Source organism: Leptidea sinapis, chromosome 28 (genome assembly GCF_905404315.1).
Source record: "Leptidea sinapis chromosome 28, ilLepSina1.1, whole genome shotgun sequence".
In the NCBI taxonomy this organism is placed as follows: domain Eukaryota; kingdom Metazoa; phylum Arthropoda; class Insecta; order Lepidoptera; family Pieridae; genus Leptidea; species Leptidea sinapis.
Window position 1 is genome coordinate 3,824,354 of NC_066292.1, and position 112,229 is coordinate 3,936,582.

The following is a 112,229-nucleotide window of genomic DNA, read 5'->3' on the forward strand; positions in this document are numbered from 1 at the left end:
ATTTTAAGCGGCAGCCATCTTGGAGTTGAAAAATGATCACAAAATCGTTCTCTGCACCCTCGAGAACCTCGGATACGATACCCATAATGTTGTTATCATAATTTTGAGCGGCGGCCATCTTGGATTTCAAAAATGATCACAGAATTGTTCTCTGCACCCTCGAGAGCCTCGGGCACGATATCCATATTACTAAAATCATAATTTGGTGAAGCAGCCATCTTGGATTTGAAAAATGATCACAAAATCGTTCTCAGCACCCTCGAGAACATCTGATACGATACCCATACTGTAGTTATCATACTTTTGAGCGGCGGCCATCTTGGATTTGAAAAATGATCACAAAATCGTTCTCTGCACCCTCGAGAACCTCGGATACGATACCCATAATGTTGTTATCATAATTTTGAGCGGCGGCCATCTTGGATTAAAAATGATCCCAAAATTGTTTTCTGCACCCTCGAGTACCTCGGACACGATATATATATTGCTGAAAACATTATTGTTTGCGGCAGCACTCTTGCATTTCAAAATTGATCACAGAATTGTTCACTGCACCCTGGAGAACCTCGGACACGATATCCATATTGCTTAAATCATAATTTTGTGCGGCGGCCATCTTGGATTTGAAAAATTATCACCAAATCGTTCTCTGCACCCTCGCGAATCTCGGACACGATATCCATATTGCTGAAATCATAACTTTGTGCGGCAGCCATCTTGGATTTGAAAAATGATCACCAAATCGTTCTCAGCACCCTCAAGAACCTCTGATACGATACCCATAATGTAGTTATCATACTTTTGAGCGGCGGTCATCTTGGATTTGAGAAATGATCATTAAATCTTTCTCTGCACCCTCGAGAACCTCAGATACGATACCCATAATGTAGTTATCATAATTTTGAGCAGCGGCCATCTTGGATTTGAAAAATGATCATTAAATCGTTCTCTGCACCCTCGAGAACCTTGGATACGATACCCATAATGTAGTTATCATAATTTTGAGCGGCGGCCATCTTGGATTTAAAAAATGATAACAAAATCGTTCTCTGCACCCTCGAGAACCTCGGATACGATACCCATAATGTAGTTATCGTAATTTTGAGCGGCGGCCATCTTGGATTTCAAAAATGATCACAAAATCGTTCTGTGCACTCTCGAGAACCTCGGATACGATACCCGTAATGTAGTTATCATAATTTTGAGCGGCGGCCATCTCGGATTAAAAATGATCCCAAAATTGTTTTCTGCACCCTCGAGTACCTCGGACACGATATCCATATTACTGAAAACATTATTGTTTGCGGCAGCCCTCTTGGATTTCAAAAATGATTATAGAATTTTTCTCTGCACCCTCGAGAATCTCGGACACGATATCCATATTGCTGAAATCATAACTTTGTGCGGCAGCCATCTTGGATTTGAAAAATGATCACCAAATCGTTCTCAGCACCCTCAAGAACCTCTGATACGATACCCATAATGTAGTTATCATAATTTTGAGCAGCGGCCATCTCGGCTTTAAAAATGGTCCCAAAATTTTTTTCTGCACCCTCGAGAACCTCGGACACGATATCCATATTGCTGAAATCATAATTTTGTGCGGCAGCCATCTTGGATTTGAAAAATGATCACAAAATCGTTCTCAGCACCATCGAGAATCTGGAACACGATATCCATATTGCTTAAATCATAACTTTGTGCGGCGGCCATCTTGGATTTGAAATACGATCACCAATTCGTTCTCTGCACCCTCGAGAACCTCAGGTACGATATCCATATTGCTGAAATCATAATTTTGTGCGGCGGCCATCTTGGATTTGAAAAATGATCACAAAATCGTTCTCAGCACCCTCGAGAACCTCGGATACGATACCCATAATGTAGTTATCATACTTTTGAGCGGCGGCCATCTTGGATTTGAAAAATGATCACAAAATCGTTCTCAGTACTCTCGAGAACCTCTTATACGATACCCATACTGTAGTTATCATACTTTTGAGCGGCGGCCATCTTGGATTTGAAAAATAATCACAAAATCGTTCTCTGCACCCTCGAGAACCTCGGATACGATACCCATAATGTAGTTATCATATTTTTGAGCGGTGGCCATCTTTGATTTCAAAAATGATCACAGAATTGTTCTCTGCACCCTCGAGGACCTCGGGCATGATATCCATATTGCTAAAATCATAATTATGTGCGGCGGCCATCTTTGATTTCAAAAATGATCACAGAATTGTTCTCTGCACCCTCGAGGACCTCGGGCATGATATCCATATTGCTAAAATCATAATTATGTGCGGCGGCCATCTTGCATTTGAAAAATGATCACAAAATCGTTCTCAGAACCCTCGAGAACCTCTGATACGATACCCGTAATGTAGTTATCATACTTTTGAGCAGCGGCCATCTTGGATTTGAAAAATGATAACAAAATCGTTCTCTGTACCCTCGAGAACCTCGGATACGATACCCATAATGTAGTTATCATAATTTTGAGCGGCGGCCATCTTGGATTTCAAAAATGATCACAAAATCGTTCTGTGCACTCTCGAGAACTTCGGATACGATACCCGTAATGTAGTTATCATAATTTTGAGCGGCGGCCATCTCGGATTAAAAAAAAAAAATCAATTTTTATTAAACTTAATGTTTACAATTTATTGAACCGGTTTTTCAATCTCGGCCGATAGCTCTTAAAATATTGGATTGATAAATAATGCATCCATCCATTTTAGATGGCCAGTTTATTCTCTACAACTTTTGTCTAAAGTTATTTTTTCTAATGTCCTACTACTTTATGAGTTATAATACGTTTAATGTGATCTACCAGGCGTAAAGTCGAAATATTTAAGATACGCATACAATATAATGTTACAAATTTAACAATCAAATTTAAAAATATCCCGATTCTTTATGTTCTTCAAAATTAATACTTCAGTTCCTTACCTGCAACAGTAGCGAATTTTTTTATATTTGTATTTTAATAAATACCATACAATCAAATCAAATCAAAATCACTTTATTCATGAAGGTCACGGAAATGACACTTATGAATGTCAAAAAAAAATTTTTTTTCTTATTGAAGCTAAGTTGATTGTCCACACGGACGTGTTGAGCTTATGGGAAGAAGTAGCAAGAAAATCATTGCCACTCTTTTAAATCAATATATACATACATTTTCATCGTTTTACAAATCATTTCAACTACAATTTAATATGTAAAGTGTTGCACGAGTAAGTCAAAAAAGTAAGTACCTAAATGTAAATTAATACAAAACAAATGTTATTGAGTACAGTAGTTGCATTATCCACAAACACCGTAAATAAATAAAGATATTCTGTGAGAAATTTATGAGGGATTCTATATTATAAGTTTTAAGAATCTGCAGCCGAGCCTGCGGTAACAGGATCATCCTGCCACCACAAGTAGCGCCCGTCGACGAGCATGACGCATGAGCCAGTCATCAGCCTCCCTCAACTATATTTTAGGGAAGGGTACGACCCGTCCCATGTCGCCGCTACAAGCAGTGACACTAAAGCGAGCATGACGAAGCCTGTTACGAGAACTAAAGCAAACAACAAGAAAGAATCTTAAACTATATATCATGCACTATTCACCAAATACCTCTACTTACTTACAATTTGACAATTCTGCTTAACTTGTAATTAATATTTTATATAATTATTTATTATTATGACAACATATATATAATAATTATTATTAATTTTGTAAGGTTCAGATACTAGAATAAAATGTTAGAAAACCAGCTAAGATTCTAATGCTACTATCAAGACGGTGGAGATGGACAATGGTCGCTTTTAAGATAAACTCAGGTGGACTCAGGTCCCGAGTTAGGTTGACCGGTTTAATAATTTGAACCCCCATAATGGGCAGATATATCGTAATTATTATATGTATATATGCCAAAGCCAATGAGTTTCAGCAATTCAATGACGCCTCGGCCAGTGCTTTTACTTCATATTGTTACACTTTTGCCAATACTAAATTGGCAAGAAATGTTTATGTATACAAATTCAAAGTAGGATTTTAAACCACTTATCAAACGTAAAAACCCTCCACCCATTCAGAAATATATGTCTCAGACTACTACTAATAACAGGCACAAGAAAGTCTTTGTTTTTAAGATTTCATTAGGTACAAAATTTATTAATTAAAGTCTGCTCGGGCGTTTGCTCCATTCCTAAGGTGTGTTATTATTTAGAACGTCATTTTGGTTAAGGTAACCTTTACTACTTAAACGAATTGAAACAATAATTATTTTTCAATTTCGTAACCAAATTTTAAATCGTCCAACAATGGCTAACTCGACTTAATGGAGTAGTAGGCATATTAAGTAACAAGTTTATGTTTGTTCCTGGTGTAATTAACTTTATGATTATCACAGTTTCTAGAAAATTTGATAATGTGCCTATATACATTTATTTTATTTATTTATAGCTTTATTTCCTTACATCTATGCATTAAGATATTTACTTATAAATTGTATTTGTTAGTATGTGTTAGTATTTCACTATTTTAAATAAAAAATACAAATTTTGTTAGTATAATTAGTTATTAATTTCGACATACGGACCACTTATTCCTGTTTCCACTTGTTCCTGTCTCTTGCAATTCATGTCTACATCTTTCCTGCTGTTTCTACTATGTCATCGCTCCATCTCTTATTAGGCCTGCCTCGATTTCGTTTCCTATTTAAAGGGTACCAATTCGTTACTACTTTAGACCATCTTTCGTCTTTTTTTCTTTGTATATGTCCAGCCCATTTACATTTTAAACGTAGAACAGATAAGGCTACATCTTTTGTTTTGGTTTTATTTCTTATTGTGACATTTTTAATTTTGTCTCTTATTCTTACCCCATATAACTTCTCTCAATTCCTCTCTGACAAACTTAAATTTTTTCTTAGTTTCTATAGGTTAGAGGCCATGTCTGACAAGCGTAAGTGAGGCATGGCATTAAACAGACCTTCATCGACAAGTATTTATTCCAAGTGCTTTTAGTTCTACGTTCTATTTCTTTCTCATTGCAAGATTTGAAGGATATTACATGCCCTAGGTAAATGTAATCGTCAACATATTCAATAAATTTTGCATTAAGACTAATAGGTACCTGTTCTCTGTTAGTCATTATTTTTGTCTTGTCTTGAGTTATTTCGAGGCCCACTTTCTTACTTTCTTGGCAGAGTGAGTTTATCATGAATTGCATTTCTATTGGATCTTCTGAGAATAATACAATATCATCTGCAAACCTGAGGTGTGAGAGAACTTTGCCGTGAAGTTGGAGCCCTTTATCTTCCCATTTTAGTGCTCTGAAGACTTCCTCTAAAACAGACGTAAAAAGCTTCGGTGATAGCGGGTCTCCTTGTTTTACTCCTCTTGCTATTTTGAATGATGGTACTGGAGTATCTAATTTAATTTTGAAGTACTTTTTTCATATATCTCTTTGAATTTATCAATGTAGTTTGTATTTATGCCTTGCATGGACAGAGCTTTCCAAATTGAGTTATGAGAGATTGAGTCAAAAGCTTTGCTGTAATCTATGAAGCATATGTATAGTGGTATATTGTATTCACAGTATTTCTCTATGATAATTTTCACTGTGTTGATATGGTCTAATGTGGAAAAACTTTGTAGAAATCCCGCCTGCTCCACTGACTGATTTTCGTCCAATATTTTAGTTAATCGTCTTAATATTGTTTTCGAGAAAAATTTGTATATACGCGAACTGAGGCTGATGGCTCTATAATTGGAGATGTCTTTTGAATCGCCTTTTTTGAATAGTAGTACTATATCCGTGCTTGTCCATTGTTTTGGTATCTTTTTCGTTATTAAAATAAGATTAAATAGCTTAGTTAATGGTCTAATCATTGTATCTTTTCTAGCAGTGATCATATCGTTAGTAATGCCATTAACCTAGCCTTTTATCCAGTTTTAACGTTTTTATCGATATTTCTACTTCACTTTCGAGGTACAATGGAATTTCTTCGCATATATTTTGCTTCAATTCGAAATATTCCTTGAGAGATTCTGTCGGCATGTATAGTTTTTTAAAGAAATTTGTCGCAACTTGTACTATTTTTTTCCTATTTGTGATTACTGCTCCTGTTTCTGTCCGTAATTGATTCATCAGTTGTTTGTTATTACTTAAATGCTTGTTTGCCTTCTTGACTGCTCCTGTTTTTTTCAAATAATTTTCTATAATGCCACATCTATATTTTTCTCTATTTCTCTCTATTTTCTTTTTAATTCTTCTATGTATTTTACTTAGTTCATGTTTTTCTTCTTTTGTTTTGTTTTCTTTTTCCCTTAATATATGTTTTAGTTCATATAGTTCCATTACTTCTTGTGTCATTATTTCCTCCCTTCTATTTCGCACTTTCTATGGGCGTGAAGTAATTTTCACACTCTCTAGAATCATTTTTTCAATACTGTCGTAGTAAGTTTGTACTGAAGTACTCTCTGTGTCTTCGGATTTAGAAAGATGTAAGCTGTAGTTTTTGCAGTCAAAGTTGTTTGAAAGTTTAGTATTGAATTTACATCTTGACTGATTTCTAACATTTATGTTGGTAGTAATCCTTAATAAGCGGTGGTCACTTGGATGTTTAAGTTACTGATGACATTGCAGTTTAGTATAATTTGCAGCTTGTTTGTGGCAATGAAATCTATCTCATTTTTAACTGTATTCTCAGGTGATATCCATGTCCATCGTAGCTTATGTGGTTTCTTTAACATTGTGTTCGCTATTTTCAGGTTGTTTTGAAGACAAAATTGGACAAACCTTTCACCTCTTTTGTTTCGCTTGCCATATCCGTATTCACCCATTATGTTCACTTCTCCATCTCTACGTGATCCGATTTTCGCATTCATATCACCTTAAAGTATTAGGTTTCTTTTGCTGTTTTCAATAATTGTTATTAGATCTTTATAAAACATTTCTATTTCTTGTTCGGTTGAGCTAGAGGTGGGTGCGTATACTTGTGCTATCGAATATACCTTTCCATGAATATCTACCTGAATTATTGCCGCTCTTTCGGATATTCCAATGAAGTTTACAACCTGAATATTGGTTCTCTTTTTAACCATAAATCCTACTCCGTTTCTGCCTTTTGTTTCTACACACATTACATTTAATGAATGCATTTATTCCAGTTTCTATGTATTCGATTAGAACACTGTTATTTTGTAAATGATTTGGAGAAGTGAATCCACAGTCGCTTAAATTTTGCCATTCCATTCTAAAAGCTTGTTCTATATTTGTAGCAATACTTCAAAACATCTTTACATAATAATCCTGACCTCGATATTTGTTTGTATTTATAATTTGAGAGGTTCCGAGGAAAAACAAAATAATAACAACTCCACAAACAATACTCTAAGCTTTGGCGAACATTGGAAAAACGATGATTCTCTCAAAGTCCATCACATTTACCAGTGGTTTTAATTTTCGAGCAAACCATGACTCGTCAAACGCCTTGGTAAGTTTCATCAATTCCCCACACCGACCGGCGACGGCGCTGTGCAGCGGCGGCGTTGATTTTCATATTTATTCACCTACAGGTAATCAAACAGTATAAGAAATCGTTATTCATTATGGTATCCCCAAGTTTTAGGTAGCTATTGATCATATATGTTTAATATGATTTTTATTCTTGGAGAACATGTTTTGTTCTATGATCAATAGTTTCCTCAGCGCATGCAATGAAAGCAGGTCATAATCGAATCAAGTTTAAAACCTTCCCAATTAATAATCAAAACAATGTGTAAATTGTCATGATAACGGACATACAAAGCCTTAGACCGTTGTTTTAACGGGTTGAGATAGATTTAAGTTCACACTGATGAAGTAGCAGGATGCAGTTGTTCTATTCTATTCTATTCTTTCTAGTGGCTTCTGTGGAAGGGGCACCACAACTCGCCAATGTCACGTTTCAGTAGACCAACAAGCTTAGAGTGTGTAATTTGATCGGTGTAAACGAATTTATTTATCTTCAACTGACCCTGACAGTCGACTTTGACAATTTGACATTTATTTTAAATGTCATTCGATTGCTGACAAGTGAAGTTTGTGTTATTGTTTCAAGTTTGACAGTTCTCCGATCACAAATCACATTAATTGAAATTCACAATTTCACGAACTCCTCAAAGTTGATACAAATTTTTTAACTATAGTGGAATATTTTTTATTCTCCAAACACATTAATTCAAGGTTATCATGCAATTGCAAACCAGTTAAGCTGAAAGTTCATGAATTGAGAGTTTAGACTGGTTGAGACGATACATTAGTTAGGTAGTCATCAAAATAAATACAATTAAAACTATTAAAATTTTCGTACTTAGTTCTAACAGTGATACGAAGAACAAGTGGCGTGTTGTGATTAGTGATACTAATTACTAGTACTAATAGATTTATTGTGATATCATGCGTTTTTTAATTTTATTTTAACAAGTTTTATTCAAAAATATTAAAATGGCACCAAACTTTAGTAAATTTACCTCAAGAACTGATGTTAAAATTGCTTTAGCAGCTAGTGCTGCACTTAGTGCTTGGATTATTAAGAAAGCCATAAAATCAAGGTAAGCTCTAAAATCTTTTAGTAATCTTTCTCTTCAAAATTTCGAAAAAACTTATTATCTATACACATTACACAACCTATATTACATAAATATGGGTACATTTTTTATATTATTATAATATACCATTTTTGGTTGTAATAGAGATAGTATGAGCATCATTTTAAGCAAATATATCTTTATAAATTAATATTCCTAATAAAATAACATAAGTTTTCTTATGGTAAAATTAAGAGTTAAGACATAAACATGTCAGTTAGTATAGTTACTCTCTACCATTTTCTGGTAGCATGATGCATTAATTTAGCATTTTTTTTTATTGTTTTTACATGAATTACAAACACAATATTTTTTCTATTAATCTGGTGATCTCTGGATACAAGGCCAAATTAATAAAAATATTGTATTGGACACGTTGAAGTTTATTAAATGGTGGTTGAATACTGTGATGGTAATATTTTTTTATGTATATTATTATCTTATACATTTATGTACTATCATAATGTAAGTAAGCAAACACATTACTGTAGCTGCTCTAAAAAGCCATGAAATGAGGAGAAATCTAAATTTTATTCAAATCTTTATTTTATCTCATCACTCATTGATTTTTTTTTATATTGCTTTATTTCCTGTAAACATTTTTACCATATTACCAGTCTTTATCTACTGTCTGTAGTTACCTCATCAACATAATAAAATAAATTGTAAGCTGTGTGATGTTATAAAAATATTTTAAATTTTTTATTGTTTGTAAATAATTACTGTATTGTATTCAAATGATGTGAATTGAAATGAATAGGTACCTCATTATAACATAGTATTGAACTGTCCAACATAATTCATAAAATGTACTTTTCCATTACATATTTATGGTTCTTTATTGTGAAAAGGCAATATATTTATCTAATGTTACAAACATTAGATTACATAAAGAAACAATACAAAATCTACACTCCGAAGTACTACAAATACGAATCTAATAAACATCTGATTGCAATAATTTGGAATCATTATAATGTATATTTTTAAGCGGAACTCTAAAAAAAAAATATTAAAAGATTACCCTAAAGATATCTCATTGGATATGATTATTAAAATTAATTAACAATTGGCGAACCTGGGTTGTGACGCTAGGTACAAAGGATATGAACATACTATTGTTGGAAATAATGAAGTCAATCGGACAGGATTGCATTTCTCCCATAGTGCTTAAAACATATGCTCCTGACTCATGGAAGTCAGCCATTTTCCAATCGATCCAAAAAAAAAGGAGACAGTTTGGATCCCACACACAGCACATATATAGCTATTACCTCCCTTCTCTCCAAAATCATTGAGAATATAATCAACCCCCAGCTGTTGGTACACCTAGAGGTTCACTAGTTGATCAACGACCGTATGTGGCATACCTAAGTAACACAAATGAGCGGCGGCTATCTAAAACAATGGAGAATGGCAGGCAATTATCCTGGAAGGCCTTTGATTGTGTATGGCACAAGGCGCTTCTCTCAAAACTTCCATCATTTAGGCTTCCCGATTTCTGCAAGTGGACCTCCAGCTTCCTCACTGAGTGCAGCATACAGGTCTTGTCGACGATTATTTCTTGAACCCAAAGCTCGAAAACTCTGAAGTGTCTCAAGGTTGTGTGATACTACACTACACTGTTTCTTCTGCATATCAATGATGTGTTGGACGCCCTCACCACACATTTATCTTATCACTGCTATTCGATAACACCTTCCTTAAACTCTCGCCTAGTATCAGAATACTGGGTCTCGAAATCTCGAGCGATTACCAATTCCGCGGTCATCTGCAGGGCAATGCCAAATTGGCTTTGAAGAAGCTGGGCATCATAAATAGAGCACGGCCTTCAAGCCTCTATCTCACATTCTAGCGTTCTACAAAGCGCAGGCCACATATGGAGTATTGCTGTCATCTCTGGTCTGGCGCACCCCAGTATCGGCTCGAGCCATTTGGCCGCAGGCATCGCAGAGCTGCTCGATTTATCGAGAATCCAGTGCTCTGTGAACGGCTAGATCACTGGGCGTTGTATAGAGACCTCGCTTTATTGTGTGTCTTCTACCGTATTTATCACGGGGTGTGTTCCGAAGCGTAGTTTGACATGATTCCCGCCGCCGACTTCCACCTTCGCACGACACGCTACAAATTAGGATATCATCCGTTCCATTTCAATGTGTAGAGTTCCCCACAGTGCAGTTTCAAGGAACTTTCTTCCACGCAATAGTAAGCTGCGGAATGAGCTTCCTTGTGCGGTGTTTCCTGGACGATACGACATTTCAAAATAAGTGCGTTTACCTTTCTAAAAGGCCGGCAACGCTCCTGTAATTATATGTATATCCTCTGGTGTTGCAAGAGAATGCAGGTGCTCGTTTGCGCATAAAAAGAAGGCAATTTTTAAACAAAACCCAGCACTCATATAGGTGTTGTTGCTACAAACGCCTAGCATAGGCTGTGTTGACTGTTAACTACAGCTGGACACAACTCGTGCAAAGTAGATGAGACGATTTCCCTCCTAGTTGTAAATATTATTACCTCAAGGACCTGGGCACGTTTGTCCTGCTCTTCCATAAATAAAATTTACATCAATATTAATATATCATTAATTGTTATCAATTAAGGGTTTGCATCACATCAAACTTCCAGCTACAAAAACTTTTATGGCTTCGATTACCCAATCGACTGAAATATCACTATAAACTAAATTATTCACGGAATATATAAATCAACTTGTAGTTGTTATACAATTTTATTTTTATTTTATTTTATTGGGGTTGACAACAGCTTAATACAAATTAATCACTTATAATTAAAAACATACATAGCCAATTATAGTCTAACACTACTACCTAATGGAAAGAACAGCAGTGTTTACGATAATAAAGAAAAAAATGAAATATGAATAACACACGATCAAAGAAATTAATAAAATAATAATTTATTTAAAAGTGCCTGCGTTAGTTGCATAATGAATTATATGTATAAGTGTGAAAAATTAATATAAATAAGAGAAAAACATGATAAATAGATAGGACTTAATAGTACAATACATACATTTAATAGTTTAATAAATTAATTAATCAATAATTGAAACTCGAAGAGATCGCAAAACCGTTTTAAGTTAATTTCAAACACACGAATGTAACCATTTGCATGTGTCATTATTTGCTATTTTAGATTTTTTGATAGTTCAGGTGTTCCTTTGAAAATTATGTAACATTCCGTTCTCATAACCGTATCACTTATTAAGGCAAAGAAAAAATAATTAAGGCAATATTCAAATCGGTTTTTTAGCGAGGCTAACGAACAATAATTATTTTTTTAAGTTTACGTAAACATATTTAAATAGGAAAATATCTCAGAAATTATGGTTTTAATATTTACTAAGATTTATTAATAATTATTTGAGATAAACATCGTAAATTAAATTTTAATTTTTAAATTAGAAAAAGACAAGTAATTACTACGACTTCTCACGTGTTGTAGTTACATGAAAACCAACCAATGGAACAAACTGGGTTCAAAAAAGATTTTCAACTGTAGATCATAATTATTCACACTATCAAACAAGCCATATAACGCTACAGAGAATACAATAAAAATGTTGCCATAATGAAGAATTCATATAACTCCCTATTATATTATTAAAGTATTTAACTTATTTAAAGTCTAAAGAGCCAGTGACTTATGGGGTGTCTCAGTACATATTGTTAATTCATTAATTGAAACTATTGCTCTTGATATGGCCTTAATTTATTACAGCTGTATTGACGAGGTGTTTTTCCTGATTCACTTAAATATAGTCAAAACAATTTTGTTTTTCTATAAACATAAAATAGCACGAGGAATACGTTTTTTAAAGAGTTTTGTTTCATTACGCTAAAGAAGAATAGCAAGATTTAAATAGGCCACGAAGTATAATCCGACTGAAGTTTGAAAGCGAACAGTTACTTAAAACGTAGTCGATTTTGGCTATCTCCGTTTTTTCACAATATTATAGCCGTCACCTGTCAATCTATCAATGACTGCACGTTTTAAACAATCGAGTGAATCGCTTTTTTCTTAGAGAGTTTCGCTAGACTGATTTGGAATAGTCGTTCCCGACTTCGATAATCCATTGTGCAGGCATTCTTTATTTATACTCAACGTCACATGTTTAATGTAATTGTCCAAGTCGTGAAAGTGACAATCATTATTAACACCAAATTTATTATGTCACAGTAATAAAAAGAAATAGTGGGCTAATTTGTTCTCATATTAAAAAATGTATTATGTTCGATATATATATCAACCTTTGATATTCCTTGGCCATACATCACAAACTGACTTGGTCAAAGACACCTTGCCAGTATTACAGTTCATTTGACAATTAAAACGTTCAAACAAATTCAACCCAATGTTTATAATTAATGGAAGTAGATTGAAAAAACCATTTTTTATACAATTAAACAAGAAATAGTATTTTTGAAAATAATTTTCAATTTTTGTTGCAGTCAAACTAAAACGAAAAAATCAAATCGCCTTACATTAGAAGAGAGTGTACAATATATGATCAAAGATAAGGACAAAAGAGGGCTGAAAGCTGAAATTAATTCAAAATTCTTCCGAGAGCTGTTAGTACTATGGAAGATAATGGTGCCGGGAGTGTGGTCGAAGGAGAGCGGCCTCATGGTGATGATAGCAGTGTCTTTGGTATCAAGAACGCTTTGCGATTTATGGTTTATTCAGCATACGACACATATAGAAGGGTAAGTGCTTTGAATACATTTTTTAATTATTTGAGGGTAGTTATATTATTTAAAAATTTGTTGTTTTTCCATTGATTTTAGTACATAATATAGGACCTAATCAATAATACTACGGCCAAGTAAAATATTACATTAGAATTCTCATGATATCTGTACTAATTAAAATGACGATGAAATTTAACAGCAAAACTTTACAAAATATCTTATTACAATAATTTTCTTAGAAGTATTTGTCGGCATTAGTAGAAAACTGAAGAAATAACGAAGAACAGACCGAAGTAGATAGTTAAAGTAATAATAATTTTCAAATGTCTCAAAAGTAGGCCTACGTAAAAAGGCAAAAGTGGATAAGGCTATAAAAATGTTCAAAATGTTAAGCATCCACAATACTTAATTTTGTTGATCTTGACGAATTCGTGTATTTTTAAGCGATCTCCTCACTTCTAGATTTGTGATTAAAATTAAGTCCAGTTCATTGAACTACCGCGGAAGCAATTCTAGGAATTTATTATTTAAACATTCAACATAATGTACCTGATTATTTATTAAGCTGTAGCCAGTAGATTTAATACGAGTATACTCAGCATAGTGTCAATGAGCTGGAATGCACCCGAGGGACTTTACACTACCGAGCGTGATAGCTGAGTCTCATTCAATACTCACAAACTGAATTGGTCTGCACCAGACCAATATTAACGTAAAACGTCACGTCGTCGTCGACAGAATAGTGGACGTGTTTGTGCATCGAACGTTGCAGAGAAGGAACTAATATGAAGAATATTGTCCTAAAGAAAATGAGTTTAGAACCCAGAACAAGTCGCGTATGTTTCAAGATGACTTAGGACTAATAAGAGACCTACCCCCTTATTCATAATAGTCTGCTAACCTAAAGCATTGCTAATTCTCACTCTGTCTTCTTCTATTGAACTAACTCAGAATGAGAAAAAACACTCCTAAGCGGCTGTTTAAAGTTAGCGGACCATTATGAAGAAGGGGGCTATAGTTTAAAGACGTTTTAGTTGGTAATTTTATCATAACTTAATTTTGGATTGTTCACAAAAGGTGTGATTGAATATTTTCATTTACTGACGACAATTTTATAAATTGAGGATGATTTAAATGGCCTAGTTCTTGCCAGCTCTAGAAAGCTTCTGTAATTAATAGTCGTAATAGTAGAAAGTTTAGTGGGGTGTTGGTTATCAAGATATTACTGTGCCGTTGTATCTGTCCGGTTGTGTTAAGATTCTCGAGAAGGTTGTCAAGTCTCTCAGCAACACCAGAACCGAGGAAGATTCTTCCATCGACATGTCAAAATCAGAACCTTCGGGAGGAGGCTTCGGATTTAGTGTGTTTAATGATGTAAGAATATCGCAAAGCGAAATAAAAAAAATTAAATGTATTTATCTTGGATTCGTCTCATACACCCATAGAAATGTTTATCCATACTTTTCAGCAGAAGTTCGTGTTACAGTAATTAAATCCTTGTTTACAACAACCTTGTAATTTTCTAGGTGTTGTAAGGGAATTCTTCTATTTAATTTTTTTTTAAATTTGTTACTGAAAAGAACTATTAAATGTGACCAATTTTAAATTCTAACACTTTGTATACGCTTAAGTCTTCGACTGTAAGTAGTTGATACGAAATTCAACCTTTTGACATTTTTGACAGAACTAATGCGCTATACTGATTGTCACGAGTAAAATCGCCTGTTAAATTATGTTAACACATTATCATACAATGATGTTGGGTTAATGCTCTTTTCTAATTTGGTATTGAAATTTGCCCCTAAAGTTTACTACTCGGCTAAGTCGAGTTAGTAAGTCTTTTGTGGGGCGATGTATATGCTTTTTCAACAAGATCCTAGAAAATGTTCAAAACAAAAGTATTACGTTATTCAAAAGAATTGTTAAGAAACGTTTGTGTGGTGAAGGTTACTATAACATAAATGACTTTCTTTATCATACCACAGATTGGGAATGGAGCGACCGCCCTCAGGCTATTAAATAATAAGTTTAATTGTACAATATTAATTTGTAATCATATTTTTTTGATGAAAAAAAAAGCCCGCTGAGTTTGTTGCGCCCATGCTTCTTAGGTCTGAGGCATTCGTTTTGAAATGGGTGGTAGTTTTTTGACTTTCAATAAGTGATGTCACATCCTATTTTGAGTAAAAATATTTGAGTTTGAAACAATATTGTGTGAGCTCCCTATTATATACCTATCTATCGACATTTATCCCAGCTCTGGCTGGCATCGATTTGCGCGTTTTAAATTACTATTCAAATGCGACCTCATCAAATCTTAGAAAAAAGCATTATTACTTTATAGATATAAAATTCTCATGTCGCGGTCTTTGTAGTTAAACTCCTTCGAAACGGCTTGACCGATTCTCATGAAATTTTGAGTTCATATTGGGTAGGTCTGAGAATCGGACAACATCTATTTTTCACCCCCCTAAATGTTAAGGTCCACGCTAATTCTTTTTTTGATTTTTTTGACTTTTTTTTTTAAATTTGTTTGATTATGAGTCAGCATTAAAAATACATACAACTTCAAATTTTCACCCATCTACGATCAACAGTTACTTTTCAATTTTTTTTGCTAACGTTTGCTGGGTCAGCTAGTTACTTAATAGATTTATTTGAAATATTGTATTATATTTTTGATTAATTGATAGCATAATTAATTTCATCGAAAAAAAATAATCGTGTCTAATCTTTACAAAAACTTCACCAATCATTATAGTTTTTGTTTCTCATTACACAAAATATGATTATAGTATATTTTGTTAATAATATAACGATACTTATCTTAAGCTCTTAATTAATAATATCACGTATTTACATAATAACGCAATAATCAAATTTATATTACACATTACCTTGAACGTTAAGCGTTTTTTTAATAATTTAATTACTATAAATCAATAGATAATCAACTAACATAATAACTAGGTACTTTAAAATTTCTAGTCAGACGTAAAGTCTTACATGTAAATTAAAAATTTATATTAATTTACTATTTAAGAACTAATATTATTTTAACAAAACTTACTTTATATACATAATATACCCTTTTTTATGGAATAGGAGGACAAACGAGCGTACGGGTCACCTGCTGTTAAGTGATCACCGCTGCCTTCATTCTCTTGCAACACCAGATTAATCACAGGAGCGTTGCCGGCCTTTAAGGAAGTATCGTCCCAGAATAACCGCTAACAAGGAAGTTCATTCCATAGCTTTGTAGTACGTGGAAGAAAGCTCCTTGAAAAGCGCACTGTAAAGGACCACCACACATCCAGATGTTGGGGATGATATCGTAACTTGTGGCGTGTCGTGCGAAGGTGGAATTCGGCGGCAGGAATCAGGTGAAACAGCTCTTCGGAACACTCCCCGTGATAAATGCGGTAGAAGACACACAATGAAGCGACGTCTCTACGCAACGCCAAGTGATCCAGCCGTTCACAGAGCACTATATACCTATGTATATACCTAATATTGGATTTGGTACAGACTTGAATTAACGCAATGTTTCCATGGTAAATTACTCTAGATATCCTAGTCATTACATTTACTAATATCACAGGGTGCTGGCAGGATGTATACAAAAGCGACGCCACTTTCTGCAGCACTATTATGTGCCAAAGCACTGTTTGTGTTTCGATTTGAGCCCCACTGAAGCTTGTGTTATTGTTGGGCGGAACATTAGATGTCTTATGGCGATGAACGTAATTCTGCAATATCTGTTCAAGAATCCATCACCATCGAGACTTACCATCAAATAAAAAAACAATCAACGTCTTGAAGCGTCTTGTCCACGTCATTTCTTACTTCTTAACTATGCTAAAATACTAACTAAAAACTATGCTTTCTTTAACTATGCTAAAAATAATGCACGAATGTTGTATGTCGGTGAATGCACCGAGGCTGTGTTATTTTTTTTAAATTAATTATGCAATATGAAACATTGCACTACTTAAAACCACCGAGTAGTAGGATATTGTGTATTTACATATTAATAACTTTGTATATACAGGGCTATTGGAAATTCGACGTATTCCCGTTAGGAGGTGATAGGGCTGGTATTATGCAATAGTGAACCATTTTTGAGTTATCATGTTTTCAATTTAAATCTATTGTATTCTTTTGATTTAAAAAACGATATGAATTATTATAAATAGTCTTAAAAACAAAAAAAAAAACGTCATTAAACTTGGCCTGCAGATTATTTTAAAAACGTAACCGTTTTCTTCTTCTTCTTATTTCAAGGAAACTGAAAACAATAATCATAAAGCAGGCGATAAAATCGCTGTTTGAATAAATTGCATTTATATGTTTAATGCCTACCTAATTAAAAAAAAAAAATTGAATTCATTACAATATTTTTGCTAAATAATTAGCGTGAGGGTGGTCGCTCCATTCCCAATGTGTGGTATTATTAAGAAAATCATTAATGTTATAGTAACCTTTACCACATAAACGTTATTAACACTTCTTTTGAATTAACAATTCTTTTGAATTTCGTAAAACATTTGTTTTGTAAATTTTCAGGGATCAGTTTATAAAAGCACTAGCTGACCCGGCAAACGTTGTTTTGCCATATAAAGTATAATTCACGCGATAGTTTTATAAGTAATAAAATATTGCCTATATTATAGCCTGTACATCATTTTGTTCTATTGTCAATAGTTTTTGCAGCGCACGCAAAAATAGGTTTTTGATTTTACACCTTGTGTTACAAAATAGCAATTTTATTACGGATCCCTAATTTTGAAAAAAAAAACATATAGCCTTCCTCGATAAATGGACTACCCAACACTGAAAGAATCATTCAAATCGGACCAGTAGTACCAGAGATTAGCGCGTTCAAACAAACAAACACTGCAGCTTTATAATATTAGTATAGATATACCTACATCGCCCTACAAAGGACTCACTAATTCTACTCCACCGAGTAGTAGCTTAAATCTTATCTAAGCATACAATACAATACTGTATAGAGTCTAATGGCTGATAATATTAATAATATTAGACCGTAGCGGAGGTTACGTAGCGCGATCGGAAATACCCTTTTTTATTTTTTACCAATTTAATATAAGGAATAAAATCTTATATATAAAACTCTCGTGTCACAATGTTAGTTACCTTACTCCTCCGAAACGGCTTTACTGATCTTTACCAAATTTTATATGCATATTCAGCATTGAAAAATACATAAAAATGTAAATTTTCGCCCTTGTACAATCTACAACTATTTTTTAACACGATTTTTATATTATTCTGTTCCATCCACCAAAGCGATATAGGGTTACAAGATGGCAATCGAATACAATAATTGTAGTACGATATAGGTAGGTCTGAGAATCGGTTGCATCAAAATTAGAGCTAGTTTTATATATATACTAGCTGACCCAGCAAACGTTGTATTGCCGTTGTATTGAAGTTGTATGTATTTTTAATGCTGAATCATAATCAAACAAATTAAAAAAAAAAATTGGCTTGGACCATCCTTAACATTTAGGGGGATGAAAAATAGATGTTGTCCGATTCTCAGACCTACCCAATATGCACAAAAAATTTCATGAGAATCGGTTAAGCCGTTTCGAAGGAGTTTAACTACAAACACCGCGACATGAGAATTTTATATATTAGATGATAATGTCTTTGTTTTAGGCTCAATCACGCCTAAACCACTGATCGTATCGACATGAAACTACCACTATTCGATGCTTAATTTATTCTAGATGGCTTAGGGCTTTTATTTTTCAAATTGCAACGTTGCTTCCTTTTAAAATTACTCCCAGCGAAGCGGGCGGGGACGTCTAGTTTATAAATAAAACCTTTTATTGATTATAAAATATAGTATCATTATTTGATCCTATAAAAGAAACAATTGGTAAGAGAGAGAGAGGAGGAGCTCGATTACGCTGCCGTATGCGTGAGAGAAAGGGAAACCAGATAGACCGTTGCCGTAACGCGTTACGTGACGAAGCGGTTTACCTTCCCATACGAAGTTATCACTTCAAAAATTCTTTTTTTTATATGCTTGTACAAAAGTATTTGCTATATATTGTACCATGCTGATGAACCATTCGTTCGCGAGTTCAACTCGGACTTGACTGGTTTTTGCATCTTGATAGATCCGCTTGTAAGTCTTAATATATATAAATTACGTGACACGTTGTTTGTCCGCGACGGACTCCTAAACTAATGAACGGATTTTAATTACTTCATGGTGTGCAGTTTGGTCCAACTTGAGAGATAGGATAGTTTTTATTTCGATTTGGGACCCATAATTATTTTTATTTTTAAAATTTATTTTGTATGGACATATTTTCTATGAGAGAATTTTGTGACGCACAGTTTGACAGTTCCGCTGTGAAACAATTTCATTAAAAACTGAAAACAACATGGAGCATTTTTTTAGAAATAATTCTTAATTTCTGAAATATTATTGGCAAATACCTATAAAACAGTATTTTTATTATGTACAGAACAAAGTCGGTCGGGTCAGCTAGTACCTTATATAATTACATACAAAACGTGGTTTAATAATAAACATAACTCATTTAACGACCACTCTGTGGCTACCTTAAGTGGCTATTTGTTAGGTTTAATGAATTTTATTACAATTTTGCGGATTTGTAGTCGGCTCTTATGATTAGTATCAAAATACTACGTGGAGTTTTTTGGTGGCGAAAAGCGCACAAGCTAGTTTGATAGCAAAAAAAAAATCGTAAGCCTGCCTCGACTAAGTATATCAAAAAAATATTATTATAAAAGGCATTTATTTTCTCAGAATTGATTCCATTAGAATTATTTTTGATGTCATTTCTAATATACTTACTAGAAACTACTACCGCTTCGGAAAGAAATGGCGCTTTGTGAGAGAAGAAGCTGCCCAAGAAATTCCTTTTGCGCTCTTTAGTTATATAAGTTCTGCCAATGTAGTTGAAAATTTATTGAAGTCGGCGTTACTTTGCTGAAATCCATAATTATCCAAATATTTTGAGTTTTCTTTAGTATTTAGTTAGTTAGTTTAGTTCAGTCTCGTGCCAGAGTTTGCCGAGTCAACATCTTCTGCCTTGGATAGGATGCCTTGTGTAGAGGCTAAACACGTGTCGAATTGTTAAAAGACAAATATTGGCGGAATTAACACTAAATAAAGCTCAAAACATTTGGATAATGTACTTGAAGCCAAAAATAATAATGCAATAAAAAACCTTTCTAAGGAGTGGGATTCGAGCCCACGCTATTCTCAGGAACCAGAGCTTAAATCTGGCGCCTTACGGCCGTTCTCAATATTCAGTCTATCTCTTAAAAATCGTTACTATCGTTGACTTTTCTGTCCCAATAAACTTATCGACGGTAACTCACCTTACCTTACTGACAGTAGAAGGTATTTATCTCTATCTGTAGATATTATATTGTGAAGTATAGTGTGAGAGTGTTAGACCACTCGGTCAACGTGACCTGAAAGAATAGTTTATTTTTAGTACAACAAGGCAATGATATAATAATGAAATTAATTGACGTAAGAACCACGCAAGATATAATTAATGTTCCGCATTCACAACAAGAACACATTCAATTTACGGAAACGGTAATGTATGGTATATGGTCACCGTATAAAAACTACATAATTACAATGTATTACTCATATGTACAATGTACAGTCGTATTTTGGACTACATTACCTTTGTAATTACATGAAAACGTTGTTAGGAGGTTTTATGAACGCAACATTTGAGGTGTCGTTGTGTATTGCTTTAGAAGTTAAATTTTTAAAAGAATCTTTGACCGTCATAGCGTGCCATTTTTTCGATGCTTATAAAAAGATATTGACTCGCACTGTTCAAATTTTTGTCTTCAAACGGAAAGTTGTTTTATTAAGATTTTTATTTTACTTAGAAATTTAAATAAAAGAGAAGGACCCCATGCGGGCCTGAAAGCCTTAAGTTATTTGCCGTTGGTTCCGTAGCTGGATGACGAATAGGATAATAGATGTGTCTCTTCTACCGCATTTATCACGGGGAGTGTTCCGAAGAGCTGTTTAACCTGATTCCACCTTCGCCCGACACGCAACAGGTTAAGATATCATCCCCACCATCTGGATGTGTGGCGGTCCTCCACAGTACGGTTTTCAAGGAGCTTTCTTCATCGTACTACAAAGCTGAATGAGCTTCCTTTTGCGGTGTTTCCGGGACGATACGACATGGGTACCTTCAAAAAAACGCGTACCTTCTTAAAAGCCGGCAAAGCTCTTGTGATTCCTCTGGTGTTGCAAGAGAATGTGGGCGGCGGTGATCACCTAACACCAGGTGACCCGTACGCTTGTTTGTCCTCCTATTCCATAGAAAAAATGCAGCTAATATAGAAACTGTAAATAAAGGTATAAATTACATTATGTAGTGTTTGGCAAATAGCGTTGTTTACATCTTGATAATATTATTATTTAATATTTACCAGTAAACCGGAATTCTGTAGTAGTCATACCTAATGCGATATTGGCAATTAAGATGACGTCATGATTTGTACATTTAATGGTTGTTTCCTGCAGTTTGTTTACTGTCTTGTCCCACTGTCTGTTCGTAGGTACTTAATGCCGGAATCTATATAACCATTGATTGCGGACTGTCGTTTTCATTTCCTTATAATTGTGCAGCTATATATAAACTAGGTCCTAAGGAATCATTAAGAACAAAATTTAAATAAATAGTAGTTAAAAAAAATAAAAAAAACTAGCTTTTTATAGAAAACCGAACTAAAAAATTTAAATTTAAAATAAACATCAAAACCTGCCTTATAGACGATTGATGAAAATTATATAAATTAACAAATCTTATTTTGCAAATTGAAATATGGAATAATTCTATCAAGTTAATGTATTGTCCTCGATAAATCTACGAAATTTAACTGTATAATGTACTTGATTAGTGTAATTGTTAATTGTAAGTTATTTTATTTTTTAATATCTATATTTTTTTTAATTAATACGCTTTTATTCGCTTCTGCTGTATATCTGTTTGTAACCGACTCCATTGGACTTGATTTTGTTTAGTACCTGTTCAAAGACAATCGTTCTTGAGAAGTAAAGTCCAGTCGTGCGTCGGAGCTGACACACAGGTTTTTTTTTTTAAATTTTTAGTTTATACATCGTTCTTATCAAAAAGACAGTGAAACTTATAAAATAAAAGTTTCATAAAATATACTTGGTTTACTTATATCAAATTCCTAAAGAATTATTTAATTTTTTCACTTACTTTTTCACCATAACCGATTAGATGTGATGTTTAATTTAAAATATATAATAAAAATAATATTGACACACTTACACAAATTATCTTGCCCCAAATTAGGCATAGCCTGTTCTATGGGTTACAACGATATATTTAATGCAATATACTTACTTAAACAAACATATTATATGCCTAATATAAACATCCATGACTCGTAAACAAACATCCATATTCATCATATATATATTTGCCCCTAAAACGGCAACAAAACGTATCTCAAAAATTATATACAACTCCATTTTGTTTATGGAGGTGAGAAGCGAATAGCGAACAGTAATCTTTTTAATTCGTTTATATACGTGTGAGCGGAGTTTAAAATTGACTAGTTGTCGACCATTGCATTCGCAACTAAAGGTTTTATCTCAATAAAATGTTTAATATGAGAATAATCATGTCATAAACAGAGGCGTGCATAGCGACATCCCATTATGCACGGTCGCACGCCATTAAAGGGAAGATATTAGTAGGATTGTGTCAATATAACCCAGTGTGCGCATACGCAATTAAAAATATTGATGGCGGACTGAACATTATAATAAGGCAGCCGGCAGGTACTATTTAATGTGGAGTGACCCCGAGAGGTGTTCTTACCCTGCTTGTCTAGTAAAAAATGAATCTTACATTTTTACGATCGCAGTTGTTTTTAATTTACTTACATAACAAGTAAAGTATAAGAGATTGTATGAATCCTTGAAAAGCTCGTTAAGTATTTCCTATTACACATAGTACAAGTAGGTATAAACTCCACGTATAGACGCAGTGTTGTATATGTACGCGTGTTTATTATAATTATTACTAGCTGACCCAACAGACGTTGTTCTGTAGATAATAAAAACACTTTTTTATGTATTTGTCAATAATTTTTCAAAACATCAAGAATTATTTCGTAACATATGCACCTTGTTGTTATAATGAGATTGTGTCACAGCAGAACTGTCAAACTGTGCGTCAATAAATTCTCTCACAGAAAATATGTCCATACAAAACAAATATTGGAAATAAAAATAATTATGGGTCCCAAATCGAAATAAAAACTGTCCTATCTCTCAAGTTGGACTTAACTGCACTCTATGGAGTAATTCCCATTTAAATCCGTTCATTAGTTTAGGAGTCCATCGCGGACAAACAACGTGTCACGTCATTTATATAATATATTAAGATATACAATATGCTCACAGTAATGGGTATTCTAAATTTTATACGACACCTGTTTTAAAAATTATTCATATTAAAATATATTTGTAATTAACTCAGTTTTATTTCTGTTACAAAGAAAAGATAGATAAACAAATTAATAATAATTATGTTTTTTTAAAGTTACTTTTTTATTAATTTTTTTAAGACGACGTTTTGTAACTTTTGCACGTTTTCATCCATTAAAAAGTTTTTTTTATTTTATTTTAGTATTTTTTTTATATATGTATCACTTTTGTTAATCAAAGAAAATATTATACGTATTCTGAAATAATTCAGGTACTTATATTTTTTATGGAAGAGGAGGACAAAGAAGCGTACGTCACCTGATGATGTGATCACCGCTGCCGACATTCTTCTGTAAATCAAATCAAATCAAATCAAAAATATTTTGTTTCGTTGTTAAATTGCATTGCACTTGAAATATGTAATTTTTTCATACAGCTCAAAAGACAATGTTCATCTACATATAGCGATACTTATTAAAATACCTTTACTTATAATTTGACCATTTTGTTTAAATTTACATAAGATTACTCGTTGTTATTATTAATATTATCTTTATTAGGTTCAGTTAAAAGCTCAAACCCTTTAGGCTTTCTTATCATTTGAATTATTTAACTATAATGACATTTATCTTTCTGAGAAAGTCATGTCAGCAGCTCAGTCCCAAGGGTTATTAATATCCACATATAATGTGACACCAAGGGATTCAGAGAACCGTTACCGGCCTTTTACATAAGTGTACGCGCTTTTTTTGAAGTTATACACTAATCTAGCTAATAATATGTACAGTTCATCGCATCCTTAATTAAGGGCTGAGGGGTGGATGTTAATTCTTTATAACTTTTAATAAAATAGTTTATACTAGTGGACCCAACAGACGTTGTCCTGTACACACGTCTTAAATTTGAAAAATCAGTCCAACCGTTAGGAGGAGTTCACTTACATACACATGAGCAGGAGAATTATATTATATGGACGGAATTGAGAATCTAAACCAATCTCAAATTCACTGAAACAAACAAAAAAATCATCAAAATTGGTCCAGCCGTTTAGGAGGTAGTTTAGTTGTGAATCTAAACCATTCTCGAATCCACCTGAAGACACACACCAATCTCAAATTCACCGGAACACACAAAAATATCACCAAAATCGGTCCAGCCGTTTATGAGGTAGTTCAATTGTGAATCTAAACCATCCTCGAATTTTTGAAATCACACAAAAAATTTCATCAAAATCGGTCCAGCCGTCTAGGAGGAGTTCAGTGACATACACACGCACACAAGAAATATATATTATAGTTTATATATAAAAATGAATTGCTGTTCGTTAGTCTCACTAAAACTCGAGAACGGCTGGACCGATTTGGCTAATATTGGTCTTGAATTATTTGTGGAAGTCCAGGGAAGGTTTAAAAGGTGAATAAATATGAAAGTGTTCGGAATTAAATAAAAACAATAAAATTTGTTTTTCGTCGTTTGTCGTCCGATATTTGTTTTGTACGGACAATATAATTTCTATGAGAGAATTTATTGACGCACGGTTTGACAGTTCTGCTGTAAAAAAATTCCATTACAACAACAGGGAGCATAATTTACGAAATAATTCTTGATGTTATGATAATATATTACTGACAAATTAATAAACAACATTATTTTATTTATTATATACAGAACAACGTCTGTCGGGTCAACTACTAATTTATATTATTTAAAGAGGACTCATAACATATTGGATGCAGCATCTTAAGAACTAATTTATTATGTATATTACAGCCAATATATTTGATTGAGTTTCTTATATGTTCACGTCTCACGACTTCACTCAACTTTTTACGAACATATGTTAAACCCAGTAATTTAAATGAAATATTTGTAGTGACTATTTAAAAGCGCTTAGTTTAAGCCTAATTGAATAAAGTTTATTTGAATTTGAAGGGGGAGTGATATATAAGGCCGCCCTTCAACCCCCAAAGCGCGTATAGGAGTAGTTTATTTTTTTATTGAACTTTAGTTTTTGTAATTTGAGTCACAACAAGTTTTGTGACTAATTCTGCGCTGCGGGAAGGCTAGCCTCTCCGCCAGAGTGTTAGGTAGGATAGACCAGTCTGGTACTGGTGGAACTTGTAGTCCACTGATTAGATTCTATCATAGTGTAATAATAAAAAAAATATATGTTGTAATTACTTCGATACAAAGTACACATATCAGAAGTGAAACCTGCATGGTGCATAAACCTCTAAACAGCATATGAATTCCTGGTACATGTTGCTAGGATGACACATTTTTTCAACCGCTATGAACGACATTCCTACCACCACTAATATATTATATAATAATATGTTCTCCTGGTGTCTATGTAGTAATACGTCGTGCGCTTGGAGTCAGAATATATCAAGGTATACTCGCGCCATACTTAAGACAATCTCTTCTTTAACTATGATCGCCTGGTACCAAAACATTGTATTATGCTTCCTATCTCATTATCTCCTTCCTATCTTATTATGTTAAATATTATGAATTGATGTGACTGCTTTTTTTACTGTCGCTTTCACACACGAATAGTATGCATATTTCTGTCTCATTCTTTGCCGGCTTCATCCTACACATTCTTGTGTCTCTTACCTGTCGTTTTTTCCGTTGCATCCGGTTTGAAATCACAACAATTCTTCAAGTTTCACTTCAAAAACCTTATTTATTTTATAAATATTTTTCATAACTTTTGTTAGTTCCAAGAAGGCACCCATAACAAAATGTTGGAAAACGTTCCGGTTCACCGTGAAAAGTTCAATGTTTTATTTCCTATAAACATGAAAAATTGTTTCTTTCTCCGCGGGATGAGAGGGGTGTCAATTGAAAGGGGGAAGAACTTCCATAAAATTACTCCTTCCCAAACCCCAATTTTTTTATGACTGATATATACATAACGCATACATCGTCCACGTTTCTGACAAACATTGACATTATGTGATAATTAACCAATCGCCGTAATTATGTCATGCTGACAACCAATCACGTAGGTCACGTGGGTGCATTTCAAAAGTAACTGATAAGGCATATCCTTATATCGACCTGGATACAACACCAATAATACTTTTTCTTATGGTGGCTGGATGATCTTGTTACCGGGAGGTCGGCTTGATGTGTTTTTTTTTATTATTATTTCCTTTAAAGTTAAAGTTATTATAAATTTTATTATATGAAATGCTCACATAATGCCTCTATTTATTTACGGTATGTGTGGATTGATGCATCTACTATACTCAATAACTCTTGTGTTTATAAGTATTAATTTACTTTTTTTTCTTTTTTTGACTTACTCGTGTAAGCCTTTCAGTTTTTGACATTTGAGTATTTTTATATATTGTAATTGAAATGATTTGTAAAACAATTAAAATGTAAATCTTGACTTAAAAGAGTTGCCACTCTTTAAAGTCAAGAGTTTCTTGCTACTTCTTCTCATTAGCTCAACCCTTTACGTAGTAGCTGTAAATTACATAAAGAAACAATATTTTTTTTTTTTTTTGACATTCATAAGTGTCATTTCTGTGACCTACATGAATAAAGTGTTTTTGAATTTGAATATGCATTGATAGTTTACTGCATTTTGACTTGATTGTGTGAATTTTTGGTGTTAATAATCAACGGTATACTATCTGTATGACAAGACTGCTTCCATGCTATTTATGCGTTCACTGCTCTTGTGGGTTAAATGACTATCTTACTCGTTCACAGTATATTAATAATTGTAAATTTTATTTATTTACATGCCCGTATTACTAAACGTGACAGCGTGAACGCTTAAAAACAATCAAATTTATTTTAAGCATAAGGTCGAACCGCTGTACTTGGTTTAATTTTTGAAGATATTGTTTGGGGATTTTTCTAGAATATAGTTGTTTTAGATTCTTCGAAATATTTATCATTATATGATTATTTATATTTCAGATCAATCATCACAATGAACGCGCCAGAATTTAAGAAACTGCTGATTCAGTTCTTCATGGCCATGCCATTGGTAAGTTGAATTATTTATGTGATTTTATTTAAGAATATAAAATGCAAAACAGAGAGACAAAGGTAATGATGACATTGATCTAGGGTTAAAAACAAAGTAGGAAAGAGTTGATAGCGTTTGTATGGAAAATTGGCCAGAAGGTAATTTGTGTGCTCTTAAACGGCTGACATTATGACAGAGTGTGTATTATTATCGCTATAGCAGCGGTGTCTATTTATTTATTACTATCTGACCCAACAGACGCTATTGTATCAATAAAAAACATTATGTAAGTATTCGGGAATGATGTAGCATAAAGTAATCGAAATGTGTAACCAAAGTTATTGAGTTAAAAATGAAACAAAAACGTATTTCTGAATAAAATTATAATATTATGTACTAATGAAATTATAAGGATTAATATCGTATTAAATAAATTAACATGGATATAGTATGTTATTCCGAAGAGATAGATACACAATTACACACATAAGATACACAATTCCACCATACATTATTTTGTTAAACCTCAGAGGGCCTCACAGCGTTTTTGCTGAAAGCTTCCAGGTCGCTAATTTTTCTACGGCACCAACAAATATCGATAGTGTAAACAAAAATGTGAATGAAATAACTTAACAAATTATATATTAAAACCTTTCTCGGGAACCACTCTATCCATTGGTGGAAATAGCATGAAAAATTGGTGTTGTAGTTTTTCAATTTATCGCGAACAGACAGACAGACGCGGAGGAGGTATTGGTATTGGTAAGGGGCTCCTGTTTCCGCAATTAGATCGCTAAGTTAAGTCCATTTTGCGTGCTGTGTTGTTGGCCAGTCATTCCAACCAGCCCAGCTCCTTCCAGAAGTTCAGAACACTCCTGGGGTGTTCGCAGACTTCCTGGAGTGACCTTGTATTTACTGAGGTTTTTGCCCGTTGGTTGGCCACCCCAGTACATTCCAGGATTACATGAGTGACCGTTTCAGCCATGGATAGACAGCCCAGACTTAAGACTTTCCGTTATGCCGATTGTAAAACGGTGCTTGTTTAGTGATGTGTGACCCGTTAAAGTGCCGACCATGATTCGGATGTCATGTCTATTTAGTCTAATAAGTCGACTTGTCAGTTTGGGCGATAGTGCAGGAATCGCTTCTTTCGACTGTCTACAGCCTGAAATATTTGTCCATCGGGTGTTGTGTAGGTTGTTTCTGGGAGATCGTATCCATGACCGCATTTGGCTGAAGGGTAACGGCAGGTATGGCCCTGGGCCAGCAACTTTGATCTCTCACCCCGCCTTGCAAGTTCATCCGCTGCATCATTCCCCAACGAACCGCTGTGTCCCTTAATACATTGCAGAGTTACCCAGTTGTTAGAGGCAGCTCGTTCTAAGGATTGGTGACACTCGTATATCAGCGCTGAGTTATAGGTATTGCTTCTCAGCGCATTCAGTACCGCCATACTATCGGATAGAATTCGAATATTATTTCCATGTATTTTCCTTCTTAGTTTCGCGTTTGCAACTTCCTTGATGGCTATACATTCGCATAGACGCGGATAAGGACTTTGTTTTATAGTGTGTAGTGACTAGCGTTCCGCCCCGACTTCGCGCGCATACTATTTATGTATTATACATAATATGCACACACCTTCCTCTTGAGTCATTTATTTATTTATTTATTGGTCTACCAGCGATTTTACATAAAAATATTTCTTAAACAATTAACAATTTAAATTACATGTGCAGGGTATGCAAAATCATTTAAAGGTAAACACTACATGTTAATTTCGCTTATCGATACATTATTACAAATCTAAAAGTGAGTTAAAAACTAAAACCGGTGAAAAAAAAGTATGGAAAATTTGAAAGTCTGCAATAATCAATTGAGAATTGTTTAACAGATAGTTAGAAACAAATAATAAGCGTTTTAAATCTAAATCTAAGCTAAGAAATTATATAATAAAATAAAATACACTAATCTTTAATTGAAATATATAACCTATGTTATAACTAACAGAGCAAAGTAATCTATCACACTCATAACTGGCTGGCTAGATTGCTGATTAATGATAATGAAAAATGGCTAGATTGCTGATTAATGATAAGTCAATTTCATATCAAGCATAACACCCAAGTCCCTTATGAGTTCAACTTCTTTACGAGTATTACCATACAGGTCATACCTTGTCGGAATAATATTGTTTTTGCGAGTAAATTTAATATGCACACATTTACTACAGTTGAGTTGCATGCCATTAGATTCACACCGATTGGTAAGTTTATTTAGATCGTCATGTAATAGAATCGAATCACTTGGTGAAGAAATTGTTCTCGTTATTTTTAAGTCATCGGCATTTAAATATGGTGTGCAGTGTTCAAAACAAGAAACAATGTCGTTCACAAATATATTAAATAAAATTGGGCCAAGATGTGAACCTTGTGGTATACCTGATGTTACCTAGAACGAAGTAGTCATATCTATAGAACTGCATTAAAATCCGTTGAATAGCTTAAAATATCTAAGCGAACACACGACGAAGAACAGGAAACGACTTCATTTTATGCAATGTAAAGATAACATTGCAGTAGATACAGTAATTTAAATTCCTGTAGAAAAGGGATTGTGTTGTCTACGGCTGCAGGCGTCAATAGTTTCACTCGGCAGGTACCCGCTTAAATTCATTATTTGACTTGAGCTCATTATAATTTAAATCCCAAATATTATGCTGAAATGGACACACAGTCCATTTTGTGTAGGTTATTGGTGAGAGAGCGATAAATTATCTTTATTACGTTATGTGTCATTAATAATCCTACTAATATTTTCCCTTTCTTGGCGTGAATGGCTGACAGGCTTGCCCTGCATCTTTCAGTATGACAACCTTCTCTGTTATCCCTACTTAAACATATTATTGAGATAAAACCTTTTGTTGCGAGTGCAACGGGCTACACGTTACTAAATAAGTCAATAGACTAAAAAGCTGTGAAAGCGGACGAAAAAATAGCGGCGAAAGCCTCTATTCTCAGCAACGCACGCACACTAAAACAAAGTGACTGACGTTTCGCGAATGTAAGACGTAGCTGTCATGGATACTAAAGACTTGTATTGTTGTATATTCCTTGGCTAATGTAATAAACCTGGCCTGTTGTCATGCGTTGCCTAACAACAAGAGGCTCTTTCTAGATATCTTTATCTTAGGTACCTACTTTCTTAGTGATTTACAATTATGTATATAGACTTGTTAAAACAGTAACACAGCCTAGCGAAACTCTCTAACGGCCGTTTTCAATAACCTATCTATCCTTAGTTTAACTTACTAGAGGTAGACAAATCTATTCTTTTTCGCTTACTTACATTTCAATAACCTATCGACATAAAGCATTGGACTATAACTATATTGGACATAACTATAGATAGATAAGATCTTGTCATTAAACGGTGACAGCAATGTATCCGTAACTAGAGATAGAAAAAAGCGATTTACTCGGTCGTATGAAACGTGCAATCATTAATAAGTTGACAGATGACGGCTATAACCTTGCCTACGTTTAAGCAACTGTTTGCTTTCAAACTTATCCGGATTATACGTCGTCGCCAATCGGAATACTGTAATTACTATTTCAAACATAATAATATGTCAAATGACAGCACGTTTCATACTAAACTAAATTCAATTTTTACTTTGGCTTTCCCGCCTCTTGTTACATAGTATATTATATATCTTCCTCTTTGCAGTAATCCTTCGTTGCACCTTAACTGTGCATTTCCTTATTAAATGTCTTAATTCGACCTTCAATAATTGTAGCATTTCACGACGTTTATTAAATCACTTTTACGAAGTTCTAATGAATGTAACTGTTAATAACGGTATTATTTTGGATACAGTACATAATCCTTAGATACATTTTTCTAGGATTATATATAACTCTAGTCGAGTCGGAATCGTATAAGAGATTATTATTTTATTTTGACAACAATTTTTTTTATGATAATAAGAGACGAAACGAGCAGGACGTTCAGCTGATGGTAATTGATACGCCCTGCCCATTACATTGTAGTGCCGCACAGGATTCTTGAAAAACTCAAAAATTCTGAGCGGCACCACAATTGCGCTCGTCACCTTGAGACATAAGATGTTAAGTCTCATTTGCCCAGTAATTTCACTAGCTACGGCGCCCTTCAGACCGAAACACAGTAATGCTTACACATTACTGCTTCACGGCAGAAATAGGCGCCGTTGTGGTCCCCATAATCTAGCCGGCATCCGGTGCAAAGGAGCCTCCCACTGGTAAAACTAAACTAAAACTCATGTACAAGTAAATATTCTAACACTTAATAGCTATGGAGTGCCACCAAATTATGTTATAATTAACAATTATTATTAATTTTCAAGAAGAAAATTATTAAGAAAATCAAAAATAATGTAAATTCAATAATTATATGTTGATTTTTAAAGGTTTTCAAAGTTTTAGTAAAGCGATCTAAATGAGACATTAATTATTGTATAGCGTAGCACTAGGCGGTGAGAGAGAGCATTTGAAGCAAAAGTAGATAATTTTTTTTGCAATGTATAAATTATTAGTTCTACGGATCTCAAACATATTTATTTGGGACTTTGAGTTTCGCCGTTTCTACAAGGTTAGAGGAAACATTAGAATCTTTAATATTTTTTTATAGAAACATTATCAAGTCGTACTGTTGTCGCCTGAGGTGAAGGGGTAACATTTCGTACCCATGTCGTATCGTCCCGGAAACACCGCACAAGGAAATTCATTCCACAGGTTTGTAGTACGTGGAAGAAAGCTGCTTGAAAACCGCACTGTGGAAGACCGCCACACATCCAGATGGTGGGGATGATATCGTAATTTGTGCAAGAATCAAGTGAAACAGCTCTTCGTATCACACCCCGTGATAAATGCGGTAGAAGACACACAATGAAGCGACGTCTCTACGCAACGCCAAGTGATCTACCGTTCACAGAGCATTGTATCACACTCTAGACATATGAATTTAATTGGGCTTCTTTATCGAGTGATTATAAAGCATCTACGTTTAAATAAATACTGTTGATTAAGAGAGCAGTATTTAAATAATACTATGACATCACGATGAAGAGATATTATACAATAAGATTAATTATTAATAATTGAAAAAAAAAATTGCGTCACCTCCATAAAGGAGAACTTACTAATATAATTGCAACTGTGATCGTAAAATATATTCAAATATGTGAGTTCAATCGCAAACATACATAATCAGTTAAGCAGTACTAACACTAGGACTGTAAGTACAACAGTTAACAACCAAATAATGGTTTTTCGTATCTTTTCCGTTACTTTCGCTATCTTGCGCGACATTATTATCGCCTATTACTATTAGTTTTACGACGTGTTGAAGTGTTAATGCTTCAATAGTCATATCTGTTTAACTGACTTCAAAAAAGGAGGAGGTTCTCGATTCGTCGGTATGTTTTTTTATGTTTGTTACCTCAAAACTTTCGACTGGGTGAACCGATTTTGATAATTCTATTTTTATTTGAAAGCTAGTGCTTTCCGAGTGGTCCCATTGTAATTTTGTCCAGATCTGACAGTGGAATCCATGAGAAAATCATAAAAGTTATTAATTCGTAAATTTATCATCCACTTTGCTATACGTATTTATAGCAAAATTTAAGACTTTTATGGTTTTCTCATGGATTCCACTGTCAGATCTGGACCAAATTACAATGGGACCACTCGGGAAGCACTAGCTTTCAAATAAAAAAGAATTATAATGATTATCAAAATCGGTTCGCCCAGTGGAAAGTTTTGAGGTAACAAACATAAAAAAAAATACCGACGAATTGACAAACTCCTCCTTTTTTTGAAGTCGGTTAAAAATACGCGATTATTTTTATACTTTTTATTTATTAGATTAGGTTTTTTTTTTCAAATCAACATTTGATACACGGGTCTGTAGGTTATTGCAGAGTCGTGACCACTCGATTCAAGCTACCTACTTCCCACCCTTGTATCACAAGGTACTATTTCACCTTAAGAACAGCGCATGTTAGTATTTTTTTTATTAGAATCAACTTGACTACCACGTTTTTTTTTATGAAAATTCGGTTAAAGTTTCCGTACCCCAAAAAGGGATTGGTCTCCGCTACGCTCCAACTAGATATCGCAAGCGTAGTACTAAGACTATTACGTTTTTTTATACTTTTGCAATATAAACAATTTGCATAGCGGCCATATTGGTTTTTATTTTTTACACCGGTTTATATGTTATCGTTTATGAGATGAAGCCTGCTAAAGATGAAAGACGGACGGATATAGTAACCGATTTTGATTGATAAGTCGTAAACAGTCAGCCGCGCTTGGCATTAGCTCCTATTTTGAATCTTAAACCAATCTACACACACATTGACCGATCAAAATTGGTCGGTGACTTCGTCTATATACGCTAGTATATTCTTAGTTTATGGTCTGTCCTGACGGAAGATAATCGCGCTAATAAGATAAGCGCCTATTTCTGCCTTGAAGCAGAAATGTGTTGAAAACGTTGCTGTGTTTCGGTGTGAAGGGCGTTGTAGCTACTGAGCAAATGAGACATAACATCTTATGGCTCAAGGTGACGAGCGCAGTTGTAGTGCCACTCAGAATTTTTGGGATCTTTCAAGAATCCTGAGCGTCACTGCATTGTAATGTGCAGGGCGTATGAATTACCATCAGCTACATAATATAAAGGTTTTAGAACCATGAAAAACAGGAAGAGGCCATTAAGTCTTAAGATATAGCGTCTCATATGCATGTAAATACACCGGCATGTATGCCGTATACCGCTTGTACATTAACGCTTCGTTTTTCTTTCAGATATCGCTTGTAAATAACGCTTTAAAGTGGAGTATTGGAGAAGTGAAGCTTAGAATAAGGACTAATTTATCACTACATTTATACGAGCAATATTTAAAGTGAGTACATTCTTATCTATTCTTGACTTGATATTGTGTTGTTATCACATAGATTATATTGTGTATGACACATAGAGCGGATAAAACGAACAAAAAACCACGAATCCAAAATTTATTAACTAATTTAAAAAAAAAATATTGTAGTACGGCGTTACTTTGCGGAAATCCATAATTAAACAAATGATTTACGTTTTCTTTAGTGTTAATTCCGCCAATATTTGTTTTTAAACAATTCGACACGTGTTTCGCCTCTACACGAGGCATCCTCAGGACGTGTTGTCTCGCCAAAATCTGTCACGTGACTCCACGTCTCTCTCCACGAGACATCTCGTGAGACGAGAGTAATTAAAAGAAGTTACTGTGTCATTCAACGGAGAGCTCTTTGATGATAATATTGATATCTCTGTTACCAATCCTTTGCACAGGTTGCCGGATAGATTATGGGTACCGGCGCCTTTTTCTGCCGTAAAGCAATAATGTGTTTCGGTCCGAAGTGCACCGTAGCTACTGAAATTACTGGGCAAATGAGACTTAACATGTTATGTCTCAAGGTGACGAGCGCAATTGTAGTGCCGCTTAGAATTTTTGGGTTTATCAATAATCCTGAGCGGCACTGTAATTGCGGTATTAATTCCCATCGGCTGAACGTCTTGCTCTACTCGTCTCTTATTTTTATTAAAAAAAAAAACAACTTCCTAATAATAAACCGAGTTCACGCTGATGATGTGTTAGGCACAACTTGTAATAATATAAACACTTTGGAGACTATTTGTACAAGTTAATACTCTGAGCTAACCCCGTAGGCTGCATGTTTTGGGGCTCAAGTAAAGGTAGAATAAAAAATTTGTAAACAAAATTTTATGAACGATGCGGGACTCGAACCCACGACCTCTCGCTTTCCGTGCGAGTGCTCTGCCAACTGAGCTAACCGTTCGAGTCCCGCATCTTCATAAAATTTTGTTTTCAAATTTTATTTGTGTATTAATTTTAGAAGTGAGGGTTATCACTTTAAAAACACAACAAATTGTTTATATACCAAGCTCTGTAGTACCGATCGGTGGCAGATCACAGCCCTGGTTCGATGCGTCAGTCAACGCAGCATCTGTATGCAAAAAACCGTCGCATCGAATTGCGTTGCGGTGCTGCTCAAAGGATCCGAACTGCAAAAGTTTAAAGCGGAAAAAGTCCAGATTCTTAAAGCGGCAAACTCGTTTGTCCTCCTACTCCATAAAAAAAAAGAAATCACACGATCGCTGCCAACCTTAGGTACTTTTGCTGTAGTTATCTGTATTATCGATCTGGACAATCGCACAAGGAAGCTTAGTCACTCAGTTGAATAACAACGAACTAACAGTTCGTATAATAATACCTAATACGATTTTTAGCTTACAACCTGTTATTAATTCAATTATTAAAACTGGTTTGAACATCACAGTGACCTTGAATAAGGTAGACGTTATTAAGCGCATAGATATAAAGCATTTTATTTAGCAGACAATATGTGTTGTGTATGTATGAGAAGGCAACTACCTTGTGACTACTCTGGACTTTTGCATCAGACAACAGAGTAATATTCTATTATTTATTTATTTGGAAACAAATACAGATACATCCTTAAATATAAAGTAGATACAGTAAAAAAGACATAGAAATGTGGACACAAGGATGTCACCTTAAACAGTTTCACTAAGTACACATAATATTTAAATTTACTCTTAATTTACACTTAGTAGCAAACAACCAGTTAATAAATAAATCTAACATAACGTAATTATTGTAGGCGTTGTTAGAATTTGGAAGAAAAGTTTTAGAGTGTTCCTCTAAAACTTAAAAAATTCAGAATTAAACAAATAATGGCACGAACAGGGTAAGTCAAAAATCACGAAATTTCTTCTTAATTGTAATAACGCCTACGATAATTTTAATTATTTATTTATTTACTTTAAAGTTTACAAAAGAAAATACTTAAAGCTAGCATCAGAAACCACACGGGTTTGTAATATAGTATATAGAAACAACAAAGAGATAAATCTAGGTACGTTAACTACAGAACATTAGAGCCAGTTAAATTAATTGTGTATATATATTTAATAATAACATTATGTTAGATTTATTTATTAACTGGTTGTTTGCTACTAACCCCCTCATTCATAATAGTCTGCTAACTTAAAGCAATGCTAATTCTCACTCAGTATTCTTCTATTGACCTAAGTCAGAATGAGAAAAAACACTCCTTAGCGGCTGTTTAAAGTTAGCGGACCATTATGAATAAGGGGGTAAGTGTAATTTAAGTGTAAATTTAAATATTAAGTGTACGAAAACATATCTACATCATTAAATCTATTTTGTTTTATTAGTTATGCATCCATAGCTATTATCGTTTAAAAACATGCACTAAAAGCATAAGGAGAAATAATAAAGAGGCGACTGAATTTTTTTTTAGCATTTTTGTTATTGCCACAGATGTAGCAACACCAAGAGTATCTTTGTCATCTGTATCTTTGGTCGTCAAATACCACGGGTGAGAACAGTCTGATGACTTGGAATAGGACTGATTATAATTCTTCAACTGAACGTCACGGTTGTGCGTCTTATTTTACGGCCGTTTTCAATAACCTATGTATCCTTAGTTTAACTTTCTAGAGGTAGACAAATCTATAATTTTACGCTTACTTACATTTCAATAACCTGTCGATAGCATTACATATCATTGGACTGTAACTATATTGGATTGGACATAACTATGGATAGATAAGATCTTGTCATTAAACATTGATAGCAATGTATCCGTAACTAGTGATACGTTATTGAAAACGGCCGTTAGACAGTTCCGATAAAGTTAGATCTTCATCACGGCTAAGTCTTTAACATCAGAGTAAACAAATTCAGTTGCACTTACCAACTGTACATGTTAAACAAATATTTTCAAGTAGTATTTGTTTTTACCTAGAAGGTTATGTAATATGGCATATTGCTCCACAGCAGATTCCTCATCGGTGGCATCTCCATTAGCACTCTCTGATGGTAATATTGCAATACTGATAGGAAACCTTTATCTCTATCTGAGCATTCCATTATAATTTCGTTCAGGCTCAATGATTCATTGAGACGGCTTTTAAAGTATATGATGGTCATGGATTATACTGCAGTGTGTTTAAAGACTTATAACGCGTATAATGAGACTGAACTGTTGAAAGTTAATCATAAAAATAAAATACCAACTTAGGTTGTTTTATCAAAATATAATATGTAAAAACTTATTGCCGAAACAGATGATCGGATTTGATACGGCTGAACCATCGTCGGATGCCGGACCAATTGGTGCGAGGCGCCCACCGGGCCGACCTGTGGTCCGGCCATACTAAAACTGACCATATGTCTCTTAGCATTGTCCCTTGATTCTGGCTCAATTATTCGTGATGCCTACTAAAAAAAAAAAGAAGTTTGGTGTCAAACTGGGGGTTTTGATGTATTTCCGAGCGATTGCGCTGATCCGTTTTTCGATATCTCTTATAGTTTCAAAGTTAGCTTTTTAAATTAAACAGATCCATAATCATTAATAATCACTGGTCATTTAGCTAATGATTGGTGAGCGAGCGACTCAATGTCTAAATTTCCTCATGGAAATTTAGACATTGAGTGGCTCGCTCACTTTTATATGATACAGGTAATTTACTAATTACCTCTATTACATTCGTTACTATGATTAAAAAGACAGTTTCTGAATTTATTATTTATTTTTTAAAACATGATTTAAATAAAGTATATAATAAAACATCATTGCAGATTGTATCATTTTCAAAATATTTGATGAAATCATTCAAACTCTTCTTATTAAACTTAAAGTATAGATACATTATGCAGTACTCGCCACACACTGCGGTATATTCATTCAGTACTCTTGCAGTATTGTAGTTATACATTCTGCAATTCCTTTGTAAAAACATCAGCTGGAATCCCTGAGGTGGATGACCATATGAATTGAAGTATTGTCCAATACCCTGCTCATCAATGTGTATTGCAACCCAGTGAGTGCCTGGCTTATTATCACTATCTAAATTGCTGACAATATAACAGGGCGTTACAACATATATCGGCAATCGGTTTGCCGCGTAAACATTATTTTTAATAATGGGATCGATTTTGTTCAAATAATTCTGTATCTCGATTGTATTCATATTAGTTGAGAACAAGGTCTTGTCAGTTGCGAGGATTGAATAGTTATGTGGATCATAATAACATAAGCACTCAATAAATAAGGCTTTAATGTATCTTATTCATGTATTTCAAACTTATATAGTTACAATAAAACAAAATATCATTACAAGCGATTCAAATATAAATCTATGAAATTATATTTTCATCAATTTTATTATAATATAAAAGCTGATTGAAAACGAACTTTGTACCTACATACATACGTAGTCATTAGTACAATCTGGAAATGTTGACTACATTAAACTATCAATAATTGAACTTATCATTTAAGTGCCATTATGTTTCACCACAATATTTAAAAACCAGTACTAATCATAAACAAATTTACTTTTACGATATTTTAGTATAAAATGCTAGAACTGTTCAGAAAAATAATCATTGAAGTGGCGTATTCAGTCAAATTATTATATATTTTGTGTGTTGTGTAATTATTGAGTGATTTGCTGCAATGGAGGTAAGTTTTATCTATTATTCACTTTGAAATTTAAAAGTAATATCATTTGTTATATTAAGATATGTATGTATAATACTATTCTAAAACAGTCTTATTGTTGTTGTAGAATGCATTCAACCCAACAATGGAAGAAAATACATATAAAACATTTTACTATCCCTTGTCTGAAGATAGTCAGGATTCATTAAAAGTTCCTCAACTTAAATCCTTGAAGAGGGCCAGCTCAAATGAAAATAAAGATGCATTATTCGAAGTGAAAAAAACAAAATAAAAGAAAATATTATCATCAATATCCAGAACATGAGAATGGAAGTATTTACATTACAACTAATGCAGATGACAGAAGAAATGCATCACATTTGGTTAAAATAGAAATCTATGATCTCAATAAAATAAAGAACACGCCTGCACAAGAACAATGGAAATACGCTGATTATAGATTAAAATATTATACAATCGACAATAATGAAAGTTATAAGGACATAAAAAAGATTTTCTACAATGTTACGAAGAAAATTTTAGAAACAGAAAATTATAAGAAATATAATTTTAACAATAAGTAGCTACTAGTACTAATATTTATGTATTTCTTCATAGCTACCATGAAGAAATACATAAATATTAGTTCAGTTTAGTTGTTAGTTTATTTATTCTCTTATACAAATAATATTATTATATTCTCATCATTTGGAAAATCAAACATAACGATATGGAACTCTGCTTTGTATGTAATGAGGTTTAAAAAATGATCAAGTGAGTTATTTTCTTTGTAAATTATTTAATACTATATTATTGATGAAATGTGGCTTATGTTGTAGTCAACCTGTTCTACAAAGTGGAGGAGGTTTTAAGAGAAGAAACGCAGTATTACAAGACAGTGAAGACAATGATACAAGTACAAAGAGAAGAAGACAAGGGGAACCATCCACATCATCGGGGCTCACCAGTGTGAACGATGAAATGGTGAACTGTTCTTTATGTCAAATCTTAATACGGAAAAGATATTATGCAAATCATCTTAGAAGTAACCTCCGTAAGAATAACGTAATGCAATTACATAGTACTTTAAAAAATGTCATAGTACACGAATCGGCTTTTGGTAATAGAATAATCTCATATAAAATAAAGAGTAAATCCAACCAATTACAAACATTCGAAACACCAGAAATGTTTTTGAATTCTATTAAAAATGAAATTATTTCACTATTTGAGGAATCTGTTCGATTGCTTACAATTTTTAAAGTTAATTTTATTCTGCACGCTAATTTTGTTCAAGAAACAAAAAATATTTCTAATGAATTTGAATTTCAAACATGTAGTTATACTTTAATGCAGGGTGAGGATTTAAATTTTTTCTTTTCGTCCTTATGTAATATGTTGATGACTAAAATTAGCACATTTGAGAAAAAAGATAGTGGTTGGAGTCTTAAGGAAATAAATGAATTAGACATGAATATAAACAAATTCAATCCATTACGTGGAAAATCATACATTGAATTACCTAAAGAAATCAAAATAAAAAAAGTGTTATAAATGTACAAAACTCGGATAATTTATGCTTTAAATGGGCTTTGCTTTCTGCATTGTATCCAGTTACTAAGAACTCTCAGAGAGTTTCATCTTACAGTAAATATTCAAATAAATTAAATTTTAACGGAGTTACGTTTCCTGTTTAAATGACAGATATACAAAAAGTAGAAAGGTTAAATAATTTAAGTTTAAATGTTTTTGGTCTTGAATACAATTGTAAAAAGAAAGTACATGAATTAGTTGGTCCATTGTATTTAACAAAATCACGGAAAATTGTTCATATCAATTTATTATTTATTTCGCACGGAACAATTAATCATTTTTGCTACATTAAAAACCTATCGCGTTTAGTAAGTGGTCAAATTTCAAACCATGAACATGCAATCTACATCTGTGACGGTTGTCTTTTACACTTCTCAACAAATGATAAGTTATCAGCTCATCAATTGAATGATTGTTGTCATATTAAAGTGGAATTGCCTAATACAGAAAAAACTTTAAAAGATTGGTTTGGACAACCAATTTCAAACAATGTCTTAAAATTTGATAAATTTAATAAGATGTTGCAAATACCCTTTGTTATATACGCGGATTTTGAAGCTTTCCTTAATCCAATTCAGACATGCTTTAACGATCCATCAAAACCTTATACAACTAATGTTCACAAACAGGAAGTTTATAGTTTTGGGTACTATATCAAATGTTCATATGATGATAGTTTATCAAAATATGAAACATATAGTGGTCCTCATTGTACTCATGTCTTTATGAATCAGTTGTATAAAGATTTAGAAGTGATTTGCACAAAAAATTCTTTTGTCATAAGTCCAAAACCTTTGACTTCCAATGATAATGAAATTATTTCGCAATGTAAAGACTGCTTTATATGTCAATCTAATTTAAATGGTGAATGTGCATTATACTTTGACTCGCATACAGGAAATTTTAGAGGAGTTGCACACGAAGTATGTAAGACAAAGTTTAGAATCCCCTATCACAGTCCAGTTTTTTTACACAATCTTAGTCAATATGACTCTCATTTTATTGTTCATGCATTAAATTCTATTGAAGGGGAAATTGATATTATTCCACAAGCGAAAGAAAAGTACATGTCTTTCACAAAAACGATAAAATTAAATAATCATAAAATTCAATTGAGATTCGTTGATTCCATTAAATTTTTACCTTGTAGTTTAGACAAACTTGTCAAAAATTTGAAGGAAGAACAATTTCAAACATTAAAATATAATTTTCCAAATAATAATGATTTATTACGTCTTAGAAAAAAAGGAATTTATCCATATGAATTTATGACATCACATGATTCATTAAAACTTTCAGCACTCCCTAGCCGTGATAAATTTTACAATACATTAACCGACACATATATCCGATGAAGATTATGAACATGCCAAGGATGTTTGGCAACACTTTCATTGTCAAAATATGTCAGATTATTCTGATTTATATCTTAAAACCGATGTTTTAATTTTAACAGATGTGTTTGAAAGTTTCCGAGCTTTATGTTTGCAAACATATGGTCTAGATCCAGCTCATTATTATACAGCACCTTAAGTTGGGATGCTATGTTAAAATGCACAAAAATTAAATTAGAATTACTTCAAGACTTTGAACAAATAGCTTTTATTAGATCGGGCATTCGAGGAGGTGTAGCTCAATGTAGCAATCGTTATGCCAAAGCTAATAACAAATATATGCGAGAATATGATAAAGACACACCAAACTCATTTTTAAGTTATTTTGATGCTAATAACCTTTACGGATGGGCTATGTCTCAATTCCTTCCTACAGGAGGTTTTGAGTGGGTAGATGTCACAACTAATTTTGATGTCCCTGATGATTTTGAATATGGTTTTATTTTGGAAGTAGATCTAGAATATCCTATTGAACTCCATGATTTACATTCTGACCTACCCTTATGCCCCGAGAATATATGTATTGGTAACACAAAAGACAAAAAATTAGTTCCAAACCTTCGTAATAAAATTAAATATGTGATTCACTACAGAAATTTAAAGCAATGTCTGACAATGGGTTTAATATTACAAAAAATTCATAGAATTTTAAAATTCAAACAAAGCGCATGGTTACAATATTATATTGATTTAAATACAAACATGCGTAAACTAGCCACATCTGATTTCGAAAAAGATTTTTATAAATTAATGAATAACTCAGTGTTTGGAAAAACAATTGAAAATATTGAAAGAAGAGTAAATGTAAAATTATTGAGTCATTGGGAAAATCAGGGTAAAATTCTAGGTGCACAAGATTTAATTGCTAAGCCAGAATTCCATAGTTTATCTATTTTTAATGAAAATTTGGTTGCAGTTCAATTGCGAAAGACGAAATTGTTCCATAATAAACCTATTTATTTGGGATTTTGTATATTGGATATTTCTAAAACTCTAATGTACGACTTTCACTATAACTATATGTTTAAAAAGTTTCAAAACAAATTAAAATTATTGTACACAGATACTGATAGTTTAATATATCAAATTTTTACAGATGATTTTTACAGAGATATAAAACCTGATTTACATTTGCGTTTCGATACCTCTGACTATACAGAAAAAAATATATTTGGCTATCCAAAACTCAATAAAAAGAAGTTAGGCTATTTTAAAGATGAAAACAATGGTAACATATTTAATGAATTCGTAGGAGTTAGATCTAAAATGTATGCATTAGATGTTGAGGGAAAATTCACAGCTAAAGCTAAGGGGGTTAATAAAAATGTTACTAAGAATATGAAAATGGAAAATTATAAGACTTGCTTATTTGAAAATAAGAACGAATATTGTTCAATGCTTAGATTTAAGTCAATAAAGCATAATATTTTTACTCAAAGAATAAATAAATCTAGTCTGTCATTTAATGATACCAAACGGTACATTTTAGCAAATAATATTGATACCTTAGCTTTGGGGTCATCATAAAATAGAATAAATATTATATTAAATTTTAAGAATAAATTGTTATTGTGTTAAAAAACCAAATGAGAGATTATTGTATTTATATGTATAAGTTGCGGAGTAAAACATGATGTACTGTATATTGTTTCAATTATAGATTTTTATGTTTAAATAAATGGTGGTTTAATAACAAATTGTTTCATTACTATACTAAACCTTAACAGACATAGACGTAGTAGATGATGCATCATATCAATCATCCATTCACTGCAATAGTTGCTGGAAAATCAGTTTTCGTAAGTAATTTTATAAAGTTTTTGAATGATATCTGTGATGCAAATTTTACCCAAATCACCTGGTGCTTTGGTGAAATGCAGCCTTTATATAATCTCAACCACATTAATTATCTTCAAGGTTTACCTGATTTATCTGTGTTTGACGGAAAAAATCCTCAACTTGTAATAATTGATGACTTGATGAGGGAATCAGATGGTCGTATTGTTAATATATTCACGAAAGGAAGTCATCATAGAAACTTAAGTGTGTTTTATTTATCTCAAAATTTGTTTCATCAAGGTAAAGGACAAAGAGATATATCACTCAACTCAAGTTATATAATATATTTCAAAAATCCTCGAGATAAAACCCAAATTCGATACTTATCTCGTCAAGTATTCCCTGAAAATCCGAAATATTTGGAAGATTCTTACAGAGATGCTACCAATGAAGCTCATGGTTATTTAATGATTGATTTGAAACAAGAAACAAATGAATTGTGTCGCGTTAAGACAAAGATATTTCCATCCGATGGATATTGCACTGTTTATGTACCCACAAAAGGGTTTAAATATGGTAAGAATCAAGAAATTTCGATCATTTATAAATGATGCATAGACGTTTAAAGACGCATAAAGATTTGTTAATTGCTCTACATAAACTGAAGGCAAAATATCAAAAAGCTTTATTAAAATCATGTAACAAAACAGAAATAAATTACAATTGTGAATGTATTCATAACGTACTGCGGGGTAACGTTGAAATGGCCGAGAAAGAAAAATCTAAATTAAAGAAATATAAAAATATTCTTCGAAAATTGGTAAGAAAAGGTACGAATAAAATTTGAAAAAATATAATTGTACAAAAAGGAGGTTCATTTCTACCGATAATATTGGGTTCTATTCTAAGTGGGTTGATTAATTCAATTATATAAGAAAATGGATAATGCTAAAAAAATGTTACTTATTGAACCATCATTATTGGAGAAGTTAAAACAACCCAAAGAAAATGATACGCCAAGATCTCGATTAGATACTGATATGCAAAATATCTTAAGCAGTGACATAGAAGATCGAAAGAAATGTATTTTATATTTGCAAACCCTTCAAAGATATCTAAACTTCGTCAAAGAGGATCGACAACCATACCACATACCACTTATAAATGATAATGATTCATATATTGGTTTTAATCAACGTCATAATGAAATCGATACTATATATATAAATATAAATCATGATGTGAATAAAATAAATGTAGTTCCTTCTCAAACATCAGTGGAGGTTAACAAAAACATTGGAGAAATATACACGAGCTCTGAAATACTGAAACTAATACCGAAAACATATGCTAAGAAAGGTGAACTTTTACTAAATTTGATTTCCTTGAATAAAAATAAAATAAGCTGGGATGAATCTGGTACCGTGATTATAGATAGTGAAAAAATACCTGGGAGTAATATTGTGGACTTGGTGAGTAATTCCTTGAGGGCTCTTCAGAAAAGTGAACATAGGTTCACTTTTCTTTGGGAAAAATTCGCAACAACTTTAAAGGAAATAAAAGTACCACTCACTTATATCGGGAACCCAAAACGGGTGGATTTTATAAACCATTTGCAATTAAAAGAGGTTGAAGCTAAATCAGTACCTGACGAAGAATTTTCTACATCAACAAGTAATAAGTACACTGGGAAACTACAAAAAAGATCGGACTGGGAAAAATGGACTCCATATTAGAAATAAATAAAATTTATTATGATGCATCACATCCTGCTGGCTACAGCAATATTGATAAATTGTCAAAAGCAATGAAGGGTAAAATGGACAGAAATAGTGTCTTAAAGTGGTTACAATCACAAGAAACATATACATTACATAAACCCGTTCAAAGAAAATTTCCTCGTAACAGATATATTTTGTCTAATATTAATGAGTTATGGCAGGCCGATTTAAGTGATATGAGATCTTATTCTGAATATAATGATGGTTTCAAATACATACTTTGTGTTATTGATGTCTTTAGTAAATATGCGTATGTTCGAGCAATGAAAAAGAAAAACTCTGAAACAGTTAAGGAATGCTTTGAAAGTATTTTTGCTGAAGCTAATACTACACCTACACATATACAGTCTGACAAAGGAACTGAATTTGTTTCCAAATATGTACAAAAATATTTTAAATTAAAAAACATAAATTATTATACAACCAATAATCCAGATATTAAAGCAAGTATTGTCGAAAGATTTCAGAGAACTCTTAAAATGAAAATGTGGCGCTATTTTACACACAAAAATACTCATAAATACGTTGATGTTTTACACGATCTAGTGCATTCATATAATCATAGTTTTCATTCTCGTATAAAAATGTGTCCATGTGATGTTAATAATATTTGTATTATTAACATTAACAATAACCATAATGAGTGTATGGCAAAATTTATATGATAGAGAAAGTAAGATAAAAACATCAATTAGTATGGTGAATCCAAGAATTCACGTTGGAGATTATGTTAGAATAACAAAACATAAACATATTTTCCAAAAAGGATATGAATCAAATTGGAGTGACGAAATATTCATCGTATCTACCATAATACACCGATCTCCGTTTGTAGTATTTACTTTAAAGGATTTAGAAGGCGAAGAGATAGTTGGTACTTTTTATGAAAAAGAGTTACAAAAAATCATATTCGACCCCACTACTAAATACAAAATAGATAAAATAATACGCTCTCGATATACCGGTAACAAAAAAGAATTGTTGGTGAAGTGGAGAGGTTATCCAAATAAATTTAATAGCTGGATATTAGCTTCTACTTTGAAAAAATATGAATAAAGATAATTTTTATTTAACTTTACTAAGCAATAGTTCTATGGATTATTTTCCTGATAATACAACAACATTATTTTCTACGAAACTACCAAAACCAATAATACTAGAAGGTGAATGGAGGGTTGGAGTAGTAGAATTTCAGTACCCATGCACTATGTTCACCGTTCAAGAACATGAAAACATTATTTATATAACAAAGTTGATGCAAGAACCCAATGAAAGTAAACCGTCATATGTTTATTACAAGACACATATTCCAGCCACAAATTACGATAATATAAATCATATTTTGATGGCACTGAATAACACTCGAGGAAAAATTAAATTTAAGTGCGATGAGGTTTCAAGGATTGTAGGTGCTACGATAACGGATGAATCCATAAAATCTGTAACTTTATCACCTAAATTATGTCTTCAACTAGGGTTCGAACCAAACAGGAACCTCGTTGAAAAAAATTTTGGAAAGTGTCCAGCTAATTTGCATTTGGGTTTACCGTCTCAATTATTTGTTTATTGTGACAAAGTGGAGCATCAAATCGTTGGAGATGTTATGACACCCCTTTTACGAATAATACCATTGGATCCCTCAAAATACATATATGGAGCGTACAAAATGCACGTTTTCTCTCCTCCCCATTACCTACCTGTGATGCGTAGAGAATTTGATACAATTGAAATAGATATAAGAACAAGCACTGGTCAAAAGATACCATTCCAATTTGGAACAGTGTGCATTAAACTACACTTTCAAAAATTATAATGTACGGCAAACGTGATAATATTTCATGTCCATATGAACACTATTATACTCACCAGGTCGGATCGGGTATTGGAGTTATTTATAAAGGAGCACCGTATCAAAGAGGACATGGAATCGGAAGTTTTCTTGGGGGGCTGTTTAGATCTATTTTACCACTACTGTCTAGTGGTGTTCGAACTATTGGTAAAGAAGCATTAAGTACCGGTGTAGGTATATTATCAGATATGGTTAATGCACGCCCCATGGAAGATTCAATAAAAACTCGTTTAAAAGAAGTAAGCTCAAATTTGAAACGAAAAGCTGATGCTAAAATAGACAATATCAACATGTTTGGATCTGGGTATATAACAAAACGAAAACGTCGTTCTGCGATCATTCAATCATTGACTACGAAAGCGAAAGCTATTAAGAAATTAATATTGAATCAAAAACAAATCAAAGATATATTTACTGATTAAATATGTCATTTTTACATAGTCAGTCTTGTGAATGCATTAAGTCCGAATTGGATTTATTTGCATTACCATCAACTCAAACTAGCATTGAAAGTGGATTATGGATTCATTATAAGCCAATTTCATCACTTGCTGATGATGGGCCAATAGAATTTCAAGTACCTGGGGCAGGTGATGACTATGTGGATTTCTATGGATTCATTATAAGCCCATTTCATCACTTGCTGATGATGGACCAATAGAATTTCAAGTACCTGGGGCAGGTGATGACTATGTGGATTTATCCCATACTTTACTCCATATAAACGCTAAAGTTTTGAATCAAGATTATACAAAACTGACAGTACCGACAGTTGTGGCCCCAGTTAATAATTGGTTACATACACTTTTCAGTCAACTTGATGTATATTTAAATCAAAAACTTGTATCGCCACCGAATAATACATATCGAGCTTATATTGAAACTCTATTGAATTATGCACCTGCTGCAAAAGAATCTCATCTCACTTGTGGTCTGTGGTATGAAGATACAGCTGGAAAAATGGATGCAACTGATGAACAAAATAAAGGATTTATTAAAAGATAAGAATTGGCTAGTGAAAGCAAAGAAATAGAAATGATAGGAAATTTACATGGAAATTTATTCAACCAAGAAAAATTTTTGATTAATGGCGTTGACATGTGCGTAAAGTTAGTTCGTTCTAGAGAAAATTTCAATCTCATGGCTTCATCAACTGACCATAAATTTAAAGTGTCTATTACAGATGCAACTCTTATTATTCGAAGAGCACGAATCAACCCAACTGTGCTACTTGCACATCAAAAAGTTTTATCATCGACCACAGCAAAATATCCAATCACGCGAGCAGAAGTCAAAGTTTTAACTATACCATCAGGCATTCAGGGGAAAACCCTTGATAACATATTCCTTGGTCAAATACCCAAAAGGTGTATAGTCGGTTTTGTGAATAATGCATCCTTTAATGGTAGTCTCACAAAAAACCCATTCAATTTCGAAAATTATGATATTAATACATTTTGTTTATACATAGATGGACAACAGATACCTTCAAAAGCCTTACAGCCATCGTTTATCATACGTTATTCTCAGGAACAGGTATACATTTCCTAAATGAAGGCAATGGAGTATCAAGAGAGCAATATGCCAAAGGGCTTTTTTTGCTTGCTAGCCTTCGACTTAACACCCGATTTATCAGCAAATTCTTCAAGTCATTGGAATCTTATAAAACATGGTAGTGTAAGATTAGAAGTTCGTTTTGAATCAGCTCTTACACAAACAATTAACTGTATTGTTTATGCGGAATTCGATAATGTTATGTAAATTGATAAAAATCGCAATATTTCTGTAGATTACAGCAGTTAGAATATAATAATTAATGTTTGAATCGTTTGTATCCTTGTGTATTTTTTATGTTGATTAAATACTAGATTACCTTATAAATTTATATAATAAAAATATGTATATAAAATGATATTTTGTTTTATTATGGTGAAACATAATGGCACTTTAATGATAAGTTCAATTATTGATAGTTTAATGGAGTCAACATTTCCAGATTGTACTAATGACTACGTAAGTATGTAGGTACAAAGTTCGTTTTCAATTAGCTTTTATATTATAATAAAATTGATAAAAATATAATTTCATCATATGTTCATAGATTTATATTTGAATCGCTTGTAATGATATTTTGTTTTATTGTAACCATATAAGTTTTAAATACATGAATGAATAAGATACATTAAAGCCTTATTTATTGAGTGCTTATGTTATTATGATCCACATAACTATTCAATCCTCGCAACTGACAAGACCTTGTTCTCAACTAATATGAATACAATCGAGATACAGAATTATTTGAACAAAATCGATCCCATTTTTAAAAATAATGTTTACGCGGCAAACCGATTGCCGATATATGTTGTAACGCCCTGTTATATTGTCAGCAATTTAGATAGTGATAATAAGCCAGGCACTCACTGGGTTGCAATACACATTGATGAGCAGGGTATTGGACAATACTTCGATTCATATGGTCGTCCACCTCAGGGATTCCAGCTGATGTTTTTACAAAGGAATTGCAGAATGTATAACTACAATACTGCAAGAGTACAGAATGAATATACCGCAGTGTGTGGCGAGTACTGCATAATGTATCTACTTTAAGTTTAATAAGAATAGTTTGAATGATTTCATCAAATATTTTGAAAATGATACAATCTGCAATGATGTTTTATTATATACTTTATTTAAATCATGTTTTAAAAATAAATAATAAATTCAGAAACTATCTTTTTAATCGTAGTAACGAATGTAATAGAGGTAATTAGTAAATTACCTGTATCACGTTCATAGAAATTTAGACATTGAGTCGCTCGCTCACCAATCATTAGCTTAATGACCAGTGATTATTAATGATTATGGATCTGTTTAATTTAAAAAGCTAACTTTGAAACTATAAGAGATATCGAAAAACGGATCAGCGCAATCGCTCGGAAATACATCAAAACCCCCAGTTTGACACCAAACTTCTTTTTTTTTTTTTAGTAGGCATCACGAACAAGTGAGCCAGAATCGAGGAGCCAGAACCGGCGAATCCCTACTACTACTCATATAGACATGCACCTTATACTAAATTAAAGCCGAAATATGGCACATGCCACAAATGACACCATAATAACCTTCGACTGCTATGTCTATACATTTCTGATTGTGTCCTTTCATCTGTCCCATTCTGACAAGCGGGTCTTATCTGGGGACTTGTCTATAATATTGTACCATATTTAATGAGAAAATATTCGTTTTATTAAATTACTTCCGCTTTTTGTGTATCAATCTTATATAATAAAATAACCTTACCGATGATAAGTCACACTATCTTTTTTTTTTGAGTCGCTAATGTACTATTTAAGCACTTTTTATAGCACACTTAGGCTTATTGATTGACACACAGTTGACACACGTGACACGACTAAGGAGAAAAGTTTGCTTACATTGTCTTTAAGCACACTTTTGCCGTTCCGTTATCAGACGGCGAATGATATGTCCATATGTATAGAATGTCATTGTTTCGAAGACATGTTTAAGAAAAATCGTCTCCTTGCATCTCGAGCCATGATGATGACATTGCGGAATTTGACACTATCTTGTAATTAATGCTACAAAAGAAGAAAAATGCCAGAGCATGGTTATCAAATGATATCAAGTTGAGAGGAGAACGTGGTGATTTCAAAGTTTTTGTATAAGGAAGAAGGATGACCAGAGTAGCTCACGATATAGCACAGCATGAACTAAGCACATACTCAATTTTATCGTGTATAGTAACCCCCTTATTCATAATGGTCCGCTAACTTTAAACAGCCACTAAGGAGTGTTTTTTCTCATTCTGACTTAGGTCAATAGAAGAAGACTATTATGAATAAGGGGGTAAGACAATAATATATCGTACAGTGAAGTGGGAAGGTGTCCATAATAATGTATGGTATATTGTTATTGTGATATGAACTACATGCTATTTTAATGTAGCGTTGTCTGAAAAGTGCTTCATAACTATGACTATCATATTATTTGTGCATTGTTAATTGCAATAATTTAATTTAATTCAATGACTCGGTATGACATATTTAGTAAATACTCACTGCATTGTAACACAAGTAATGTCGCAAGCAATCTATTCTTTATATATAAAAATGATTTGCTGTTCGTTAGTCTCGCTAAAACTCGAGAACGGCTGGACCTATTTGGCAAATTTAGGTTTTGAATTATTTGTGGAAGTCCAGAGAAGGTTTAAATGGTGAATAAATAGGAAAATGCTGCTAAATTAAATAAAAACAACAAATTTGTTTTTCCTTAGATGCCATACATAATTTCTATGAGAGAATTTATTGACGCACGGTTTGACAGTTCTGCTGTGAAACAATTTCATTACGACAGCAGGGTGCATATTTTACGAAGTAATTTTTTATGTTATGATATACTAGCTGACCTGGCAAACGTTGTTTTGCCATATATAGTATAATTCACGTGATAGTTTTATAAATAATAAATAGCCTATGTGTTATTCTGGTGTGTAAGCTATATTATTGTAAAGTTTCATCAAAATCCAATCAGTAGTTTTTGCGTTAAAGTATTTCAAACATACATCCAGACATACAAACTTTCACATATATTATATTAATAGGATTATTGACAAATTCATATAAAAACATTATTTTATTTATTATATACAGAACAACGTCTGTCGGGTCAGCTAGTATATAATATATTTGTTATCCTAGATTTAAATGTACAATCGATGTGAATTAATTATGGACCATTAATATTCACGTATTCATGACCCAAACAGTGCAAGTCATTCGGCCAACTTACACAAACTATACACGCTTAACTTACGTGTTAGTTCTTTTTTTTATTACTTACTGAGCTGATGCCCGCGACTCCGCCCGCGTAGATAAAGGGTTTTTAGAAATAATAAGCAAGTTTGGAATTCGAGATTATCTCATGTCCTATTCCAGTTCCGTTTCCCGTTTTCGCACCCGTTTCCACTTGATTGCAATGGCAAATTAAGCCTATTCTTGGTATAGTTATAGCTCATCGACGTGAATTTCAAGTTTTCTCAAATCCCGCGGAACCTATGAATCCATTTTCTGGGATAAAATATAGTAGTAATGTAATGTAAAATATGTTTCCTAAGCTCTAGTCTATCGCTTTACCAAATTTCATCAAAATCGGTTCAGTAGCAGTAGTAGGGATTCAATCGAATTATAATGCTTCTCCGACAGTACTATCTTTAACAAATGGAAAGAGCAGCATTCAAATGTATTTTGTGAACCATTTGATACAGTAACCCAAAAAGGTTAAAACTAGTAACCCTTTTTATGTGTCACCTGATGTTAGGTGATCACCGACGCCTTCACTTTCCTGCAAAACTAGAGGTGTGATACCTAGGCTTTAGTCGGCATTTTAGGAAGGTGTAAGCGAGAGTTTAGAAGCCCATGTCGTATAGCCCTGGGAACACTGCTCTAAGGAGCTCATTCCATATTTTGGTTGTACGTGGGAGAAAGTTAAAAATCTTCTAAAACTGCACAGTGGAAGATATCCATATTATGAGGATGATATCCAAGTTTGTGACACGTGGATGGCGGAATGAAAATTGGCACTGCAGTTGTAAATGAGTTGGAACAGCTGTGATCTCCTATGTGTCTTCATTTCCAAACTTTGTCGTTTGCCTATTGAAAACACTTTCAAGTTCGATCCTCGCTGGTGATGTAGATTTTTTTTCAACTAAACGCAAGCATTCGACTATGTTCCGGGCCAGAACCCAACCGGTCACGTTACGGTGCATTATTTTATTATCTACAGATAATAGATATGTAATAGAAATAAATACAAATACCAAATACCACAGTGTCTGATGACGAAGGTTTTCAACCAGTGTGTGTTGCCAGTGATTACGGTACGCAAACGTGGTCGCTAACTATTGGCCTGATGAGAAAGCTCATGGTCGCTCAGAGGGCAATGGAGAGGGCTATGCTCGGGGTTTCCCTGCGAGATCGAATCAGAAATGAAGATGTCCGTAGGAGAACCAAAGTCACCAACAAAGCCCAAATGATAGCGAAACTGAAGTGGCAGTGAACAGGGCACATAGGTCGATGGACAGATCGATCAGATGACCACGTACCGGAAGACGCAGTATTGGTAGGCCCTCTCACGATGGACCGATGATCTGGTAAAGGTCGCCGGAAATACGTTCGATGAGGACAGCGCAGGACCGATGGTCGTGGAGGTCTTTGGGGGAGACTTTTGTCCAGCAGCGGACGTATTCCGGCTGCTGTGATGATGTAATAGACATAGGTTCTTCTTTCTCACCATCTATCAGGTTCGGGTTCGAATCCCGGTGGGTGCAAGCATTTATGTGATGAATATGGATGTTTGTTTCCGAGTCATGGATGTTTAAATGTATTTATGTATGTTTAAGTTAGTAAATTGTATTAAATATATCGTTATTTTGTAACCCATAAAACAGGCTATATATGCTTAGCTTGGGGCACGATAATTTGTGTAAAAAGTGTGTCAATATTATTAAATATTATTATTATTATCAGGTGAGCCCCATACTCGTTATTTTTTGACTGACTTAGTCAAAAACTCAATATCACGGAATGTTAAATATACAATATTCCATAAGAAATATTTTAACAAAAACAAGAACAATGACATTTAAGGTGATAATAGCAATTATGTTCAGTTACAATGTCGTCTGAATCGACCATTGTTCTCTTGTGTATTTGACAAGGCTTTGTTGATGTACGTAGGTTATATAATTAGTTTGGTAATTGGTTTCTGAAATACTATTTGATTAATTTAGCTGCACCAATAGCGCTCACTTGAACATGTAATCTTAAATTTTATTTTGTATTCAACTTCAATTCAAATATTTTTATTCAAAATAGGATGTGACATCACTTATTGAAAGTCAAAAACTACCACCGTATCCAAAATGAATGCCTCAGACCTGAGAAGAATGGGCGCAACAAACTCAGCGGGCTTTTTTTTCATCGTAAAAATATGTTTACAAAGTAATATTGTACAATTAAACTTATTATTTAATAGCCTGAGGGCGGTCACTCAATTCCCAATCTGTGGTATCATTAAGAAAGTATTTTATGTTATAGTTACCTTTACCACACAAACGTTTTTTTAACAATTCTTTTGAATAAAGTAATACTTTTGTTTTGAACATTTTCTAGGATCTTGTTGAAAAAGCATATACATCGCCCCACAAAAGACTTACTTACTCGACTTAGCCAAGTAGTAGGCATCATATATATCTTCGATACTTCTTTCGCGTCCTGTAATTTATATCTGCTATGAATGAAATGTATATATATAATGAAAGCTTTATTCATCAGTTTAGTATTTTATCTAAGTCAATTGGACTGTTCATCACAGTCGGTAATAAAACAGGTATTGGTAAAATAGTCAGTTACTTTCACAATTTAATTCGTCTCGCACTGCTTGGGGGGCATTAAAATGCTTCGGGATAAAATCTACACTATATCCTTTTCTGTACCCCTGTCAGTTCTTTGTAAAATTACATGATGATCGGTTTAGTAAGTAGATAAGGCGTGAAAGCGTTACGGACAAACACACATTGGCATTTATAGTATGAGCAAGAATATTTGTACTTTGTAAAATTAAAAATCTGAAGGTCGTTGACATTAAAGAATTTATGTTACGGATTTACTCCAATCTAATATCCTAAAGACTGGCAACGACATCTAGAATTGAACTCGGGACTTATCTAATGTGTAATACATCACTCTAACCGCCTTATAACTTAACATTTGTGTGTACTACCAATTATAGGAGAACACATCATTCCATAAAAATAACAGTGACCCTAATTTGCATTTAAGATGACTAAAAACTACTTAAGCATCTTAAAAATAAGTTATATAATAAGTATTAGTTGGAAGAATATGGTTTTCTGAACAATAACAAATGTTGGATTTAATAGAAAGTTAAACACTAATTAATTGGCCAGAGCGTCGCTACATTTTTTCAGCAAAAGTGGGAGCCTATCACAATCAATGTCTAGTGTTGCTATGTTTTTTTACACATTCGTTGTATACGCGTGACATACGGGCTGTAGGAGCGTCCTGTCCAAGTTTCATTCAATATGTTTACGCATATTTTATTACATTCGGTAATATGAGCCATTTATGTTTAGGTATTAACCATATAATATATGCTAACAACACAAATAATGAATTCAAGAACTAAAGGTCGAAGTATCTAATATATACATATTATGTAATTAAAATTTTATTTGTTTACATATGTTTTATTTACATAGTTTAATTTTTAAACTTTTTGTGAAATGTTTCATATTTAACACGCTTTTTAACTTTGATTCATATTATTTTGCATGCAGACAAAGTAATTATTTGTTATTTATATTTACAGCAAATATAAAATAATTTATTTGACTCAAACCACTAGCCTTTGAGTTTCTCGTATGTTCTTCTAACGAGCTCTACTTTTCCGAACATATTATAGTAGATTCAGTTATTTAAATTAAATATTTATAATGTCTTCTCGCGAACTGTAATTTTTCTGAACATGGCAACACCATTGGGAGGTTCCTTTGCACAGGTTGCCGCCTAGATTATGGGTACCACAAGGGCGCCTATTTCTGCCGTGGAACAGTAAATTGTAATTATTATTGTGCTTCGATATTGCCTATTAATAAGCCTATTAGAATAAAGTTTATTTGACTTTGACTTTAAAGGCCAAGCGCGGTTTGAAATATCAAAAGTCTAAGATATAATTCATTTCTCCGTCTTACTCTGGTTTTGCCAGTCCAACCCTCAGTTATTTGGCATTTAAATCGAAGCTTTTCTGGATTAATACTGCTGCATATTATCTTTCACGCGATACTTCAATATCTTCATTATAATCTTAATGTTACGTTTAATTTACGAAGTTATCAGCCCTCTATTATAATTTACTATATACTTATCATTAAACAGTTATCATGCATGACTCTAACTTGAAGGTGACTTTCACAATGTCGGATGTATGGACTGCCGATGGAGATAGAAATACTTAAGAGGTAACATTAGCTGTAACCTTAGATTAAGGATTGGTCTGCGCTGCGCTCCAACTAGATACCGCAGGCGTAGTGCGGCAACTAATACTACGCCCAAGTGGGCATACTCGAGCAAGTCTTTGAAACTAAAATGCCGGGATGGGTAGTAAAACTTTTTAAAAATAATACTTACTACAAGAAGTATTTTATTAATTTCAATGTAAAATAACACGAAGCGTATGTTACAAAATTTGAAAGATGCCATTGAGTGTCAAGATGCCACGCACACAAGCATTTAATAGTTGCCGTAATAAAAAGCTATTGTTGTTAGGTAGTGCGGTATCTAGTTGAAGCGCACCGGAGACCAATTCTTACTCTAAGGCTGTATGTAACCACGGACGGGCCAATAAGCAGTGCGGTAAGGACCCCGGCAACCATGACTAAAAATACTGAGTATAAAAAAAATCTGTATATTGTTGTTGCAATGCAGAAGATAGATTGAATTATCAATCTTGAATCTTCAATTCAAGTTCAGGCTCAAGTTCAAGTTCAAGTTTTTATTCGTAAATACTATTACACGTCATACATACTTAACATAATAATTCAATTATTAATTTATAAATTAATTATATGAGTAAAACGAGCGCTCAATGAGCCACCTTTTGAGTTTATATTTAAAAGTGTTACAATTGTGTGTGACACGCTTGTGATATAGTCCAGGAGTTTATTATAAACCCGAGGGCTCATAGCGTGTATTGTGCGGGAAGCTTTTTCCAGGCTATGTGGGACTGTATTTAGGCGATTCGCGTGTCGCAGCTGGTACTGGCTGGTGTCGCCTCTTTTTTATACTGGTGTAACTCAGCTCGGGCGTATAAGCCTACCTGTAGTATCAGGAGGCTTGGTATTGTTAATATTTTTAGAGAAACGAAGAAAGGTCTTACGCATTGGTCCGACGGTATACCAGCTAGTATGCGAACGGCTCGCCTTTGCAGGCGACAAACTCGTTCAAAATCCGCGGCGCGTCCCCAAAATTCAACTCCATATTGTACCTGTGACTGAAAGGTTGCAAAGTAACAGGTACGTAGCGCTTTCTTTGACAATGTCGAGGAAAGTCTACTTAATGCAAAACAGCTACGGCCCATCTACCAGATAGATTTTCGATGTGGTGATCCCACGACAAAGTTTGATCTAATTGAAAACCGAGGAAGGACGCTGCTTTAACCTGTTGTAAACGAACATCATTGATATTTACAACCAGCTGCCGCCGAGTCCGACCAGAGATATCGAAACATATAAATTGGGTCTTTGTTAGATTTAACACCAGCCAATTGATTTATTACCGAGTTGAGCTTTTGTTCGAGAGCATCTAGTCCCGGCGCAGTTATCACAGTAGCCACATCATCAGCGTACATGTATACTTCAGCGTTCTCTACGATTCTCGGTAAGTCGTTCAGCAGAATAGAGAAGGCGAGGTTAGACAATGAGGAACCCTGAGGTACTCCTACAGTCGTATAGAGGCCGTCTGACTTTAATTCACACCCGCTACCCGTAACGTATTGAACTCTATTGCTCATGAAATCTAACATAAGTTTTAACGTTCGGTGATCAATACCGTAGTGCTGAAACTTAGTAGCTAGTACGCAATGATCGGCTACGTCAAATGCCTTAGACAGGTCACAGAAAAGCAGTGCGACCTCTAGCCCTTTCTCGCGGGCATTTAAAATGCATTCGACTACTTTACGAGTCAACATGGTGGTTGAATGACCCGCGCGATACGCATATTGCCGATCTGAGATAGCTGCCACGCTGCTAAGATAATTTGTTATTCGAGAGGTGAGACCATTTTCGAATATTTTTGCAACAGCTGGTATTATTGAAATAGGTCTATAGCAGTTGGAATCCGTCTTTTTGCCTTTACCCTTATAAAGAGGAACGACTCTTACTTTTTTGAAGTATTCCGGATATATTCCGTCTCTTATGCACCTATTAAACAATATAGCTAACGGAGTGCATAGTTGGTCAGCAATTGATCGCAGCAACTCTACCGATATTTCGTAAATGTCTTTTGTGGGTTTATTAGAGACTTTTTTCATAATAATATTGTACACCTCGTTAGGTGTGAACCAGGGTAATTTTATTGAACGGTCAGCAGATGGTGTAGTATGCTTAAGATAAAGAGTATACAATTGTGAGTTTGCAATCGGAGCGCCGCATTGATCCGCCGCCGTCACGAATTGTTTGTTTAAGCAATTAACCAATTCTTTTTTTGATGCAAAACAAGTACCATCAGGTTTTTTTATAATGTCGGTAAAATCTATGTTGGACTTGTTGCTTTTACACATTTCTGTGTTCACGATGCCCCACATCGTTTTATTAGTGTTGGGGCTACTCTCAATAATCTGCGTATAGAATGAGGTCCTCTTGTTCCGCAATAATTTATTATAATAATCGGAATATTCGTCAACTTTACTCTTAATATAGATGTCATTTGGGAATTTGTCTCGAATGTCAATAAGGTCATGAAGCAATAGTTTAAAGTTAATTATTTTATCATCTATCCAATTTTTATACTTTTTCGTTTGAATTTTTTTAAGCTGGAAGCATATGTAAATTTTTTGTTTGATTTAATTAATAATAGCTTTCGCAAAGTCATTTGTGTCTAGCTGATTTTCACATAACTTATTCCAATCAATACTAATAATGGCATAAATGAAGTCATAACGAGCGGCCGTTGTGTAACATCTTTTAACAACTGATACCTGACGGCTAGGTGTAGATGATTCTCACTCAAAGTAGCCAGTGACCGCATAATGGTCGCTTATTTTAGATTTTACTGGCAACACGTTTTTGCAAACTATGTTTGTATAACTGTGATCGATTGACGACGAAGAGGTAGGTGTAACGCGGGTAGGAAATGTAACTTCGTTATGAAAGTTATGAGCGATAAGCAAATCCTCTAGTTGTTTACGTCCCGGACTAGTCACCAAGCTGTTGATGTTGGCATCGCCAGTTATAATATTTTCAATTTAGGATTGCGACTAATTTTTAACTATTTTATGTAAATTTTTTAGATCAATATACGTCTAAACCATAGGTTCTCATAACGCCCCCTTGTGGTCGTTTGAGAGTTTCGGGGGGGCAGTAGAAGACCTAGAGAAAATTAGGGGGCATTGAGATGGCGCAGATGGGGCGTAGGTAGATTAAAAAATATAGTCTAAAAAGGCAAAAAAATACACGAAAATACTCTAGAAAAAAACATATTCTCAAAGGTGAGCAAACGTAAGGTTGAGAAACTATGGTCTAGACCATAAACTTAGTATACTAGCGTAATAGACAAACACTCTCCTCATTACGGCGAGACTAAATTTAAAATGTTCATGTGTGCTAGTTTTACAAATGTGTTAGTGAGTTAGTGATGTGTGTGTGTAGTATTTTGCTTTTGGTCAATCCCTATGACGAATTTTGTTAAACGGTGTCATATTCACGTATACATTATTTTAACTAACACATATTTTCTTAAATTATTATAATCTTAAGACAATAGAGTGGTTACTCCGTATATCTAATATATAAAATTCTCGTGTCATGGTGTTAAACTTTGAACTCCTCCGAAACGGCTTGACCGATTCTCATGAAATTTCGAGTGCATATTGGGTAGGTCTGAGAATCGGACAACATCTATTTTTCATACCCCTAAATGTTAAGGGTGGTAAACACGATTTTTTTTTAAATTTGTTTGATTATGAGTCAGCATTAAAAAATACATACAACTTAAAATTTTCACCCATCTACGATCAACAGTTACTTTTGTATCGCGATTTTAATATCGGCGATACGTTTGCTGGGTCAGCTAGTTAAATATAACATTTAGTATTTTAGGGCATATGTTTCTACGAAAATAAACATCACGAATGAAGAATCAATATTTATGTATGAAATGTTTTTTAATTGGATTGTTGCTATATGTAACAACACAATCTAATACAGAACACGATACCATTATATTTTTAATTAACATCTGTTAAAACACAACAATAAATGAAAAATTACCAACAAAACTTAAAACGCGATCCAATTTGTCAGGAGACTAATGGACACTAAATTGTTTCAAAACAGTTTCATGGTCTTCATCTATTCCGACTCTTTTTCACACCTAGGTTTTTATGTAAGGATAGATAACTCACTTTCACACAGGGTTCGTCTATTACGGTAGTATACTAAGTTTATGGTTTAGATAGACTATGACAGACGTGACGTCGAAAAAAATTTATTTCAGAGTTAACCTCTATTAATACATTAAAGTATTATTAAACCTGGCCTGTTTTTATCAGTTGTCTAACAGCAAGAGACTATGTACACGTAGAAATTATCTAAGGTAAATATTTGCAGGGGGTTCACGTACTACAAGGTGACGAATCTGGACAGCCGGATCGCGAACGCTGACCAGCTGCTCACCACAGACGTGGAGAAGTTCTGCGACACCATCATCGACCTGTACAGCTACATCAGCAAGCCGCTGCTGGACATAGCTCTCTACCTCTACCGCCTCACCGTCAACCTGGGACCAGAGGTCACTTTCCACTGTCATTCATAAGCTTAATATAAAACATTATTTTGTAGCTCTTTAGTGATTTATAGCCGTAACGGTCAGCTATTTATTTATTTAATGTCCAATTAGCACGGCAGTGCCACGTACACTAATTAGACGGAAACACTAAAAGGAAAAATTACAAACAAAAAAGGAATATTGAAGAATAATTGAATTGATTATATAATTTCAATGCTCTCCGCGTACCTTAGTATTTGAGAAACTAGGGAAGTCCACCGATCATATATTGAATGAATGCGGTATAGGTGCCATTGCTTGGAACACGTCAAGTTTATATTTTCGTGGGCGGCGATTATTGAATTTTGGGACACGTATACATCACAATTGCTCATGAAGATCTGAAGCATCAACAACTCCTCGTAAAATTGGACACATAATTTTTAGCTGGTCGCAAGATCGCCTGACCTCCAGGGAATTGAAACCTAAACAACCTGAGAGAAATTTGGTTGGATACCTGAAAGGATAATATCCATAGCACCGTCCATGTATCTTACGAAGGCCTTATGAACTTTTTCTCATAATAGTCCATTCTTTTTCGCGTAAGGATCCCAGACACAGGTGCATGGCTATGTAACGCTCGTTCAGCTTGGTGAATTCGGATCGAGTCGGCTAAAGGGAGACTGGAGGTCTACTCGCAAAATCGACAACGATAAATTCGGAACGATACGATAATACTCCGAATATGTCGCAACTATCCTACTCTAACAAATGTTCGAATTCCTTATCGTTTATCGTTACCATAGACTAATATTTTGTTTTTTTTTCGATGTTAGTGTGAATGAAGTATGTTCAAACCTAAACATTATCTGTGCTATGTCGCTGTTAAGTGTCAAAAGAAAAAACATAGTTAAGACGCTAAAGCCCATGCCAGACTCTGCACCACCAATTTGGTATTATTTACACATAATGTAAATGTTAAAAAAATATGTAATAAACATAACATGACCATTTAAAATTGAATAAAAAATACAAAACTTGCGGATAATGTAATAAATGTAAAAAAAAGTAAGTCGACCCTTCTCGTCGACTTCCTATTTCTCAGGCGGCCATTTGCATTATTTCTACGCATAAACGATCAACAAAATGACTTAAATGACTTAGTAGTAAAAAAATCCTGTTGAATAGTAAACCACATATAATTACTTCAATAATATTTATTAAGTATGTATATTGTATGGCAAATATATATATACAACTTGAAACGATAATAGCATCGACAGCCTAGAAGGTGTCGTTGAGATTATCGTAAAAGTGACGTTTGATTATTTGTGAAATTCGAATATTCGTCTCTGACATTTTCAACTAAGGGTAGGGTTAGGACCGATAATATCGAATAATGTTTCGTTCAATCATCGATTCGACATTGATTACGATGTAACTAAGAGTAGGATTCGACACGAATAATGCCACGATCTATCGAATATCGATTTTAGGAGTAGGCCCCCTGGCTCGGTGAGATTATTCGTATTTATGACGTCACGTTGATGATGTTTTTTTTCTTCTGTCGTGTGGTCTCACGGTTTTTTATTCGGCTAAAGCTTCTTATAAGCATTATAGTATTTCATATTATAAGCCTCGCCTTGATGTTTTAAATACCGTCGCGTTAGTATCTACATAGTTGTTTTGTATTTTCTTTGTAATGGATAAATTGAAACTGGAGATCCTTACAAAAACTACAATATTGTAAAAAATAAAGTTAACACTTTTAAAGGATTAAAACGCGTGTACCTAGGTAACACTGAAAATGTTTAGAAAATGGGCTGTGCATGTCATCTGTGCGTTTACCTACAACAATTTAAACAGAACAATGGTAATATTCGTAGCAATTGCAATGAAAAGAAGAAAATATTGGGTCAAGATCGCATGTTTTATTGCGTTGTTCAGTTTATTAGGAAAATCTCATCGGGAAAATCGACCTCTAATGAGACAAATTCTTGTGGCCATAAATTTGACTACAAACGACTTTATCCAGGTCCACGAATATTCATATACATTAGTACAAAATATATGTGGTCTATGGTAGAATGTTTTTGTACTACCGATCACAATTAATATAAAAGTTGCGTAATGCGGATTGCATATGTCGTTCAACGGCTTATTACTTTATAAGACATTAACAATATTCATGTTATATTATATCATATATTATGTATTTCGTTTATAAGAAATTCACAGTGCTTAATAATCACAGAAAAAATATTTTCCAAATTACAGACGCCTGCCCTGACCATGTCATATTTGTTAGCTTCTGGAATGTTCTTGACTTATCTTCGGAGGCCAACGGGTAAGAAATATACTAATTATTTCATTTGATCACTTGCACTAAAAGTTCCCATTTTAAAGCTGGGTACTCACCAACGTAACGAGGTGTAATGTAACATTCGGATCGAGCTTTCTTATAATCGGCGTAACATGCTGGTTTGAACTCTGTTCTCCCTGTTCGGCCGCCACTGTATGCCGACATACTGGCGAATTGTGCTGTGCATCTACCAATTATTGTTAAGAACTATGTTACCACGATTCATACAAATAAATTAATTTCATTTCATTTCACTCTCAAGTCAAGATATCCGACAATGAGCTTGTGTTGGGATCTATGATTCTACTTGAATATTGTATAATCCAAATTAAGAAGAAGAAAAATCGTTATTGGATATTGGAATCGATAAACCTATTACAAACAGAGACGTATCTGGTGGTTTGTGATTCATAGCAATATTAAAAAACCAAATGATTACTCCGATCGATTTTGTCTCAAGAAATAATACGAGAGGAAAGTCGTGTGCGCGTGCGCTCGTGACGTCATTGATAGTATGATAGATGACGGCTATAATCTTGTAAAAATCGGGAGATAGCCGAAATCTACTACGCTTCAAGCAACTGTTCGCTTTCAAACTTAGCCGGATTATACTGCTTTAATTACAAATTACTATGTCAAACTTATGTCAAATGACTGCACGTTTCATACTAATCTTCATTTCAATTTTATCTGTGGGAGTCCTGCCTCTTATTAGGTAATATTTACATCCTCTGGTACTGACTGAACCGCGTAACACACAAAGGATTCACCAAAAAACCGACAACCGAGTGGAACACTCAAAGCTCTCTCACTTCTCCTCCACCTCTTAACATTGGTCAGTACCCAGCTTTATATAATGCCATAAAGACGTGTATTGTGATCAAATGCAATTGTAATTTTTCTTTTTTGCGTAGTTCCAGAGATTAATATATTTAAATACACAAATGGTGTATTTGAATATGTTAATCAATAATGATAATTCAAGTGTTTGAGTAACACAAACACTTGGAATACCTTGCAAAGTATTAATAGCGTAGATCAGAGACGTCGCAATTTGATTGGGCGCGTGCCATTTTTTATTATATAAGTAATATTTAGTTAATTGTGTAATAAGATTTAATACGACATTTACTAAGTGATATATACAATAATTAATACTAGATCCTCTTAACTTAAGACTTTACTTGCAACATTATTGTAATAATATTTACTTTTTTATTATAAAAGAGAAGATTAGTTTAATTTATTTATGTTGCAAATAGGATATTTAAATATTATCTTACACTGATTAGGTAAGCTACGTAAGTACGGTCAACGTTTATGTGTGCAGGTCCGTTCCATCTCCAATTAGTAAGGCTCTATTTTGTCTTCTTCGCCGATGATAGAATGAATTACACCGCCTAAGATCTAAATGATCTTACTTTGTAATTTTCGGGCTACACAAATTCCCATGCCCTAAACTAGGCATAGCTATGGGTGCAAGATATTGATACCTACATTGAATACGATATGCATACTTAAACATAATATATACTCGAAAAAATCAAAACTTCCGTATCCATCATATAAATGTTTAAAATAACTCGGAAAAATAAGGGTTTCAGTAATTCGAACCCGTGACCTCTAGCTTGCTGGGCTCACTAACCACTAATGGACTATATGAGTCCTCGTATATAAAACTTGAAGGACATACGTAACTAACTCAGGTATATAGCTTTTTATAAGCATTTTTTTATATAAGAAGCAAACGGGCAAGAGGGTCACGGGATGGGAGCGGTGAGGCAACCGCCCATGGACATCCACAACATCAGGTGTCAAGAGATGCGTTGCCGGCCTTTAAGGTGGGAGTATTCTCTTTTCTTGAAGGTGCTTAAGTCGTATCGGTTCGGGAAAACAGCAGCCGGTTATTGGTTCCACAAAACATTTTGGTGAGTAGCAGTAAAAATACTGGGACTATATTACAATTGCCTTATTTAAAGAAAGAAAGAAAAACATTTATTTCACAAAACACTCACAGGTTACACTTAATATAAAAAGATTAAAGTACAAACCAAAAAAGAACATAATTAAATAATAATCGAATTAATATTAGAGAGTTCCTGTGCAGTGCAGGAAATGGGTCATCGACTCAGGATTTTCTGTGACACGGCCGTAGCTATGAAACAGCACTGATTTTCAGCGGTGACCGTTTAACTTTGGACATACAGTGCGCTCGACATATAATAAATAATTCAATAAGACATTCATAATAATATAAATCTCTCAATCTCAATACAAAAAAGTCGATAATAATATATTTAGATGTTTTAAAATAAAAAGAAAACATATAGCAACAAGCATATATCGAAGCATGATACTGGACTGAGCCTATATTTTCACCACCAATGCAACCAAAAAAACCACCTATTTCTCGTTACGTTTCTTTTCAATCAGATCCCCGATATGTTTCCTAAGACGTGGTTGTTATTTACCTGATAACAAAGTTAATTGTAAAAGAATTTTTATTCAGACATTATATTTTGTTTTGTTATCCTTAAATTATGAGTTAAATTATACATTTTTCATTCTACAGCTCGTATGACAGTACAAGAGCAGAAACTGGAGGGTGAATACAGATTTGTCAACTCGAGACTTATTACTAATGCTGAAGAGATTGCATTCTATCAGGTGAGCGACACTTAAAATGAAAATCAGTTCATTGCATAAGATTAGATCACGTTATCATATGTAAAAATCAGTATTTGTAAGAAGTACTAAAAATGAATTTAAAAAAAAATGATGGAAAATATATAGCATCAGGTAACCCATGTAGGGTTACCTGATGCTAAGTGATCACCGATGTCCAGGCTTCAACTCCGGAGGAGATAATTGATTGTAATCGGCAAATACTAATAGGGTGTCAACTCCTTTGTTAGAGTCATGTCCTTAAAATATTTATGGTTTTACCATTAATCGCACACGTAAAAATTCATAAGTAAATAGCTATATCGTGTATTGGCATAATAACACCAAACACGAACAAGAGATGTCGTGTGCACGAATTGCCTGAATATGAGTACCGGTACGCAATAGAGCGAACCGGTACGAACGTGCATCGCGGGCAAGTGGTTGTTGCCATCGTTGCTACTTCTAGTGGCCGAGTTTACAGATTATTTTTATTTATTATTACATAATATAATATGGCGTGTACTCGTAAATGTTTATTATACTGTTAGCGAAATTAAAGTGAACAGTCAATGTTAATAAAATGTCAGAGCTTGAATTCGCCAGTGTTCCTGTAAGAAGATCCAGTGATTAATGTCGTGGTTATTTGTCCAGGGCAACAGACGCGAACACCTCACGTTGCTGTCGAGCTTCTACAAGCTGACGCGGCACCTGCGGAACTTCCTGCACTTCCGAGTCGCTATGGGATTCATTGACAACATCGTCGCTAAATGTACGTCATTTAACTATGTTTGATATATAGTGTAGCATATGACGCCAGACCAGCCTGTGTGAATTACGATCGCGCGTACACCGCATCGCCGCCACAGCGGAATGAAAACTGCGCCACAGTATATATATGTATATATATGCTAAAGTAGTGAAGAAAGATCGCACAAACGTTGGAAATGACACACGCACACAGATGCAGGTCTCAGCGAGGCCGATACGCGGACGTCGCAGTGCGAGCCCTGCGTGTGCGGTGTTGAGACATGCAGGACACCTGCTTATGTGTGCGTGCGTTATATTTAACGTTTGTATGTAGTTTCCATACTGCTTTAGCTGAAATATATATACTGTGACTGCGCCACCATTTTGTATATATCACAAGTTGCTCAAGCTTGCAGACATAATGCTGCTGTGATATATGCGCTGGTGTTTCATCACGTGTATTAGGATTTTGAAGCTTTAGATTAGATTATGTGATTTTCTTTAATTTTGTGCATATAACATTATTCTCACATAGATATGTTGCTGGTGTTTTTTGCAATTTAAACTGGATAAGTGATCACCGGCGCCCATACTCTTTGCCTAAGAGAATGAATCTCTTGTACTATGCGTCCACCCGAAACGAGGGCTGATTCTAAAGTGAGCGCGAACTGGGCATGTTTAGGACCTAAAGGTCAAAGGTCCTTTTGAAGTAAGAATACATAAATTTCACTTATGTAATTTTGTTCCGAACAAATACCTCCATAACCTTTAGCGTGTACTGTTTCGCATGCACTGTTACCTATATAACCCGCGGATGAAAGGACGGGATTAATGTCAGAATGCCTGAAGTACTGTGAGCTAGATGAATGAATGTATTGTCTTCAATTAATGTCATTGGTGTTGACGGTTTAAGTTAAAGTAAATAAATAAATAAGTGACGGAATCGCAAGAAGTCAACTGAAATAGTGAATTACAATTTGTTCCATCTACCGACCTTTGTTAACTCAGAACTCTTTATCGCTGAGCCTATAAACGTGTTTTCCTATAATCAGTTAAATTTGGACTGTATTGCCAGATATTGCCATCGTGGTCGGCTTCTACGCTGTCTCGCGGCCGTTCTTCGTGAAAGACCACAACCTGTTGACAACTGGATCCGATCAGGACAGATTTAAGGTAACCCGACACAAATGTTTATACACACAAAAGGTCAAGTTGATTTTCAGTTTAAAGCTACGCAATGATTGCACGTCATCGAGCAGACAGACCATAGAGCGGTAATACTAATATGGGCGATCAAACTCTAAAAATGCTCAGCTTTGTTCGACGAATAAATATCAAATCTTAGTTTTTACTAATACTTAGTAATGCACTAAACACGTGTACGTGTGTGTGTACGTTTCCGAATAGTTCCGATGTATAATTAGAACTATTAATGCTGTTTTATTCGTTAGTTGTTTCAATATCCATCTTGTATTGAGTTCTTAAGCAAGCTCTATCACAAATCCACTAAAACAATAAGAAAAAATTCTGTTTAAAACATAAAAAATCTAATGATATTGTACATTTTAAAAGCAGATATGTCATAGGCCCACGCTTCCCGTGTATCGTAAGTGTCCTGACTGGGATGAATTTTAACAGTAACTAACGATTATTTGTATTAAGGCGCTAATTACAAACAATACATATCTTTTTCTAAATGCAGCCTAAATAGTATGTTGTTATGAGGGTTGTGGGACCTGCAGGAAAGAGAAATGTGGGCAGATCGCATAAATGGTGGACCGATGAGATATAGAGATTGGCGGAACTAACTAGAAAGGAATGGAGGAGGTCTTTACCTAACTGGGATCCTTTTGAAAATTGTGAAGAAAACTAACATAGTGCATGTATTATAACTTACTAACATAAAAGTTAATAATAAATTAATCATGTTTGTCGACTAACCGTACTAACACACTAACACTAAAATGTAGAAAATCAAATGGAAATCATTAAAAAAAGGATTTATTATTATCTAATATATAAAATTCTCGTGTAATGGTGTACATAATTGAATTCCTGCGTAACGGTTCGACCGATTTTCGTGAATCTTAGCGTGCATATTGGCTAGGGTGGAGAATCGGACAACTCTATTTTTCAGCCCCCTAAATGTTTAGGGTCATTAATAGTCCGCCCTTAAATTTATTTAAAAAAATTAATTACAACTTCATATTTACAACTATTTTTGTATCGCTATTTTTATATTATTCTGTTCCATCCACAAATCCGCTATAGGGTTGCGAGATGGCAATCGAATATATAATATTGTAGGACGATATATTTGGTAGGTCTGAGAATCGGTCGTTATATATTCCTGTACCTCAATAATTTTTTATTGAACTTTATTTAATTACTTTAACTGGCAATACAACGTCTGCTGGGTCAGCTAGTTATTACATGAGGGTCGTGGTGTTGCAGTACTACTACACGTACGGTCGGATGCTGGTCAAGTTGGCGGAGGGTATCGGTCGCCTGGTGCTGTCAGGCCGCGAGGTCAGCAAGTTGTCCGGGCTCACGGCGCGAGTGACCCAGCTGCGGACGGTTCTCGCTGACCTGCACCAGGGGAAGTACTCACGCACCATGCTGGAGTCCGCTGCGCACGCGCACGCCAACGGTACGTGCCCACTGATCATACCTTTTTTTTTTTATGAAAATATGGGACAAGACGAGTAGGACGTTCAGATGATGGTAATTGATACACCCTGCCCATTACATTGCAGTGCCGCTCAGGATTATTGGAAAGCCCAAAAATTTTGAGTGGCACTACAATTGCGCTCGTCACCTTGAGACGTAAGATATTAAGTCTCGTTTGCTCAGTAATTTCACTAGCTACGGCGCCCTTCAGACCGAAACACAGTAATGTTTACACATTACTGCTTCACGGCAGAAATAGGCGCCGTTGTGGTACCCATAATTTAGCCGGCATCCTGTGCAAAGGAGCCTCCCACTGGTAAACTGACATACTACTACTGACAAAACATACTGACATGTTGATGATATTAAGAGCGACTGACGAATTTAGCCTGTAAACAAGGTACATAGTTATGTATGCAACTGTTGTGTAATAAGGGGTGTTAAAACACGAATGTGGCTTGATAATAGTATCACATGAGTGTTTTAATACCTAATTATCAACAGTTGCATACAAGACTTTATCTACACCCAATATATGAATCCTCTAAAAGATTCTGGAAAAGTTAGCTTACTGCTAACATTAAAACACCAGTCCTAGAAGTAACCTAATATCATCCATTATATTACTGATTATATACAAATAAACAAAGTATTAATGAAACAATTTATTGTAGTAGTAATTTAGATTTTGTATGGTGCAATAATTAAAATTTACTCGAATATAATATTCTTTTGCAGCGTTTAAAATGAATTGCTCATTTTTTGTAAACAAAAATTACGAAGAAAAATGGCGGGAATTAGAATAACCTACTTTTACAGCGCGCGACTTTCTGGTAGTGTGGAACGCTCGTAATCGAAAATGTTCTTTTTTTCAAATTCATACAGATACCACGCATCGAGAAATAAGAATGTGGCTGTCTGATGAAACTCTTTGTGCATGAAGGGATCGAAAAAAACCATAGAAGTGTTGTTATGAAATTCAGTACAACATTACAACACTCGTTTGGATGATGTTATGGTTATTAGGACATTGGGTGTTTTAATGTTGGCAATAAGCTAACTGTTTCAGAATCTTTAATAGAGGATTTAAAGCATGGGTGTAGATAAAGGTTTAAACAATATAATTAATTTATTTTATTAACAACATTATCAACAATAAGCTTACACAGCCCCACCCTAGCGCTGCTGATGCAGCACTTATTATTCTGAATGGAGTTTAGCGACGCGAGCAACGATCATTGTAGTTGATATTTGTTTATAACGTAATGAAATTCTCTTTGATTGAGGCTGCCAGTAACCGCCGTTACGAAAGGCATCTGGTTTTTTGAATAAGTGTCATTTTCCTTGACTTGTGTAATCTTCTGAATTTTTATACAATTTTTTTACCACAAAATCTTTAATGTAAATTAGTTGTAAAAATACAGTTATATTCAAGAAATTGGATTATTATTTCGATTTGGCTGAACCCCTGACTCCTCTGGGGTGTTTCGTAAATCCTACTACTCCACAGCTAAATATCTAAGTTATCCGACAGCCTGGGACTAGATTATGATTATTTTATAGCAATAGCAATGACAGTACAATATTGTATATTTCATTGAAAAGAACGCAAAGAAAAGAATTCTGGAAGAGTTTCTTGCACCGCTTCTTCTCTCTGACAGCGCCATTTGTTAACGAAGCGGTATTAGTATCTAGTATTTTAGAAATTACATCAAAAAGAATTCTAAAGGAATCAATTTGGAGAAAATGCATGCTTTTTATGCCTTTTAAACTCCTTGCTACGTTAGTAAGAACAACCAGTGGGAGGCTCCTTTGCACAGGATGCCGGCTGCATTATGGGTATCACAACGGCTCTTATTTCTGCAGTGGAGCAGTAATGTGTAAGGAATATCGTATCGTAGGGCACCGTAGCTAGTGAAATTACTGGGCAAATGAGACTTCACATCTTATATCTATAGGTGACTAACGCAATTATTGTATTGTTGATCCTGCCAGTAGTTATATGCTTGTCTCAAAGATTAAGCCATGCATGTCTCAGTGCAAGCCGTATTAAGGCGATACCGCGAATGGCTCAATATATCAGTTTTGGTTCCTTAGATCTTACTCAGTTACTTGGATAACTGTGGTAATTCTAGAGCTAATACATGCAATCAGAGCTCTGACCAGTGATGGGATGAGTGCTTTTATTAGATCAAAACCAATCGACGGAGGGCCTCGCTCAGAATTTTTGTGTTTTTCAATAATCCTGAGCGTCACTACATTGTAATGGGGAGGGCGTATCAATTACCAGCAGCTGAACGTCCTGCTCGTATCGTCCTTTATTTTCATTAAAAAAAAAACTCAACTTTTTACAGGTACAGTTTCAGTGATGAACCTGCAGCCAGGCGCGGGGCGTATCATCTACCAGGACAACATCATCCGCTTCGACCGGGTGCCGTTGGTGACGCCCAACGGAGACGTGCTCATTAAAGAGCTCACGTTTGAAGTCAAGTTAGTTATTTTTGAAGTGAAAACTTCTTTGCCGCGGTGGGCACTTTTTGGTAGGGAAAAATCTTATGGGCTTTATGGGCTTTTCAGTAAGACATTTTTTTGGATGGTTGATTGTCGCCGTTTCGCGTCATCGTTATGCTTATAGCAGTATAACTGTAGCTATACAGGTGACGTATTGCACAATATTAGTGCTGTGTATATCTTATAAGTGAAATTAAATGGATTTAGTAAAAAGTTCAATGTGTGTACTGTGCAATGTTGAAATAGTGTTTTGTTTGATCAATATATTATTGAAAATAAGTTTAAAAAATTAAATTAAATTAATGCTTTAATTATTTTTTAAACATTATGACACTTTAATACTAAAAGTTCAAAGTTTTCACTTCTATCGGCAGTCTCTACGATTAAATTTTTTTTTATGAATTACGACGCCTTTTTCTGCCGTGATGCAGTAATGTGTAAGCATTATTGTGTTTCGGTCTGAAGGGCTTCGTAGCTAGTGAAATTACTGGGCAAATGAGATTTAACATTTTATGTCTCAAGGTGATGAGAGCAGTTGTAGTGCCTCTCAGAATTTTTTGGGTTTTTCAATAATCCTGAGCGGCACTGCATTATAGTGGGCAGGGCGTAATAAATTACCATCAGCTGAACGTCCTGCTCGTCTCGTCCCTTATTTTCATAAAAAAAATAATGAGGAAGACAAACAAGCGTACGGGTCACCTGGTGTTAAGTGATCACCGCCACCCACATTCTCTTGCAACACCAGACGAATCAGAAGAGCGCTGCCAGCGAAGTGGTATCATTTTGGAAGTACTACCCAAGGAAGTTCTTATTTATTCATTCGTTTTTTAGTTAGTTATTTACTGTTCTCTTTACAATAACAGTTGGGTTTGTTGTGCATCTCTTTTGTGAATGAGTCTATAAGGTGAGGCAGTGTCTATACAGATAATAATTATTTAGCGACGCCGCGAGAATATACTTCAACGAAACGAAGGCAAAGATCTCCATGACGATCGTTCCTGCGCTGCCCTCATCCAACTTATTCGGGCGATCTTGACCAAATCGTCAGTCCATATTGTCATCTACCAACACTGTGTCTTCCGTTACGTGGTCGCCATTCGAGAACTTTACTGCCCCACCGGCCATCTGTCCGTCGAACTGTGTGCCCTGCCCACTGCCACTTGAGTTTTGCAATCATTTTCCAATAATAAATTTTGATTTCAGGTCTGGCATCAACGTGTTGGTGTGCGGGCCCAACGGTTGCGGCAAGTCGTCCATGTTCCGAATGCTCGGCGAACTGTGGCCAATATTCGGCGGAACGCTCACCAAGCCGCCCAAGGGGAAACTGTTCTACGTGCCGCAACGACCTTACATGACCCTCGGAACCTTCAGAGACCAGGTTATAATTATTATATGATTACATTAATTTCGGAAAAAGTAGGTGTAATAAGTAATTACTGGTAACAATAATTGCTGAAACAGATTCGGTGTCGGCTGTCGGCAATAAACAATCGTAATCGGTACTTAGGCATCCTGGCTGCAATACAGTCCTTTAAACGTTGAAGCCAGTTATCAATAAAAGCACGCACTCTTTCCATGGGAAAATTCTTCACAGATAATCTTACGGATTGTTTCTCAAATTATCATGGCGTACTTTATCATAATCGAGCGGATTAATATTGGGACTAGACGACGGCCAGTCTTTAGCTCTGATGAAGTCCGAAATGTTCGTTTCCAACCAAGACTGCGTAGACCGAGCTTTATAACCCGGCGACAAGTCTTGCTAGAAGGATCATGTTTTGATACCTTTTTTACAAAATTATGACTCAGTCACTTCTTCATAGCTAATATCCCACTAAACCATCACTGAAGTCGGATGGTGTCCACGTTGCACTGTCGACTAATTGGGAAGCTTCCTTAGAGCATTGAGCATAGATACGGTCGTTTTGTTTGTTGAAATGTTGCTCGATTGTTAAAAATTTTTCTGTCACCTCCCTTTGCGTACCGCTTCAGTAGTTGTTTCGATTTTACCAACCTATTCTTTTTAAATTATCAGTTAAGAAATGACCAGTACGTCTTTTATAGGCTGCAAGCCCTAAGTCATCTTTTAAAATACGCGACATGGTTAGTGTGGATAGTTTTAAAAATTGCATTTGGCTCCATACCTACTTTGTGTAATGCAATCACAGCGATTCGGAAACACAATGAACAATCATATTATAAAAATGACAGATTCCAAATTGAAATGTAATATTTTGTTTATTTTTAATTTTAACAGTATTTATGGCGAGACTAAGTAATATTATTTATTATTGCGACTTATAGTTTATTTATTCAACTTATACTTTACTTACGTAGCTTGTTCAAATTCAAATATTTTTATTCAAAATAGGATGTGACATCACTTATTGAAAGTCAAAAAACTACCACCCATTCCAAAATGAATGCCTCAGGCCTGAGAAGAATGGGCGCAACAAACTCAGCGGGCTTTTTTTTTCATCAAAAACATGTTTTACAATTAAAGTAACATTGACAATTAAACTTATTATTTAATAGCCTGAGGGCGGTCGCTCCATTCCAAATCTGTGGTATCATTAAGAAAGTCATTTATGTTATAGTAGCCTTTACCACACAAACGTTTTTTAACAATTCTTTTGAATAACGTAATACTTTTGCTTTGAACATTTTCTGGGATCATGTTGTAAAAGCATATACATCGCCCCACAAAAGACATGCTAACTCGACTTAGTCGAGTAGTTGGCATTATAAGCTTATGTCTGTTCCTGGTGTTAACATTATGGTTACGACAGTTTCTGGCAAATTCACTTATGTGCCTATGTACTTTGTTATTAAATAGGTCCCAGGTGACCTGCATGAACGCTTGTCCTCGTCCATAAAAAAATATCTTACGAACCTGTTCTGTATGCGTGCTGTGTGTAAATAGAAATAGGTAACAAGAGTTAACTATTCCTATTAGAATGGATATTCTATACTTGGAAGACGTACACAATGTGCCACGTCCTGCCTATGTCTTCAGCAGTTAAGTGTAATGTATACCCATGGAATTGCTCAGAGCATGATGCAAAGACTGTTTTTAATTAAAGGTAATATATCCTCAAACTCGCGATGAGATGTTGCGACGCGGACGCACAGACGAAGAGCTCAACCGCTTCCTGGATATAGTGCAGCTGTCGTACCTCACGCAGCGGGAGGGCGGCTGGGACTCCGTGGAGGACTGGATGGACGTTCTCTCCGGGGGGGAGAAGCAGCGGATAGCGGTTAGATCAAATACTACAACCATTAGAAACATCTTAGAACGTCCAACAACGTCCGTTTTCAATAACCTATCTATCCTTAGTTTAACTTACACGAGGTAGACAAATCTACCCTTTTACGTTTACTTACATTTCAATTATCTATCGACATAAAGCATTGGACTATAACTATATTGGACATAACTATGGATAGATAACATCTTGTCATTAAACGGTAACACCAATGTCTCTGTAACTAGAGATACGTTATTGAAAACGGCCGTTATACGTCTATAGATAGACTGCGACAGCTGTGAAATGTCAAAAATAATAGAGGTTGATAGTTAACCTCTATTTTAAGCAATACATGCACACAAATCGCGTGTGTAAGACGTAGCTTGTAACGGACACTAAAGTAATAAATAAACCTGCCCAGTTTTGATCTGCTTTCTAGCAGCAAAAGGCTCTATCTAGACGTGTAAATTATTTGAGAAAAACAATTTTAAAATAGAGTTTAATAAGCTAATTGCTAGCGTCATCGAGGACACGGCCATTAGAGATGACAACTGTTAATAATAACATGAATAGAGAAAGAGAAAATAGACTTTATATTATTGACTGTCGTTGCCATGGTGATTTGATGAATTTGTGATAAGAATAAGTAAGGCTCTTCTCACATTACGATGCTCACAGGCGACGAGTGACCCGCAAACTACTCTAGCAGTATTCTACGTGTCCGTTACAAGTCTTGCGATGGTATAAAATTTAAAAGAAACAGAAATATGTTTCGTCCAATGACAAAACATGATCTAATCAAATCCAATTTAGCTTCTCTACACTTATATTATTCATTCGGTTTGATGGCGTTTGAATTCAAATGAAATTGAAACATATTCTTTTAAATATAATCTCAGATGGCGCGGCTATTCTACCACGCGCCACAGTTCGCGATCCTGGACGAGTGCACCAGCGCCGTGTCGGTCGACGTAGAAGGCCAGATGTATCAGTACTGCAGAGAGGTAAGGCTGATTAATACATGCCAACAAAAAACAAAAGCACTACGATTTCGAGAGGGGCCGCGAGCGGAGAGACTAGATCTTTGATACTCGTCATTTGTTTGTAAAAGCTACACATTTGCCCTGATACCTCCATCTAGCTTCATCTTTCATTCGAAAGAATGACGGCTCGAAGGACCATGAAGGAAGCCGGAGGGGGTGAAGTAGGATAGAATGACATACTTCCTAAAGCAAACCTGTGGTGGTTTAGTATTAGTGTAGTACTGACATTCCTTCCTTCTTCAGGCTTCCTTCACAAGCTCGGTTGTAATTGATATTCAACAGAATACATACAACGGCTGGTCCGTTCCGTATTCAAGTACATCCGCTACACTTTTGTCAGTACTGTAAATTAATGTAGTGAAGCTACTTTCATAAATCGTATCTATGACATTATAAATGCATCAAATTTCCTTTTCAATTACTCTCAGTACATCTTCATTAAGTCAACATTTCTCTCCAGATGTATTGTTTTCCAATCTGTGCTCTTCGGTAGCTAGGAAGGAATGCATGGGCCGAAATGAAAAATTTACTGAAAATTATACAAATTAAATTTGTAACCAAAATGTATGAACGATGTGGGGACTTAGGGCCTCTCGCGTTCCGTCCGAGGGCTCTTTTCAACTGAGCCAACCGTTCGAGTACACATAGGTCGTAATTTTTTTTAAATGAAAATTCTTTATCATTTACTGCCTAACAAAAGAAGGCAACTTCCAACAGACTATTCATATTATTATGTCTCAAGGTTATAAGCGTAATTGTGAAATTGCTCAAACTTTTGAGTTTCCAACAATTTTGGCGGCAGTGGCTTTCTACTCGAGGTTCAAGTTGGTATCACTAACCAGGTGAACGTCTTGTCTAATCACATATTCATATTTAAAAAATTATCAAGCTCCCGCGGGGAGCACGCAAAAGGAAATTGATAAAGATTCAAAGAAAAATTTCATTAATGCGAACATAATTTTAGATTCAATTCAGCTTATACAATATATTTAATTACAGATGGGCATCTCCCTGTTCACGGTGTCTCACCGCAAGTCCCTGTGGAGACACCACGACCATTTCCTGCAGATGGACGGACGAGGCTCCTACGCGTTCGGGGAGATTGACAACCAGACCGAGGAGTTCGGGTCGTGATCCCGACGGCAAGGATTAGCGCGCGGCAGGATTGTGGTGTTTCTAAAATACAATGATTAATTGGTTGCGCGTATACGCATCAGGAAACTATGAAATTCGAAGGCATATAACAATCGTTTTTATGAATATGATTTTAATAAGTGTTAAATATGTTTAAATAAACTTTTAATTTGTGGGATATTAAAATAAAGATTAAGCGCCGCCATTGGTCAAAACATATCTGACGTAAAGACAACTAAATGTCAAGTTTTAACCTAATCCCTCCACGTGATTGTTATTTTAAACTGGTAGGTACATATATAACAATAAATTTTCTTAACAATTCATGTGTAACTGTCTCCATCTGTTTGCTGTTTTTAATGCGATTTCTAAACTATGGTATATAAAATTATAGTATATTTATTCCTATAATTCACATAATACAATCTACTTACTTCGCAAATGTAGAGCACATGAATAACTTATATAAAACTGACTAATCTGCCTTTTTAATGGTCTTTATGTAAAATTTTGATATTTACAAATTGTACTCGAAACTCAAATCGTTCACATCGCTGAATTATATTTGAGTTAAAAACAACTGTTTATATTATTCTTGTGATTTCGAAATAGTGACCTATGTCCCCGGATGCCTGGGAAAGAGTGGACAGACTTATTAAACTCGTTTTATACGCGCATTCAATGTTACTCCATCGTCATGCCCACTGCAATTGACCATTTGAAATGTTATATCACAAAGCTCCATCGAATGTTTGACACTGACAGTGTCAAACATTGTGACAGCTGTCATGTACCTAAGAAAATCTTTTGGAACACTGAGTATTAATAAGTTAACCTTTCTTAATAAAAAAGATTTGTCCTCGGTCCAGTGAACTCATACTAACAAAGTTACCTTTACAATGACTGTCGCTTTATTTAACTGATAAGGAATCATTAGCTAAAATATTAATAAAGATTGTACAGTAAATAATTTACTAGAATTTTATACTGTTTACATATTTACTAGTATTTAAAAATAAAGTGTAAGAATCAAACCTACTTAAAGGGATTCTAATTATTTTTAGACAATTGAAACTGTATGATATGAAAAGTATACTTTAATATTTTTTTTAATAAAATGTAAGAAATTGAATAGAACATGAATGACGGTAAAAGCTCTTAAAACCTTATAAAACAGTCCTAGGGGTTGGTGTGGGAATATTAATTTTAAACGATATTTTGTAGTAATGTTTGTATTTGTTTTATTTTGATGTTATCAAAAAGACGGTATTTAAAAATACCATAACTAAATATTTTTCTTAGGTAATTTATACGTCTAGATAGAGCCTCTTGCTGTTAGACAACCGATTAAAACAGATCAGGTTTATTACTTGCATGCTCAAAATAGAGGTGAACAGTCAACCTCAATTTTTTTCCGACGTTGTCACAGCTGTCACAGTCTATCCAGACGTATAAATTATTTAAGATATTTCCAATATGTTAAACTTACGAAGGTTTCCACCAAGGTGTATTTTTCTGTTATAGTCCTTCAAAAGGTACTACTTTTTTTTCTTATGATAAGGTAACAAATTAGATAAGTTATAAGTAACTTTATTCTAAATAACGGGTGTATATACTATCTTGTAAAGGGATATCATATATTTAATGTAGTTCAATGATTACAATACAATATATAGGTACAATATAATATATTATTTTATACTAATTTACTTCATTTTGTGTTAGTCGTATGGATTAAGAATGGGATTATAGAAAGCGCCACCTCTATTTTCTACGCGCAATATTTTAACTACAAGTACCATTAAAAATAACATTATATCGACTCTAAATAACTTAGTAACCATTATTGCTATACTATTTCATTCTTTAAAACTTTACAAAAAAAAATATAAAAAAAAACTAACTACCGTCATAGAAAATTTCATAGAGTCATTTTAGCTAAATAAAATCACCTAGGTTTAATTATTTAAGTTTAAGAAACGAACAATGAACCAAATTGTGAAATCCTCCATAAAATTGAGACCAGAAAGATTGCCATTTCATTGCTTAATGAGCCGCAACTTCCAATCCCATTCTTATAAAACGCGTCAATTCCGTAGGAAAAGGGTTGTATGCATTATTGTGTTTTGTTTGTCATAAGTTGTTTTATTAACAATACTAATACGGTAAGGTTGAAAGTATCAAAAACTAAGTTATCCGATATAATAGACCATAACAGAATATGGAAAAACCGTAAAAGATTGAAATTAACATCTTATGTCTCAAGGTGACGAGCGCAGCAATTGTAGTGCCGCTCAGATTTTTTTGGGTACTTCAAGGATCCTGATCGGCACTGCTTTGTAATTGCAGGGCGTATCAATTACCATCAGCCGTACTCGTCTCGTCCATGACAATAAGTGTCATAAAAAAGTATTGTAAGACTTTCAATAAGTTATAGCAACATTAAATATCCCAATTTATATAGGTAATGGCACTGTAGGATTTATATCCTGGATGCGATAACATTAGCATAATTATCATGGAATTTAGTGTCTCTTACCCACAGTGTCTGCTCTCAGCGGAGTAATGGCTATATTCAATCGTTATCCACATGGCGATCCTACATTAATATGTCAATCCATTTCCTTAGAGAGAGACTTAAGTTTAATCTATAGAGTTTACTTAGACTTTACTTACGTAAAGCTTGGCTGAGTGTAATAAAATGCGAACTAAACCTCTGTATTCGGCTGTCTTTTTTTTTTTATATTAACTGGCTCCGTCGACTAAATGTCAACGATTCGGCCAACGTCAAGGTAGAGAGATTTTTATTTTAATTTAGCTGATTGAAGTATATAAAGAGCTGATTTAAGAGGAGATTATCGGTTGAAATAGCTGTGGTTTTTTTTTGTGTCTTAACTTAAGCTCAATATAATTTCAGCTGTCAAATGGAAAGCAAAACGAAATCAAAGATTATGTGATGCTGTCATTCAGCTAAGTTGAACTTAAGTGTGAGCAAACTCTAAGTACACACTATAGATCTCAGCCTAAGATTAAAAAAAAAACAATATGTTCCATAGATGGCGCTATGACACATTTTGGTATTTTTTTTCTGTCAATGATTATTATTCGATTGGTATATGTATGAAAATGATAGTTTGTTTTTAATACCTTTAATATGGGATTGGGCATTAAGATTGACAGATAGAATTACAAATTCATGATTCAAACACTTGCGATTGGAAAGTTGAAAGGTTGTTGATGTATTTGTGGATCTGAATAGATAAATATATTATTTTACTTAAATTATTCATGTTATTTGTGGTATTACTAAATATCTATTATTTACTATAAATGTATGATTCTTATACTCATATTATTAGATTTTTTCCCTAGAATATTTTTATTCACATCACATCTGCATTATTGATAATAATAATATACAATATGTTTGTTTAAAACTTAAATTGAACATTTTTAACTTATATTTGAGACCTTTACTATGAATATTTTAAATTGTTCACTGAATGTGTTGATTTTTTTTTTCTAATACAATACAATTTCTTTACCGCAAAATTTATCGTGATTATAATTAATCAATTGTACATTTCCAAGACAAGTCATTTCTCAACGACATGCTTCTATATTATATTGACACGCAATTATAGTTGATACATGCAGATATGTATCTATTATAACACAAATATTATTATTTATAAATCTATTACACAAATAAAACTGAAAACAAAATTTTATGAACGATGCGGGACTCGAACCCGCGACCTCTCGTGTTCTGTGCGAGCGCTCTTTCCAACTGAGCCAACCGTTCGAGTGAGGTATCGTTTATAGAATCCCGCATCGTTCATAAAATTTTGTTTTCAGTTTTATTTGTGTAATTAATCCCAGAAGTGAGGGTTATCACTTTAAAAACATAACAAATTGTTTATAAGTTTATTCTTAATCTTTATTAGAACTTTTGTTACCTCATATCTGGTTCAGTTCAAATTCAAATAAACGTATTGTCTGTTTAATTATGTGTCTTGTCTTCAAGTATTAAAATGTGTGAGTTAAAGATACTTGATATTTATATTGAATTATTTATTTATCGCTTGTGATAAATGTTTAGTATTTAATTTTATGACGCCTAAATCAAATCACTTGGAGTGAGCGGCCCTAAATAAGCGGAACATCTTCGTCATCACTGCAGGCTTCCCATGGCTATATGAATACTTTGTATATATGTACATAGGTATACCTCTGTGCTTTATTAATATACATTATATATATATAATGAAAATGGTCTTTGTTTGAGGCTCAATCACGCCTAAACCACTGGTCGTATCGACATGAAACTACCACCATTCGATGCGAAATTTATCCTAGCTGGTTATTTTTTTTATTGTTTTTATTTATTTCCTTTTAAAATTCTTCCAGCGAAGCGGGCGGGAACGGCTAGTTATATTATACAAAGATTATGTGTAAAAAAATTGTAGTAATTCTGAAGTATAAACTTTTTTGTGTAAAATAATTGCAATAATTGTGTACGATAGCGCAATAGGTAAATAAAATTTTTATTACACTATAAGTATGTAATATATATTTCACTATATACTAAATATATATTTTATATACTATATGATGGTACTTTCTACTGTTATATAAAACAATTCATGCAAAATTATTATTATTAGTGTTTATGATCAATGTATAAAGTTTTAATTCATCATTTTCTTTATAAGCCAAAATATTTGAAAAATAATAATCTAATAGCTTGACAACACAATTCATGATTTACTTAGTTTTCACTTCAATGGGCAGTCTCCAAAGACTTTCTAAAATAAATTACAATTATTGGGCAGATTTAAACAAAATTATTTTAATTGGTCGAGAAGATGTTCTACTTATAGATTTTTGAAGTGAAAACTTGTGCGGTGTTTGGTAGGGGAGAATGAAATTATGAGTTCGTGTCATCTTGTTAATGTCTCGCATTAGAAGTTTGATAGAAATTTGAAAATTGAACCAAAATTACTTGTTTCTTTTATTACTAACCGTATATTATATGAGTTCTCGAGTTTGATGATAATAATGCGAGAATTGTTTTTATTATTGGTGAAATAGATTGAAAAACAAAATTAACGAATTTTGTTTGTATGTATATAGAAAATAATTATTCCTTTTTATGTAAAACTTAAATATTTAACGTAAAACAGTAAAAATATTTCATTAAAACCCATAAATAATGTTAACACATTTGTGAAGCTAAGAAGTTATCACTTCTGGCGTACTGTCCTACGACTGACAGATTTTTCTTCTTACTTTATTTACTGATTTATATTATGCAAAAGTTGCTGTGATAGGTCTTTGTAAAATAATTATTATAAAATTGATACAATGTAAGGTGTTGGTTCAATAAAGATGGTTTAGGACATTTGATACGTCATGTTTTATTGCATTTTCCTTTTTAATAATAAGCAAGAGGAGAGCTGGTTTTATCACTCTTTCATATTTAGTTAAAATGAGTGTTTTTTTTAATGAAAATAAGGGACGAGACGGGCACGACGTTCAGCTGATGGTAATTCATACGCCCTATCCATTACAATGCAGTGCCGACCAAAAATTCTGAGTGGCACTACAATTGCGCTCGTCACCTTGAGACATAAGATGATAAGTCTCATTTGCCCAGTAATTTCACTAGCTACGGCGCCCTTCAGACCGAAACACAGTAATGCTTACACATTACTGCTTCACGGCAGAAATAGGCGCCGTTGTGGTACCCATAATCTAGCCGGCTTCGTGTACAAAGGAGTCTGGTAAATTGTGTCCATTTAATTTCTTGTATATTCTTCTCACGGGGCTAGCTTTCGCCGGATATTGAAAGATTCAGTAAATTATTTAAATAACGTAATTACGTTTCAATCAAAGATTTATTAAGCTCGTTTGAACATTATTATTTGATATTGAGGATGGTAATTGGTCACCATTGTCCATGCTGTCTTCTTCTTGAAATACTAGAGGAATCATAGTATTGCTAGAATTTTTCGAAGACGTACATTGCTTGTACATTTAATATTTAATGAGCTTGTTATTGAGAACTTACATTTTGTAGGTTCCTCTCGTCTTAAAATTTTACCATTTTTAGCGTAGCATTAATTAAGGTAAAATTAATTGAACTAGGCATATTTGCGGAAATCCATAATTATTGAAATTATGTGTTTATTATTGAGGGGAAATTCCGTAAGTTTTGACTTCAATCGACTCGCTCAACTTCAATCAACTCGCCAAATTTGACGAGTCAACATCTCCTGGGGTGCCTCGTGTGGAGGTAACGCACGTGTGGTACTGATTGAAGACAAAGCATAATAATTACAACATTTGGATAAATAATAATGAAGGATTAAACTGTAGGAATGGTTAATGGAGGAGAAAAGACGCAAGAAAATCTTCCAGTATTCTTCTGTTGCGCTCTTAAAAAAATACAATTTATAAAATAAAACGATATCTACTAATAATTTTGTACAGTGATCGTAAAATATACTATGAATTTATTCAGAGGAATGCCTTTTAAATGTACCTAATTTCTGTTTTTACTGTATAGTTCGAAGATCTGATACGTACCTACTATAAATTACCTGTTCCAAGTCTGTTTGTTAGGCAGATACATTCGCTTTGTAATCGTTTGACATCATATTTGACCATGTGTTCAAGCTTGAGTGACTCACCTAATACTCTCAAAGTAAAATATAAATTTACCCGGAGGCGCAATACTGCATAATGTGATATGTCACACAAAATGGCGTGGTCCCTAGCGAAATACCACGAGCACTGTTTACAGTAGTTTAGGCCGTAGTTTACTACGGCCTAACCATTCATGGTATTATGGTGGGTTCATCTCGACCTAAGAGCACGTCAATTAAGCTATTGTCAAACAGACAGCGAACCGAAGTGTTTTCATTTAGTTATGTCTAGTATCGTTTGTATCTAGTCACATAGAATAGCGAAAGCAAACCGAATACGTGGCGAACCGAAAGACGCAGCACGGTAAGCGGCTCTATAAGGGCGGCAACGCTCGCTTCAATTCATTTGTCCTCCTCGTCCATAAAAAAAAACGAATAAATTGTTACTTTAACCGATTTTGATTGACTAGTTAGCTCCTTAGTATTTTGAATATTACATAAACCCCTAGATAATTTAAACGTCTAGATTGCTGTTAGGTAAAGCATGGCAACAGGCCAAGTTTCTATTCTTCCTACTGTGGCTTCTGTGGAAGACACACCACATATTTGCCAGAATCACGTTAAAGTAGACTGCCAAGCTTTGAGTATGTGTCTCCTAAGTTTAACGGTAATGATCGGTGTTAAGATTACTTAAACTTATATTTTCTTATAATAACTGAAACAAATAATATACATGCTGTTAGACTATGATGTACACAAATAAATACTTAAATTATTAATTAGTATAAGTACTTAATGATATTTACAACTTAACCTTATTTATTTTAATATATTTACAAAAGGAGTGTAGACATTTAATGGAGGTTGGACGGGGGACTTCAGCTGGTATATAATTGTACAGAGAAGATTGCATTAAGGGACAACTAAAGAACAAATGATCCATGTTTCCCTCATCAAGGCCACAATCACATATGGAATGATCCCTTATTCTAAGTTTAAAAAGTAAAACTGGAGTGCAGGCGTGGTTTAAACGTAAGCGGCATATAGTTGAGATTATTGTTTTTTTATGTATCCTACATTTTGAGAACCAAGGTTTTTCAGGAATTTCTGGTTGGAGTTCTCCATAAAATTTTCCTTTAGAAGTTTTGGAAACTTGCCCAATGTTTGACCAACTCTCACACATCTTGGGTTTCAGGGTAGAGCACAAGTCATGAGTGAAAATTTCAGAGTACTGAAAGGAACCTGAATGAGCAGCTGATCTAGCACGGTCATCTGCATTTTCATTACCAGAGATGCCCATGTGACCTGGAATCCATGCTAGAACTATGTTAATATTGAGTTCATAGCACTCTTTCAAAGTTTCTCTTATTTTGAGAATAATTGGAAACTGACTTTTTGATCTGACTTTTTGAGTCAGTCGCGCTTGGCGTTAGCTTTTTATTATTTTTATTATTGAATTGAATATTTAGCCCCTAGATAATTTATGCGTCTAGATTGCTGTTAGGTAAAGCATGGCAACAGGCCAGGTTTATTACTTTAGTGTGATGACACCTACATCTTACCCTTGCGATTTGTTAGTCACTTTGCTTTAGGGTGCGTGCATTGCTAAAAATGGAGGTTAACTGATGGCTTTTTTTTCGACGTTAATCCCAATATTCAGTCATCTCCGGTTGTGGCCTACTTAAAAAATTGTAACTATCATTTACTTTTCTATCCTTATAAACTAACCGACGGTAACTCATCTTATCAGCACACGGTGTCACAATGGGACGACGTATAGCTTACCGGCGATAGAAGTTTGTATGGAAATTGCAATTCACGCGTCCTAATATAAGGCGATAAGAATGACTAACTGCCGTTTTCAATAACGTATCTCTAGTTACGGATACATTGCTGTCACAGTTTAATGACAAGATCTTATCTATCCATAGTTATGTCCAATATAGCTATAGTCCAATGCTTTATGTCAATAGGTTATTGAAATGTAAGTAAGCGTAGAAAGATAGATTTGTCTACCTCTAGTAAGTTAAACTAAGGATAGATACGTTATTGAAAACGGCCGTAATCTGTTATATTGGGACAGCTTCAGATTATTGACAGCTACTTACTAACAGTATAAGGTAGTAATTTATCTCTATCTGTAGATAGTATATTGGGAACGGCCGTTAAAAATCTGACACACACATTGTCAGTTAATTATTGATCACGCAATATCGGGTTATCAATTCTTCTATACGCGAGTAGTATGTCTATGATGTAAACAATCTTCTCCTCTACTTTGACTAGAAATTATTTATTATTGAAACAGAGGCTTTTAAATTGATTTTGATTCGCATAAGAGAGCTGTAGGCCTAGACAATCGCTGTAGGCAATCGCTTCTTACAGTTGCAATATCTGATTTCACGCGCGATCGAACTATTGCGATGTTCGAATGGTAAGCTTTGGATAGATGTGCCTATAAACGAATTCGAGCTATTTTTTTTTAAATAAAATTTCTTAGTTTTTCAATTATTTGTAACATTAAATTATATATTCAAAGCTAAATCTCAATTATTTATCGGAGATACAAAACATATCGATCTGAAAAATTTAAGCCTTACCGCGTTATTGATGCGTCATATTTAATCTGTAACAAATTGACGTTTAAGTTCCTAAGCACGAAGAAAATTATTTCTAGATAGTTAGAAACACAAAGATGTGATATTTAAACCTTATTTGCAACTAAACACCTAAACCATTCAACTAACTTTATGAGTTTTCTAGGGAAACTACGACATATCTTTCAAGTATATAAATATATTTACAGGTACAATTTAAAAATAATTTTTAATCCCATTCTGTTAAACGGAATATATCGCAGCAGCGCTTCACATCAGCTGTTACAGAAAAAAAATAACGGGAAATAAGCGAAAGAGATTGGTCAAACTGACGGCCACATCAAAACTGGGGTCTAGCGTGTGACCCTGTTCTTTTTGTCGTACTGTAGAATATATTTAATTTCTGGGAAACTTAAGCTTTGTGTAATATAAAATTTAGTAAATTTTTGTGTTATTAGTGAGTAAAAAATGGAACGTGCGACAGGAACAGAAGTTTTCGGGTGTGGTTCAACCCATTCGTCAGACATAACGCTAAATATACAAACGACGACTGGTGGTAATTTCTCCATTAGTGTAAACTGCAAAAACTCTATTGATCATTTGAAAAAACTTGTGTCAAGGAAATTGAAAGTGTCCAAAGAACGATTATGTTTATTATATCGTGAAAGGTAAGTTCTGGGCATCTGACGCCAATCATCTATTGTTAAACATAGGTATCGCGGAAATAAGTTGCGTCGATTCGATGACGCATCCGCGTCCTTTGACTTTATTATCTAAAAATTGTTTTGCTATTTTCAGACAACTAATAGATGGAACTCTAGAAGAGAATGGTCTATTAGATGGATCACGCATTATATTACTTCCGAGTGTTGAGACTGGTCTCCTGGTGAGTAGTTCTACGTCATGTAATTTCGCAAGTCTCTAATGTCCCATGATAATCACGTGTTTCATAACAATAATCAAGTAATCAGTAACTTTATCAGTTTCAAGTATGTTTGAAATTACTTTTACTTAATTTATTTTCAGAGTCAAAGATCTGAGAACTCAGTGATGCAAGCATTGGAAACACTAAATGATAACCAAGTGAATGACTTTCTAAGTGGAAGATCACCTTTAAACCTTACAATGAGGCTGGGTGATCATATGATGTTGATACAGTTGCAACTTTCAACCCTGAACTCTAGCTCAGCATCATCAAGTATCAACCGTTCATTAAAAACTTCAACACCACTTAAAGTTTCCAAAGAAGAGTCATCAGATGAACCAGTAATTTCTCAAATGCCTTGTAGTAGTCATAATACTGGCATTGTAAATGAAAATGGCCCTGTTGATGACCTATGCATATCTTCCGGATTGGACAAACAAGACTTGGATTTGTTGCATAACGCATTTGACTTATATCGAACAATGGCTGAAGCTGAGAAATATGCACAAAAGGTTGACTCAAGTCCAGATAAAGAAGATGTGTTAAGTTCCTCCAATTGTACACTCTCAGATTTGACTGACACATCTGTTGAAAGTGAACAGTCTCCAATCAAATCACTATCAAACTTAGTATCTAGTCCCCTACATTCTACCTCTGATAACCAGGATGTTAAGGCAATTGCCAACTCTGTGAAAAACAGTTTGTTAGACCTACTTTCTAATAAATCAACAAATGATGTAGCACCCTCAACTAGTGCTTCATGTGACAAAAAAGTATCACCAGACACACAGACAACTGGATCAGTCAGTGATGATGATGGTGAACACTTTGCTGAACAAAGCTCTTTCCTTACTGAGAGTACAATAGACGAATACCCTATGGAAAATTTATTTAACAATGCCGTTGACAAAGGTTTATTTACCGATCAGGATGAAACAATGATGGATAGAGAAATATCAAATTTGGCCACAACCAGCCATGGAACACATGAGTCTACTCCGGGGTCATTGCCACCGTTCCAGAGCATTAGTGAAATATCAAAAAATAAACGTTTTCAGTATTTACTACACAAAACATCAAAGTTTAAACATCCTATTGGACAGAATAAGCAAAAGGCGTTCATCAATACAGTGAACAAAAATAAGAAAAGTTTAAGCCAATCAAATTTAGACTCAACTCTACCACAACCATCTACCTCAAAGGCAGAGGCCCAATCAACTAATTCTACCAAAAAACTTGCAGCCAGCAGCCAGACTGATATCAGTGCTATACCATCAACTTCGCAACAAAACTCTGAAGAAAACCCTGTTATAGATTCCAAAGCCCTTAAGGAAGCTTCCCGAAGTCTCACTCATAAGTTGAGAAAATTATCGAAGGAAGTATTGACAAAGAAGATAGATCTTAAAACATTGGAACAATCTGTTAGGTCAAAAATTAGCCCAGGTGCTGTGATTGAATCAATGAAACATCATGGACGAGGAATCTATTCGGGGACATTTTCCGGAACACTTAACCCTGCTTTGCAAGACAGGTGATAATTTCTTTTATATTGTGCTATCTTGGTTATTTGCCACAGTTGTGAAATTGTAGAATTTCTTGGAAACTCAATAATCTGTACCTTAACGATACAACTATGTCACTATTTCTCTTTACATTAATAGTAGCAGTAACTGTAGGTGCTGTGTTTGTCTAGGTCACTAGGTATTGCACTTGTTATGTGATCACGGGTACATGAGACATTTAAACTTCAGTCTCAGCAGTCTCGGGTTTGTCTCACCAGTTGTGTGTCACTCTGCACTAGGTATGAATACTGACCTACTGATGTGCAGATATTTTGACAGTCTTTTACTTAGTTGTCAATTTTAATACTGCCCATGCTGCTTTCAGTCCAGTCATATGTATATATTTATTTTCATTGTTATGTTTTTATTGTTCACTGGAGAATAAGTTTACTCAAACAACAAGGAGCATAAAAATAAATAATAACACATAATTTTAATTAACTGAGATTGTCTGATATGTGCACACTGCTGAGAGGTAAAGAAATAATTAATTAATGTAAGATAGTCAGTAGTTTTAGACAAAAAATCATAAACATACCTACCTTTTTTTATGACAGTAAGGAATGAGACAAGCAGGATGTTCAGCTGATGGTATTTGATACACAATGTCCATTACAATGCAGTGCCGCTCCGGATTTTTGAAAAAAAAATCTGAGCGGCACTACAGTTGCGCTCGTCGCCTTGAGACAAAAGATGTTAAGTCTCATTTGCCCAGTAATTTCACTAGCTACAACACCCTTCAGACAGAAACACAGTAATGTATACACATTACTGCTTCACTGCAGAAATAGGCGCCGTTGTGGTACCCATTATCTTTATTATTTATATTATTAAAGGAACTTCCCACTGGTATAAAAACCTAACTATCTTCTGTCATCATGCGAGTAAGGAGGAAGCTTTGACTGAATCTGGAATAGGATCTGGCATAGATTGGTTATTGACCTCACTTGACATCTTTTCCACATGCATTAGTTCTGAGTTAGTTGTAATGTGTAAACTAATGTATTATGAGTCGACCTCATCTGTGAATTGAGTATATTTTAACTTTAATCTTATTAGCATGCAGTTTAAATAGCTGTTTTTAAAGGTCTAAGTGAAACTTCTGTACCACCCCTCCTTATTCTGTGCCCTCAGAATTGTTTGTTACCATACCATAGTTTTGCCAATACGAAGTTTCTTTAATGTGAATATATTAAGTGGTAACCTCCACATGCTTCGATTCCTCTCGCACCAATGATTTATAGCATCACAGGCAGTTAGTGTTTATAATAATAATAATTCTTTTATTTCAGGCCAATTACATCCCATAGTTAACATTAATTATTTATTCTATTTAAAAGTAAACTTTAAAACTAGAAAACCATCACTGTATAAGGGTGTGGTGTCCAAAATATAAAGATATAAAAATTCATAATATTAATTACATGTCCAATTTATTTTTTGTTATTCTCCATGTGAACAGTTACCCATCGTTTAGATAAAAATAGTTTTGCAACAGTGTATATATATTCAGTCATCTCCGGTTGTGGCCTACTTGAGATAAAAAATTGTAACTATCATTTACTTTTCTATCCTTATAAACTAACCGACGGTAACTCATCTTATCAGCACATTGCTATGTACAACTACAGTAACCCCATTACTTTAATGTGGAAGGAACTACATGCAGCGAAAGGGTCTCCCTTTTCTTTGCGCCCTCTCTCTTGCGTTCGTTAGTCCTTTTTCGAAGTCCGCGTCGTTCGTTATAATATGTGGACTAATAACTACCAGATACTACTACCGCTTCGGAAACAAATGGCGCTCTGAGAGAGAAGAAGCGGCGCAAGAAACTCTCTAGCATTCTTTTTTTGCGCTCTTTTCAATAAAAATATACAATATTGTACAGTCAATTCTATCGCTATAAAATAATCACAATCTAGTCCCAGGCTGTCCGTTCATTTAGATATTCAGCAGTGGAGTAATAGGATGTACAACAGAGCCATTTTTTTATAAAACATTTAAATTTATTTATAGATAATGCCTGAACAGTGGCTGGGACTTTATTATAGAAGTGTATACATTTACCCTTAAAGCTATTATGTATCTTATGAAGCCTACTAGAATTAGTTACAAGCAATTCCTTATTTCTAGTATTATAATAATGAAAATCACTATTAAGAGTATAACAATATATATTATAGTAATAACTAATGTTTACCTTCACGTATAGATAGTGATTTATTGAAATGCCGGTCAACTCTATCTTCAGTATTTTTTTATCGATCACACAATAGCTTCAACTCCCAACTGTATTTATCAGTACAGAAGTCTCACGGAGTCGTTTAAAGCTACCATTTAGTTTTTTATTTTGTTTAAAAACTAAGAATGATTGGGCAAGTTTCTATTTAATAAATCGGCCTTGAGAATGTTCTTCAATAGGACGATTAATATGTGTTCTACTCAAAGACCGAACACGCTTAAATAAAATACAACCCACGACCCTGTCTCAGTCACAGAAAGACCACATAGCGGAAATCGTGTCGTGGCTTTCATACTACTTATACGAGCACAACGCGTTGTGGCTATAAAGAAAAGCTGTAAAAGTTGAGTACAACAATTCATTTTAGTAAGTTTCTGAAGTTGATATAGGACATGCTAGCAAATAGTGTTTGGGTGTTAAGTAAGTAAGTGGTGGATTAATTAAGGACGTTGCTTTTAATAACTTCGGAAACAATTCTAAGAGTAGGATAGATATGTACCGAACAGATTTCCGAGAGGTCGGCTGTAGAATCCAAAATTGCGAATCGCGCTCAATACATTTCATGGCAAGGCTTTTCTTCATTGTTGGAATATAACTACGAGACGTTGTGGTTGTTCTGTGATTCCCATAACGCGCTGTGGGCGTTAAAATACGTTTTTTCACGATGTAAATATTTTACAATGACCAGAGCGCGTTCTAAGCATATATCGCAAAGTAAGCGTTTTCTGTCTTCGCGTAACATATAACGGGTCTTATAAATTGTAACGGAAGTGTTTTTTGTATACCATCCTAATATTAATTTGAAGTTATGGCCCATGGTACCAAGTTGAGGTACCTTTCTATCGAAACGTATTCAAAAACAACCGCGGCGAGAATTCTTAGAGTACATTGCCTTTTTTTTATCATCATATTTTCATGACCGAGTGTCCATCCATAAAAATATAATAAAATCGAGCACATCGTAATCGCAATAAAACCAGTTTCATCACATGTGTTCAAAGTTTTTAACAAAAATATATGCTTTTCAAATTAGAAAAACTAATTTAAAATGTATTATTGTTAGTAACTTTTACAAAATTTTGTTACAGATTTGGCAGACCGAAAAGGGATATATCCACAATAATTCACATTTTGAATGATTTGCTGTGTGCTACACCACCGCTGATACCGGTATGTAGAACTGGCCAAATAAATTGTGTGCACGTTATGTTTTTGTAGGAATAATAATATCTAAGAGAATTTACGTAAATTACTTTTTAAAAATCTATTCGTTTGGTAAATGCCTATTTACATTTATATTCATAAAATTAATTTATTTTCTTATGACGTTATTACATTAAAACTTATATTATGTATTTTTTTTTATGGAATAGGAGGACAAACGAGCGTACGGGTCACCTGGTGTTAAGTGATCACCGCCGCCCACAATCTCTTGCAACACCAGAAGAATCACAAGAGCGTTGCCGGCCTTTAAGGAAGGTGTACGCGCTTTTTTTGAAGGTACCCATGTCGTATCGTCCCGGAAACACCGCACAAGGAAGCTCATTCCACAGCTTTGTAGTACGCGGGAGAAAGCTTCTTGAAAACCGCACTGTGGAGGACCGCCACACATCCAGATGGTGGGGATGATATCCTAACTTGTGGCGTGTCGTGCGATGGTGAAATTCGGCGGCAGGAATCAGGTTAAACAGCTCTTCGGAACACTCCCCGTGATAAATGCGGTAGAAGACACACAATGAAGCGACGTCTCTACGCAACGCCAAGTGATCCAGCCGTTCACAGAGCACTGAGTCCCCGACAATTCGAGCTGCTCTACGTTGCACGCGGTCAAATGGATCGAGCAGATACTGGGGTGCACCAGACCAGAGATGACAGCAATACTCCATGTGTGGCCGGACCTGCGCTTTGTAGAGCGCTAGAATGTGGGCCGGCTTGAAGTATTGCCGTGCTCTATTGATGACGCCCAGCTTCTTCGAAGCCAATTTGGCTTTGCCCTCCAGATGGCCACGGAATTGGCAATCGCTCGAGATTTCGAGACCCAGTATTCCGATACTAGGCGCGACTTTAAGAGAAGTGTTCTCGAAGAGCGGTGATACGACAAATGGGGTTTTTTTAGTGGTAAACGCGCAAACTTGAGTCTTCTTTGGGTTAAATTGGACAAGGTTCAATTTACCCCATTCCGCGACCTTCTCGAGAGAGGACTCGATAGAAGACACAAGTTTCTCCCGGCACTGGTCGACGATTTCCCGAGAGAGACCTGCATGGCCCGTGTATACGGCATCACCAGTGCTGTCATCTGCATAGCAATGCATGTTGGAGGTGTCCAACATATCATTGATATGCAGAAGAAACAGCGTAGGAGATAGCACACAGCCTTGGGGCACTCCAGCATTCACGGGCTTCGGGTTCGAGCAATATCCGTCGACAACGACCTGTATGCTACGCCCAGTGAGGAAGCTGGAGGTCCACTTGCACAAGCTCTCGGGAAGCCCAAATGATGGAAGTTTTGAGAGGAGAGCCTTGTGCCATACACGATCAAAGGCCTTCGCTATATCCAGGCTAACTGCCAGGCCTTCCCCCTTGCTTTCAATAGCCGCCGCCCATCTATGTGTTAGGTATACCAGAAGATCACCTGCCGACCGACCATGGCGAAAGCCGTACTGTCGGTCGTTGATCAACTGGTGACCCTCTAGGTATACTAAAAGCTGGTGGCTAATTATGCTCTCCATGATTTTGGAGAGCAGGGAGGTGATAGCAATAGGCCTGTAGTTCGCCGGATCCGATCTGTCTCCTTATGGAGGTCTTTATTTATGGAGGTCTCATCAACAAAAAAAAATAATTTAAATTTTAATGTGTCTGACTACCAATATAATGGGAAATTTAGTAACGACTCGATGTCGGCGAGGTCTTCTAACGGCCGTTCCCAATACACTATCTACAGATAGCGATAAATAACTACCTTCTACTGTCAGTATTTAGCTGTCAATAATCTGAAGCTGTCCCAATATACCCGATAGGTCATTTTTATCGCCTTATATTTGGATGCGTGAATTGCAATTTCCGTACAAACTTTATATCGCTGGTAAGCTATACGTCGTCCCATTGACAGACAGCGTGCACGGATAAGGTGAGTTACCGTCGATAAGTTTATTGGGACAGAAAAGTCAACGATAGTTACGATTTTTATCTCAAGTAAGAAATCGGCTGAATATTGGGAATGGCCGTTAGACTGACCATAATTTGTAGTCTAAGGGGTTCAGATCTGGGCTATTCTTATAAAGTTCAGAACGTTCCAGCCAAGCTTGAGTAGTTCATACCTTGTGACCGTGTGCGGATGTTTAAAAAAGCTCATAGCTAAGGTTTCACGACACGATACTTTGTCTGATGTCTTCTCCCCCATTTTTCACAAAAATGTTTCTTTGTGACTCTTTGATATAAGGCACTCTCATCCTCCAAGGTTTGGTGACCATGACTCAGGCAGAATGACTATGTTGCACTTTTTCTAGCACTTCTGAAGTTTCTTTGGTTCTACGAGCGTACACTTTGGCATTTACCGCCGTTTTCAATAACCTTTCTTACCTAGTTTTAACTTACTAGAGGTAGACAAATCTATCCTTTTACGCTTACTTACATTTCAATAACCTATTGACAGATAGCATTGGACTATAACTATATTTGACATAACTATGGATAGATAAGATCTTGTCATTAAACGGTGAGAGCAATGTATCCGTGACTAGAGATACGTTATTGTAAACGGCCGCTAATCTAGTCACTCTGTAACTTTAGGGATTGCCTCTTAGGGCATGTCCTATACCGACAATAAGTAACAAGATTCAGGTCTTTGATAGGCGAAACAATCCTAGCGGGAATCTTCTATGCTCGCGATAAAATTGTTTCTGTATAGGATTTCGGAGAAGGATTTTAACAGACTTTTAGTTCTAAAGGTGCGTACAGAAATGTAACGTGAAATGTATCATTCTTTGCATGCATGCACCTTTTATTGCATATTCGCTGCAAGCGTAGACGCATAGCGAGCGCATACCACGCCTTCACTACGAACTTCCCGCGTATGTTTGTTTCTCCATTCTGCCGCCAACACCTTTGATTTTTTTTCCTTCTACTTTTCGCGACGGTATGAAGAAGACTAACAATTTTTGTTGTTGCATTTTAATTCCGTCATTGACATCAACTTGGCGATATCCGACTAAGCATTTGTTTAAGATTTTTTTTTAATTAGTTTTCATTTTGCTTGTTTCACAAAATTTCACAAACTCTGTATACGCATCTATCAAGCAGAGTGCCTTTTCCTCACTCCACGCAGTGTTCGTTTCGTGCACGTGTTGAATTCCGAAACGATTATTACAAAGTGTTAATTTTCCTGATACATTGCAGCATGTGTACATTCTTTCATTGCATGATACATTTGCTTGCAAAAAAAAGTGTGTATACTTATGTATGCACGCAAGAATTTATACTTCTTTTGCCTAACGAAGCAAAAAGCATTAAAATGATTTATTCCTCGTGCTATTCAACGTTTATAGAAATAACAATTTTGTAAAAATCTTGCAAATATGGCTTTGAAAATTATTTATTAAATAATGAATACGTCTGTATGGGCTTGAACTTTTTGCCGGTCTTAATAATGGACGAAAAAACAAAAAAAAAATGACTAATGTCGCAAACGTCAGGAAATTTTAGGAACCAACTTGGTGTTACTTTTGTGTTACAGTGATGCGCGCGCATCTTAAAATTTCACTCTCATATTTTTTTCATAACGCCCCTAAAGAAGTATAACTTCAAAATCGTACATAAAATATTATTGCCAAGCCAACTTTTTAGAGAGAGTACTATTAGATAGGTGCGAGAGAGAAAGTAGAGCGTCCGAGGTTGATGTGGTAAAACAGGACACAACATAGCAGCTGCACACTACCTGACTGAAAAAGTTTTTAGCTTGGCAATCATATTTTATGAAAACGTACTTTTTTCAGGCAAGCCTATATGATTCGTTTTGTAATTAAAATATCTAACCTTTGATATCAATTTCGATTGATTAGCAGATCGGTGTAATTACCTATATTGCTATTTGCGACCTGTATAGCCGAGTGGTTAGCGATCCTACCTACTAAGCTGGTTCGAATCCCGGTAGGTGCAAGCATTTATATGATGAATATGGATGTTTGTTTCCGAGTCATGGAAGTTACAATGTATTTATGTATGTTTATATGAATTTACGTATGTTTAAGTAAGTATATTGTATTAAATATATGGTTGTCTTGTAACCCTTAACACAGGCTATATATGTTTAACTTGGGGCAAGATAATTTGTGTAAAAAGTGTGTCAATATTATTATATTGACTTACCTGTTCACATCTGCTTGCCAGATAGCCATTAACACAGAAATGAGTAGGCAGGCATATTCTGTGTGTTAAAAACTATCAGCTGAGATAAAATTCATTCGGTTATCAAAAGAGTTAAGGTCATGAAAGAAAATTAATTGAATTAAAAATAGCTGTGAGCACTTTTTGATAGGCAAGTTATCATAGGCATATTTGTAAATGATATATTTTGATAAAAAATAAGTCTCATCTGCGGTGAAGGTTGATCTTTAATGGCTCTTAGACTATTACAATAAATACCGTTTCCATTGGAAACCAGTCAACTCATGTTTTACATTTGCTCTAACAAATGATGTATTTATAATTAATTATAATAGCAAGAAGAGAGATTTGAGAACAATGTTAGATTAAAAATTTAATAATAATTTTTTCCAAATATTAAAATTTCAGAAAGAAGTGAAACACACTTGCCCACACACGAGTATAAACTTGGGTTCAGGTGACAACAAGAAATGTCCGATCTGCATTCAAGCGTCATGCTCGTGTGGCCAGTGTAACGGTCACTTACCGTCCGGCTCCAGGAAGTCTTGCACATGTAACAAGGATTGTCAGTGTAATAGATTGAATCCACCATTGTGCCAGAGCTGTGAAGCTAAAGGTGACCTCAAGGAACTCTGTCCTAAATGTACAACAGCTAGGACTTTTGCTATAGAGAATACAAAGACTAAATGTAAATTGGAACAACTTAAACTGGTGATGCAACAGAAAAAGGAAAGACGCGAGGCTCGCAAAATGAAAACATTGCCGTATGCAACTCCAACTAAACCTATACCCACCCCCGAACAGGAAGAGATTGGAACTACTGCTTAGATTCTTTCCATAATTGTAAGCTTAATTAAGTATGTAATATTGGAATTCTAAACTATGGTTGAGGAGCAGAAATAATTATGGAGAGCCTCCTGCCTTTTACGGGGAACTTTTCAAGATGTGTGAGGTGGCAGGTGTTAACAAACAAAGAGATGTAGTGATGTCCGGAATTACTTCTGCTCCCGACTTGAGTTAATATAACTAAATACCACCTACCATAGAGAGCTCATGATATCTTTTGCTAGTTGCTAATTAACTAAATTATTGTAGGGTACCATTAGTGACAACACTGTATTACATCACATTAAACTATTCTAAATACTGTGTTAAAGCTATTTCGGTTATGTAAATGTTAAGGGTTATGCATGTACAAATAAATATGTAATTAGTGAATTGTTAGTTGATAGTGTAAAGTATTGACTCCTCTGATTGTTGCCTGGCGCCCGGAGCTGTTGACTGCTTTTTGTTGTTATATTTAATTATTCTATCACTTTTTAGAAATTTGTTTACTATTTTCGTTTTTGATGTCTGTTATTTGAAGTTCATTTTTCGTAATCTATGACTTGTATTGTTTCCTCTAAAATGTAGAACTAGGGAGTAAAAAGTTTATAATTTATTCTGGCATGAAATTGAAAACTTATTTTTTCATATTTCAATTATTTTGTCCTCCGTGTTCTATATACTTGCGTTGTTATTTTTATTTGTTTAATTTTCCAATAAATATTTCCACATTCACCTTATTGGCTATTGTTTTCTTATAAAATATAATAATCCTCATATTAAAATAATTAGTATAATACAGCTTTGTATAATCAGGGATAGATGTAATATTTCAGTAGTGCTTGGACTATTATAACCTATTTCTATATTATATTGAACCAATAAACATAAATTATTAGGAAGTAGGTATCTTAATAGTGTTTAATGATAACCCACAACTTAGTACTCAGTCATAATTATTTACTGGGGCAGATATTTTTATTGTAAACCATAATATTAACTATTTTATTCATGAATTACTATCGATACATGCAGGTTTTATATAATTTTTATCGCACACGCGAATGCCTTAAGATATATATTTGGTAGATATTATGTACAAATATAATATCTATCGTTACTTAATTTATCTCAATAAGCTGATTTCTGTTCCGAATATCAAAGAGGTGAGCTGGAAAATATTCCATGGGAAACCTTTAAGTGCCTATTGATGTTTAGAAAAATTATTATTGTGCCATAATGGTCGGAATGGGTTATTTTAGGGCACTTTATGTAGCCAACTTATATTGAATGCAGAGAAATAGCTTGATCAGAAATATCAATAACTTTAAATTTACCCTTTTAAATTGAAAATATTTCAACCAATAATATTTACAGTATCAGTGTTTGATGTATATTTCTGGTCAAGTTATGTAAATATATTTGTTACCATACTATCTTCGATTAATTTGTTAAAATATTTAATTAATTCATTATATTGTTAGGCTAATCGTTTTCCAATTGTTTTCTGTATTTCAAACTTATAGATGGAATAAAATTATGCAATCATATATTTAGTTTTTTTCTTCTATCATATCGCTATAATATTTACATCCTTATCAATAAAACTATGGTGTAACTATTCTAATAAGGGATCACTTCATAGCTGGTTTAAAAATCAATTCTGCCCAGCACAATAACATTCGGTGATAAATAAAACAATTCTTAATCTGTACTTAACCTTTATTTAAACTAATTAATCAAAACATTTTTATTGATTATTAAAAATATAGCGAGCATTACGATTTTTCTTCAGAGTAACTGACTAATAATAGTGTTGGATACCTCACAATATACAAACTATAGTTCTGTTGTAACAAAGTTCAATTAGGAGTTCTCAAATAAAAGCTCTGTACTTGTAAACCATTTATTATAAAGTCCATCTGATATAAATAGCACATAACCCACACGTCGCCGCACACACAACACATTAGACCTAGAGTAATTCGCACATCGCTTCTCTCGCTCCAGGGTTTGCTATGACACAATCGCTTATTTAAATAATCTATAGAAACTTTAGAAATGTTTAAATCCGTAGTTACGAACAAACGCGTGTATCACAGCAAAACTTAGTAAGTTCTTAGAACAAGAGTGTGCTCACGCCGCCCATCTCAGCTTGTTCCTTTACGAAGATCTCGAAGTACTGGTAGATGATGGTGACAGCTAGCAGGATACCCGTGCCCGAGCCGATAGCTCCGAGGAAGTCAGCGAGCACTGAGAGAGCTCCGATGCAGAGTCCACCGAAAGCGGCTGCAGTCGGGATGTAGCGGTTCAGCTCGTGGATCATGGAGTTGTCTCTGTGTCCACGCATCACCATCTGCTGCTCCTTGAGCTGCTTTGCAACCTGGTTGTCAAAAAACATTATTGAATATCTTCGCAAGTATTAATTAAACTCAATTGTTTGGAACGTACTGTTAATACATAAACACATGGAAAATTTGTAAAACTGTTTTGCCAACTTATTATTGTTGTCGACATATTAGAAAGGTACCATATGCGCGCTCATTTTGAAGGTACCCATGTCATATAGTCCCGGAAACACCGCACAAGGAAGCTCATTCCACAGCTTAGTTGAATCACGAATGTGTAAGAAAGTTCCTTGAAACTGCTCCATGAAGGAACGCTACACATCGTGATAGTGGAGATGATATCCTAATTTGCGGCGGGTCGTGCGAATGTTGAATTCGGCGGCAGGAATCAGCTCAAACACACAATTAAGCGACGTATCTAAGCAACTCTTGGTGATCGAGCCGTTCACAGAACACTGAATCCCCGACTATTCAAGCAGCTGTGTTGCACAAGGTTAAATGGTTCTAGCTGATACTGGGGTACACCAGACCAGAGATGACAGGAATACTCCTAAGTGGCCATACCTGCGCTTTGTAAAGCGCTAGAATGTGGGCCGGCTTGAAGTATTGCCGTGACCTGTTTATGACGCCCAGCTTCTTCGAAGCCATATTGGCTTTGCCTTCCAGATGACCACATTCTGATACTTATTAGGGGAGGTTGTTGAAGAGCGCTGATACTATAATTATTGATTTTGACACATTAACATTAATGGGTTGTAAAGACATAGTCAAAGTCAAAAAATCTTTATTCACTGTAAAACTTAATAAGTTATTTAGCGCAAGTCTGGATGAAGTACAAAAGTTACAATAACAATATTCATTAACGAAATTAAGAACATTAATTCCAACAACCATCTTTATCAATCAAATAATCATTCACATTATAATAGGCCTTAGATGTTAATTTATTACATTGACATTGTTTCCCCTATACTAAGATAGATTAAGGAAACATCTATTTGTTATATGTATTCTGTGGCTGTGTTCTAGGTATTTATACCGGTAGAAAATAGCAGTTGAGTCACTTACTCACGATCCAATTTAGCAGTCACACTGAGAATGAGAAATTGTATTAAGTGAGGTGGGTACGATTGGGGTGACTCCTTTGCACAGGATGCCGGCTAGATTATGGGTACCACAACGGCGCCTATTTCTACCGTGAAGCAGCAATGTGTGAACATTACTGTGTTTCGGTCTGAAGGGCGCCGTAGCTAGTGAAATTACTGGGCAAATAAGACTTAATATCTTATGTCTCAATGTGACGAGCGCAATTGTAGTGCCACTAAGAATTTTTCGGTTTTTCAAGAATCCTGAGCGGCACTGCTTTGTGATGGATATGGCGTATCAATTACCATCAGCTGAACGTCCCGCTCGTCTCGACCCCTATTTTCATTAAAAGAAGGTGACTCACGTCTTTGGCCGAGGAGCCGGAGACATCGATCCAGGTCTTAGAGAAGAAGGCGCAGGAGCCCAGCATGAAGACGACGTAGAGCAGCGCGTGCAGCGGGTCGTGAGCGATGTGCGCGAGCGACTCGGGCGGACTGAAGTAGTAGCACAGGCCACCCACAGGGTAGGCCCGCGCAGGCCCACCACCTCCCACGTCGGCCCACGTCCCCAGCAGGTTCACGAACAGGTTGCCGCTGAACTTGACCGCCAGCATCTGACACAAGGCAACGGAACATCAGTGAGCGAGTGGCTGAATCTGATGACTCGCCTGATCGTTGATTTTTTGTAATTCCACACTTACCACTTTATAATTATTTACATTGTATAGTTTCTAGAATTAAGATTTATTACTAAGTTACTTAATTTTTTTCATAATTAAAATGCTGAATGTACCTAATTAGAATAACCAACCTAGAACTAGTATGTAAGTGCAAATCAATTGTTAATATTAAGTTGAGTTATAGTTGGTACATCTTAAATAAATAAATAAATCGTTGTCAGTAGGACGTCAATTGACTAATACGGTTAACAAAACAAAATGAATTAAAAAACGTATTTCTAAATAGTTAGGTTTAGGTTTCGATAGCCGGACAGACAACAAACAATGCACCTGATGACTCACCGGGGAGTGGAAGTGGGGGAGAGGTGGGAGTGTTATATTGCGCGTCAACTTATAGTAAACGAAACGAATTAAATAAAAAAAAACGTAGTTCTAAATAATTAAGTGTCGGTTTAGACAGCCGGACAGAAAACGACGTAGCTGCGTTCATTTTATAAATGGGAACAAGTCTGGACTTATCTAATGACTCACCTGTCACGTCGTCAGTTGGGCTACAATTGAATACTACTTAACTAGAGGAGAGGGGGGGAGTCGAGCCGAATCTCACTCTATCTCAAGTGGGCGAGAGGGAGTAATCTTATATTACGACACAACTTAATTTAAACAAATCAAATTTAATAAAAATAACGTATTTCTAAATAACTAAGTTTAGGTTTAAAAAAAAAAAATTTTTAATTGTTTTTTCATTAAATGATAAAATCAAGCACATAATTTTTTTAGATTAAATAAACGCATATTGAAACATCTCAAGTAAGATTAGTTGGGGGAACATTCTGAGCGAAATCTCACCAAGGGTAAAAAACGGTTGAAAAAATTCATCAAAATCTAATTAACAGCTCCTCCCCACCTAGGCTACCTTACTTAAGATATACTTAATATCTCACATGCCTCTTACTACACTGGCACTGCTCTCAAAGCTGTAGCTCACAAAGGTATTGAGGCAGTACTTCCTCGACCACTGCACATTAGTTATAAGGATGATATTCTGCCTGTTTCCATGCATAGCAAAAGAAACTATAACAATAATTAAGTGAGTGACTCTTACTGTACAGCTTTTTAAAATACATAATACAAGTATCCAAATGCTGAAAGAAGAAGCGCTACATTTAAATACACTACAATTATCAGTAAAACAAACTGAATGTTTACCTGAGATATGACATAAAGATTGGAGACGAGTGCGGATTGAAGAATGATGGGTATATTAGAAGTGTAGAACAACTTGATTGGGTATGAAGAGTACTGGCCTCTGTAGCGAGCTGACTTTATTGGTAGATCTACTCGGAAGCCCTGTAAATAAATAAATAAATTTTCAAGTGAAAACCTCTCTGAACTAATTTTTAAGCATAAAAAGTTATAGTTGACCTTGTGTGTTTGACTATTAGCATTAAATAAGATTTATTTATAAGTAATCATATTTGGTACAACTAGCTGACCCGACACACATTGTTCTGTTCATTGTATTGTTTTAAGTTTTCACTTCTATGAGAAATCCTTACAACTGCTTTTTTTTTACAAATTTCACTCAAACTTCTATGAAGATTACTACTCTTAAGTTCATCAGAAAATACAAACAATAATTTATATTTCAACTGTTTGTATTTATTAAATTTTATGAAATATTTTATATCAAAAATGCTGCAACATTGTATAGGATTCTGAGAGCTGACAAACTAATTTGTTATAATATTTAATACCAAAAATATTATAAAAGTTTTGGATTAAATAATATTTTATTTTTATATAAATTCATTAAACATATTTTTGTATGTACTTCATCTAATATATAAAATTCTCATGTCGCGGTGTTTGCAGTTGAACTTGTTCGAAACGGCTTGCCCGATTCTCATGAAATTTTGAGTGCATGTTGGGTAGGTATGAGAATCGGACAACATCTATTTGTCATTCCCCTAAATGTTAACGACAATTTTTATTTTTTTTTGATTATGAGTCAGCATTAAAACTACATACAACTTTAAATTTTCACTTATCTACGATCAACAGTTTCTTTTGTATCGCGATTCATAATCAAACAAACTAAAAAAAAAGTGTAAAAAAAATTTAAAAAAAAAAATTCGTGTAAAACCCTTAACATTAAGGGGATGAAAAATAGATGTTGTCCGATTCTCAGACCTACCCAATATCCAATCAAAAATTCATGAGAATTGGTCATGTTTCGGAGGAGTTCAAAATTATAACCATGACACGAGAATTTTATTTCTAATATAAATTAATTAATAACAACCACTAGTAATTGACTACAGTAGATGCATCATGCATACAGATTAATAAACTAAGCAATAATAACTTTAAACACTTTACAAAGTCAGATTGTTACCTGGAAGTATATAACTATAGCAAAGACTAGCACAGTAGCCAGCAGATTCATGAGGTTAGGTAGGTTCTGTCGGTAGAATGCTTCGCGAAGAGCTCTCACTTTATCAGGTCTGGTTGCTAGCAGATGGAACAAGGCTATCACCGCACCTTCAAATTCTGTACCTCGGCCTAGAATTAATATTGATGGTATTAGAAGATAAAACATTGTTGATGACTATTTGCAGCATTCCAATGAATAATGTTTTTCTTACCAGTGTTAACTGTGGCTGGCGAGAATGCTTTCCACACAATAGTTTCACAAATGTTTGTAGCAATGAACAGTGAGATACCGGAGCCCAAACCATATCCTGAAAACAAAATATACATTAATATATAATTCTCAAAATCTATATAAAATCTATTTGGTAAATAGATACCTCATATTAACTAATAGTATTGACAGACTAATAATATAACTATTTCCATTGATGCATGGTCTTATATACTACAGTAAATGTAAAATCCATAATAAATATTTTGAATTCTTAATACCTATGTTAAATTTGATTAGTAGACAATATAGTAGTAGATAATATATCATAATAATACTTGCATAAAATTTGCCTGAACCCTCTAATTTTCTTATTTGAATAAATCCAAATATTAAGACTTCTATTGATAGCTTTGATATATCAGTTGCTGTTATAGTATTTTTAAACACCAATTAATTATAGTAAAAAATCATAGAGGCAGGTTTTTCTAACAGATGTTTGAAGTTGTAAAAAGCTAACTATTCATGTAGTTTTTCAAACAAAATTACATCATTTTTTCCCCACATAGGGGTATAGACCCCTAGTTTGTGATCATATAAATTAGAAAATGTTTTTAAATACTTATTCTAATTTGATATGTTTTTGTTCGTTGTTTTTGTTTGTTCAATCTAATGCTCTAAGTAAATTAAAATAAATAAATAACGAAAAGCTTCATAACAAAATAGAACTAATACATATATTTTGAAGTTCTCTAGTTCTAAGTTTCTAATACTAAATACTCTTAGGTTTCACTATTTCTGGCAATATACTGGAAAATGGTTTTAGAACCTCAAGGTATTCTACTGCAAAAAAGTGTTAACACTATTAACAATTCAAGCTGTTATGTTGAAATGTAGTAAAAACCTGAACAATTGCTCTTGAAAAAATCTTAATATTAATAGAATATAAATACTAACCCCCTTATTCATAATAGTCTGCTAACTTAAAGCATTGCTAATTCTCACTCTGTATTCTTCTATTGACCTAAGTCAGAATGAGAAAAAACACTCCTAAGCGGCTGTTTAAAGTTAGTGGACCATTATGAATAAGGGGGTAAATATATGATGCATTTACCAATAAAGCAATTTAGATATAAGCTGTCTATACTAAGCTTATAAATAAAGAAAAAAATCATGAATTAAAAAAGAAACAATATCATGAGAACAAACCTTTTTGTAACAACTCATCAAGTAACAATACAATGAGACCGGCCACAAACAATTGAATGATGATGAGCAAACAGACGCCGGCTCCTATCTCACTTGGTTCTCCATACATTCCGGTCATCACGTACACTATTGCCTGTCCAATTGTGATCACCATGCCAAACACTGTTGATATCGAAAAGCTTCATATTGCATTGATCTTTAATTGAAAAATTTAATATAATTTAAATATGACATTTTGATAAATCGGACATGTAACTTACACTTTTGAGCTCCATTGAACAAGGCTCTATCCTTGGGTGTATCTCCAACTTCAATAATCTTAGCTCCTGCTAACAGTTGCATTATTAGACCAGATGTGACAATTGGTGAGATTCCAAGCTCCATCAGAGTTCCTCGGTTCGAAGCCAGAATGACTCTTATCCAGTAAAAGGGATCTGCACTGTCTGAGGACATGATTCCAAACAATGGAATCTGAAATGTAAATTATTGTTGATTAATTATTTATGTTAAATATATTGGTACCATATAAAATATGTTCTTTAATATTTCAATATTGCTTACCTGGCAACATACTAAGAAGATAAATAGAGTGATAGCTGTCCATAGCACTTTTTCTCTAAATTGTATCTGTCAAAACAAAAATATTTTATTAATTCCAGGTATTTAAGGTACTTTCCATTAGGAAAGGGAACTCAAAAACTGTAATTAGGTTACTTTCACTTCACCTAACACCTTCACATATAATATCAACATTAGTGAAACATATTTCAGTAAATAGCAAATAATAATTCAGTTGATGATTGCCAAAAATTCTGGTTCTGATACTTATATTATGCAGGTAGATAGATCAAGATGTAATTCAATTTAGACTTACCTTTCTCTCAGGTTTCGCTATTTCTGGCAATATACTGCAAAACGGTTTTATAACTTCAAGGAATTTTACTGTAAAGAAAAATTGTTATTATTCACTGTTTTCAAGAAGAAAATAAAAAAATATCCATCTATATACTGAACAGCCGAAATAAGTGTCGAATTTAAATTGAAAAATAAAGAGAAATATAGGTAATACTCACTCCCCATTTTGATTTATTGTGTTTTTAATATACTAACTAAAATATACACTGTTCAAATCGATTAAAACCATTCAACTTTTGTTCAATATAAGCTCTCCAACCAGACTATTATAATAATGAACCTGCGCAACGCAGCCACCGAACCATCTACGAATGACACGTCCACAACGTCATGTCACGTGACCAGTGATGTTGGCGTAAATAGCACAGATAATATTATAAAAAAGATACAGATTCAATAGCATATTAACATATTTTAGAGTACATTTGTTCGATTATTTATGTACAGGCTTTCGAGACGTTCTTGCACTTGTATAATAGTATTTATATTAAAGGAATTATGTGCGTATTTATATTTTCTTATTAACAGGAATTCTAAACATGAAATTTGTATTTTCTTGTTTATTCAGAAAAATATGTGTGTGTACCAGAGTACCTACACAGGTAACAAATAAAACTTCTTTAAGACCTAACATTTTTCTACAACTTCACAGAAATTGGGTAGATAAGGCTTAATTTTTTTCCATTCTAAATTAACGCTATATTATTATTGTAGACATGCATACAAATAAGTCTTTTTATTTTAAAGTGAAACTTTTATTACATCGTCTCAAACTTTTTTATCTGTGTTGCATGTCGCGTGACGGCCGGGCGGCGCCTATAGTTCGCATCACCTGACCCTGTAATGTAAAGACTATTACTCATTTGTGCCAGTGCTCCACGCTATTTTTAGTTAAATATCAAAAATGTGAAAAATAGTTTCACTTTTCCCGTGGTTTCATAAAACCACACAATCCTTTTTATCACTTTCAAACTAAATTATTAGTCTTTACGTCACTTTATTGAACTTTAATAAAAAAAAACAACATGGCGCGTAACCGAAAAACTTGACGATATAGCTATAATATGTCTCTCATAGTTCGATAAAGAAGTCAAAAAAAGAGATTCGTTACAGTTTGAAGAAGACAATATATTGAAAATCAAACGACAATGATGAATAACACATAAATGATGATTACATTTATATACATAGCTTATTATTGTTGTGAGGTCTGACTATTTGGTGTCAGTTTAATAGATGAATTATTTGATAGTATTTGTGATTTTTTGTAATGGTTACAATATTTATTGTTCTGTGTTATTATTGTCAAGTTATTAGTAATTTCAAGGGGTGGATGAGACTTAATGTTACTATAATATCAGAAAAAACTACAGTTAAATGATTCATCGATGAAAGTGAGGATGAGGATGAGAGCGAAATGTCTGGAGCTTAAGAAATTTAGAATGAAAAATTAATTTTAATATTAATATTCACTATTTTAATATCTTTAATATTATTAGTTCCATGCCATGAAGTACTTGGCTATAAAAGTTATAAAAAATCTAAATAATTGGTTTGTTTATTTATGTGCTGACTGTACCGTTTTTTGTATTTCCAGCTGGAAATAGAGATCTATACCTTCGACATGTACAATATATATTATAGTCCGTTACCGTTTTTTTGTTTACCAGAGTAGTAGTGTTTTCTCCTTTAAAATTTAATATTTAATATTCTCACCTGATAATTTATACTTATGACAATTATTTATATAATATTTAAGTGCCATCAACATCACACCTGCATGATACGTATAGAACATTGCCTCCAAGTTCAATTCTGTATCTACGTTCAATATCTTTGAGAACAGGTGGGCTGAAAAGTTCGTAAGCTAAGACAGTAAAACATATTTTTTTTTCCTTCGAGGGTGATACATCGATTAAATCGGTCACACAATTTTTTGACACTGTTTTAAAAATAAGATCTCTCATTAACCTTAAAATAGGCCTCAATTTCAGGAGGAAGAGGTAATCCTCCGTCCTGAACTTTTTACAGCCTAATTCGTGAAAGTTTGCCATCGTTTTCATTGATTTGTGACACGGCGCATTGTCTTGATGGAATAGAACTTTTTTCTTCTTCAAATAAGGCCATTTTTTCGTGATTTCGTCCCTTACACGCTCCAATTACGATGTTATACAGCGTAGTCACTGTTGATGGTCTGGCCCTATTCTAGTATTGTGTCTTTGCTAAACTGGATTTGACTCTGGAGTGTAGTATGATAGTATGATATATCATGTATTATGATATATCGGAAATATTCATCTTTATTACGATTTAATGTCACTAAACATTGTCCACAGCGCACATCGTCTTCGATGCTCATTTCTTTTAAGTTTCGCAAACCACTTCTCAAACGTTGATTTTTGGGCGTAGAGTCCGCATAATGCATAAGCCAAGGCTTCGCTCCAAGATTTTTTTTTCGTCAAACAGCAATTATTAATTAACACACGAAATTCTCTCTTATCCATTTTTAAACAATAACAAAAGTTGCTTCACTTAAAATGCTATTTATCACGAACTAATTTTAGTACTAACTACTGGGTTAATACTAGTAGGTACTAACCAATATATTATTATACTCTGTGGTACTAACCAAAAATCATATGAATTTAATCTAATCTAGTGACGCCATCTATGTGTAAGCCTAAGAACTTTTCAGCCAACCTTATATAATTAATATACACAAACACTTTGGTAATTTGATATTGATGCAGATATTGATGACGAGGTAAACAATACACTCTCAAAGATAGTGCGTTGGTTTGAGACGAATAATCTGCAAGTGTTTATGGTAAAAACCCCGACTAAATTGTCTGGCTTATTTTTTTTCTATTTTGTAAACATAAAACTACAACATATATAAATTGCATGTTGCCTCAAATAATTCTTTTGAAATAAAGAATATATTTTTAAAATTGAGGGGGTCTATTTAGCCCCGCTACTCACCAGCCAGGTCTGCAGTTCCATGTTGGGGTATATCAGGAGAGGTATAGACCAAGTTTTCAGCTTGCCTCATATACCTACCCAAAAATTGGTGCCAGCTCTCGGACCATTAGAAAGATTAGAGAGTACACGAATGTTACGACCGCTAGATTAGTGTACTTCAGTTATTTTCGCAGCATCATGACGTACGGTATTTTACTGTGCGGTCATGCTGCTTGCATAGATATAGTGTTTGCTCTGCAAAAGAGAGCTGTTCGTGCTTTATATCAGCTTGGTTATAGACAGTCTCTCAAAGAAAAATTTAAAGAAATAAATATTATGACTGTTCATTGTCAGTACATTTATGAAAATTTAATATACGTTCACAAAAATCGTCACCTTTTTGCTCTTACTAGTTATTTTCATTATTATAAACACTAGAAATAAGGGATTGCTTGTAACTAGTTCTAGTAGGCTTCATAAGATACATTATAGCTTTAAGGGTAAATGTATACACTTTTATAACAAAGTCCCAGCCACTGTTCAGGCATTATCAATAAATAAACTTTAATGTTTTATTAAAAAATGGCTCTATCGTAAATCCTACTACTCCACAGCTGAATATCTAAGTTATCAGACAGCTTGGGACTAGATTATGATTATTTTATAGCGGTAGAAATATACAATATACGATACAGATAAAATACAATATTTACATTTTTATTGAAAAGAGCACAAAAAAAGAATGCTGGGAGAGTTTTTTGCGCCGCTTCTTCTCTCTCAGAGTGCCATTTGTTTCCGAAGCGGTAGTAGTATCTAGTATATTAGAAATGACATCAAAAAGAATTTTGAGAAAATAAATGCCTTTTACTGAAAACGATGTTCATAATATTATGAAGTTACAAAAATATCAGAAAATAAAAATATTTTATAACAACAAAAACAGCATCCTTTATTTAAATTTCTCTTCTTTTCTTTCGTTGTAGTAGTTCCGGATAGGAGTAGACAAAGTTCGAATGGTTAGGTAAAATACTGATATCGAAAATTAAATATTCATAGATTCGCTTATTCCCTAGTTCCTATATTTATACGTCACCTTATTAGAAATGGCAACATAATAACGACGAAATTAACAGTATAAGTTTGTATAAGCTTATGAAATCTCACTGCATGTTTCATTTCACTAACATAATGTCAATTTTTAGTAAGAGTCCCGCAGTGGCGGTACTACAGTGCGTTCACAGTTATTTTACCTCTAGCCGTTAGGTTACCTAACCTGAGGATTATATTGCCGTATTTAGTTTCTATGACTCCCTCAAACAACAAGTTAAATTTTACGGTATCGATGATAGTTTTTTCTTACAATATAATGATTTGAACGTAACGTTTGTAATAAGATCTTTTGTTATTGGGACAGTTGAACGCATTTAAATTTATATTTGGAGTCATTACAGAAATTTGCTAACCAAATTTTAATTTTTGTTATTCAAAGGTTAATTTTCAATAATTATTACATCAGTGTTATATATTTATTATTATAGTCTATTTCTTCTTCCTAACAAATGTTGCGTACAGAGTAGCTCGTATGGAGAGATAATTCGTACAGATGGGAATCATCATACGCATGAACGATTGAACTTAATGGTTTTTATGCAATGAATGAATAGTATCGGGTAGAAGAGTAGAAATAATACGACAAGTTATTTTAATAGTTTTGTTATATTCCGATGATAAAAAATATTATTAATTTCCGTTTGCTTTGTTATTTAAGGTAAGACTATACCTTTATATATCTTTAAGAATATGCCTATCAAATAATATTATTTTAAAATAAAAAACAATTAAGTGACCGAGAGATTTCCGTCAGGAGCGAAGTTCGTTATTCCAATTTAATAAACTGTTCAGTAAGATACGAAATGATAATAATTACAATATGAAAATAACTCAAAAAATATGTGTGAGCTTATCAAAAGTATTTAACTAGTAACAAAGAATTACCAACCCATTTATGAGTTGCTACTTTGTATCTTAAAAAAGCACGTTTAGTGTATTAATTGTAAGCTGTCATTTGTTATTGTATTAGTTAGTTACACAGTAATAACCACAATATATTTATCCGGATAATTATCTTAATCGGAAATAAAGTAATCTATATGCGTTTTAGACTACCTGTCATTCATAGCTATCAAAAGTTTTTCACGATATTTCACTTTCTCACAAGAAATAGTGAAATAGAGTTTCGCACAGCATTTTTTCGTAGGTAGGTATAATTTTCCATAATATAGTACGACCTCCACGAAAATTTATATAAATTTTTAACTCTGCGTTTGGAGTTTCCCCAAAGTCGGTACCTCCTTTCTGACGGTATACATTTCAAGTATTTTATTTCGAACT

At 34.3% G+C, this 112,229-nt stretch overlaps 3 protein-coding genes across 3 annotated transcripts; 2 read left to right on the top strand and 1 right to left on the bottom strand.

Annotated features, from left to right (window-relative positions):
• The first annotated feature begins 8,164 nt into the window (after positions 1 to 8,164).
• Positions 8,165 to 78,577, top strand: LOC126973103 (ATP-binding cassette sub-family D member 3). Its single transcript, XM_050820245.1, has 15 exons — positions 8,165 to 8,600; positions 13,109 to 13,363; positions 27,807 to 27,876; positions 34,707 to 34,804; positions 61,275 to 61,455; positions 63,709 to 63,778; positions 66,366 to 66,460; positions 67,112 to 67,229; positions 68,283 to 68,380; positions 69,662 to 69,857; positions 72,232 to 72,367; positions 73,592 to 73,766; positions 75,472 to 75,645; positions 76,536 to 76,640; positions 77,679 to 78,577. Exons 1-15 carry the CDS (start codon positions 8,494 to 8,496, stop codon positions 77,811 to 77,813), a joined length of 2,013 nt encoding a protein of 670 aa, XP_050676202.1. The 5' UTR covers positions 8,165 to 8,493; the 3' UTR covers positions 77,814 to 78,577.
• An 8,814-nt stretch (positions 78,578 to 87,391) lies between these two features.
• On the top strand, positions 87,392 to 99,543 carry LOC126973101 (midnolin homolog). Its single transcript, XM_050820242.1, has 5 exons — positions 87,392 to 87,728; positions 87,859 to 87,946; positions 88,087 to 89,516; positions 92,875 to 92,956; positions 97,577 to 99,543. Exons 1-5 carry the CDS (start codon positions 87,529 to 87,531, stop codon positions 97,994 to 97,996), a joined length of 2,220 nt encoding a protein of 739 aa, XP_050676199.1. The 5' UTR covers positions 87,392 to 87,528; the 3' UTR covers positions 97,997 to 99,543.
• Positions 99,544 to 99,885: 342 nt separating this feature from the next.
• On the bottom strand, positions 99,886 to 107,202 carry LOC126973106 (protein transport protein Sec61 subunit alpha). Its single transcript, XM_050820248.1, has 10 exons — positions 107,036 to 107,202; positions 106,837 to 106,904; positions 106,524 to 106,589; positions 106,223 to 106,433; positions 105,963 to 106,124; positions 104,755 to 104,850; positions 104,505 to 104,671; positions 103,316 to 103,456; positions 101,792 to 102,040; positions 99,886 to 100,376 (listed from the first exon to the last, which is right to left on the bottom strand). The coding sequence occupies exons 1-10, from the start codon at positions 107,040 to 107,042 to the stop codon at positions 100,113 to 100,115; spliced, it is 1,431 nt and encodes a 476-aa protein (XP_050676205.1). The 5' UTR covers positions 107,043 to 107,202; the 3' UTR covers positions 99,886 to 100,112.
• Between the last annotated feature and the right edge of the window lie 5,027 nt (positions 107,203 to 112,229).

Coding starts and splice junctions, on each gene's coding strand:
- LOC126973103 (XM_050820245.1), top strand. CDS start 8,494: ATGGCACCAAACTTTAGTAAATTTACCTCAAGAACTGATGTTAAAATT. Junction 67,230..68,282: donor TGACAACATCGTCGCTAAAT/GTACGTCATTTA, acceptor CTGTATTGCCAG/ATATTGCCATCGTGGTCGGC. Junction 68,381..69,661: donor CCGATCAGGACAGATTTAAG/GTAACCCGACAC, acceptor GTGGTGTTGCAG/TACTACTACACGTACGGTCG.
- LOC126973106 (XM_050820248.1), bottom strand. Junction 106,434..106,523: donor TCTTCTTAGTATGTTGCCAG/GTAAGCAATATT, acceptor TTTACATTTCAG/ATTCCATTGTTTGGAATCAT. Junction 104,672..104,754: donor GCCAGCCACAGTTAACACTG/GTAAGAAAAACA, acceptor TATTAATTCTAG/GCCGAGGTACAGAATTTGAA.
- LOC126973101 (XM_050820242.1), top strand. CDS start 87,529: ATGGAACGTGCGACAGGAACAGAAGTTTTCGGGTGTGGTTCAACCCAT. Junction 87,947..88,086: donor GTGTTGAGACTGGTCTCCTG/GTGAGTAGTTCT, acceptor ATTTATTTTCAG/AGTCAAAGATCTGAGAACTC. Junction 92,957..97,576: donor CTACACCACCGCTGATACCG/GTATGTAGAACT, acceptor TTAAAATTTCAG/AAAGAAGTGAAACACACTTG.